At 46.2% G+C, this 143,859-nt stretch overlaps 4 protein-coding genes across 4 annotated transcripts in view; all 4 read right to left on the reverse strand.

The window, feature by feature from the left end:
- Positions 1 to 23,866: 23,866 nt before the first annotated feature.
- Positions 23,867 to 56,653, reverse strand: LOC129328010 (zinc finger protein 665-like; the record flags this gene model as incomplete). The annotated part of the gene is made up of 8 exons (XM_054976753.1): positions 56,465 to 56,653; positions 56,035 to 56,083; positions 53,697 to 53,776; positions 53,469 to 53,595; positions 48,720 to 49,805; positions 28,241 to 28,253; positions 24,544 to 25,322; positions 23,867 to 24,375 (listed from the first exon to the last, which is right to left on the reverse strand). Coding segments are annotated over exons 1-8 (2,832 nt in total), but the record flags the coding sequence as incomplete, so codon positions are not given.
- Positions 56,654 to 67,105: 10,452 nt separating this feature from the next.
- LOC129328011 (zinc finger protein 271-like) lies at positions 67,106 to 89,958 on the reverse strand. Its single transcript, XM_054976754.1, has 6 exons — positions 89,545 to 89,958; positions 89,324 to 89,372; positions 71,443 to 71,522; positions 71,105 to 71,231; positions 68,211 to 69,630; positions 67,106 to 67,567 (listed from the first exon to the last, which is right to left on the reverse strand). The coding sequence occupies exons 1-6, from the start codon at positions 89,956 to 89,958 to the stop codon at positions 67,147 to 67,149; spliced, it is 2,511 nt and encodes an 836-aa protein (XP_054832729.1). The 3' UTR covers positions 67,106 to 67,146.
- A 9,985-nt stretch (positions 89,959 to 99,943) lies between these two features.
- LOC129329136 (zinc finger protein ZFP2-like) lies at positions 99,944 to 135,648 on the reverse strand. The gene is made up of 6 exons (XM_054978576.1): positions 135,579 to 135,648; positions 133,208 to 133,448; positions 132,914 to 133,016; positions 131,969 to 132,051; positions 130,867 to 130,993; positions 99,944 to 104,178 (listed from the first exon to the last, which is right to left on the reverse strand). Exons 2-6 carry the CDS (start codon positions 133,313 to 133,315, stop codon positions 102,746 to 102,748), a joined length of 1,854 nt encoding a protein of 617 aa, XP_054834551.1. The 5' UTR covers positions 133,316 to 133,448; positions 135,579 to 135,648; the 3' UTR covers positions 99,944 to 102,745.
- A 5,655-nt stretch (positions 135,649 to 141,303) lies between these two features.
- The window catches only part of LOC129328012 (zinc finger protein 501-like), a 7,979-nt gene continuing 5,423 nt past the window's right edge, over positions 141,304 to 143,859 (reverse strand). Inside the window, exon 5 of the mRNA XM_054976755.1 lies at positions 141,304 to 142,719. Within this exon, the coding sequence (XP_054832730.1) occupies positions 141,674 to 142,719 (1,046 nt within the window). The 3' untranslated portion in view covers positions 141,304 to 141,673. The remainder of the gene's footprint in view (positions 142,720 to 143,859) is intronic.

The following is a 143,859-nucleotide window of genomic DNA, read 5'->3' on the forward strand; positions in this document are numbered from 1 at the left end:
TGGCCCTTTTTTGGTGTTAAGCTTTGCAAATAAGTTGCTTTAAAAGGCAGAGATTGCTGATGAGCCAACGGCTTTTAAAAATTAATATATATATATATTAGCTACCTACTCACATCTTCATTGGCTTCCAGTTGGTTTCTGGGTGGAAAAGGGCCAAAGGGTCTTGGCATGCTCAGCTATTAAGCACAGGGTTCTAAACAGAGAAGATATTTGAGTAATTTGTTTTTAAAAAACGGGGGGGGGGGACTAAAACCTAGCACCTCCAGTTCAGTGATGGGCAACCCCTTTCCCTATCAAACTGTGCAGATGAGCTGGACTTTACATTTGTATCAATCACAATGACATCCATAGTAGCATCTTGGGCTTAGACGGGAGTAACTCTGCTTAGAATTTCAGCGTTCGTCTCTGGAGAGGAAATCCAAAAGGGTTAGATTATTTTGTATTTCAATTCCTTGGGTGGAAATTCTCTCTTCTCACTCTGTGTCATATGTAGACATGGGCACGAACAGCACTATGAACGCAAAAAAGCCCACGAACCGCCTGTTTGGCTGTTAGCGAACAAGCTGTTCGTGAGGGGCCCCATTCTAAACAAACAGGTGGTCATTGCAAGCCTCGTTCGTTGCCGTTTGGCAAGCCCGGCAGTCTGGTACCTGCAATCAATTCCAATGGCAACTCAGGCAGGGATTGTCTGAATTCCTGCTGTTGCCCTGGAAACCTGGAATCAAAGATTCCTGAAGCTATTTGAATAGCTTCAGGAAGCTTCGGAGTTTAAAGGCCCATTTCCGTGCCAGTGCTCAGCGGCACAGAAAGGGGCATTTAAACCCCTGTACCATCTGCTCCCCTACGAGCGGCTGAGTGCCAGCTGCTCCTCTCCTGATGCAAGCAGGATGGGGAGAATCTCCCCACCCCTCGTGCACCAGGTCGTAGCGGCCCAGTGGCACCAGCTCTCCTGGTGCTGAGAGAGACGGGAAGAGTCTCCGGGAGAGCCGGTGCTACTGGGCTTCTTCTGCCCGGTGTCAAAGAGACTAGGAGATTCTCCTCTACCCTCTGACACTGGGCAGAAGCAGCCCGGCACGCTCGCTTTCCTGGAGGGAGGGGGGAGAATCTCTCCATCTCTCTCAGCACCAGGAGAGCCGGTGGCACTGGGCTGCTTCTACCCAGAGTCAGAGGGACGGGGAGAATCTCCCTGCCCAGCTCGCATAGGGCAGAAGCAGCCCCGCTGTGCCGGCTCTGCCATGTGTGAGCAGGACGAGGAGAACCTCCCCGCACCTCTTGCACGGGGCAGAAGCAGCCCTGGAGCACCGGCTCTACTGGGTGCGAGCAGGATGGGGAGGATCTCCCCGCACCACTCATACGGGGCAGAAGCAGCCCCAGGGCGTTGGCTCTGCCAGGTGCGAGCAGGACGGGGAGAATCTTCCCATTCCTCTTAGCACCAGGAGAGCTGGCGCCATGTGGCTTCTTCTGCCCGGTGTCAGACGGACAATGAGATTCTCCTGGTCCCTCTGACACTGGACAGAAGCAGCCCCACAGTGCCGGCTCTCCCAGTGCTAAGAGGGACGGGAAGATTCTCCCCACCCCACTCGCACAGGGTAGAAGCCCTGTGGCACCGGCTCTGCCGTGTGCAACCGGGACGGGGAGAATCTCCCTGATCCACTAACACTGGGCAGAAGCAGCCCCGTGGCACCAGCTCTGCCCGGTGCAAGAAGTACTGGGCAGTCTGGTGGCGGCGGCTCTGCCCGCTGCAAGAGGGACAGGGAGAAGTGGCAGGACAGGGCCCTTTAAACTATCCGCTGGCAGGCAGGAATCCCCCCTGCCGCCTGCCAGCGGATAGTTTAAAGGGATCTTTAAAGGGCCAGAAAAGTGGATTTGAGGGGAGGGGGGCTAAGTGGGGGAGTTTGGGGTGGGGGTGGATGGGGGCTGCAGGCCCCATGAACAACGAACAACAAACATGTTTGTGACAGCATCATGTTTGTTGTTCATTGTCGACATTTTTTTCCCATGTTCATGTCCATGTCTAATCATAACCACAAACTGAACTGCAAGGCTGAGCATGGTAACTTTTGAATTTATTCTTAAATTACAATCTAGCGTCTTACCAAAATTATTATTCACTCTTCAAGGACATGTGTTTCACCAATATAGATAAAAGCACATGACAATAATCAATACTGAGCAATACTAGGCCAAGTACTTGTATTCTAGATAAACTTCCAGACTTTGCATGAACGGTCTGTGTTTTTTTTTTCTCTGTGTTAGGTAATTCTAACAGGTGTGCTTTAATCTTTTCACGGTTAATTAAAATAGTGGACTCCATCGAGATTAACGTTCCTCTATCAGAGATTCAACCAATAGTGATCTCTCAACTTAACTTTTTCTGACATTTCTCAGAGATTTATAGTTTTGTTTTGCAAGTTGAGTATAACGTCATTTTTTACTAATTGGAAGGTTATACAATAGAAACTATGAATATTCAATGAAGCATCAGACCAATTATTGTTTGTTTGTGCTATCATGTGAATAGACCTTAAATATTTGCATATGATAACTTATAAAATTGCAAACTCAGACAGAATGTCGGAGCTCTGATGAAAGAAATCTCTTGAGAGAATTTAGTTGTGAACTTATTTTTACCTATGTATTTCATAGAAACTTTGATTACGTTAAACTTGGAATTTATTAAAAAATGTTAGCAAACTTACTTCTTATTGCCTTTCTGTGTTGTTTTTATAGGATTTATATTAATAACCATTTATATTTTGATTACCTGCTTCATTAGAAAAACTAGGGTGTATTTTCAATAAAGTAAAATAAATGGTGTCTGTGTGTTTGATAGAGTTGCAAAGCAATATTGAACCTTATATATAAATAAATGTACTGATAAACAGGTGGTTTAAAGAACTTAGCTGTTTGACAGGTCTGAAAACTAATTGCTGAAAGCTTTTCAAGAGAAAAGATACAACTTTCTTTTGGCTAGGAGAAGCTGAGTTTCAGACACGGGCAAAAGCTCGTTACACATGGACAGATTTATTACATCTTGTGGAAAATTTGTGAGACTGGAGAAACTCACCATAGGACTGCCCTGATAATCAGTCACCCAGTAAGGGAGAAATTGGGATCAATGACCAACCAAATACAACATATATAAACAGAATAGTTATAAAACTGTATATACCATCATTACAGGAGGACATCATGCCGAAAGACTTTTTCAGCACCTGGGCCTGCCTCCCTGCACCTGGGCAATGGAGATTCACAGCAATTCATCCAAAAACATAGCAATTCATGCAAGAACATCATGGGGGGAAAAACTGCAAAGCATAAGAAAACGTAACACCAACATGTAACGGCAGGATGCAAAGGTAATAAATTTTATTGTGGAAAGGTTAAAAGATACATTAAGAAAGAGAAAGTGAAACCTAACAAGAAAACAACTACAAAGGGCCAAGAATGGCCTACAAAGTTTACTGCACGGGTTTTTTTCAGTGGGAACATGGTGGAACGGAGTTCTTGCACTTCTTGAAAATGGTCACATGGCCGGTGGCCCTGCCTCAATCTCCCCTCTGTCTGGAGGTCACATGGCCACCGGCCATGTGACCATTTTCACCAAGGGCAATTGAAACTTTAAAAAACTCCCCCCTTGTTTCAGCTGAGTTCCACCACCGTTTTTCCCAGAAAAAAAGCCCTGGTAAGAAACATAATAGGCATATTAATAATCCATTACAGTTTTTCGCCTACAACGCTTCTTTCTTTTTTATCTATCAATTTGTGGTCTCATTAGTGATTACCACCCGGATTACCAACACCACCCCTCCAGTAACTCTTCTTCTTAACATCTCCAAACCTTATTCTTAAGAATTAAAAACACCAATCATTAATTCATTTTTCTTTGTCTCTCACAGACAGGGTTTCCAATTTGCCATGAAGTGTTTAATGCCTAATTAACGCTGTAAGTTTGGCCATCTCTGTTAAGTCCACCATCTTGCCAGTACCATCTTCCAATACAGGTAGTTCCCTGCAGTTTCATTTTTAGACATATAAAAACCGTGCTGCTGTTGCCATATATAAAATTAAAATACCAGGTTCTTCTTCCAATTTATTGTCCATAAATCCCAAAAAACAAAACTCTGATTTAAACTGTAAATCAATCTTTATCTCTCAAATCTTCTTTACTGTCCAGTTCTGGTTCTTCCACTTCTTCCCCTTCCGGCCCCAAATGCTGTAAATCTTCCTTAGGTTCTTCCTTTAGTTCTTCCCAGTCTTTCAATGAACAACCTTGCTTTTGGAACTGAGTTCACAGAAGCAAAACAGGCTCGATATCCAGTATACCTAGTATAACAACAGTGAAAAAACCACCCGGATATCATATAACAATTGATCACCAATTATTTCAATACTCTTTGGACATGTATACACCCAAATAACAATTCCATAAATACAATAATATTTCATTCATAGGAAATCCAAAGAATACAATAATCATTTCAATTATTTCAATATACAATATAGGCAAAAGATACTTATATCCCATATACAATGTACCAGAGTCCCCTTTGCTAGTTTCTTCTGTGGCAAGTTAAAGTGTGGTGGGGTTTTCTGTTGTATCCTATGGCCACAACAGTGGCATATCTCTTCGGAGGAAGGGTCACTCTATTGATCACTCGAGGCACCTGTAATAAAAAAGACAAAATGAACGAAGGGTACATCAATACCATCTTCTTAGCCCAGGAAGTGCATACCTTGTTTGGAAAATACTTGTCGTAGAAGACAATTGGTTGGGGTTGTCTGTTTCCTAGGTCCACGGAGACTAAGAAAGTTGAGGCATTTTGGAGTAAAGAAAGCAGAGGTGTTTTGGAGTAAAAAAAAGCAGAGACGCTCCAAGGTGCTATATGACTGTTGTGGCCATAGGATACAACAGAAAACCCCACCACACTTTAACTTGCCACAGAAGAAACTGGCAAAGTTCTGGTACATTGTATATGGGATATAAGTGTCTCTTGCCTATATTGTATATTGAAATAATTGAAATGATTATTGTATTTATTGGATTTCCTATGAATGAAATATTAGTGTATTTATGGAATTGTTGTTCGGGTTTATACATGTCCAAAGAGTATTGAAATAATTGGTGATCAATTGTTACATGATATCCGGGTGGTTTTTTCACTGTTGTTATACTTTGGAACTGAGAGCAGAACCACAAGTGACAAAAGGCACAGATTGGACACTTGTCAGCTTCCCTCAAGTTTTGGTGGGAAATGTAGGCGTCCTAGTCTTGCAGCTTGGCTCTCTGACTGCTGTCCAATGGACTTTTCAACTGTCACTCGTCCAACATTCCGCCAAGCTGCCTACATTTCCCATCAAAACTTGAGGGAAGCTGACAAGTGTCCAATCTGTGCCTTTTGTCACTTGTAGTTCCGCTCTGAGTTCAGCTTGAATCTCTCTTGCTTGACAGTGAAGATCACTCGTTCTAGTTTGTCCCATCTAAATGGGATATTCTTTTGATTCATCTTATTGATTAAAAATTTATAGTCCTTTCATTGTACAGAATTCTGTTCGATAATGCTTTCATGACCACCACATCCCTTCCATTTTTCCTTTCTTTGATCCCATGAACTCTCACCAGATCCTTCTCTTTTAAATCGAGCAGTCCAATTATTTTGACGTGTCTCAAGCTCTTTCTCAAGTATCTCTACTTTACTGTCCAGTGTCTCTCTTTTCTCCTCCATTATTTGTATCTGCAATTTATTTTCTTGAACAGCCCCCGCTATCTCATGTGTCAGCTCAGCCTGCAAATTCATAAAATTCTCCTGCATTTTGTTCTCCAGTAAGGGTAACTTACTACAAAGAATATCACACATCTTTTGAATCACATGTGAAGCCAATGACAGAACCTGAGGGTCTATTTTCGCCATGAACCTTGAGCTATCCTTACGTAATTTAACCTCTTCGTAACGTGTTAGGACGCTATTTCACTTAAATCCAATAGGGGGCAGTTAGCTCAAAATTCCATAATCGGAAGTTTTTTCAGGAGATTTTCAATTCAAGGTTGTTCTCTGCAATAATAACATTCCCTTTCTCTAGGCCCAACAAATCAATCTTCCCAGTATTTATTGGCATGAAAAAATATAAACGTGGCAAGAATGTCGCCCAATGTCCGTTCAAAGCTTTCTTTTTTCCCAATATTGATATAAGCAAAGCTCCTGCAGATATTTATCTCATAAAGTCTTGTTTTTCAAGAAGAAACATACCAAAGTTAGAAGGGAAAATGTTTCTTACCACAAATTGAGTTGTTACTTCTTCTTCTGTATTGTAAGTTAAAAACTGCACTAAAAGTACAATCCAGAAAGAGTAGAAAGTTAAGACTGGAGGGCAGTTTCCCTTGTATTCCAACGCAGCTGGCAGCCAATGTCTCCCCGATCTCTGGTACTCGTCTTTCAGTCACTCCCCCAGCACAGCCCAGGAAGTAAAACCTTCTGTCGAGTTGTCCAAATGAGGCACAAGTGGTTAATCTATCAGTCACTCTTTGGTAAGAGTGATCAATTTGGCTCTCCAGCCCAATTAAACAACTGTGTTGTCTCTCCCCAAGAAAAGGGAGATTGAGGAAGCCATTGCTCCTTCCAGAAGTCCTGAAACAGCAACATTTTCAGTGCACACCCTTAATAATTACAATTCATTTCATTACAGAACATGCAGTTTGCTCCAGAACTAGTCTCCGAGATATGGAGGTGTAATTCCGGGAGTGCTCCAGGCCCCACACGGAAGATGGTTTCTCGTAGGTGACTCATCTGTCAGGCATACCAGATGGTCGCTGACATCACAGCACTCTGATGGGCCTGTGCAGTCACTGGGTCTTTCCTCCCTGTCATCTGGGGGGGGGCTGCAGAGAATGCGTTGATGGATGGGAGTTGGGTCTGCCCCTTTCAGGCACTCAGAGGGATGTCATTGGGCACCACTCTGTGATTGGTGGGTCTTGTCCAGCTTGCTAGAGACTCCAGCACAGGCACTCGGCAATCTGGTCCGTGTAAGGTTTCCCCACTACTGCTGAAAGCCCACAAGCAGCGGCTGATGTGTTCTAGGATTTGGCTGTCAGTTCTGAAAGCCTTCATGTAATTATACTGAATTATGGAACACGGTATTACAGTCTTTTGGCCGAATCCACATTACCTCCGCGCGTCCCGGTGTTGCACTAAATGTCCGCAAAACACCCAGAAGTATAGCGTCTTTCAAGCGCGATTCAGAAATCGCGCTTGAAAGACGCTATACTTCCGGGTGTTTCGCGGACATTTAGTGCAACACCGGGACGCGCGGAGGTAATGTGGATTCGGCCTTTTATTTCAGTGGTTGCTAATTTTGACAGCCAATATGCCTGATGTAACATTCTTCCATACTCAAGCATTTCTATGGTTTTCCTCCGATGTGAAGTCTTTGATGGGAAGTAAGCTCATTACTTTGACTGAAACTTTTCCCACAATCCAGGCATCTATATGGTTTCTCACCTATGTGGATTCTTTTATGGGAATTAAGGTTTCCACTCCGACTGAAGCTTTTCCCACACTCCATGCATTTGTATGGTTTCTCCCCAGTATGACTTCGTTTATGAGACGTAAGCGTATCACTTCGACTGAAACTTTTCCCACATTCCATGCATTTGTATGGTTTCTCCCCAGTATGACGTCTTTGATGAGAAGTAAGCGTATCATTTCGACTGAAACTTTTCCCACACTCCAGGCATTTATATGGTTTCTCACCTATGTGGATTCTTCTATGGGAATTAAGGTTTCCTCTGTGACTGAAGCTTTTTCCACACTCTAGGCATTTGTGTGGTTTCTCTCTGGTATGAATCCTTTGATGCATAGTAACTTCTTTACTTCGACGGAAGCTTTTCCCACACTCCAGGCATTTGTATGGTTTCTCTCCTGTGTGAATTCTTTGGTGTTCAGTAAGATCTTTACTCCGACTGAAGCTTTTTCCACAGTCCATGCATTTATATGGTTTCTCTCCTGTGTGAATTCTTTGGTGTTCAATAAGAGCATTTCTCCAACTGAAGCTTTTCCCACACTCAAGGCATTTATATGGTTTCTCCCCAGTGTGAATCCTTTGATGGACAGTAACTTCTCTACTCTGACTGAAGCTTTTCCCACACTCCAGGCATCTGTATGGTTTCTCCCCTGTGTGAATTCTTCTATGGGAAGTAAGCCCATCACTTCGACTGAAGCTTTTTCCACACTCCTGGCATTTATATGGTTTCTCCCCTGTGTGAATTCTTCTATGGAAAGTAAGGCTATCACTTCGACTGAAACTTTTCCCACACTCCAGGCATTTATATGGTTTCTCACCTATGTGGATTCTTCTATGAGAATTAAGGTTTCCTCTCTGACTGAAGCTTTTTCCACACTCCAGGCATTTATATGGTTTCTGCCCTGTGTGAATCCTTTGATGGATAGTAACTTCTTTACTTCGACGGAAGCTTTTCCCACACTCCAAGCATTTGTAAGGTTTCTCTCCTGTATGAATTCTTTGGTGTTCAGTAAGATCTTTACTCCGATGGAAGCTTTTGCCACACTCAAGGCATTTATATGATTTCTTCCCAGTGTGAATCCTTTCATGGATAGTAACATCTCCACTCTGACTGAATCTTTTCCTGCACTCCATGCATTTATATGGTTTCTCCCCTGTGTGAATTCTTCTATGGGAATTAAGCTCATCACTTCGACTGAAACTTTCCCCGCTATCCAGGCATTTATATGGTTTTTCACATATGTGGATTCTTCGATGGGAATTAATTTTTCTACTCTGACTGAAGCATTTGCCACACTCCAGACATTTATTTGGTTTCTCCCCAATGTGAATCCTTTGATGGACAGTAACTTCTCCACACTGACTGAAACTTTTCCCACACTCCAGGAACTGATAAATTTCCTTTTTGCTATGAATCCTCCTTTGATTATTAGTATCTAATGTGCAAGAAAAATTTTCTTTGGTTGCGGTGAGCTCATTCGTATTCTCTTCTTTGTATATTTTTTCCAGTATAGAGTCGCCCCCCTCTATAAGATGGGAAGTATCCCTCTCTCTATAATGATCTTTTCCCTCCTCCTTTCTCGGGGAATGATTATATTCAGCCTTTTCTTCCACATCTGAAAACGGAGCCTCCTTCTCCATCAATGGACGCTTTTTCCTTTCATTCGGTGACTCCCACATGCCTCCTGCTGAAAGAAAACCAGTTGTGATGTGAGGGTTATGAATGCTGAACTATTAAATTCCAACCATCTACAGCTATTTCTCCCCCTCACCTTCTTATTTCCTTCTAAATTCCAAGCAGAATAAGTTGACAAGAGTAGCCATTTGGTAATGAACATAGTCCAAGAAGACAAGAGAGAGAGCATGTGGAATAGAGCTCCTCCATATTAAATTGAACCAGAATTTTTGGTTTTGCCAGGTTGAATTTCCAGTGGGGACTGATGGGGGGACTTGTGGGGATCAGAAGGGCACCCTTTAAAAGAGGGACAGCCATTCACTCACATGGTAGAAGGTCTGAAGAGAGGTAGCCAAACAGACGGAGAAAAGGGCAATCCAATGTTAACAAGAAACCTGAGGTAATTCTGCTACAGAGGAAGGTTTTCAAAGGAAAAGGGTATGATTGTATTTATTTTTCATTTTATTCATTGTTTTTCATTTTCAGTGTGCTCAGATGTCCTGGTGGCTGGCCAAGCGGAGAAGAGTGTCTGGGCAGAACTTGGGAGGCGGAGAGAGCTGCCCGCTGCCCCTCCACCACTCTGGCACCCTAGGCAATGGCCAAGGGCCACCTAGTGGATGTGCCGCACCTGCACCGGCTGATTCTTCTGCCTAAGTGTGGTTGCCCACTGACAGACTGCAATTCTCATGTGAGCTGGCTGGGGGCCTTAAAGTGCCAACCCCAGTTGCAAAAGGGGAGGGGAGGGGAAAGGCCAGAGAGGGCAGAACTCCTCATTGAAGTCTAGGAACACCAGGCGCCACAGAGTAAATCCCTCATTCCCTGTGGGAAAAATAAGGGACTGTGTGGTTGTTTTACCATTCCTGGCAGAAGCGCTCAGAAAAAAACTGAATGAACCAAGTCAAGTGCTGTTCACAAGGCAAGAGTACTGAGCTTTCGTGCCCGGAAACACGTTCCAAAGTTTAGGCTGAGAGTCTTGTCCTGTGACAGGCTGCATGGTACTGGCTGATCCATAGCATGAGGCAATATAGAGGGACAACAGCATTTCCCTGTGAGAAGGGGCAGCCCTTCTTGGAGGAGGGGGGGTTGGGTCTTCTTGGTGCAGCCAGGCTTTGAGAAGGCCATGAAACACAAGCATCCCAGAGAACAGAGATACACCAGCACCTGACTGGGTGAAGCATGACTGGCCGTGTGAAGAAGGTAACCGGGATGATTTTAATCTGAACAAGAAACCTGGAGGCAGTAAATTACTTTTGCCTCTCACTTTAAACATCACAGGGTTAAGTTTAGTGTGGGGAGATGAGATGCCTTTTTAGATATTTGGTCTTCCTACACTCAGATGTTGTAGTCTCACGATGTTCAGTTGGCGGTTTTTGGTGTGTCCACTGCATGCTACACTCTGCATGATAAATTGCTCTCTGTTTTCCAAAATGGGTGTCTCCCTAGCTCTGTGCTGGCTCATTTGAAGCAGTGAGCAGATGACAAAACTCTGAGAAACCAGGAAGCGGACTGAGTGGGTGAAAGCTAGAGAGAGGTGAGCTCCTTGCCGAGGTCTAGCAACCTGAGACCGAAGCCAGTAACAGAAATCCTGCTTTCCCAGGGGGAAACACAAGAGTCATCAAGTCCGGCCCCCTACACAACGCCGGAAATTCTCACTTATGCCCCCACCCCATCACCTCCCTCAGTGACCCCTGCTCCATCGCCAGAGAAAGGCAAAAAATCTCCAGGATTCCTGCCCAATTTGGCCCTCACACACCCTGTTATCCACCTCATGCAAACAGAAGACCATAAAGGCCTTGGAGCAAGGAAATGTTTTTTCGTACTTTGTAAAGTGTACAGTGAGAAGCCTACTGAAATTCAAATTTTATTATGGTTGTTTAAAAAGCTGCCTTCCTTGGCTGCCCTGAAAGGGCTATGAAGAGAACCCACTGATATCCCAAAAATGTTCCTTCTAGTTTACAAACCAACACTTTAACTTACAAACAAATACTGAGAGCCTCCACTGGAAGAGCCCCAAGAGAGTCTTTCTAAGAAGGAGCCGTTTCTGCCTGTGAATTAAGGGGGGAAAGGGCAGCCTTACCCAGAGAGGCCACAGCCTGACGATTGGCCTCCGTGACTTCCCTGTGAAGGCGTCTTTGGTCCGGACCCAGCAGAGCCCATTCCTCCTCCGTGAAATGCACGGACACCTCCTCGAAGGTCACCGGAGCCTGAAGAGAGAAGAGAAAGGAGTGAGCAGCACAGACCATGGGAGGGAGGGTGGGGGTACAGGGAGACCCCCCAGATTCATGCTTTGCAGTCCCCCACTTACCCGATCTGGCCACACGCAAACCGCCTTCTGTCTTCCGCAAGGAGATGGCAAAGAACAGATCATTTCTGTCAAGGCCCCGCCTGGAAGGAGAAAAAGGTAACGGGAAGACATTCTAAACTTTCCACGTCTTTAGCATTTCTGTTCCTTACGTGGAGAGAAAATGATTCCACTCTTGGTTCAGTTATCACATACAAAAATTATGGCCCATTTCTCCAGTGATGCTAAATTGACAGAATTAAGAAGGAAGAACTCTAAAATGCAAGGGACAGGCAGTTCTAAATAGGGGTGTGCAGTAAAAAATATTCTGGTTTCCCGCTTCAGAATTTCCCAAGTGGGAAAAAGAATTGGAAATAAGCAATTTCCAAACTGGAAAGCTGCTTCAGAAATCGTTGATTGACTTAATTCTATCTGCTCTGTAATCCGATTTAACCTGAATCGGAAACCTGAATCGCACACCCTTAGTTCTAAAAAAGTACAAGAGGGCAGCAACTCGACACAGCAAGCCATTTTGTCAGAACCAACCCCATACAACCCAGGGGGTGGGAGATGGTCTACAATATTAGGCGAGTCAGTGGACAACCAGGGAGAGGGGCTGTAATCCCCCCTCAAAAGGAGCTCGCCTATGCCCTAAACTCAGCCCTATGCCTGGCAGAACATCTTTGTCTTACGGCTCTGGTGGAAGGAGAATAAATCCCTTTGGGTCCTAGTTTCCACAGACAGAGAGTTCCACCAAGTAGGTGCCATAACAGAAGAGACCCTGGCCCTGGATGAAGCCAGGCGAACATCCTTGGAGCCAGGGACCACCAGCACTTGTTTACTGGTTGACCCTCTGAGGAATGTATGGTGAGAAGCAGTCCCACAGATATACTGGTGCCACCCTCTCCCACTCAGGCCCAGTCAACCAGGCACACCCTCTCAGATTTAATTAGCCAGGAAGGGCAAGGGACTTAGAAGCAGGAGGTAGGCCTCAAACCTCCACGGATCCGGTCCACACCCTCAAACAACTGGACGAGTCAGCCCCCTGCCACATCTGAACTTGTCACTGCTCATGCAGAGTCCACGTTGGAAGGGATGCAGAGGAAAAACGGCACAGTTGGGCCACCAGGCAGTCAACTGCCTCCTTCAGGCCACATCCCAACAGGCCTTTAACCTCCTGGAACACCTCCACTGGTCTCCACTTTTAATCCAATGGGGGATTAACAGAGTTGTTTGTTTAACAGCCAGAGAGTAGGCTTCAGAGAGAACTTCTACCATCTCCCTTCTCTGGTGATTGTCCAGAACCCCTCAGTAAATCCAGTGGTTGCCTAGGGGTGCCTAAGTGGGATGGTGTTGATCCCCCGGGTCATTTACTCATTCTGGAGGTCAACCAGGGTATGGTCAGTTGACCTTACCAGCAGGAAAATCCCCCTGGGCCATCTGAAAACCAGTTGGATCCATCCACCTACATGGGCCAATTACCTTAATAGATCTCCTGCCCCTGCACAGTCTGGGTGTCCCTGTAGGCCTAAGGCCCAGCCAGTGCTGATCTGCCAATGAGAGGCGGGCTGTCTTCAGCCCCCCCCTTCAGATCACCTTCCTCCTGCCCAGAGCAAGACACCAGATCCAGAGTCTGCCCTGTGCAGGACGTGGGGCCTCCTATTACCCGAGACAGGACTGTGGTTGTCATGGAAACCAAGAAACCTTGAAGTGCAACCAATGGGGGGCCCTCGGCCGGGAGGCCGAAGTCCCCCACAGCAACCAGCCTCAGTTACGCTGGAAGATCTCCTCAAGTCTTATAATTTTATCGCCCTTCGCCTTGGCCCAATTTCAAACATTATTTGCATTAATTGTCAGTTTTTGAGTGTGGAGGCAGCTTTGTTCTCAACACCTCTCCTGCTGGCACCAGAGGGGAGGTGAACCAGAGATGCTTTAATCCTGTTCTCTCCCATGCATAGAGAGGATTAACACAACATTGTATTGATTAAATTACAAATCTGTACAATTTTTCTTTATCTGCAACCATAAACCTATTTGGATATTTATATAGTCGTTCCCCAGCTGGTTAAACATGTCACACTCACATGTGGGTAATATAACTGGAGATGGGGAATGGCCTGAATCACTGCTCTTGCAGTTATTTTGCGCTGATCTTAAATTGATTCTAGGTTTTTACTTCCCCAAAAGGACACTTCTATACTGAGAAGCTGGAGTAAGCATCTCTCCCACGCTGGCCCAGGGAAGGGGGGATGAAAGCAGCCCACCTACCCTCAAGGAGGACAACCAGTGGGAACAAAGACCCCTCTGATCTTACCTGGAAAAGCTGCTCTGCGGTAATGCTCCTCTGTGATCTTTTCCTGCACCTGAAACAGAAACGGGGGTCCCAAAAAGGGGAAGACTGTTGAGAAAGGGAACAGGAAAAAGTCTGGGCGGGGGAGATCTAAAAATATTGGGGCAGTCTGTACAGATTTTGAGGGCATCCTTGATCATATCTTGTGCCCCACGTATTACACAGATGGATCCTCCCTCTCACCTGCTGGTCCCGATTCTTGGCACCTGCCTGGCTCAGGAGGAAGCCTTCTGCCAGGGCCACCGCCTGGGAACTGGTCTCCGGACCGCATTCCCTGACCCAGCTCTCCATCTCCGGGGACAGGACGGCCAGGAGTTGCTCCAAGACCACCAGGTCCAGGATCTCCTTCTTGCTGTGGCCTTCTGGCTTCAGCCACTGGTGGCAAAGATGGTGGAGGCGGCTGCAGACCTCTCGGGGCCCTTCGGCCTCCTGGTAGCGGAAGTGCCTGAATTGCTGGCGCTGCACATCTGAAGGGAGAAAATCCTCTCCCAGGCCCTTCTGCACTCTTCCTTCCCACAATTCTCTTCTGCTCCCAGCCTCAGGGGCACCGGGGCCTCTTCTTGCTTCTGGGCAAACTGATTCTGGCTCTCTCCTCATCCTCCCTTCCTCTCCAGCCAGCCTCCACCTGGTCTGGACAATCGTCTTCCTCCTCTGCCGGATTCTTCTGGAAAGGCAAGTGCCAGATCGAGGACCTCCTGCAAAGAGAGGATGTTTCCTGGAAATACATACATGGACACCTGCATCTAAAGAGCTGACCTTTGACTCAAGGAAGCTCAGGGAATACTCCGGAATCAAAAGTGTTCATAAGAAGAAGCCAGACAAGGTGAAGAGGAGCTTCGTCTTAGCAAGCAGAAAGGCTCTACTCGGCTCAATAAAAGCAAGGCTAAACTAGGAACTAAATCCCCCGTGACACCCGGAATCAAGGGTGTTCATAAAGAAGAAGCCAGGCAGAGCACGGGAAGAGGAGCTGTAGACACAGCAAGCAGAAAGGCTCTACTCGGCTCAATAAAAGCATGGCTAAAATATGAACTAAAGATACCTGCAGCATTCTGAAGCCGGGTGTCAAGGGTGGCGTGCGTGTTTGCAAAGAAGTTGTGAAGGGAGAACGAGCGGCCCAGAAGCAGGATGGTGGAAGTGGAGAAGGTTACAAAAGCAGTTTGATTCTTCATGGAAGCTAGCGGAGCCACGGAGGAGGCAGAGAAGAGGAAAGGGACCCTAATTTGGAACCTGGCAGGGCCCAACCCGCTGATTTATTTTATGTTTATCCACTATGAAAGAAACTGTTATCCATTGTCATTCAATGAACTATATATGAATTTAAGTAATAACTTTTAATCTTTCATTACAATATGTTTTTAAGGCCTCTCGGTCAGGTTCTCTGACATAAAGGAAAGCATCTTTTGAGTTCTGCGACTGATTTGAGAAACGGAAGACATGACTTCTCAGGTCTTGCGGACATTTTAAGAAGGCATCAGGTGGGGCCACAGGGCTGATTTCTAAAAGCCAAAGATCTTACCTTAGCAAAGGCAGAACAGAGTGAAGAGGGGAACCCTTCAAAAAGCCAAGTTTGCTATTCCAGAACTGCAAGGAAAAACCCAGGAAGGGCCTGTGGGAGCAGGACTGCACTACAGCAATGCCAGGCTTCAGAAAAGAATTACGGGACTGCCTCTCCCCGTGTCCCACCATGGCAGCCTCACTCATCTGAACAGGGTCTTCTGCAGGGGCCACCCTGAAAAGGAGCCAAATCAACAGCTGCCCACACAAGTGCCTTCTCTGCGGTGGCTCCACCTTGTGAAATGGCCTGCCTAAGGTGGCCAGGAAAGCCCCCTCTCTCTTGGCTTTCCACAAACTATGCAAAACTGAATTATTCAGGAGAGCTTTTTGCCCAGATTACATGGCTGTCATAAGAAATAGATCACAGAGGTGCTCTGGAAAAGGCTGGGACTATAGACTATTCTACTGGGTAGTGTCTAGTGATATGCTCCTATTGGGCGTTTCCATATCGATTAATATGACCATATGCCAAGCTACTTAGGTTTTGTTTCAGCAGTCTTCTAGCTTTATATTCGAACTGATGCAGGCTTTCCAATGTCTGCAATCCCACCCTGTTGTACTATTTATTGAATGCCCCAGCTATTGATCGTATTGGCTCACGCTGTGCAATCCACCTTGAGCCTTAGTGAGAAAGAGGGACTACAAATAACATCAGGAAAATTAAAATAAACAGACGCCAAAAGAGAGCCCCCCTTGCTAGAGTCTGCAGACAGCAGCAGGCTGCAAAGAAAATATGGCGGAAGGGGCTTGCCTTATTCCTAGAACTCAGCCCCATCTCCGGAGAAGAGGAGCTTCCAGAGAGCATTGCATTCCTTACCTCTTTTGCAAAAAGTCCTCAGGCTCTGCCTCCTCTCTCCTTGGCCCAGCCACACCGCAGGAACTCGACAGGCTACTGGGACCCCGGGACAGGAAGTGACTGTCCCAGGTCAGGTGGCCTCCCCACTTGCGGCTTCTCTAGGAATGGAGTCTCCTTCCCTTTAACCCTTCAGTGGACTCTCCAGAAAGCCAAGAAGCCCCACTTCCGGCTTCCTCCTGCTAACCCCTATCAGTAGATGCCACGTGTTGAGGCTCAGGTGCATCCATACCTCTGAGAATGGCAAGATTGTTCAGTTTCACTGAAAGGAATTATTTAGGGTGTATTGGTTGTGGGGCCAAAAGATATTCATATGTATGAGAAACTTGGAATCAGTATTTTTACATAGACTTTGTTAAGATAATAAGTAGGAAAAATGAACGCAGATTTATTTAAATGATCTGACATAGGAAAGCTAAGGGCTTCTTAAGAGCATGCTGATGTCTGAATCAGGCCTGGCCAAAGGAATCCAGAGAAGCCTGTTCTAAAACTACCACCCTACTCCCTCTTGTTAAATTACCCTCTTAAACCATTCTGTCCAACACCTTCTGTGGGATGAGACATTTGTGGGAGCCTTTCTGAGGCCCTTCCACCGAGCGGGAGCCACAAGAGAGAAGGCCTCTGTCCAGGCAGCTGTTCACCACACCCCTGTGGCAGAGCATATGGAGAGGGCTGGTCCTGGAGAGAAATGGGGACCCTGGATCTGCCCGTGAAGTTACAGTCCCTGGAGCTGAGCCTGATCACTAATCAACAGAGCCATTCCGGGACTTGTGGTATTATCCGGTCTGCCATTTTATGGCTTCAAGGGCAGATCCATGTGGAGTGCATTAAAGCTGTCTAGCCACATGGTTGTCATACAATAATTCTGTCCTCCATTTTATCTTCACAAGAAACTTGTGAGGTAGATTAGGCTGAGAGTGTATCTGGCCCCCCATCACCCACCAAGCTTCCATGGTAGAGGGGATCTAAACCCTTTATCCGCTACACAACACTGGCTCTCAATAGAATTGTTAAGGTTTATCTCAAATGTGGGTGTTTTTCTAAATAAACTTTCTTGTTGTTCACTTTAAAATTAACCGTCTTGTGTCCCAGTGATTGTTCCAGGCTTGGGTGAGTTTATAGTCATGCCCAGATCTGATCCCATCAAACCTGCTTGACATTTTTCTTTTTGATTTCCCACTGGGTGAAGTGGGGTAGGTGGAAAATGATAACCGTGGCAGGAGTCGGGAGGAAGAAAATCCTGTGCTTCAGGTGATGCCTGTGAGACACCCCCCCCCCCAAATATCCATCACAGCTCTTGATTCAATTACTAGAGCCTGGCACCCCTCATGGGTTTCTGTAACTCTGTAGCTTGCAGTGCTAACACCTCCGCTCCATTCTCTATGTGGCAGTCCTTCTAATACTTGACGAAGGCTCTCCTATCACTCCTCAGGTACTTCTCCATTTTAAAAAACAGGATATTTGAATAATTTAAAGCAAACTTTCTTTAAGCCCTTTCTATTAAGTTCTGCATTAGTCCATGAAGAATGGCAGGACTCTAACCTGCAGAGCCAGGTTTGATTCCCCACCCCTCCCCCTGAAGCCAGCTGAGTGACCTGAGTGACTCACAGCTCTTTCAGAGCTCTCTCAGCTCCAACACACGGCAAACAGAGAGAACCTTTTCCTATTTCCCCCAAAATACCAGATTCAGGACGGACAAGAGTCACTTCTACACCCTAACGCAGTTTCAGGGGGGTAGAAAAGTTGTTCTTCAATAGAAAAGCAGGATTTGAGCTGAGGGGCACCTGACAGACCCAAAAGGGTTTGCAGGGATAAGCTTTCTAGAATCAGAGATCTCTTCTTCAGGTTTGACTCTCAAAAGCTTATGCTCTGGAAATCTAGTGGATCTCTAAGGTGCCACTGGACTCAAATCCTACAGTCTTCACTCAGAAACCGTGACCATCACCAAACCTGTTGGAACTCTCTGCTACAGGGTCTGGCAATGGTCACTGCAATTACAATTACCCTGGCACCCCTCATGGGTTTCTGTAACTCTGTAGCTTGCAGTGCTAACACCTCCGCTCCATTCTCTATGTGGCAGTCCTTCTAATACTTGACGAAGGCTCTCCTATCACTCTTCTGTTTCTTCAGTTCCCTCCCTCCCTCTGGCAACCATAACAGCAAAACATGCCCCTTCTCTATCTCCGTCCATCCCAGTTTCGCTAGTTTAAACTGCTATCCCTGCCCTATCCCGAATGGTGGGGATTGAACTGGGTCCACCTGCAATCATCACTGTGACTTTAACCCAGATAATGTCCAGGCCTCAAACTGTTTTACCTGCCAGGCTCCGCACTGCCTGCCTTCTCCAGGGTCCCCAGCAGGCAAGAGGGGAGACACTGGTCGTCTGCCAGCTGCTGCAGAGGAGGTGAGGCTGCCCACTGGCTGGAAGGAAAAAAAATCCCTCTCCTTGCAGCCACGGCTTAACGGGAGGTTATTTGGTGCCATATGATGAAAGCCTTCACCTGTCCGCATGTTTTTATAGTCCTCCCATCATACCTGCAGCCGGTGATTTTCCATAAGGGAGAGACACGGCATCTATACCATCTAACTGAGGGCCCTTCTCCTGAAGGCTGCTTGGGCCAACCCAACTCGCAGAACTGCATGATCCATTTTAAAAAACAGGATATTTGAATAATTTAAAGCAAACTTTCTTTAAGCCCTTTCTATTAAGTTCTGCATTAGTCCATGAAGAATGGCAGGACTCTAACCTGCAGAGCCAGGTTTGATTCCCCACCCCTCCCCCTGAAGCCAGCTGAGTGACCTGAGTGACTCACAGCTCTTTCAGAGCTCTCTCAGCTCCAACACACGGCAAACAGAGAGAACCTTTTCCTATTTCCCCCAAAATACCAGATTCAGGACGGACAAGAGTCACTTCTACACCCTAACGCAGTTTCAGGGGGGTAGAAAAGTTGTTCTTCAATAGAAAAGCAGGATTTGAGCTGAGGGGCACCTGACAGACCCAAAAGGGTTTGCAGGGATAAGCTTTCTAGAATCAGAGATCTCTTCTTCAGGTTTGACTCGCAAAAGCTTATGCTCTGGAAATCTAGTGGATCTCTAAGGTGCCACTGGACTCAGATCCTACAGTCTTCACTCAGAAACAGTGACCATCGCCAGACCCTGTAGCAGAGAGCTGGTGGAACTCTCTGCTACAGGGTCTGGCAATGGCCACTGTTTTATATAGCCTTAAAGGAGGACTAGACAAATTTTAGTGGCCTATAAAGGGCTATTATGGGTAATGGCTAAATTGAACCTCCCTATTCAGAGCCCTTTGCTCCCAGCTGGCAGAAGGGATGGCGACGGGGGACACTGTGACCTCCAGCCTGAGGGCCTTTGGGGGCTCCTGACTGGCTGCTGTTTCAGACAGTGTGCTGCGACCCCCACGGGTCTGATCCGGCAGGGCTCTTCTTAGGTCCTTATGCACCGTCCACTTTGGGACCGGCTCCTTTGGGGCTAGGACTAGTGGTCGTGTAGGTCCCCGCAGGGCATTTCCTGGGAGCAACTGGGAGGGGGTCGTCTCCCCTCACACACATAGTCAGGTATAAATCACACAAAGGCCATTGAATGTCGTTTATGACAGACTCCCTGTATTTCAGGTGGTTTTCATGCCTGAGATATTCCCCCGTTTACTGGCTTTTCTTTCTTTCTATTTCAGAATCCACAAACACACACACATGGGATTCAATTGGCTTCTCAGAACTAGGAAACTGTCGCCAATTCTGGGGTTAGATTTTATTTTCCAGACAATGACCAACCAAATACAACATACATAAACAGAATAGTTCTGAAACTGTATATACACCATCATTACAGGAGGACATCATGCCGAAAGACTTTTTCAGCACCTGGGCCTGCCTCCCTGCGCTTGGGCAACGGAGGTTCACAGCAATTCATGCCAGAACACCCCTCCTCATGGGGGGAAAACTGCAAAGCACAATGAAACATAACACCCACAGGTAACGGCAGGATGCAAAGGTAGTAATTTTTATTGCGGAAGGGTTAAAAGATAGATTAAGAAAGAGGAAGTGAAACCTAACAAGAAAGCAACTACGGAGGGCCAAGAATGGCCTACAAAACAGTTTACAAAGTACAAACAGTATAAGAAACATAATAGGCATATTAATAATCCATTACAGTTTTTCACCTACAACACTTCCCTCTTTACTATCAATCAATTTGTGGTCTCATTAATGATTCCCCCCCGTAACTCCTCTTAACATTTCCAAACCTTATTTTTAAGAATCAAAACCACCCATCATTAATTAATTTTTCTGTATATTGTCAAAGGCTTTCACGGCCGGAGAACGTTGGATTTTCTGGGCTGTATTGCCGTGGTCCTGGCATTGTAGTTCCTGATATTTCACCAGCAGCTGTGACTGGCATCTTCAGAGGTGTGGCACCGAAAGACACAGATATTCAGAGGGGCTACACCTCTGAAGATGCCAGTCACAGCTGCTGGCGAAATGTCAGGAACTACAATGCCAAGACCATGGCCAGAAAATCCACAACAACCAACATTTTTCTTTGTCTCTCGCAGATAGTTAATAAAGGGTTTCCAATTTGCCATGAATGTAGAGACTGTTTAATGTCTGATTAACGCTGTAAGTTTGGCCATCTCTGTTAAGTCCACCATCTTTCCAGTCCCAATACAGGTAGTTCCCTGCAGTTCCATTCTTAGACATATAAAAACCCTGCTGCTGTTGCCAGATATAAAATTAAAATTCCAGGTTCTTCTTCCAATTTATTGTCCATAAATCCTAAAAAACAAAACTCTGATTTAAACTGTAAATCCATCTTTATCTCCCAAATCTTCTTTACTGTCCAGTTCTGGTTCCTCCACTTCTTCCCCTTCCACCCCCCAATGCTGTAAATTTTCCTTAGGCTCTTCCTTGGATTCTTCCCAGTCTTTCAATGAACAACCTGGCTTTTGGAACTGAGTTCAACTTGAATCTCTCTTGCTTGACAGTGAAGGTCACTCGTTCTAGTTTGTCCCATCAAATTTATAGTCCCTTCGTTGTACAGAATTCTGGTCGATAATGCTTTCACGACCACCACATCCCTTCCATTTTTCCTTTCTTTGATCCCATGAACTCTCACCAGATCCGTCTCTTTGAAATCGAGCAAATTATTTTGATGTGTTTCAAGCTCTTTCTCAAGCATCTCTACTTTACTGTCCAGTCTCTCTCTTTTCTCCTCCATTATTCGTATCTGCAATTTATTTTCTTGAACAGGCCCCTCTATCTCATGGGTCAGCTCACCTACAAATTCATAAAATTCTCCTGCATTTTGTTCTCCAGTAAGTCCAATTTACTACTAAGAGTATCACAAATCTTTTGAATCTCATCTGAAGCCAATGACAGAGCCTGAGGGCCTTTTCACCATGAACCTTGAGCTATCCTTTCTTAATTTAACCTCTTCATAACTTGTTAGGATGCTATTTCACTTAAATCCAAGAGCTCAAAATTCCATAATCGGAAGTTTTTTTCAGGAGTCTTTCAATTCAAGGCTGTTCTCTGCGATAATAATGTTTCTTTTCTCCAGGCCAAACAAATTAATCTTCCCAGTAAGTATTGGAACATCCGCAAAGCTCCTGCGGATATTTATCTCGTAAAGTCTTGTTTTTCAAGAGGAAAGAAAAAGTTAAAAGAGAGAGAGAGACTTGTTACTTCTTCTTCTGTGTTGTAAGTTAAAATTGCAAGAAAAGGGCAATCCAGAAAGAGTAGAAAGTTAAGATGAGGCACGAGTGGTTACTCTATCGGTATTGGCTCTCCAGCCAAATTAAACAACTGCATTGTCTCTCCCTGAAAAAAGGGAGTTTAAGGAAGCCATTGGGCTCTTCCCGGAAGTCCTGAAACAGATTTGTTTTCAGTGCACAGCCCTAATAATTACAATTCATTTCATTACAGAACATGCAGTTTGCTCCAGGAGAAGTGGTCTCTGTGGTATGGAGGTATAATTCTGGGAGTGCTCCAGCTGCCACATGGAAGATGGTTTCCCATAAGTGACTCATCTGTGGAGCATACCAGATGGTCACTGACATCACAGCGCTCTGATGGGCCTGTGCAGTCACTGGGTCCTTCCTCACTGTCATCTAGAACTCCAATGGGTGGGGGGCTGCAGAGGATGCACTGATGGATGGGAGTTGGCTCTGCCCCTTTCAGGCACTCAGAGGGATGTCATTGGGCATCACTCTGTGACTGGTGGGTCTTGTCCAGCTTGCTAGAGACTCCAGCACAGGCACTCGGCAATCCGGTCCGTGTAGGGTTTCCCCACTACTGCTGAATGCCCACATGCCGCTGACATGATCTAGGATTTGGCTGTCAGTTCTGAAAGCCTTCATGTAATTATACTGAATTATGGAACACAGTATTACAGTCTTTTATTTCACTGTTTGCTAATTTTGACAACCAATATGCCTGACGTGACATTCTTCCATACTCAAGCTTTTCTATGGTTTTCCTGCTATGTGAAGTCTTTGATGGGAAGTAAGCTCATCACTCTAACTGAAACTTTTCCCAAACTGCATGTATTTGTATGGTTTGTCACCAGTGTGACTTCTTTGATGAGAAGTAAGCATATCACTTTGACTGAAACTTTTCCCACACTCCAGGCATTTGTATGGTTTCTCACCTGTGTGAATCTTTTGGTGGAAAGAAAGGTGTCCACTCTCACTGAAGCTTTTCCCACACGCTAGGCATTTGTATGGTTTCTCCCCTGTGTGACTTCTTTGATGGGAAGTAAGCTTATCACTTCGACTGAAACTCCCCTGTGTGACTTATTTGATGGGAAGTAAGCTTATCACTTCGACTGAAACTTTTTCCACAATCCAGACATTTATGTGGCTTCTCCTCTGTGTGAATTCTTCTATGGGAAGTAAGGCTATCACTTCGACTGAAGCTTTTTCCACAATCCAGACATTTATATGGTTTCTCCCCTGTGTGACTTCTTTGATGGGAAGTAAGCTTATCACTTCGACTGAAACTTTTCCCACACTCCAGGCATTTGTATGGTTTCTCACCTATGTGGATTCTTCCATGGGAATAAAGGTTTCCACTCTGACGGAAGCTTTTTCCACACTCCAGGCATTTATATGGTTTCTCCCCTGTGTGAATCTTTTGGTGGGAAGTAAGCTTATCACTTCGACTGAAACTTTTCCCACACTCCAGGCATTTGTATGGTTTCTCACCTATGTGGATTCTTCTATGGGAATTAAGGTTTCCACTCTCACTGAAGCTTTTCCCACACTCCAGGCATTTATATGGTTTCTCACCGATGTGGATTCTTCTATGGGAATTAAGATTTCCTCTCCGACTGAAGCTTTTGCCACACTCCAGGCATTTATGTGGCTTCTCCTCTGTGTGAATTCTTCTATGGGAAGTAAGGCTATCACTTCGACTGAAGCTTTTTCCACACTCCAGGCACTTGTATGGTTTCTCACCTATGTGGATTCTTCTATGGGAATTAAGGTTTCCACTCTGACGGAAGCTTTTTCCACACTCCAGGCATTTATATGGTTTCTCCCGTGTGAATCTTTTGGTGGGAAGAAAGGTGTCCACTCTCACTGAAGCTTTTCCCACACTCTAGGCATTTGTATGGTTTCTCTCCTGTGTGACTTCTTTGATGGGAAGTAAGCTTATCACTTCGACTGAAACTTTTCCCACACTCCAGGCATTTGTATGGTTTCTCACCTATGTGGATTCTTCTATGGGAATTAAGGTTTCCACTCTGACGGAAGCTTTTCCCACACTCCAGGCATTTATATGGTTTCTCCCCTGTGTGAATCTTTTGGTGGGAAGAAAGGTGTCCACTCTCACTGAAGCTTTTCCCACACTCTAGGCATTTGTATGGTTTCTCTCCTGTGTGACTTCTTTGATGGGAAGTAAGGCTATCACTTCGACTGAAACTTTTCCCACACTCCAGGCATTTATATGATTTCTCACCTGTATGGATTCTTCGATGGGAATTAAGGTTTCCACTCTGACTGAAGCTTTTTCCACACTCCAGGCATTTATATGGTTTCTCACCGATGTGGATTCTTCTATGGGAATTAAGATTTCCTCTCTGACTGAAGCTTTTGCCACACTCCAGGCATTTATATGGTTTCTGCCCTGTGTGAATCTTTTCGTGGGAAGAAAGGTGCCCACTCTCACTGAAGCTTTTCCCACACTCTAGGCATTTGTATGGTTTATCCCCTGTGTGACTTCTTTGATGGGAAGTAAGGCTATCACTTCGACTGAAACTTTTCCCACACTCCAGGCATTTATATGATTTCTCACCTGTATGGATTCTTCGATGGGAATTAAGGTTTCCACTCTGACTGAAGCTTTTTCCACACTCCAGGCATTTATATGGTTTCTCACCGATGTGGATTCTTCTATGGGAATTAAGATTTCCTCTATGACTGAAGCTTTTGCCACACTCCAGGCATTTATATGGTTTCTCCCCTGTGTGAATCTTTTGGTGGGAAGAAAGTTGTCCACTCTCACTGAAGCTTTTCCCACACTCTAGGCATTTGTATGGTTTCTCTCCTGTGTGACTTCTTTGATGGGAAGTAAGCTTATCACTTCGACTGAAACTTTTCCCACACTCCAGGCATTTGTATGGTTTCTCACCTATGTGGATTCTTCTATGGGAATTAAGGTTTCCACTCTGACGGAAGGTTTTCCCACACTCCAGGCATTTATATGGTTTCTCCCCTGTGTGACTTCTTTGATGGGAAGTAAGCTTATCACTTCGACTGAAACTTTTCCCACACTCTAGGCATTTGTATGGTTTCTCCCCTGTGTGACTTCTTTGATGCGAAGTAAGCTTATCATTTCGACTGAAACTTTTCCCACAATCTAGGCATTTATGTGGCTTCTCCTCTGTGTGAATTCTTCTATGGGAATTAAGGTTTCCATTCTGACTGAAGCTTTTTCCACACTCCAGGCATTTATATGGTTTCTCACCTATGTGGATTCTTCTATGGGAATTAAGATTTCCTCTCTGACTGAAGCTTTTGCCACACTCCAGGCATTTGTAAGGTTTCTCCCCTGTGTGAATCTTTTGATGGGCAGTACGTTTTCCACTTTTCCCACTCTCCAGGAACTGATAGATTTCCTTTTTGCTATGTATCCTCCATTGAGTAATAGTATCTGATGTGCAAGAAAAATTTTCCTTGGTTGCAGTGAGCTCATTCCTATTCTCTCCTTTGTATATTTTTTCTAGTATAGAGTCACCCCCCTCTAAAAGATGGGAAGTATCTCTCTCTATATAATGATCTCTTCCCTCCTCCTTTCTCAGGGCATGATTATATTCAGCCTTGTCTTTCACATCTGAATACTGATCCTCCTTCTCCATCACTGGACACTTTTTTCTTTCATTCGGTGACTCCCACATGCTTCCTGCTGAAGGAGAAACCTGTTGTGATGTGAGGGTTATGAATGCTGAAGTATAACATTCCATCCATTTACAGCTATTTCTCCCCCTCAACTTCTTATTTCCTTCTAAATTCCAAGCGGAGTAAGTTGACAGGTGTAGCCATTTGGTAATGAACATAGTTCAAGAAGACAAGAGAGAAAGCATGTGGAATGGAGCTCCTCCATCTTAAATTGAACCAGAATTTTTGGTTTTGCCACGTTGAATTTCTAGTGGGGACTGATGGGAGAAATTGGGGGGATCAGAAGGGCACCCTTTAAAAGAGGGACAGCCATTCACACACATGGGAGAAGTCTGAAGAGAGGTGGCCAGACAGACAGAGAAAAGGGCAACCCAATGTTAACAAGAAACCTGAGTTAATTCTGCTACAGAGGAAGGTTTTCAAAGGAAAAGGGTATGATTGTATTTATTTTTCATTTTATTATTTATCTTTTCATATTCAGTGTGCTCAGATGTCCTGATGGGTGGCCAAGCAGAGAAGAGTGGCTGGGCAGAACTTGGGCGGCGGGGAGAGCTGCCCGCTGCCCCTCCACCACTCTGGCACCCTAGACAATGGCCGAGGGCCACCTAGTGGAGAGTCTTGTCCTCTGACAGACTGCATGGTACTGGCTGATCCATAGCACGTAGCAATTTAGATGGAGAGCAGCATTTCCCTGGGACAGCCCCTACACCGGCTGATTCTTCCCCCTAAGTGTGATTGCCCACTGACAGACTGCAATTCTGTGAGCTGGCTGGGGGCCTTAAAGTGCCAACCCCAGGTGTCTAAGGAAGGAGCGGGAAAAGGGCAGAAAGGGAAGAACTCCTCGTTGTGGTCTAGTAACAGTAGATACCACAGAGTAAATCCCTTATTCCCTGTGGGAAGAATAACGGACAGTGTGGTTGTTTTGACATTCCTGGCAGAAGCACTCAGAAAAAACCGAATGAACCGAGTCAAGTGCTGTTCACAAGGCAAGAGTACTATTGAAAGCGAAGTGAAAACCATTAAGGAAGTAGCGGGGGGGGGGGGCAGAGAAGTCTGCTCTGGAAAGTGCGTCACTTCTGAAGGCTACGAAAAAAGAGCTGAAGGTGGTCGAGAACCAGCTGATCGGGCTACAGGTGGAACGAACGCAGAGAACTTTGCGTCTCCAAAACGTGAAAGAGGAGGAAAATGAGGATCTGTGGGATCTGGTCTCGGAACTATTGGCGATACCCGCGAGGACAACCAAAGAAGAGGTTAAAAGCGCCATTTTGGAGGTCCGTCGGGCTTCTTCCAAATATGCAACAAAGCGACAGCTGCCTCGCGAGATCATTATTGACTTTTCATTTAAAAAGATTCGGGACACTATCCTATATAACTCATACAATGCGGATTTGGACTTTACGGGTCTTAAAGTTAAGATTTTGAAGGACATTCCATTTCTAGTCCGGAAAAGACGTTTTAAGTATAAAAAGTTCGCAGCTCTTCTGACGGACCATGGAATAAAGTATAAATGGTTACTTCCGGAAGGAATATGGTTTAGACATAAAGATCAAGACCATAAGATATTATCAGAAGATCAACTAAAGGATTTTGAGGATAAAAACCCGGAATTCCGCTGCACCAAGAACGAAGAAAAGGAGAAGCCGGAGGGGGGGGAGGAGGAGAACACTGCAGCTGCAGTTGCACAGAGAGAATTGCGTCCGGGACCAAGAAGGGGGAGGAAAGTTTAATTAGAATTTGAAATGTGTATTTTGTATGATTAACCACCCCATCATCATTTTATTGAGCTATCTATTTCCATTATGGCAGTATGAAGGGAAAACATTGAAGTGTAGTGTTGAATGTAGTTTATCCTTCCCTTTATGTCCCATTTTCCCCGCCCCTTCCCTTTCTCTTCATCCTTTCCCTTCCCTTGTGATAGTCCTGTGTAGTGTTATTGTAGTGTTTTGTAGTATGCTGAAAAATAAAAAATTCATTAAAAAAAAAAACACACAAGGCAAGAGTACTGAGCTTTGGTGCCTGGAAACACGTTTCAAAGTCTAGGCTGAGAGTCTTGTCCTGTGACAGACTACATGGTATGGACTGATCCGTAGCATTTGGCAAAATAGATGAAGAAGAGCATTTCCCTGGGACAGTGCTTGGCAGAAAGACAATGGAGAAATCGCAGTGTGGCCTGATTGCTGAAAAAATGGTTAAAACCTTGGGCATTTTTTGCCCTGGGATTCATAGGAAGGAGACACAGTGGCTGTAAGAAGGGGCAGCCCTTCTTGGGAGGGGTGGAGACTGATCTAGGTGCAGCCATGATTTGAGAAGGCCATCAAATGCAAGCATCCCACAGAACAGAGATACACCAGCACCTGACTGGGCGAGGCATAACTGGCAGTGGGAAGAAGATAACTGGGACGATTTTAATCTGAACAAGGAACCTGGAGGCAGTAAATTACTTTCGCCTCTCACTTTAACATCACAGGGTTATGTTTAGTGTGGGGAGATGAGATAACTTTTTACATGTTTGGTCTTCCTACACTCAGATGTTGTAGTCTCACGATGTTCAGTTGGCAGCTTTTGGTGTGTCCACTGCATGCTACACTCTGCATGATAAATTGCTCTCTGTTTTCCAAAATGGGTGTCTCCCTAGCTCTGTGCTGGCTCATTTGAAGCAGTGAGCAGATGACAAAACTCTGAGAAACCAGGAAGCGGACTGAGCGGGGGAAAGCTAGAAAGAGGTGAGCTCCTTGCCGAGGTCTAGCAACCTGAGACCGAAGCCAGTAACAGAAATCCTGCTTTCCCAGGGGGAAACACAAGAGTCATCAAGTCCGCCCCCCTACACAACGCAGGAAATTCTCACTTATTCCCCCACCCCATCACCTCCCTCGGTGACTGGTATCAACCTCATGCAAACAAAAGACCATAAAGGCCTTGGAGCAAGGAAATGTTTTTTCGTACTTTGTAAAGTGCACAGTGAGGAGCCTACTGAAACTCAAATTTTATTACGGTTGTTGTTTAAAAAGCTGCCTTCCTTGGTTACTGTTGACTTGGCTAAAGTACAAAAAATGTATAGACCAGAAGAAACCACTTTGGATTATACCAGCCGAGGTGATCACCCCAAACTTAGAATATGAAGGAAAAGAATGGCTTACCCTCAAAGACTTAACAGAAGTAACAGATAATGAGTTGAAGCTTAGACCAAATGAGGAGTTGCCATTCAAATATGGTTGGTTGCAATGTAGACAAATCAAAGACTTGTTTGATTCAGACCAAAGAAAAACAGGCTTCAGAACCAAGAATTCAGAGCTAGAAGAATTACTGTTGGGAGAGAATGGTAAAATAATTTCTAAAATGTACAAATTGTTATTGAGGTGGTTTACAGAAGATGAAACAGTCAAGGTGCAAATGGTAAAGTGTAATAATGAAATAACGATGGAAGCATGGGAACAATTGTGGTAAAATACTTTACAAATATCAACATGTACCAGTATTAGAGAGAATGACTATAAAATGTTATATAGATGGTCCTTAACACCGAAAAAATTAGCCATAGCCAACAAACAGCTATCTAATAAGTGTTGGAAATGTAAGGAGCATGAAGGTTCTCTATTTCATATGTGGTGGACTTGTCGTAAGGCTAGAGACTTTTGGACCAAAATATGTACTGAGATGTCTTTGATACTTCGTTATAATCTTGCAAAAAATCCAGAAATGTTGTTATTATCATTGCATTTGGAAGATGTTAATAGAAATGATAAGATATTGTTATATTATATGATATCAGCAGCGAGAATAATATATGCTCAGTACTGGAAGAGAGAAGAAATACCTGAAATTGAAGAATGGACAAGGAAATTGTTGTACATGGCTGAAATGGACAAACTAACAAGAAATTTGAAGGAGCAAGATCCAGAAGCATTTTTGGAAGATTGGAAAAAGTTGAAAAAATACATGGAAAAGAAATCGGGTGTTAAGGGACAATTATGGACTTTCGAGGGTTTTTAAAGAAATTAAGTAAGATAAGATATAATTAAGATCTTTACTACTAATAAGAAAAGAACAACTTTAGTATAGAAATAAGGTATTATTCATAACGGGGGTTGGATGGCTGTTGGAAGGCATTATTGAAAAGGGGGAGGGAAGGGGTGGGGAAATATACACAGGGGAACTGAAATGGAATGTATTTGTATTTGAATTTGATTATATATTGACCCATTCAATAAAAACCTGTTTTAAAAAAAAGAAACTGCCTTCCTTGGCTGCCCTGAAAGGGCTATGAAGAGAACCCACTGATATCCCAAAAATGTTCCTTCTAGTTTACAAAGCAACACTTTAACTTACAATCTAATACAATACTGAGATTCTCCACCAGAAGAGAGTCTTTCTTAGAAGGAGCCGTTTCTGCCTGTGAATAAAGGGGGGAAAGGGCAGCCTTACCCAGAGAGGCCACAGCCTGACGATTGGCCTCCGTGACTTCCCTGTGAAGGCGTCTTTGGTCCGGACCCAGCAGAGCCCATTCCTCCTCCGTGAAATGCACGGACACCTCCTCGAAGGTCACCGGAGCCTGAAGAGAGAAGAGAAAGGAGTGAGCAGCACAGACCCAGGGAGGGAGGGGTGGGGGTACAGGGAGACCCCCCCAGATTCATGCTTTGCAGTCCCCCACTTACCCGATCTGGCCACACGCAAACCGCCTTCTGTCTTCCGCAAGGAGATGGCAAAGAACAGATCACTTCTGTCAAGGCCCCGCCTGGAAGGAGAAAAAGGTAACGGGAAGACATTCTAAACTTTCCACGTCTTTAGCATTTCTGTTCCTTACGTGGAGAGAAAATGATTCCACTCTTGGTTCAGTTATCACATACAAAAATTATGGCCCATTTCTCCAATGATGCTAAATTGACAGAATTAAGAAGGAAGAACTCTAAAATGCAAGGGACAGGCAGTTCTAAATAGGGGTGTGCAATAAAAAATATTCTGGTTTCCCGCTTCAGAATTTCCCAAGTGGGAAAAAGAGTTGGAAATAAGCAATTTCCAAACTGGAAAGCCGCTTCCGAAATCGTTGATTGACTCACTTCTATCTGCTCTGTAATCCGATTTAACCTGAATCGGAAACCTGAATCGCACACCCTTAGTTCTAAAAAAGTACAAGAGGGCAGCAACTCGACACAGCAAGCCATTTTGTCAGAACCAACCTCATACAAGCCAGGGGGTGGGAGATGGTCTACAACATTAGGCGAGTCAGTGGATAACCAGGGAGAGGGGGTTTATAATCCCCCCTCAAAAGGACCTCGCCTATGCCCTAAACTCAGCCCTATGCCTGGCAGAACATCTTTGTCTTACGGGTCTGTTGGAAGGAGAATAAATCCCTTTGGGTCCTAGTTTCCACAGACAGAGAGTTCCACCAAGTAGGTGCCATAACAGAAGAGACCCTGGCCCTGGATGAAGCCAGGCGAACATCCTTGGAGCCAGGGACCACCAGCACTTGTTTACTGGTTGACCCTCTGAGGAATGTATGGTGAGAAGCAGTCCCGCAGATATACCGGTGCCACCCTCTCCCACTCAGGCCCAGTCAACCAGGCACACCCTCTCAGATTTAATTAGCCAGGAAGGGCAAGGGACTTAGAAGCAGGAGGTAGGCCTCAAACCTCCATGGATCCTATCCACACCCTCAAACAACTGGACGAGTCGGCCCCCTGCCACATCTGAACCTGTCACTGCTCATCCAGAGTCCACGTTGGAAGGGATGCAGAAGAAAACGGGCACAGATGGGCCACCAGGCAGTCGACTGCCTCCTTCAGGCCACATCCCAACAGCCCTTTGACCTCCCAGAACAGCTCCACTGGTCTCCACTTTTAATCCAATGGGGGATTAACAGAGTTGTTTGCCGCCATCACAGCCAGAGAGTAGGCTTCAGAGAGAACTTCTACCATCTCCCTTCTCTGGTGATTGTCCAGAACCCCTCAGTAAATCCAGTGGTTGCCTAGGGGTGCCTAGGTGGGATGGTGTTGATCCCCCGGGTCATTTCCTCATTCTGGAGGTCAACCAGGGTATGGTCAGTTGACCTTACCAGCAGGAAAATCCCCCTGGGCCATCTGAAAACCAGTTGGATCCATTCAGCTACAGGGCCCGATTACCTTAATTGATTTCCTGCCCCTGCAAAGTCTGGGTGTCCTTGTAAGCCTAAGGCCCAGCCAGTGCTGATCTGCCAATGAGAGGGGGGCTGTCTTCAGCCCCCCACCTTCAGATCACCTTCCTCCTGCCCAGAGCAAGACACCAGATCCAGAGTCTGCCCTGTGCAGGACGTGGGGCCTCCTATTACCCGAGACAGGACTGTGGTTGTCATGGAAACCAAGAAACCTTGAAGTGCAACCAATGGGGGGCCCTCGGCCGGGAGGCCGAAGTCCCCCACAGCAACCAGCCTCAGTTACGCTGGAAGATCTCCTCAAGTCTTATAATTTTATTGCCCTTCTCCTTGGCCCAATTTTTAACATTATTTGCATTAATTGTCAGTTTTTGAGTGTGGAGGCAGCTTTGTTCTCAACACCTCTCCTGCTGGCACCAGAGGGGAGGTGAACCAGAGATGCTTTAATCCTGTTCTCTCCCATGCATAGAGAGGATTATCACAACATTGTCATGATTAAATTACAAATCTCTACAGTTTTTCTTTAACTGCAACCATAAACCCATTTGCATTTTTACAAAGTCGTTCCGCAGCTGGTTAACCATGTTGCACTCACAAGTGTGTAATATAACTGGAGATGGGGAACGACCTAAATCACTGCTCTTTCAATTATTTCACACTGATCTTAAATTGATTCTAGGCTTTTACTTCCCCAAAAGGACACTTCTATACTGAGAAGTTAGAGCGAGCATCTTTCCCACGTTTGCCCAGGGAAGGGGGCATGAAAGCAGCCCACCTACCCTCAAGGTGGACAACCAGTGGGAACAAAGACCCCTCTGATCTTACCGGGAAAAGCTGCTCTGTTGTCATGCTCCTGTGTGATCTTTTCCTGCACCTGAAACAGAAACGGGGGTCCCAAAAAGGGGAGACTGTTGAGAAAAGGAACAGGAAAAAGTCGGGGGGGGGGTTCTAAAAATATTGGGGCAGATTGAGGGCATCCTTGATCATGTCTCGTACCCCACGTATTATCCAGATGGATCCTCCCTCTCACCTGCTGGTCCCGATTCTTGGCACCTGCCTGGCTCAGGAGGAAGCCTTCTGCCAGGGCCACTGCCTGGGAACTGGTCTCCGGACCGCATTCCCTGACCCAGCTCTCCATCTCCGGGGGCAGGACGGCCAGGAGTTGCTCCAAGACCAACAGGTCCAGGATCTCCTTCTTGCTGTGGCCTTCTGGCTTCAGCCACTGCTGGCAAAGATGGTGGAGGCAGCTGCAGACCTCTCGGAGCCCTTCGGCCTCCTGGTAGCGGAAGTGCCTGAATTGCTGGCGCTGCACATCTGAAGGGAGAAAATCCTCTCCCAGGCCCTTCTGCACTCTTCCTTCCCACAGTTCTCTTCTGCTCCCAGCCTCGGGGACGCCGGAGCCTCTTCTTCCTTCTGGGCAAACTGATTCTGGCTCTCTCCTCATCCTCCCTTCCTCTCCAGCCAGCCTCCACCTGGTCTGGACAATCATCTTCCTCCTCTGCCGGATTCTTCTGGAAAGGCAAGTGCCGGATCGAGAACCTCCTGCAAAGAGAGGGCATTTCCTGGAAATACATACATGGACACCTGCATCTAAAGAGGTGACCTTTGACTCAAGATAGCACAGGGAATACCCCGGAATCAAAAATGTTCATAAAGAAGAAGCCAGACAAGGTGAAGAGGAGCTTCGTCTTAGCAAGCAGAAAGGCTCTACTCGGCTCAATAAAAGCAAGGCTAAACTAGGAACTAAATGCACCTGGAATCAAGGGTGTTCATTAAGAAGAAGCCAGGCAGAGCATAGGAAGAGGAGCTGTAGGCACAGCAAGCAGAAAGGCTCTACTCGGCTTAATAAAAGCATGGCTAAAATATGAACTAAAGATACCTGCACCATTCTGAAGCCGGGTGTCAAGGGTGGTGTGCGTGTTTGCAAAGTTACAAAAGCAGTTTGATTCTTCATGGAAGCCAGTGGAGCCATGGAGGAGGCAGAGAAGAGGAAAGGGGTCCTGATGTGGAACCTGGAAGGGCCCAACCCACTGATTTATTTTATATTTATCCACTATGAAAGGAAGTGTTATTATCTGTCATTCAATGCTCTATATATTTATACTGCTGAATTTAAGTAATAATCTTTCATTACAAGTTGCTTTTTAAGGCCTTTCGGTCAGGTTCTTTGACATAAAGGAAAGCATCTTTCAACTTCTGTGACTGATCTGAGAAACGGAAGTCCAAGAAATGACATCTCAGGTCTTGCTGACACTTTAAGAAGGCACCAGGTGGCTGCAGGTGGCCGTGAACCCAAGAGAAAGGGCCGATTTCTAAAAGCCAAAGATCTTACATTAGCAAAAGCAGAACAAAGTGAAGAGGGGAACCCTCCAAAAATCCAAGTTTGCTATTCCAGAACTGCAAGAAAAAACCCAGGAAGGGCCTGTGGGAGCAGGACAGCACTACAGCAACGCCAGGCTTCAGAAAAGGCTTACGGGACTTCCGCTCCCCCAGTGACCCACCATGGCAGCTTCACACATCTGAACAGGGCCTTCTGCTGGGGCCACCCTGAAAAGGAGCCAAATCAACAGCTGCCCACACAAGTGTCTTCTCTGCAGTGGCCCCACCTTGTGCAATGGCCTGCCTGAGGCAGCCAGGAAAGCCCCCTCTCTCTTGGCTTTCCACAAACTATGCAAAACTGAATTATTCAGGAGGGTTTTTTACCCAGATTACAGGATGATGTCCTAAGAAATGGATTAGAGAGATGCTCTGGAAAAGGCTGGGACTATAGTCTATTCTACTGGGTACTGATTAGTAATAGTGATATGCTCCTAATGGGCATTTCCATATTGATTAATATGACTATATGACAAACGATTTAGGTTTTGTTTCAGCAGTCTTCTAGCTTTCTATTCGAACTGATGCTTCCTTTCAAATGTCTGAAATCCCACCCTGTTGTATTATTTACTGAATGCCCCAGCTATTGATCGTATTGGCTCACACTATGCAATCCACCTTGAGCCTCAGTGAGAAAGACAGACTATAAATAACGTCAGGAAAATTAAAATAAGCAGAGGCCGAAAGAGAGGCCTCTTTCCTAAAGTTTGCAGACAGCAGCAGGCTGCAAAGAAAATATGGCGGAAGGGGCCTGCCTTATTCCTGGAAGAACTTAGCTCCATCCCCAAAGAAGAGGAGCTTCCAGAGAGCAGCAGAAAAGCCCCTTGGATCAAGGGAGCCCTCTGGTCAATCAGGCCAAAAGCAGGGAGGCGCTTTGCAGAGGAAAGATGATTGCAGGACTTACCTCTTTTGCAAAAAGTCCTCAGGCTCTGCCTCCCCTCCCCTTGGCCCAACCACACCGCAGCCACACAACAGGGACCCTGGGACAGGAAGTGACTGTCCCAGGTCAGGTGGCCTCCCCACTTCTGGCCTCTCTAGGAATGGAGTCTCCTTCCCTTTAACCTTTAAAACTCTCCAGAAAGCCAAAATGCCCCACTTCCGGCTTCCTCCTGCTAACCCCTATCAGTACCTCCCACGTGTTGGGGCTCAGGTGCATCCATACCTCTGAGAATGCCAAGATCGTTCAATTTCACTGAAATTAAGTTAATTATTGGTTGGGGGCACAAAAGATACTCATATGTATGAAAAACCTGGAATCAGTATTTTTACATAGACTTTGTTAAGATAATAATTCGGAAGAATGAACACAGAAATTTTGGATACCTTAAGAAATCATTTCAAGGAGAGATAACTAGGTATGATTTTTGAAGTTAAAATACTGAGTTAGCCAAGATTGTGTGTCCTTAGCAAGGGGAACACTTAGGAATGGTTGAGAAATGATTCTCAAAGCCTATAAATACGGGAGGGGCAATTGATCAGAACTTGTTTCTAGTTGGGGCTTCTTGGTTGCGATCTGCTCATCTTTTGGGGTAAGGAACTTTTAAGGAGTCGTGTAATTGCTCTTTTTTAAATAATCCATGGAGCAATGGTGGCTGGTGTGATTTTCTGTGGATTTACCGAACACTTAGAATGATGTTGAAATAAAAGCTTAGAATGGAAACAGAGGTTCTCTAATAGGTTTTTTCTTGTGTCCTATACCCCTTAATGATCTTATAGCCATTACTGAGTTGTTCCTCTGGCCATTACTTAAATGATCTGACATAGGAAAGCTTAGGGCTTCTTAAGAGCTGATGTCTGAATCAGGCCTGGCCAGAGGTCTCTGGAAGAGTCTGGTCTAAAATTACCGCCCTATTCCCTCTGTTAGATTACCCTCTTAAACCATTCCATTCGACACCTTCTGTGGGATGAGACATTTGTGGGAGCCTTTCTGAGGCCCTTCCACCGAGCGGGAGCCACAAGAGAGAAGGCCTCTGTCCAGGCAGCTGTTCACCTGAGCCATGAGGCAGAGCATATGGAGAGGGCTGGTCCTGGAGAGAAATGGGGACCCTGGATCTGCCCGTGAAGTTACAGTCCCTGGAGCTGAGCCTGATCACTAATCAACAGAGCCATTCCGGGACTTGTGGTATTATCCGGTCTGCCATTTTATGGCTTCAAGGGCAGATCCATGTGGAGTGCATTAAAGCTGTCTAGCCACATGGTTGTCATACAATAATTCTGTCCTCCATTTTATCTTCACAAGAAACTTGTGAGGTAGATTAGGCTGAGAGTGTATCTGGCCCCCCATCACCCACCAAGCTTCCATGGTAGAGGGGATCTAAACCCTTTATCCGCTACACAACACTGGCTCTCAATAGAATTGTTAAGGTTTATCTCAAATGTGGGTGTTTTTCTAAATAAACTTTCTTCTTGTTCACTTTAAAATTGTGTCTGTCAACTTTATCCCAGCGATTGTTCCAGGCTTGGGTGAGTTTATAGTCATGCCCAGATCCGATCCCATCAAACCAGCTTGACATTTTTCTTTTTGATTTCCCACTGGGTGCAGTGGGGTAGGTGGAAAATGAAAACCGTGGCAGGAGTCGGGAGGAAGAAAATCCTGTGCTTCAGGTGATGCCTGTGAGACACCCCCCCCCCAATATCCATCACAGCTCTTGATTCAATTACTAGAGCCTGGCACCCCTCACAGGTTTCTGTAACTCTGTAGCTTGCAGTGCTAACACCTCCGCTCCATTCTCTATGTGCCAGTCCTTCTAATACTTGACGAAGGCTCTCCTATCACTCTTCAGTTTCTTCTCTTCCCTCCCTCCCTCTGGCAACCATAATAGCAAAACATGCCCCTTCTCTATCTCCGTCCATGCCAGTTTCGCTAGTTATTTTAGACTGCTATCCCTGTCCTGTCCCAAATGGTGGGGATTGAACAGGGCCCAACTTCATTCAGCACTGTGGCTCTGACCCAGATAATGTCCAGGCCTCAAGCTGCTTTATGCTGATTCTGCACATGGGCCTGCCAGGCTCCGCACTGCCTGCCTTCTCCAGGGTCCCCCGCAGGCAAGAGGGGAGATATTGATCGTCTGCCAATATCTGTGATGTTGTGATGTCATCACACTCTGCACCAGATCAATTTCAGCTCCAAAAACAGCAGCGGGAGTTCCCATGGTTAACACAGAAGCACAAACTAGAAAAAGACCGGGGAATACAGTTAGAAATAATGAATAAGCAATCTATATTGTGCAAAGTGCAATATTAATCATAAATATTCCATACAATAAATAAATCCAATAAATATATTCAAAGCTTGCAATGCATACTCCGTTTCCAGTATCCGTCTATCTCATTTCCAAAATTCATGGGCTCTAATGAGCAGTCCAATCAAACACAGTACAGGAGGGCGCATGGATGATAGATAAAGATGACTCTGTGTTAAGTGATCCCCAGTCCAAGTCTGGATAAAGGGTGCCCAGGGGCAGTCTGCCGACGGGATGATGCAAGCAAAGTTCTCCAATTCCCGTTTCGTACGTCTTCTTCCTGGGCAGTATTTCTAGTAGACCGGAATAATACATTTCATAAAGTAATAAATATATATATCAAAAATAGAGAGATACAGAAATACACTTTATATATTATTCAGCATATCTTCAATAATTTCAGCTCCAAGCAGGCTGAAGACTCTTAAATAATCAGCCCCGCCCCAAGTGCAGGAGTTCTCCCGAGTTCAGCGCAATGATGTCACATCCGGTAGAACGGTAAACGCTGCCTCCTGTCTTGCCAGTTGCCAGGTACTCCCCTCCACCGAGTGACTCGCTCGCCCTCCAATCACGTTCTACTCCAGACCTGGCCCCTCCCTTCTTCACCCCATAGAAAGGGAACTCCACAACCAGAATGGTGTTTCTCCACAGGCATGTACAGATTTTTACATCTTTTTTTAAATAAACTTTTATTGGATGGGTCAATATATAAGTATCCAAAAAGAGGGGGGAAGAGGTCCCAGCGATAATTAAAAGTTGGACTGTCGAAGTCTGGTCCCTGTGTTCATTTTGTTCCTTTGGGGTCAATATATAATCAAATTCAAATACAAATACATTCCATTTCAGTTCCCCTGTGCATATTTCCCCTCCCCCTCCCCTCCCCCCTTTTCAATAATGACTTCCAACAGCACTCCAACCCCCCGTTATTTATAATACCTTATTTCTATACTAAAGTTGCTAAGATCAAGTGTAAGATCTTAGTTATATCTTATCTTACTTAATTTCTTTAAAACCCCTCGAAAGACCATAATCGTCCCTTAACATCCCATTTCTTTTCCATGTATTTTTTCAACTTCTTCCAATCTTCCAAAAATGCTTCTGGATCTTGCTCCTTCAAATTTCTGGTTAGTTTGTCCATTTCAGCCATGTACAACAATTTCCTTGTCCATTCTTCAATTTCAGGTATTTCTTCTCTCTTCCAGCATATATTATTCTCGTTGCTGGTATCATATAATATAACAATATCTTATCATTTCTATTGACATCTTCCAAATGCAATGATAATAACATTTCTGGATTTTTTGCAACATTATAACAAAGTATCAAAGACATCTCAGTACATATTTTGGTCCAAAAGTCTCTAGCCTTACGACAAGTCCACCACATATGAAATAGAGACCCTTCATGCTCCTTACATTTCCAACACTTACTAGATAGCTGTTTGATGGCTATGGCTAATTTTTTCCGTGTTAAGGACCATCTATATAACATTTTATAGCCATTCTCTCTAATACTGGTACATGTTGACATTTTTAAAGTATTTTACCACAATTGTTCCCATGCTTCCATCGTTATTTCATTATTACAATTTATAGCCCACGTTACCATTTGCACCTTGACTGTCTCATCTTCTGTAAACCACCTCAATAACAATTTGTACATTTTAGAAATTATTTTACCATTCTCTCCCAACAGTAATTCTTCTAGCTCTGAATTCTTGGATCGTCGTCGTCCTTCTGTGCAGCCCCACATTGGGGACTGCGCAGGCGCAGGCCAGCCGCGGAGAAGATTCTTTTAGCTTCTAGAAATGTGACGGGGACGTTCGGGCCCACCGCGCATGCGCGCCGGTGTTCCCGCCAATTTTGAAGTACAAGTACCCGAACGTCCCCGGCATTCCCTCAGTTCCTTTTTCGCCGCCGTTCGAAAAGGTTCTTTAGCTGTCGCTCGTGTCTTCCGACTTTCTTCTAGCTGTGAGTTGCCGTTTCCTTCTGACTGGGAAACGCCTCCACTATGTCCCATTCCGCTTTATTTAAAAAATGCCAACAGTGTGGCACTAAAATGACCCACTCTGATGGTCATGACCTCTGCCTCATCTGTTTGGGCGAGGGGCACGTCGTGGAGCGCTGTAAGTTTTGCATGGCCTTCACTCCGAAAGCGCGGAACGACCGCAAGGCCAGGCTCCGGGCCTTTCTTTGGGACGCCAACCTTCTACCGCCCAAAGCCTCTGGGTCGTCCGGGAGCAAGCCCAGCTCTGTCGCCCCCTCGCCGGCTCCTCATCACTCGTCGGAACCGCTCGTCTCGGCTCCGACGGAGGCGTCCGCTCCGGACGGTTCGATCGCCTCCGGTTCCGTGAGTGCTCCGTCCAGTCGAAAGGCGAAGAAACGTGCTTCTTCGAAGCCTTCTTCGAAACCTGTGGCCACCGAGGCTTCTTCGGAGCCCCCGCCGAAGAAGGCAAAGGCCAAGTCAAAGGCCAAGCGCCGTGCTCTGTCGCCGGCCCCGGCCTCGTTGGCTGGTTCCTCTCCTGGACCGGCCCCTCCTCCTGAGGACGTCCGGAGTCTCCTCCATACCCCGTCGCCTCCTTACACACCTCCTCCGGTGATTCCCGACGACTGTGAGTCGATCCGTGGATTTTCGGACGCGTTCCAGGAGTTTGAGCGCTCTCTGCCGTGTGCTCCGGTTCCGGCGGAGGTCTCCGTTCCATCGCAGCCAGTCTTCTCGGTTCCAGCGCCGTTTCACCGGTCCGTTCCGTTGCCTGCTGCTCTGCCTCCTTGGCAGCCTGTCCCGGGCCTAGGAAACGTGGCCTCCTGGCAGGATTTTGTGGCTTGGATTCAGCAGTCCGCTCCCTTTCTGCCTGGTCCTTCGGTGCCCCTGGCCACGATTCCGGCGCCCTCCACTCTGCCTCCAGCTCCGCCTGCCACTCAGCCGCGTCGCCATCTTTCGGCACCCCAGCCTTCTACCTCGGTTCCGGCTGACCGCCCGTCGGTTCCGACGCAGACCCCAGCAGCTTTCTCCGACTCCGAGGATGATGAGGGCTTGGCGTCTCCGTCTGAGTACTCGTCGGACGCGGCCTCTGACCCTTCCCCTGATGATGCTGTTGGGGAGCTCCGCTCATCGTCCCCTAATGACGATTACAGGGTGTTTGCAGAGCAGATGGTCCGAATGGCCGCAGCACTGGAGCTCGACGTCGCCTCCACAACCTCCAAGCCCAAGAGTAAGCTGTTGGAGCCGTTGTATTCGGGCTCTCCTGCCTCGGTGGCGTTTCCTCCTGTCGAGGATCTCGTCGACAATGCCCTGGCACTCTGGCAGACCCCTGCTTCTGTACCGCCTACGGCCAAGAAGGTTGAGAAATATTATCGCCTCAAACAGGAAGATTGCCCTTACCTCTTTGCCCATCCGAAGCCCTCTTCCATCGTGGCCGAGGAGGGTCAGGCTCGGTTCCGACGGGGCTCCTCTTCGGCTCCATCGGATCGGGAGGGGAGAAAGCTGGATGGAATTGGTCGGAAGGTGTATTCTTCGGCTTCCCTGGGGTTCCGGATCGCCCATTTCCAAGTAATAATGGGCTCTTACAATCTTTTCTTGTGGAAGCGTCTGTCGTCCTACCTCTCTGACCTCCCCGACGATCGCCGTCACTTGGTCAAGGCTCTCCAGGCTGAGGCTTTCCGTTTGTCGAAGCAACAGATGACGGCTGGCAAGGACGCTGCCGACTCCGCGGCGCGTGCGATGGCTTCCTCAGTGCTCCTGCGTCGGCACGCCTGGCTTCGATCTACTGCCCTGCCCCCCGAGAAGAAGGCCAAGGTCGAGGATTTTCCGTTTGAAGGTCCTCAGCTCTTCTCAGAGAAAACGGATGAGTCCCTTTCTCTTATGAAGAAGAACCAGCAGACGGCCAAGTCGCTCGGGGTTGCGCCTTCGGTTCCGCAGTCGGGTCCGAGATATCGGTACGGCAGGTTCCGGTCCTATCAGTCCCCCTACCAGCAGTTCCACCAGCGCCAAGGACGGTTCCCCTCCGGTCAATCCTATGGCCACCGTTCCTACTCTGGCCAGCAGCGCCACTCTTCGAGACGCTCCGGCCGGTCCAAGGGACGACAGCAGCCTCCTTCGCCCCAGCCCTCGACTTCAGCGCAGAAGCCCACGGTCTTCTGACTAGACCAGGACGCTTCCCAGTTGGTCTCCAAGGACGCTGTTAATGTCCTGTTCTTGGACAGGCTACGGCCTTTCTTGCCCCGTTGGCAACTCATTACTACGGATACCTGGGTCCTCTCTGTTGTGGCCCGTGGTTATAAGTTGTCGTTTACCACTGCACCCCCTCTTTCGCACCCACCCCGTTGTGCTTCTTGTTGTAATGTTGTGTTACAAAATAATGTTTTGGAGTTGGTTGCCAAAGGTGCTGTCCGGGTGGTCAATGTCTCTACTTCCCCTTGGGGGTTTTACTCAAGATACTTTCTTGTGGATAAGAAAGATGGGGGGTCTCGTCCCATTTTGGACCTTCGGGCCCTTAATACCTACTTGAAGGTGGAGAAGTTTAGGATGCTTACCCTGTCCCGGGTGTTGGAACTCTTGGAGTCAGGCGTCTGGATGGCCATTTTGGATCTCAAAGACGCCTACTTCCACATTTCCATCTTTGAGGGCCACAGGAAATATCTCCGTTTTACCTGTGGAGGCGCTGTCTATGACTACACGGCCTTGCCCTTTGGCCTGGCCTCGGCGCCCAGGGTGTTCACTAAATGTATGGCCACCGTGGTGGCACATCTACGGTCTAGTGGCTGTTTTGTTTATCCCTATTTGGATGATTGGCTCCTGGTGGGTCCCTCCTCTGACTCCCTCCGGGCTTCTATCGCCCTCACCTTGTCCGTCCTAGACGGTCTGGGGCTAGTGGTCAATTTGGGGAAGTCGGTCCTGTCCCCTGGTACGAGCATTAGATTCATTGGGGTCCACTTTGACTCTCTGCTGGGCCGGGCTTATCTACCCCCGGACCGCTTGAGCAGGCTGTCCTCCCTGGCCCGCCACTTCGTGCATAACCGGTTCCAAACTGCCCTCCTGGTTCAAACGTTGTTAGGCCTTATGGCCTCCTCCACAGCGGTGGTGTGTTTTGCACGCCTGCGCATGAGGCCTCTACAAAATTGGTTTGTTCGGGTTTTCAACCCCCTCACTATGAGTCAACACCGTGGGTTTTCCGTCCCGAGGGTGATACAGCGGACATTGGTGTGGTGGACTGACCCTGAGAATTTGTCCAAGGGTTGTCCTTTTGGTCCCTTCCTGCCGGAGGTCACCGTCTTCACGGACGCTTCCAATCTAGGCTGGGGAGGGCGTTGTGGACACCTGTCTGCTCAAGGTGTTTGGTCCTCCCTTGAAATGGGCATGCACATTAACCTATTAGAGCTTAGAGCGATCCGTTACTCCCTTGCTTCTTTTGCAGATGTCATTCGGAACAGGAGGGTTCAGGTCCTGTCGGACAATACCACAGCCTGCTATTACCTCAACAAGCAGGGAGGAACGGTCTCGCTCAAGCTCTGCAAGGAGGCGACTGCACTCTGGACTTGGGCCATTGCCAACAACGTCCTGCCCAGGGCCATTCATATTGCGGGGGAGAACAACACAGCAGCAGACACGCTGAGCAGGGTGTTTTTGCCCCAGCACGAGTGGTCCCTCAACACGGTTTATCTCCACAAGGTTTTCCGCACATGGGGCACGCCTTTGGTCGACCTCTTTGCCACAGCCCACAACAGACAAGCCCCGCTGTTTTGCTCCCGGGCCGGGATTGGCCATCGTTCACTGGGGGATGCCTTCCAGATACCCTGGTCTCCAGGGCTCTTTTACGCCTTCCCGCCCTTCCCGCTCCTTCACAAGGTCCTCTCCAGGATCAGGGCCTTCCGAACCCACTGTATCCTGATTGCCCCTCGGTGGCCTCGCCAGGATTGGTTCCCCCTTTTACTTTCCCTGTCACAGGGGCGGTGTCTCCCGCTGCCGCACGCCCCAGACCTGCTACTCAGGGACGGAGTGTGGCATCACGATGTGGCGGTGCTAAATCTGACTGCCTGGCTCCTCTGCGCCCCAGACTAGGCCTCTCTACTAGGGTGCTTAATGTGATTCTGAATGCCCGAAAACCGTCTACCAGGTTGTCCTACCAGAGGAAGTGGTCACGTTTCTCTAGGTGGTTAGCCCCCAAAGGGGTTTCCCCTTTCACTTGCCCGCTGCCTGTCATTCTGGAGTACCTCCTGGACCTGTGCTCCCAGGGCCTGGCGTTCTCCAGTGTTAAGGTGCACATGGCTGCTATCTCTGCCTTCCATGAGCAGATTGATGGGAGGACTGTGTTTGCACATTGGCTGTCCAAACAGTTCCTGAAGGGCCTACTAAGGTCCTTTCCTCCTAGGGCCCATCCTATTCCTCAGTGGAGCCTGACCCTGGTGCTCTCCCGTCTGATGCTCTCCCCTTTTGAGCCCCTGTCTACCTGTCCCTTGCCTCTGCTCACGCAGAAGGTGGCCTTTTTGGTTGCAGTCACTTCCTCCAGGCGGGTTGGGGAGTTGTCTGCTCTAAGGTGTGACCCCCCCTTCCTGCAATTTTTCCCCGGTACGGTCATGCTCCACACTAGTATGCAGTTCCTGCCCAAGGTGGTTTCAAAATTTCACCTGCGTCAAAAGGTGGTCCTTCCTTCCTTTTTTCCTACACCCTCTTCCCCAGAGGAACGTACTCTACACACATTGGATGTGAAACGTGCTTTATTGTTTTATTTACATCGCACCAAGTGTTTCAGGAAGTCTCCTGCCTTGTTTCTATGTTACTCTGGCCCTCGCAAGGGCTCGCCAGCTTCTGCCCAGTCCATTTCTCGCTGGATTGTGTCTGCAATTAAACTTTGTTATCAGCAAGCTGGAGTTCGGTGCCCGTTGTCGATTACTGCTCATTCTACTCGAGCACAAGCTGCCTCTGCTGCCTTCCTGCGAGGAGTGCCACTCCAAGACGTCTGCCAAGCTGCAACGTGGTCTACCGCTGACACTTTCATTAAACATTATTCCATAGACGTGAATGCACGCCGTGAATCCGCTGTTGGCACGGCTGTTCTGCACTCTCTGTTCTCATAGACACTCACACCCGCCCCCATTGGTGAGATGCTAGCTATTCTCCCAATGTGGGGCTGCACAGAAGGACGACGACGATAAACAGGGTTTCTCACCTGTAACTGTTGATCGTCGAGTCTCTTCTGTGCAGACACACATTCCCTCCCACCTGCCCCGCTGTGAGTGCTTGGTTTCTCCATTGTTTCTCAGGCGGCTCAGGTGAACTGAGGGAATGCCGGGGACGTTCGGGTACTTGTACTTCAAAATTGGCGGGAACACCGGCGCGCATGCGCGGTGGGCCCGAACGTCCCCGTCACATTTCTAGAAGCTAAAAGAATCTTCTCCGCGGCTGGCCTGCGCCTGCGCAGTCCCCAATGTGTGTCTGCACAGAAGAGACTCGACGATCAACAGTTACAGGTGAGAAACCCTGTTTTTCTGAAGCCTGTTTTTCTTTGGTCTGAATCAAATAAGTCTTTGATTTGTCTGTATTGCAACCAACCATATTTGAATGGCAACTCCTCATTTGATCTAAGCTTCAACTCATTATCTGTTACTTCTGTTAAGTCTTTGAGGGTAAGCCATTCTTTTCCTTCATATTCTAAGTTTGGGTTGATCACCTTGGCTGGTATAATCCAAAGTGGTTTCTTCTGGCCTATACGTTTTTTGTACTTTAGCCAAGTCAACAGTAAATTTCTTCTCAAATAGTGGTGCTGAAACATTGCGTCCCTTTTATAATAGCCGCACCACATATATGCATGCCATCCGAATAGTTTATTATAACCTTCCAAAGTTAATAATTTATGATTGGTTAAAGACAGATGTAAAATTTTGTACATCTTGTGGGAAATTAGTTAGACTGGAAAAACTCACCCCAGGTTTGCCCTGATAATCAGTCACTCTGTAAGGGAGAAATTGGGATTCTGAGCATAAAACTGTACTAGATGGCTCCCTGATTAATTTTGACAACCAATATGCCTGACGTGACGTTCTTCCATAATCGAGCTTTTCTACGGTTTTCCTCCTATGTGAAGTCTTTAATGGGAAGTAAGCTTATCACTAGATTTCACTCTGGAAATCTAGTTGGTCTCTAAGGTGCCACTGGACTCAGATCCTACAGTCTTCACTCAGAAACAGTGACCATCGGTAGACCCTGTAGCAGAGAGTTGGTGGAACTCTCTGCTACAGGGTCTGGCAATGGTCACTGTTTTATATAGCCTTAAAGGAGGACTAGACAAATTTTAGTGGCCTATAAAGGGCTATTATGGGTAATGGCTAAATTGAACCTCCCTATTCAGAGCCCTTTGCTCCCAGCTGGCAGAAGGGATGGCGACGGGGGACACTGTGACCTCCAGCCTGGGGGCCTTTGGGGGCTCCTGACTGGCTGCTGTGTCAGACAGGGTGCTGCGACCCCCACGGGTCTGATCCGGCAGGGCTCTTCTTAGGTCCTTATGCACCGTCCACTTTAGGACCGGCTCCTTTGGGGCTAGGACTAGTGGTCGTGTAGGTCCCCGCAGGGCATTTCCTGGGAGCAACTGGGAGGGGGTCGTCTCTCCTCACACACATTGTCAGGTATAAATCACACAAAGGCCATTGAATGTCGTTTATGACAGACTCCCTGTATTTCAGGTGGTTTTCATGCCTGAATTTTCCCCCTGTTTACTGGCTTTTCTTTCTTTCTGTTTCAGAATCCACAAACACACACACACATGGGATTCAATTGGCTTCTCAGAACTAGGAAACTGTCGCCAATTCTGGGGTTAGATTTTATTTTCCAGACAATGACCAACCAAATACAACATACATAAACAGAATAGTTCTGAAACTGTATATACACCATCATTACAGGAGGACATCATGCCGAAAGACTTTTTCAGCACCTGGGCCTGCCTCCCTGCGCTTGGGCAACGGAGGTTCACAGCAATTCATGCCAGAACACCCCTCCTCATGGGGGGAAAACTGCAAAGCACAATGAAACATAACACCCACAGGTAACGGCAGGATGCAAAGGTAGTAATTTTTATTGCGGAAGGGTTAAAAGATAGATTAAGAAAGAGGAAGTGAAACCTAACAAGAAAACAACTACGGAGGGCCAAGAATGGCCTACAAAACAGTTTACAAAGTACAAACAGTATAAGAAACATAATAGGCATATTAATAATCCATTACAGTTTTTCACCTACAACACTTCCCTCTTTACTATCAATCAATTTGTGGTCTCATTAATGATTCCCGCCCCCCGTAACTCTTCTTAACATCTCCAAACCTTATTTTTAAGAATCAAAACCACCCTTCATTAATTCATTTTTCTATATATTGTCGAAGGTTTTCACAGCCGGAGGACATTGGTTGTTGTGGATTTTTGGGGCCGTCTGGCCGTGGTCTTGGTATTGTGGTTCCTGACATTTCGCCAGCAGCTGTGACTGGCATCTCCAGAGGTGTAGCACTGAAAGACAGAGATACCTTCGTTTGTACAGAATTCTGGTTGATAATGCTTTCAGCGTCTCTCTTTTCTCCTCCATTATTCATATCTGCAATTTATTTTCTTTAACAGCCCCCTCTATCACATAGGTCAGCTCACCTTCAAATTCATAAAATTCTCCTGCATTTTGTTCTCCAGTAAGGCTCATTTACTACTAAGAGTATCACACATCTTTGGAATCACATGTGAAGCCAATGACAGAACCTGAGGGTCTATTTTCGCAATGAACCTTGAGCTAAACTATCTTAATTTAACTTCTTCGTAACTTGCTAGGATGCTATTTCACTTAAATCCAATAGGGGGCACTGTTAGCTCAAAATTCCATAATCAGAAGTTTTTTTTCAGGAGACTTTCAATTCAAGGCTGTTCTCTGCGATAAAAATATTCCTTTTCTTCAGGCCAAACAAATTAATCTTCCCAGTAAGTATTGGAATACAAAAATGTAAACATGGCAAGAGTGTCATCCAATGTCTGTTCAAAACTCTTTTTTCCTAATATTGATATAAGCACAGCACCTGCAGATAGTCTTGTTTTTCAAGAGGAAACAAACATACTAAAGTTAGAACAGAGAGAGTTTCTCACAGCAAACTGGGTTGTTACTTCTTCTTCTGTGTTGTAAGTTAAAAGTTGCAAGAAAAGTACAATCCAGAAAGAGTAGAAAGTTAAGATGAGGCACGAGTGGTTACTGTATAGGTATTGGCTCTCCAGCCAAATTAAACAACTGCATTGTCTCTCCCTGAAAAAAGGGAGTTTAAGGAAGCCATTGGGCTCTTCCCGGAAGTCCTGAAACAGATTTGTTTTCAGTGCACAGCCCTAATAATTACAATTCATTTCATTACAGAACATGCACTTTGCTCCAGGAGAAGTGGTCTCTGTGGTATGGAGGTATAACTCCAGGAGTGCTCCAGGCCCCACACGGAAGATGGTTTCCCGTAGGTGACTCATCTGTGGGGCATACCAGATGGTCGCTGACATCACAGCACTCTGATTGGCCTGTTCAATCACTGGGTCTTTCTGCCCTGTCATCTAGGTCTCCAATGGGAAGGGGGCTGCAGAGAATGCGTTAATGGATGGGAGTTGGCTCTACCCGTTTCAGGCACTCAGAGGGATGTCATTGGGCATCACTCTGTGACTGGTGGGTCTTGTCCAGCTTGCTAGAGACTCCAGCACAGGCACTCGGCAATCCGGTCCGTGTAGGGTTTCCCCACTACTGCTGAACGCCCACATGCAGCCACTGATGTGATCTAGGATTTGGCTGTCAGTTCTGAAAGCCTTCATGTAATTATACTGAATAATGGAACACGGTATTACAGTCTTTTATTTCACTGTTTGCTAATTTTGACAGCCAATATGCCTGATGTAAGTCTCCTGTGTGAATCTTTTGGTGGGAAGAAAGGTGTCCACTCTCACTGAAGCTTTTCCCACACTCTAGGCATTTGTATGGTTTCTCCCCTGTGTGACTTCTTTGATGGGAAGTAAGCTTATCATTTCGACTGAAACTTTTCCCACACTCCAGGCATTTGTATGGTTTCTCACCTATGTGGATTCTTCTATGGGAATTAAGGTTTCCACTCCGACGGAAGCTTTTCCCACACTCCAGGCACCCTGTGTGAATCTTTTGGTGGCAAGAAAGGTGTCCACTCTCACTGAAGCTTTTCCCACACTCTAGGCATGGTTTCTCCCCAGTGTGAATTCTTCTATGGGAAGTAAGTCTATTACTTCGACTGAAACTTTTTCCACAATCCAGGCATTTATGTGGCTTCTCCTCTGTGTGAATTCTTCTATGGGAAGTAAGGCTATCACTTCGACTGAAGCTTTTTCCACACTCCAGGCATTTATATGGTTTCTCACCGATGTGGATTCTTCTATGGGAATTAAGATTTCCTCTCCAACTGAAGCTTTTTCCACACTCCAGGCATTTATATGGTTTCTCCCCTGTGTGAATCTTTTGGTGGGAAGAAAGGTGTCCACTCTCACTGAAGCTTTTCCCACACTCTAGGCATTTGTATGGTTTCTCCCCTGTGTGACTTCTTTGATGGGAAGTAAGCTTATCATTTCGACTGAAACTTTTCCCACACTCTAGGCATTTGTATGGTTTCTCACCGATGTGGATTCTTCTATGGGAATTAAGGTTTCCACTCCGACAGAAACTTTTCCCACACTCCAGGCATTTATATGGTTTCTCCCCTGTGTGAATCTTTTGGTGGGAAGAAAGGTGTCCACTCTCACTGAAGCTTTTCCCACACTCTAGGCATTTGTATGGTTTCTCCCCTGTGTGAGTTCTTTGATGGGAAGTAAGCTTATCACTTCGACTGAAACTTTTCCCACACTCTAGGCATTTGTATGGTTTCTCCCCAGTGTGAATGCTTCTATAGGAAGTAAGCCTATTACTTTGACTGAAACTTTTCCCACAATATAGGCATTTATGTGGCTTCTCCTCTATGTGAATTCTTCTATGGGAAGTAAGGGTATTACTTCGACTGAAACTTTTCCCACACTCCAGGCATTTATATGATTTCTCACCTGTATGGATTCTTCGATGGGAATTAAGGTTTCCACTCTGACTGAAGCTTTTTCCACACTCCAGGCATTTATATGGTTTCTCACCGATGTGGATTCTTCTATGGGAATTAAGATTTCCTCTCCGACTGAAGCTTTTGCCACACTCCAGGCATTTATATGGTTTCTCACCGATGTGGATTCTTCGATGGGAATTAAGGTTTCCACTCTGACTGAAGCTTTTCCCACACTCCAGGCATTTGTAAGGTTTCTCCCCTGTGTGAATCTTTTGATGGACTGTACGTTTTCCACTGTGACTCAAGCTTTTCCCACTCTCCAGGAACTGATATATTTTCTTTTTGCTATGTATCCTCCATTGAGTAATAGTATCTGATGTGCAAGAAAAATTTTCCTTGGTTGCAGTGAGCTCATTCCTATTCTCTCCTTTGTATATTTTTTCCAGTATAGAATCACCCGCCTCTAAAAGATGGGAAGTATCTCTCTCTCTATAATGATCTCTTCCCTCCTCCTTTCTCAGGGCATGACTATATTCAGCCTTGTCTTTCACATCTGAATACCGATCCTCCTTCTCCATCACTGGACACTTTTTTCTTTCATTCGGTGACTCCCACATGCTTCCTGCTGAAAGAGAAACCTGTTGTGATGTGAGGGTTATGAATGCTGAAGTATAAAATTCCATCCATCTACAGCTATTTATCCCCCTCAACTTCTTATTTCCTTCTAAATTCCAAGCGGAGTAAGTTGACAGGTGTAGCCATTTGGTAATGAACATAGTTCAAGAAGACAAGAGAGAAAGCATGTGGAATGGAGCTCCTCCATCTTAAATTGAACCAGAATTTTTGGTTTTGCCACGTTGAATTTCTAGTGGGGACTGATGGGAGAACTTGGGGGGATCAGAAGGGCACCCTTTAAAAGAGGGACAGCCATTCACACACATGGGAGAAGTATGAAGAGAGGTGGCCAGACAGACGGAGAAAAGGGCAATCCAATGTTAACAAGAAACCTGAGTTAATTCTGCTACAGAGGAAGGTTTTCAAAGGAAAGGGGTATGATTGTATTTATTTTTCATTTTATTATTTATCTTTTCATTTTCAGTGTGCTCAGATGTCCTGATGGGTGGCCAAGCAGAGAAGAGTGGCTGGGCAGAACTTGGGCGGCGGGGAGAGCTGCCCGCTGCCCCTCCACCACTCTGGCACCCTAGACAATGGCCGAGGGCCACCTAGTGGAGAGTCTTGTCCTCTGACAGACTGCATGGTACTGGCTGATCCATAGCACGTAGCAATTTAGATGGAGAGCAGCATTTCCCTGGGACAGCCCCTACACCGGCTGATTCTTCCCCCTAAGTGTGATTGCCCACTGACAGACTGCAATTCTCATGTGAGCTGGCTGGGGGCCTTAAAGTGCCAACCCCAGGTGTCTAAGGAAGGAGAGGGAAAAGGGCAGAAAGGGAAGAACTCCTCGTTGTGGTCTAGTAACAGTAGATACCACAGAGTAAATCCCTTATTCCCTGTGGGAAGAATAACGGACAGTGTGGTTGTTTTGACATTCCTGGCAGAAGCACTCAGAAAAAACCGAACGAACCGAGTCAAGTGCTGTTCACAAGGCAAGAGTACTGAGCTTTGGTGCCTGGAAACACGTTTCAAAGTCTAGGCTGAGAGTCTTGTCCTGTGACAGACTACATGGTATGGACTGATCCGTAGCATTTGGCAAAATAGATGAAGAAGAGCATTTCCCTGGGACAGTGCTTGGCAGAAAGACAATGGAGAAATCGCAGTGTGGCCTGATTGCTGAAAAAATGGTTAAAACCTTGGGCATTTTTTGCCCTGGGATTCACAGGAAGGAGACACAGTGGCTGTAAGAAGGGGCAGCCCTTCTTGGGAGGGGTGGAGGCTGATCTGGGTGCAGCCATGATTTGAGAAGGCCATCAAATGCAAGCATCCCACAGAACAGAGATACACCAGCACCTGACTGGGCGAGGCATAACTGGCAGTGGGAGGAAGATAACTGGGACGATTTTAATCTGAACAAGGAACCTGGAGGCAGTAAATTACTTTCGCCTCTCACTTTAAACATCACAGGGTTACGTTTAGTGTGGGGAGATGAGATAACTTTTTACATGTTTGGTCTTCCTACACTCAGATGTTGTAGTCTCATGATGTTCAGTTGGCAGTTTTTGGTGTGTCCACTGCATGCTACACTCTGCATGATAAATTGCTCTCTTTTTTCCAAAATGGGCGTCTCCCTAGCTCTGTGCTGGCTCATTTGAAGCAGTGAGCAGATGACAAAACTCTGAGAAACCAGGAAGCGGACTGAGCGGGTGAAAGCTAGAAAGAGGTGAGCTCCTTGCCGAGGTCGGGCAACCTGAGACCGAAGCCAGTAACAGAAATCCTGCTTTCCCAGGGGGAAATACAAGAGTCATCAAGTCCGCCCCCCTACACAACGCCGGAAATTCTCACTTATGCCCCCACCCCATCACCTCCCTCGGTGACTGGTATCAACCTCATGCAAACAAAAGACCATAAAGGCCTTGGAGCAAGGAAATGTTTTTTCGTACTTTGTAAAGTGCACAGTGAGGAGCCTACTTATTATGGTTGTTGTTTAAAAAGCTGCCTTCCGTGGTTACTGTTGACTTGGCTAAAGTACAAAAAATGTATAGACCAGAAGAAACCACTTTGGATTATACCAGCCGAGGTGATCACCCCAAACTTAGAATATGAAGGAAAAGAATGGCTTACCCTCAAAGACTTAACAGAAGTAACAGGTAATGAGTTGAAGCTTAGACCAAATGAGGAGTTGCCATTCAAATATGGTTGGTTGCAATGTAGACAAATCAAAGACTTGTTTGATTCAGACCAAAGAAAAACAGGCTTCAGAACCAAGAATTCAGAGCTAGAAGAATTACTGTTGGGAGAGAATGGTAAAATAATTTCTAAAATGTACAAATTGTTATTGAGGTGGTTTACAGAAGATGAAACAGTCAAGGTGCAAATGGTAAAGTGGGCTATAAATTGTAATAATGAAATAACGATGGAAGCATGGGAACAATTGTGGTAAAATACTTTACAAATATCAACATGTACCAGTATTAGAGAGAATGACTATAAAATGTTATATAGATGGTCCTTAACACCGAAAAAATTAGCCATAGCCAACAAACAGCTATCTAATAAGTGTTGGAAATGTAAGGAGCATGAAGGTTCTCTATTTCATATGTGGTGGACTTGTCGTAAGGCTAGAGACTTTTGGACCAAAATATGTACTGAGATGTCTTTGATACTTCGTTATAATCTTGCAAAAAATCCAGAAATGTTGTTATTATCATTGCATTTGGAAGATGTTAATAGAAATGATAAGATATTGTTATATTATATGATATCAGCAGCGAGAATAATATATGCTCAGTACTGGAAGAGAGAAGAAATACCTGAAATTGAAGAATGGACAAGGAAATTGTTGTACATGGCTGAAATGGACAAACTAACCAGAAATTTGAAGGAGCAAGATCCAGAAGCATTTTTGGAAGATCGGAAAAAGTTGAAAAAATACATGGAAAAGAAATCGGGTGTTAAGGGACAATTATGGACTTTCGAGGGTTTTTAAAGAAATTAAGTAAGATAAGATATAATTAAGATCTTTACTACTAATAAGAAAAGAACAACTTTAGTATAGAAATAAGGTATTATTCATAACGGGGGTTGGATGGCTGTTGGAAGGCATTATTGAAAAGGGGGAGGGAAGGGGTGGGGAAATATACACAGGGGAACTGAAATGGAATGTATTTGTATTTGAATTTGATTATATATTGACCCATTCAATAAAAAACTGTTTTAAAAAAAAGAAACTGCCTTCCTTGGCTGCCCTGAAGGGGCTATGAAGAGAACCCACTGATATCCCAAAAATGTTCCTTCTAGTTTACAAAGCAACACTTTAACTTACAATCTAATACAATACTGAGATTCTCCACCAGAAGAGAGTCTTTCTTAGAAGGAGCCGTTTCTGCCTGTGAATAAAGGGGGGAAAGGGCAGCCTTACCCAGAGAGGCCACAGCCTGACGATTGGCCTCCGTTACTTCCTCGTGAAGGAGTCTTTGGTCCGGACCCAGCAGAGCCCATTCCTCCTCCGTGAAATGCACGGACACCTCCTCGAAGGTCACCGGAGCCTGAAGAGAGAAGAGAAAGGAGTGAGCAGCACAGACCCAGGGAGGGAGGGGTGGGGGTACAGGGAGACCCCCAGATTCATGCTTTGCAGTCCCCCACTTACCCGATCTGGCCACACGCAAACCGCCTTCTGTCTTCCGCAAGGAGATGGCAAAGAACAGATCACTTCTGTCAAGGCCCCGCCTGGAAGGAGAAAAAGGTAACGGGAAGACATTCTAAACTTTCCACGTCTTTAGCATTTCTGTTCCTCACTTGGGGGGAAATTATTCCTCTCTTGGTTCATACACACAACTCCATATATTTGCAACATGTAGTCTTACCACAGTTAGAACATACAAAAATTATGGCTCATTCCTCCAATGGGGCAAAATCGACAGAATTAAGAAGGAAGAACTCTAAAATGCAAGGGACAGGCAGTTCTAAATAGGGGTGTGCAATAAAAAATATTCTGGTTTCCTGCTTCAGAATTTCCCAAGTGGGAAAAAGAGTTGGAAATAAGCAATTTCCAAACTGGAAAGCCGCTTCCGAAATCGTTGATTGACTCACTTCTATCTGCTCTGTAATCCGATTTAACCTGAATCGGAAACCTGAATCGCACACCCTTAGTTCTAAAAAAGTACAAGAGGGCAGCAACTCGACACAGCAAGCCATTTTGTCAGAACCAACCCCATACAACCCAGGGGGTGGGAGATGGTCTACAACATTGGGCGAGTCAGTGGACAACCAGGGAGAGGGGGTTTATAATCCCCCCTCAAAAGGACCTCGCCTATGCCCTAAACTCAGCCCTATGCCTGGCAGAACATCTTTGTCTTACGGGTCTGTTGGAAGGAGAATAAATCCCTTTGGGCCCTAGTTTCCACAGACAGAGAGTTCCACCAAGTAGGTGCCATAACAGAAGAGACCCTGGCCCTGGTTGAAGCCAGGCGAACATCCTTGGAGCCAGGGACCACCGGCACTTGTTTACTGGTTGACCCTCTGAGGAATGTATGGTGAGAAGCAGTCCCGCATATATACTGGTGCCACCCTCTCCCATTCAGGCCCAGTCAACCAGGCACACCCTCTCAGATTTAATTAGCCAGGAAGGGCAAGGGACTTAGAAGCAGGAGGTAGGCCTCAAACCTCCATGGATCCTGTCCACACTCTCAAACAACTGGACGAGTTGGCCCCCTGCCACATCTGAACTTGTCACTGCTCATGCAGAGTCCACGTTGGAAGGGATGCAGAGGAAAAAGGGCACAGGTCGGCCACCAGGCAGTCAACTGCCTCCTTCAGGCCACATCCCAACAGGCCTTTGACCTCCCAGAACAGCTCCACTGGTCTCCACTTTTAATCCAATGGGGGATTAACAGAGTTGTTTGCCGCCATCACAGCCAGAGAGTAGGCTTCAGAGAGAACTTCTACCATCTCCCTTCTCTGGTGATTGTCCAGAACCCCTCAGTAAATCCAGTGGTTGCCTAGGGGGGCCTAGGTGGGATGGTGTTGATCCCCCGGGTCATTTCCTCATTCTGGAGGTCAACCAGGGTATGGTCAGTTGACCTTACCAGCAGGAAAATCCCCCTGGGCCATCTGAAAACCAGTTGGATCCATCCACCTACAGGGCCCGATTACCTTAATTGATTTCCTGCCCCTGCAAAGTCTTGGTGTCCTTGTAAGCCTAAGGCCCAGCCAGTGCTGATCTGCCAATGAGAGGGGGGCTGTCTTCAGCCCCCCACCTTCAGATCACCTTCCTCCTGACCAGAGCAAGACACCAGATCCAGAGTCTGCCCTGTGCAGGACGTGGGGCCTCCTATTACCTGAGACAGGCCTGTGGTTGTCATGGAAACCATGAAACCTTGAAGTGCAACCAATGGGGGGCCCTCGGCCTGGAGACCGAAGTCCCCCACAGCAACCAGCCTCAGTTACGCTGGAAGATCTCCTCAAGTCTTATAATTTTATTGTTCTTCTTCTTGGCCCAATTTCAAACATTATTTGCATTAATTGTCAGTTTTTGAGTGTGGACGCAGCTTTGTTCTCAACACCTCTCCTGCTGGCACCAGAGGGGAGGTGAACCAGAGATGCTTTAATCCTGTTCTCTCCCATGCATAGAGAGGATTAACACAACATTGTCATGATTAAATTACAAATCTCTACAGTTTTTCTTTAACTGCAACCATAAACCCATTTGCATTTTTACAAAGTCGTTCCGCAGCTGGTTAACCATGTTGCACTCACAAGTGTGTAATATAACTGGAGATGAGGAACGACCTAAATCACTGCTCTTTCAATTATTTCACACTGATCTTAAATTGATTCTAGGCTTTTACTTCCCCAAAAGGACACTTCTATACTGAGAAGTTAGAGCGAGCATCTTTCCCACGTTTGCCCAGGGAAGGGGGCATGAAAGCAGCCCACCTACCCTCAAGGTGGACAACCAGTGGGAACAAAGACCCCTCTGATCTTACCGGGAAAAGCTGCTCTGTTGTCATGCTCCTGTGTGATCTTTTCCTGCACCTGAAACAGAAACGGGGGTCCCAAAAAGGGGAGACTGTTGAGAAAAGGAACAGGAAAAAGTCGGGGGGGGGGTTCTAAAAATATTGGGGCAGATTGAGGGCATCCTTGATCATGTCTCGTACCCCACGTATTATCCAGATGGATCCTCCCTCTCACCTGCTGGTCCCGATTCTTGGCACCTGCCTGGCTCAGGAGGAAGCCTTCTGCCAGGGCCACTGCCTGGGAACTGGTCTCCGGACCGCATTCCCTGACCCAGCTCTCCATCTCCGGGGGCAGGACGGCCAGGAGTTGCTCCAAGACCAACAGGTCCAGGATCTCCTTCTTGCTGTGGCCTTCTGGCTTCAGCCACTGCTGGCAAAGATGGTGGAGGCAGCTGCAGACCTCTCGGGGCCCTTCGGCCTCCTGGTAGCGGAAGTGCCTGAATTGCTGGCGCTGCACATCTGAAGGGAGAAAATCCTCTCCCAGGCCCTTCTGCACTCTTCCTTCCCACAGTTCTCTTCTGCTCCCAGCCTCGGGGACGCCGGAGCCTCTTCTTCCTTCTGGGCAAACTGATTCTGGCTCTCTCCTCATCCTCCCTTCCTCTCCAGCCAGCCTCCACCTGGTCTGGACAATCATCTTCCTCCTCTGCCGGATTCTTCTGGAAAAGCTAGTGCCAGATCGAGAACCTCCTGCAAAGAGAGGGCATTTCCTGGAAATACATACATGGACACCTGCATCTAAAGAGGTGACCTTTGACTCAAGATAGCACAGGGAATACCCCGGAATCAAAAATGTTCATAAAGAAGAAGCCAGACAAGGTGAAGAGGAGCTTCGTCTTAGCAAGCAGAAAGGCTCTACTCGGCTCAATAAAAGCAAGGCTAAACTAGGAACTAAATGCACCTGGAATCAAGGGTGTTCATTAAGAAGAAGCCAGGCAGAGCATAGGAAGAGGAGCTGTAGGCACAGCAAGCAGAAAGGCTCTACTCGGCTTAATAAAAGCATGGCTAAAATATGAACTAAAGATACCTGCACCATTCTGAAGCCGGGTGTCAAGGGTGGTGTGCGTGTTTGCAAAGTTACAAAAGCAGTTTGATTCTTCATGGAAGCCAGTGGAGCCATGGAGGAGGCAGAGAAGAGGAAAGGGGTCCTGATGTGGAACCTGGCAGGGCCCAACCCACTGATTTATTTTATATTTATCCACTATGAAAGGAAGTGTTATTATCTGTCATTCAATGCTCTATATATTTATACTGCTGAATTTAAGTAATAATCTTTCATTACAAGTTGCTTTTTAAGGCCTTTCGGTCAGGTTCTTTGACATAAAGGAAAGCATCTTTCAACTTCTGTGACTGATCTGAGAAACGGAAGTCCAAGAAATGACATCTCAGGTCTTGCTGACACTTTAAGAAGGCACCAGGTGGCTGCAGGTGGCCGTGAACCCAAGAGAAAGGGCCGATTTCTAAAAGCCAAAGATCTTACATTAGCAAAAGCAGAACAAAGTGAAGAGGGGAACCCTCCAAAAATCCAAGTTTGCTATTCCAGAACTTCAAGAAAAACCCCAGGAAGGGCCTGTGGGAGCAGGACGGCACTACAGCAACGCCAGGCTTCAGAAAAGGCTTACGGGACTTCCGCTCCCCCAGTGACCCACCATGGCAGCTTCACACATCTGAACAGGGCCTTCTGCTGGGGCCACCCTGAAAAGGAGCCAAATCAACAGCTGCCCACACAAGTGTCTTCTCTGCAGTGGCCCCACCTTGTGCAATGGCCTGCCTGAGGCAGCCAGGAAAGCCCCCTCTCTCTTGGCTTTCCACAAACTATGCAAAACTGAATTATTCAGGAGGGTTTTTTACCCAGATTACAGGATGATGTCCTAAGAAATGGATTAGAGAGATGCTCTGGAAAAGGCTGGGACTATAGTCTATTCTACTGGGTACTGATTAGTAATAGTGATATGCTCCTAATGGGCATTTCCATATTGATTAATATGACTATATAACAAACGATTTAGGTTTTGTTTCAGCAGTCTTCTAGCTTTCTATTCGAACTGATGCTTCCTTTCAAATGTCTGAAATCCCACCCTGTTGTATTATTTACTGAATGCCCCAGCTATTAACCGTATTGGCTCACACAATGCAATCCACCTTGAGCCTCAGTGAGAAAGACAGACTATAAATAACGTCAGGAAAATTAAAATAAGCAGAGGCCGAAAGAGAGGCCTCTTTCCTAAAGTTTGCAGACAGCAGCAGGCTGCAAAGAAAATATGGCGGAAGGGGCCTGCCTTGTTCCTGGAAGAACTCAGCTCCATCCCTGGAGAAGAGGAGCAGCAGCAAAGCCCCTTGGATCAATGGAGCCCTCTGGTCGATCAGGCCAAAAGCAGGGAGGCGCTTTGCAAAGGAAAGATGATTGCAGGACTTACCTCTTTTGCAAAAAGTCCTCAGGCTCTGCCTCCCCTCCCCTTGGCCCAACCACACCGCAGCCACACAACAGGGACCCTGGGACAGGAAGTGACTGTCCCAGGTCAGGTGGCCTCCCCACTTCTGGCCTCTCTAGGAATGGAGTCTCCTTCCCTTTAACCTTTAAAACTCTCCAGAAAGCCAAAATGCCCCACTTCCGGCTTCCTCCTGCTAACCCCTATCAGTACCTCCCACGTGTTGGGGCTCAGGTGCCTCCATACCTCTGAGAATGCCAAGATCGTTCAATTTCACTGAAATTAAGTTAATTATTGGTTGGGGGCACAAAAGATACTCATATGTATGAAAAACCTGGAATCAGTATTTTTACATAGACTTTGTTAAGATAATAATTAGGAAGAATGAACACAGAAGTTTTGGATACCTTAAGAAATCATTTCAAGGAGAGATAACTAGGTATGATTTTTGAAGTTAAAATACTGAGTTAGCCAAGATTGTGTGTCCTTAGCAAGGGGAACACTTAGGAATGGTTGAGAAATGATTCTCAAAGCCTATAAATACGGGAGGGGAAATTGATCAGGACTTGTTTCTAGTTGGGGCTTCTTGGTTGCGATCTGCTCATCTTTTGGGGTAAGGAACTTTTAAGGAGTCGTGTAATTGCTCTTTTTTAAATAATCCATGGAGCAATGATGGCTGGTGTGATTTTCTGTGGATTTACCGAACACTTAGAATGATGTTGAAATAAAAGCTTAGAATGGAAACAGAGGTTCTCTAATAGGTTTTTTCTTGTGTCCTATACCCCTTAATGATCTTATAGCCATTACTGAGTTGTTCCTCTGGCCATTACTTAAATGATCTGACATAGGAAAGCTTAGGGCTTCTTAAGAGCTGATGTCTGAATCAGGCCTGGCCAGAGGTCTCTGGAAGAGTCTGGTCTAAAATTACCGCCCTATTCCCTCTGTTAAATTACCCTCTTAAACCATTCCATTCGACACCTTCTGTGGGATGAGACATTTGTGGGAGCCTTTCTGAGGCCCTTCCACCGAGTGGCAGCCACAAGAGAGAAAGCCTCTGTCCAGGCAGCTGTTCACCTCAGCCCTGTGGCAGAGCATATGGGGAGGGCTGGTCCTGGAGAGATATGGGGACCCTGGATCTGCCCGTGAAGTTACAGTCCCTGGAGCTGAGCCTGATCACTAATCAACAGAGCCATTCCGGGACTTGTGGTATTATCCGGTCTGCCATTTTATGGCTTCAAGGGCAGATCCATGTGGAGTGCATTAAAGCTGTCTAGCCACATGGTTGTCATACAATAATTCTGTCCTCCATTTTATCTTCACAAGAAACTTGTGAGGTAGATTAGGCTGAGAGTGTATCTGGCCCCCCATCACCCACCAAGCTTCCATGGTAGAGTGGGGATCTAAACCCTTCATCCGCTACATAACACTGGCTCTCAATAGAACTGTTAATGTTTAGCTCAAATGTGGGTGTTTTTCTAAATAAACTTTCTTCTTGTTCACTTTAAAATTGTGTCTGTCAACTTTATCCCAGCGATTATTCCAGGCTTGGGTGAGTTTATAGTCATGCCCAGATCCGATCCCATCAAACCAGCTTGACATTTTTCTTTTTGATTTCCCACTGGGTGCAGTGGGGTAGGTGGAAAATGAAAACCGTGGCAGGACTCGGGAGGAAGAAAATCCTGTGCTTCAGGTGATGCCTGTGAGACACCCCCCCCCCCCAATATCCATCACAGCTCTTGATTCAATTACTAGAGCCTGGCACCCCTCATAGGTTTCTGTAACTCTGTAGCTTGCAGTGCTAACACCTCCGCTCCATTCTCTATGTGGCAGTCCTTCTAATACTTGACAAAGGCTCTCCTATCACTCTTCTGTTTCTTCTCTTCCCTCCCTCCCTCTGGCAACCATAACAGCAAAACATGCCCCTTCTCTATCTCCGTCCATCCCAGTTTCGCTAGTTATTTTAGACTGCTATCCCTGTCCTGTCCCGAATGGTGGGGATTGAACAGGGCCCACCTGCATTCAGCACTGTGGCTCTGACCCAGATAATGTCCAGGCCTCAAGCTGCTTTATGCTGATTCTGCACATGGGCCTGCCAGGCTCCGCCACTGCCTGCCTTCTCCAGTGTCCCCCGCAGGCAAGAGGGGAGATATTGATTGTCTGCCAATATCTGTGATGTTGTGATGTCATCACACTCTGCACCAGATCAATTTCAGCTCCAAAAACAGCAGCGGGAGTTCCCCTGGTTAACACAGAAGCACAAACTAGAAAAAGACCGGGGAATACAGTTAGAAATAATGAATAAGCAATCTATATTGTGCAAAGTGCAATATTAATCATAAATATTCCATACAATAAATAAATCCAATAAATATATTCAAAGCTTGCAATGCATATTCCGTTTCCAGTATCCGTCTATCTCATTTCCAAAATTCATGGGCTCTAATGAGCAGTCCAATCAAACACAGTACAGGAGGGCGCATGGATGATAGATAAAGATGACTCTGTGTTAAGTGATCCCCAGTCCAAGTCTGGATAAAGGGTGCCCAGGGGCAGTCTGCCGACGGGATGATGCAAGCAAAGTTCCCCAATTCCCGTTTCGTACGTCTTCTTCCTGGACAGTATTTCTAGTAGACCAGAATAATACATTTCATAAAGTAATAAATATATATATCAAAAATAGAGAGATACAGAAATACACTTTATATATTATTCAGCATATCTTCAATAATTTCAGCTCCAAGCAGGCTGAAGACTCTTAAATAATCAGCCCCGCCCCAAGTGCAGGAGTTCTCCCGAGTTCAGCGCAATGATGTCACATCCGGTAGAACGGTAAATGCTGCCTCCTGTCTTGCCAGTTGCCAGGAACTCCCCTCCACCGAGTGACTTGCTCGCCCTCCAATCACGTTCTACTCCAGACCTGGCCCCTCCCTTCTTCACCCCATAGAAAGGGAACTCCACAACCAGAATGGCGTTTCTCCACAGGCATGTACAGATTTTTACATCTTTTTTTTTTAAATAAACTTTTATTGGATGGGTCAATATATAAGTATCCAAAAAGAGGGGGGAAGAGGTCCCAGCGATAATTAAAAGTTGGACTGTCGAAGTCTGGTCCCTGTGTTCATTTTCTTCCTTTGGGGTCAATATATAATCAAATTCAAATACATTCCATTTCAGTTCCCCTGTGCATATTTCCCCGCCCCCTCCCCTCCCCCTTTTCAATAATGACTTCCAACAGCACTCCAACCCCCCGTTATTTATAATACCTTATTTCTATACTAAAGTTGCTAAGATCAAGTGTAAGATCTTAGTTATATCTTATCTTACTTAATTTCTTTAAAACCCCTCGAATGACCATAATCGTCCCTTAACATCCCATTTCTTTTCCATGTATTTTTTCAACTTCTTCCAATCTTCCAAAAATGCTTCTGGAGCTTGCTCCTTCAAATTTCTGGTTAGTTTGTCCATTTCAGCGATGTACAACAATTTCCTTGTCCATTCTTCAATTTCAGGTATTTCTTCTCTCTTCCACCATATATTATTCTAGCTGCTGGTATCATATAACAATATCTTATCATTTCTATTGACATCTTCCAAATGCAATGATAATAACATTTCTGGATTTTTTGCAACATTATAACAAAGTATCAAAGACATCTCAGTACATATTTTGGTCCAAAAGTCTCTAGCCTTACGACAAGTCCACCACATATGAAATAGAGACCCTTCATGCTCCTTACGTTTCCAACACTTACTAGATAGCTGTTTGATGGCTATGGCTAATTTTTTCGGTGTTAAGGACCATCTATATAACATTTTATAGCCATTCTCTCTAATACTGGTACATGTTGACATTTTTAAAGTATTTTACCACAATTGTTCCCATGCTTCCATCGTTATTTCATTATTACAATTTATAGCCCACTTTACCATTTGCACCTTGACTGTTTCATCTTTTGTAAACCACCTCAATAACAATTTGTACATTTTAGAAATTATTTTACCATTCTCTCCCAACAGTAATTCTTCTAGCTCTGAATTCTTGGTTCTGAAGCCGGTTTTTCTTTGGTCTGAATCAAATAAGTCTTTGATTTGTCTGTATTGCAACCAACCATATTTGAATGGCAAATCCTCATTTGGTCTAAGCTTCAACTCATTATCTGTTACTTCTGTTAAGTCTTTGAGGGTAAGCCATTCTTTTCCTTTATATTCTAAGTTTGGGGTGATCACCTCGGCTGGTATAATCCAAAGTGGTTTTTTCTGGTCTATACATTTTTTGTACTTTAGCCAAGTCAACAGTAAATTTCTTCTCAAATAGTGGTGCTGAAACATTGCGTCCATTTTATAATTGCCGCACCACATATATGCATGCCATCCAAATAGTTTATTATAACCTTCCAAAGTTAATAATTTATGATTGGTTAAAGACAGATGTAAAAAATTGTACATCTTGTGGGAAATTAGTTAGACTGGAAAAACTCACCCCAGGTTTGCCCTGATAATCAGTCACTCTGTAAGGGAGAAATTGGGATTCTGAGCATAAAACTGTACTAGATGGATCCCTGATTAGCTGATACAAAGAAAGGTATTTCCCCAATAGAGGTGTGCTCCTTTTAGAGTCCTTTGTTCCAATTAATTTTCATTTAAAGGATCTGATTTGGTTTCAGCCCAAAAAATAAAAAAAGATCAGAACTGCATGATTCATTTTAAAAAACCGGACATTTGAATAATTTAAAGCGAATTTTCTTTAAGCCCTTTCTATTAAGTTCTGCATTAGTTCATGAACAGTGGCAGGACTCTAACCTGCAGAGCCAGGATTGATTCCCCACCCCTCCCCCTGCAGACAGCTGGGTGACCTGAGTTACTCACAGCTCTTTCAGAGCTCTCTCAGCTCCATTTCGCAGGGCGATTGTTGTGGGGATAATAACCCACTTTTTAAACTGCTGTAGGTTTGGTGTTAAGTTGCCCTAAAGGGCAGTATATAAATCAAATATTATCTTCTTCTGTCCCTGCAGTCCCCTCCCCAGCATGAAGAGGGGCAGAAAAGCCCAGGGGAGGCCCCGGCCACTTCCCTGAGAAGTGGTAAAAAACACACGGCAGAGAGAACCGTTTCCTATTTCCCCCAAAATACCAGGTTCAGGACGGACAAGAGGCACTTCTACACCCTAAGGCAGTTTCAGGGGGGTACCCAAGTTGTTCTGCAATAGAAAAGCAGGATTTGAGCTGAGGGGCACCTGACAGTCCAAAAAGGGTTTGCAGGGATATGATTTCTAGAATCTGAGCTCCCTTCTTCAGGTTTGACTCTCAAAAGCTTATGCTCTGGAAATCTAGTGGATCTCTAAGGTGCCACTGGACTCAGATCCTACAGTCTTCACTCAGAAACAGTGACCATCGCCAGACCCTGTAGCAGAGAGCTGGTGGAACTCTCTGCTACAGGGTCTGGCAATGGCCACTGTTTTATATAGCCTTAAAGGAGGACTAGACAAATTTTAGTGGCCTATAAAGGGCTATTATGGGTAATGGCTAAATTGAACCTCCCTATTCAGAGCCCTTTGCTCCCAGCTGGCAGAAGGGATGGCGACGGGGGACACTGTGACCTCCATCCTGGGGGCCTTTGGGGGCACCTGACTGGCTGCTGTGTCAGACAGTGTGCTGCGACCCCCACGGGTCTGATCCGGCAGGGCTCTTCTTAGGTTCTTATGCACCGTCCACTTTGGGACCGGCTCCTTTGGAGCTAGGACTAGTGGTCGTGTAGGTCCCCGCAGGGCATTTCCTGGGAGCAACTGGGAGGGGGTCGTCTCCCCTCACACACATTGTCAGGTATAAATCACACAAAGGCCATTGAATGTCGTTTATGACAGACTCCCTGTATTTCAGGTGGTTTTCATGCCTGAGATATTCCCCCGTTTACTGGCTTTTCTTTCTTTCTATTTCAGAATCCACAAACACACACACATGGGATTCAATTGGCTTATCAGAACTAGGAAACTGTCACCAATTCTGGGGTTAGATTTTATTTTCCAGACAATGACCAACCAAATACAACATACATAAACAGAATAGTTCTGAAACTGTATATACACCATCATTACAGGAGGACATCATGCCGAAAGACTTTTTCAGCACCTGGGCCTGCCTCCCTGCGCTTGGGCAACGGAGGTTCACAGCAATTCATGCCAGAACACCCCTCCTCATGGGGGGGGGGACTGCAAAGCACAATGAAACATAACACCCACAGGTAACGGCAGGATGCAAAGGTAGTAATTTTTATTACAGAAGGGCTAAAAGATAGATTAAGAAAGAGGAAGTGAAACCTAACAAGAAAGCAACTACGGAGGGCCAAGAATGGCCTACAAAACAGTTTACAAAGTACAAACAGTATAAGAAACATAATAGGCATATTAATAATCCATTACAGTTTTTCACCTACAACACTTCCCTCTTTACTATCAATCAATTTGTGGTCTCATTAATGATTCCCCCCCCCCGCCCCGTAACTCCTCTTAACATCTCCAAACCTTATTTTTAAGAATCAAAACCACCCATCATTAATTCATTTTTCTGTATATTGTCAAAGGCTTTCATGGCCGGAGGACGTTGGGTTTTCTGGGCTGTCTGGCCATGGTCTTGGCATTGTAGTTCCTGATATTTCACCAGCAGCTGTGACTGGCATCTTCAGAGGTGTGGCACCGAAAGACACAGATATTCAGAGGGGCTACACCTCTGAAGATGCCAGTCACAGCTGCTGGCGAAATGTCAGGAACTACAATGCCAGGACCATGGCCAGAAAATCCACAACAACCAACATTTTTCTTTGTCTCTCGCAGATAGTTAATAAAGGGTTTCCAATTTGCCATGAATGTAGAGACTGTTTAATGTCTGATTAATGCTGTAAGTTTGGCCATCTCTGTTAAGTCCACCATCTTTCCTGTCCCTTGTTCCAATACACGTCCCTGCAGTTCCATTCTTAGACATATAAAAACCGTGCTGCTGTTGCCAGATATAAAATTAAAATTCCAGGTTCTTCTTCCAATTTATTGTCCATAAATCCTAAAAAACAAAACTCTGATTTAAACTGTAAATCCATCTTTATCTCCCAAATCTTCTTTACTGTCCAGTTCTGGTTCTTCCACTTCTTCCCCTTCCACCCCCCAATGCTGTAAATTTTCCTTAGGCTCTTCCTTGGACTCTTCCCAGTCTTTCAATGAACAACCTGGCTTTTGGAACTGAGTTCAACTTGAATCTCTCTTGCTTGACAGTGAAGGTCACTCGTTCTAGTTTGTCCCATCAAATTTATAGTCCCTTCGTTGTACAGAATTCTGGTCGATAATGCTTTCACGACCACCACATCCCTTCCATTTTTCCTTTCTTTGATCCCATGAACTCTCACCAGATCCGTCTCTTTGAAATCGAGCAGTCAAATTATTTTGATGTGTTTCAAGCTCTTTCTCAAGCATCTCTACTTTACTGTCCAGTCTCTCTCTTTTCTCCTCCATTATTCGTATCTGCAATTTATTTTCTTTAACAACCCCCTCTATCTCATGGGTCAGCTCACCTAAAATTCATAAAATCCTCTTGCATTTTGTTCTCCAGTAAGGCTAATTTACTACTAAGAGTATCACAAATCTTTTGAATCACATCTGAAGCCAATGACAGAACCTGAGGGCCTTTTCACCATGAACCTTGAGCTATCCTTTCTCAATTTAACCTCTTCGTAACTTGATGTATTGTCGAAGGCTTTCACGGCCGGAGAACGATGGTTGTTGTGGGTTTTCCAAGCTGTATTGCCGTGGTCTTGGCATTGTGGTCACGGCAATACAGCCCAGAAAACCCACAACAATCTTCGTTACTTGTTAGGATGCTATTTCACTTAAATAAATAGGGGGCACTCTTAGCTCAAAATTCCATAATCAGAAGTTATATCAGGAGACTTTCAATTCAAGGTTGTTCTCTGTGTTGTCTCTCCCTGAAAAAAGGGAGCTTGAGGAAGCCGTTGCTCTTCCCGGAAGTCCTGAAACAGCAATATTTTCAGTGGACACCTCTAATAATGACAATTCATTACAGAACATGAACTTTGCTCCAGGAGAAGTGATCTGTGGTATGGAGGTATAATTCTGGGAGCGCTCCAGGCGCCACACGGAAGATGTTTTCCCGTAGGTGACTCGTCTGTGGGGCATACGAGATGGTCGCTGACACCACAGCGTTCTGATGGGCCTGTGCAGTCACTGGGTCTTTCCGCCCTGTCATCTAGGTCTCCAATGGGAGGGGGGCTGCAGAGGATGCACTGATGGATGGGAGTTGGCTCTACCCGTTTCAGGCACTCAGAGGGATGTCATTGGGCACCACTCTGTGACTGGTGGGTCTTGTCTAGCTTGCTAGAGACTCCAGCACAGGCACTCGGCAATCCGTTCCATGTAGGGTTTTCCCCTCTACTGCTGAATGCCCACAAGCAACGGCTGATGTGATCTAGGATTTGGCTGTCAGTTCTGAAAGCCTTCATGCAATTATACTGAATTAAGGAACACGGTATTACAGTCTTTTATTTCACTGGTTGCTAATTTTGACAACCAATATGCCTGATGTGACATTCTTCCATACTCAAGCATTTCTACGGTTTTCCTCCTATGTGAAGTTTTTAATGGGAAGTAAGCTCATCACTCTAACTGAAACTTTTCCCAAACTGCATGTATTTGTATGGTTTCTCCCCAGTGTGACTTCTTTGATGAGAAATAAGTGTATCACTTCGACTGAAACTTTCCCCACACTCCAGGCATTTGTATGGTTTGTCCCCAGTGTGACTTCTTTGATGGGAAGCAAGCTTATCACTTCGACTGAAACTTTTCCCACACTCCAGGCATTTATATGGTTTCTCCCCTGTGTGAATTCTACGATGGGCAGTAAGGTTTCGATTCTGAGTGAAGCCTTTTCCACACTCCAGGCATTTGTATGGTTTGTCCCCAGTGTGACTTCTTTGATGAGAAGTAAGCGTACCACTTCGACTGAAGCTTTTCCCACACTCCAGGCATTTATATGGTTTCTCCCCAGTGTGAATCCTTTGATGGTAAGTAAGGTGATTACTAATCCTGAAGCTTTTCCCACACTCCAGGCATTTGTATGGTTTCTCCCGTGTGATTTCTTTGATGGGAAGTAAGCTTATCACTTCGACTGAAACTTTTCCCACAATCCAGGCATTTATATGGTTTCTCCCCTGTGTGAATTCTTCTATGGGAAATAAGGTTTCCATTCTGACTGAAACTTTTCCCACACTCCAAACAGTTGTATGGTTTCTCTCCTGTATGAATCCTTTGATGCTAGTAAGGTTCCCTCTCTGACAGAAGCCTTTTCCACACTCTAAGCATCTATATGGTTTCTCCCCTGTGTGAATTCTTCTATGGGAAGTAATATTAACATTGATGGTTGTTGGGGGTTTTCCGGGCTGTATTGCCGTGGTCTTGGCATTGTAGTTCCTGACGTTTCGCCAGCAGCTGTGGCTGGCATCTTCAGAGGTGTAGCACCAAAAGACAGAGATCTCTCAGTGTCACAGTGTGGACACTGAGAGATCTCTGTCTTTTGGTGCTACACCTCTGAAGATGCCAGCCACAGCTGCTGGCGAAACGTCAGGAACTACAATGCCAAGACCACGGCAATACAGCCCGGAAAACCCCCAACAACCATCATTCTCCGGCCGTGAAAGCCTTCGACAATACATCAATATTAACATTTTGACTGAAAATTTTCCCACGCTCCAGGCATTTATATGGTTTCTCTCCTGTGTGAATTCTTCTATGGGAAATAAGGTTTCCACTCTGACTGAAACTTTTCCCACACTCCAAGCAGTTGTATGGTTTCTCTCCTGTATGAATCCTTTGATGCTGAGTAAGGTTCCCTCTCTGACAGAAGCCTTTTCCACACTCTAAGCATCTATATGGTTTCTCCCCTGTGTGAATTCTTCTATGGGAAGCAAGCTTATCACTTCGACTGAAGCTTTTCCCACACTCCAAGCAGTTGTATGGTTTCTCTCCTGTATGAATCCTTTGATGCTGAGTAAGGTTCCCTCTCTGACAGAAGCCTTTTCCACACTCTAAGCATCTATATGGTTTCTCCCCTGTGTGAATTCTTCTATGGGAAGCAAGCTTATCACTTCGACTGAAACTTTTCCCACACTCCAGGCATTTATATGGCTTCTCCCCAGTGTGTATCCTTTGATGCTTAGTAAGATGCCCACTCTGAATGAATCTTTTCGCACACTCCAGGCAGTTGTATGGCTTCTCCCCTGTGTGTATCCTTTGATGGACAGTAACATCACTACTTTGACTGAAGCTTTTCTCACACATGAGGCATTTATATGGCTTCTCTCCCATGTGAATTCTTTGGTGGACAGTAAGATCTTTATTCCAAGTGAAGCTTTTCTCACACACCAGGCGCTTATATGGTTTCTCCCCTGTGTGAATTCTTTGGTGGACAGTAAGATATTGACTCTGACTGAAGCTTTTTGCACACACCAAGCATTTATATGGTTTCTCCCCCATGTGAATTCTTTGGTGGACATTAAAATCTTTACTCTGACTGAAGCTTTTTCCACACACCAGGCATTTATATGTCTTCTCCTCCATGTGAATACTTTGGTGGACAGTAACATCTTTACTCCAACTAAAGCTTTTTCCACACTCCAGGCATTTATATGGTTTTTCCCCTGTGTGAGTTCTTCGGTGGGAAAAAAGGTCTGCACTGTGACTGAAGCTTTTCTCACACTCCAGGCACTTATATGGTTTTTCCCCTATGTGAATCTTTTGATGATCAGTGAGTTTTCCACTGTGACTCAAGCTTTTCCCACACTCCGGGAACTGATGGATTTTCTTTTTGCTATACATCTTCCTTTGATTATTAGTATCTGATGTGCAAGGAAAATTTTCCATGCTTGCAGTGAGCTCATTCCTATTCTCTCCTTTGTATATTTTTTCCAGTATAGAGTTACCCCCCTCTAAAAGATTAGAAGTATCCCTCTCTCTATAACCATCTTTTCCCTCCTCCTTCCTCCGTGCATCACGATATTCGGTCTTCTCTTCCCCGTCTGAATACAGATCCTCTTTCTCCATCACTGGATGCTTTTTCCTTTCATTCGGTGACTCCCACAAGCCTCCTACTGAAAGAAAGAGAAACCTGGTGTGATGTGAGGGTTATGAATGCTGAAGTCTTAAATTCCAACTGTTTACAGCCATTTCTCCCCCCCACCTTCTCATTTCCTTCTAAATTCCAAGAATAGTCCAAGAAGTTGAGAGAGAGCATGTGGAATGGAGCTCCTCCATCTTAAATTGAACCAGAATTTTAAGCTTTTTTGCCGGGTTGAATTTCCAAGGGGGACTGATGGGTGGTCTTGGGGGGGAGAAGAAGGGCACCCTTTAAAAAGGGATGGCTATTCATACACATGGCAGAAGGTCTGAAGTGAGGTGGCTAGCCAGAGGGAGAAAAAAGCAATCTAATGTTAACAAGAAATTAGAGTTGGTTCTGCTACAGAGGAAAGTTTTCAAAGGAAAAGGGTATGATTGTATTTATTTTTATTTTATTATTTACTAGCAACAAAGCCCGTTTTGGGAAAAAATACAATGGGTTCTAGAAAGGGGCGGACAGATAGGCAGGCATTCCCTCCTCCTCCATCACTATTCCTGGCCAGTAAAGGAGGGAGTGGGCATTGCCACCTGCTCCAAGTGTGATCTCGGCCACATGAAGGGGTAGTGGGCTTTGCTACCTGCTACATATCTGATACAGGCCAGGTAAAGGGGAAGCAGGCATTACCACCTGCTCAGCTCCTGATCCCAGCTGGGTAAAGGGAAAAGGTCTACTAAGACCCCTAGATCCTTTTCGCACATACTACCGCCAAGACAAGTCTCCCCCATCCTATAATTATGCCTTTGATTTTTCATACCTAAATGTAGAACTTTACATTTATCTCTGTTGAATTTCATATTATTTGTTTTAGCTCAGTTTTCCCGCCTGTCAAAATTATCCTGCATCCTGACTCTGTCTTCAGCCATATTTCCTACCCCTCTCAAATTAGTATCATCTGCAAATTTAATCAACATTCCCTGGAGAGGCAGCTCAAGAAATCAATAAATCCTGAGTACAACTGGGTAGTGTACAGAAATTTCCCCCAAGATTAGGCAGCAAGCAGCCTGCATTTTGTTTTCCGTTCTAACCATCTGAGAAAGCTTTCCCGGCTTTTCTTAGTTGTTTCCCTTTCCAAAATCTCTCAGGTCACCACTGAGTGAAGGTTAGCCAAAGAGGTCCTATCTGCATACTCCAAAAAACACGGTTTATCCCATCCTTCCTGGAGGGGGCTCAAAATAGCCTACCACCCTTCGGACAAGATAAGCTTCTTTCAGCAGGCAAGGTTTTCTGAGATATAAACAAAACCTGCTAAACCTACTAAAATCACGTTTTTCAGTTTGTTGGCTTCCTTGGCTGCTCTGACAGGCTCATGAAGAGGCCGCGTTGACATCCCATAAATGTTCCTTTTAGTTTATAAACCACGATTTTAACTTACAAACCAATACATTGTGAGAGTCTCCACCGGAAGACAGTCTTTTCTACCTGTGAATAAAGGTCAAGGGCAGCCTTACCCAGAGAGGCCACAGTCTGACGATTGGCCTCCATGACTTCCTTGTGAAGGCGTCTTTGGTCTGGATCCAACAGAGTCCACTCCTCCTCGGTGAAATGAACAGACACCTCCTCGAATGTCACTGGAGCCTGAAGAGAGAAGAGAAAGAAGCTCTCAGATAACGGAACCCTTCTTTCCCCTCTGAGCAAAGGACTATGACTAGATGCTGGCATGCAGGACAAAAACATCCCTCAGAAATTTTCCTTTTCCGTCCAGTAAGCAGCACAGACTCAGAGAGGCTAGAGAGGGGTGGGGGCGCAGGGAGGCCCCCGGCATCAATCTTTGCAGTCCCCCACTTACCCGATCTGGCCACACGGAAACCGCTTTCTGTCTTCCACAAAGAGATGGCAAAGAACAGATCACTTCTGTCAAGGCCCCACCTGGAAGGAGCAAAAAAGTAACCTGAAGACATTCTAAACTTTCCAAGTCTTTAGCATTTCTGTTCCTGGCACTGGGGGGAAATGATTCCTCTGTTGAATAGTGCGTATTCAGCGTGACTGCACCGGCTTGAAGAGAACCCAGAAAGAGTCCACACCTTGTTTGTTTAGTAAAGGTGTATAATATGATTTATTTATAGGTGGATAAAGAGCAATATATACAGGTTACAGTCCAGAGAGACAAAGTGCTTCGCCTACACCTGGACTCGAAAGAAGCCCCTACCATACTGTACACAGTAGCTATTTATATATGTAGACACCCAATCAGATGCATGCATGAGTTTAGCTGAGTCATTCACTTTCGTTCTCCTGACTCTTGACTTAACCATCTGACTCTTTGTCACCTGATGTGTCTATCTGTCATACTGATCGTTCTGATCTAAAGCCTCTGCACACTGGCTTTTGACACTTAGATATCAACACTCCTCCAAGCCAGTATGAGAGCAGGTTAAGGCATCACGTAATCGTTCGAATGGTACAGCATACAGACTTTTAGTAAACATGTCTGCTATATTGTCATCAGATGTACATCTTAACAATTTTATGAAACCTCATTCTACAGCACATCTTACATTTAAATACCTGATGAAGATGTGTTTACTTCGTGTTTTAATTCCACCATCTTGGGCTAACTGCTGTGCTGCTGTATTATCCCCATAAACAGCAATAGATACAGCACAATGCATTTTCATGTCAGACATGAGCTGTTGTATTACTTCTAGTTCTAGAATGCCTTGGCTCATGGCTGCAAACTCCGCTTCACAAGATGAATGTGCTAACAAAGACTGTTTTAATGTCTTATGTGCAATGAGAGCACCTCCTACAAATATGGCTAGTCCTGTAGTGAATTTACCGTCAGGGCGATCTGCCCAACTAGCATCACAAAACATAGTGATCTACATAGGTTCAGTGGCTTTCAGAACCAAAGAGAAGTTGAGAGTAGCCTTAAGATATTTCAAGACGCGTTTTGCTGCTATCCAATCCCTATGGAAAGGCTTAGCACACCTTTGGCATAGCATGTTTACTGCTTGTGTTATATCTGGACAGCCCCAACATGAGAGATACAAAAGACTGCCCACCAATGACTGATATCTCTGTACATCTTCCCAGGGAAAATCATCTGGCTCCCTGATATACCCTGTAGTCATAGGAGTGGACACACCATGTGCTTCAGTTAATCCATACTCTGTGAGCAACTTTGTAATTTTATCTCTCTGATTCAGTTGGAAAAATCCATCTTGGGTTTTTGACACTTGCACTCCCAAATAGTTGGAGATAGGACCCAAATGTTTCACCTTGCAAATATCTTTAGCTATTTGTTTAAACCAACATAATTGTTCTTCTGTTTCATATATACACAATATATCATCTACAAAAATAAGGAGTTGGACTTCTGAACCTCCTATTATTTTTGTAAAAATACAGGCATCACCTTTGCCCTGCTCAAAGCCTGCTGCTTTTAGTGATTGTGACAGGTATTGAAACCAAGCTCGTGCTGATTGACGCAACCCATACAAAGCTCGGTTTAGTTTGAGCACCATATGTTTATTTGACACCTCAAACCCTGGTATTTGCTCCATGTATAAACATTCCTGTATAGGAGCATGGAGGTAGGCCGTACAGACATCAAAATGATCTATGTTTTTGTGTTGAGCCCCTGCCTTACATAAGGCTAACTTTACTGTTTCAGGCCTAACGGTAGGAGAAAATACCTGATCATAGTCTTGGAATTGTACCTGAGAGAAACCACGGGCTACCAAGCGAGCTTTCCTCTGCACATTACCTGAGGGAAGTCGTTTTACCTTATACAGCCACCTACAGCCAATGATATTTGTGTCTTTTGGCTTAGGTACAACTGTAAACACTTCATGGTCGGTTAGAGACTGATATTCGGCCTTCATGGCCTCGAGCCAAGCTTTTTTCTCTTCCCCCTCATAAGTGAGAAGTTCTGAATAATTAGCTGGCTCTTTAGCCAGTACACAGTTTGCTGCAGCTTCAAAACCATACCTTTGAGGTGGGACACCTTTATTAGGACGACTGGACACACGTATAGGAGGACTAGACCTCTGTGTGTCCTGTGTTACCTGCCTGGCTGGAGAACTAATCTCCTGCTTCACACTCACGTCCCCCTCTGGACTTGTTTCAGGCAATTCATCGGTAACTGGCAATGCAATCTGGCTTTCACTCTCATACCCGTGAAGCCTTTTCCAACTTCCATGTTCACATACACTGGCGGAGCGGCTATAAGACATCTTTTTGTTTTCATTGGTAAACCTGTAGGCCTTCATGCCACTCTGGTATCCAATGAATATCATCTTAGAAGCTTTTGGGCCCCCTTTTCTGCGCTGTTTTAAAGGGATATGCACCCAAGAAGTCATTCCAAACACCGTTAGTAACTTTAGATTAGGGTCTCTGTTGAAAAGTAACCTAAAAGGTATTTCATTCACAGCACGGGACCACAGACGATTTACCACATAACAGGCACAGATAATTGCCTCAGCCCAGTAAGTTTTTGGTAAACTTGCATCAGCTAACATAGCAGCCATTTTTTCTTGTATAATGGCACCATGCCTTTCTGCCAGACCATTTTCTTGTGGCACACTTGTATTTGCTACCCTGTGCAAGACACCATTTTGATCACATCAGTGAGAGAACTTTACAGACATGAATTCCCCTCCTTGGTCAGACTGGATGGCCTTTATGTCCAGCCCCAACTGTTTTTGTACCCTTTTTGCCCAAACCTTAAACAAATCAAAAGTTTGAGACTTGTGTTTCATAACATAAAGCCATGAGTACCAGCTAAAATCGTCCGTTAGGACCAGGGCATAACAATTTTGAGAATGGCTTTTGGGGAATGGACCAATCAGATCCATGTGTATTAATTCAAGTGGCTTTGTAGACACCCGGCCACTTTTCTTAGCTACAGGGAATGCCTTTGTTTTGACTGCTTTGCAAACAGTGCAGTCTAGGAACTCTGAGCAGCTTGACACCTTTTCTTCCTTCAGGAGTGTTAGAGTTTTGTTTATAACCCCAAAGCTAGCGTGCCCTAAACGCCTGTGCAATAAATGCACACAATTGTCATGGCTACATTTGTTAGTAACCATGTCAGCCTTTGCCTGCCTATTTTCTACAATATAAACATTGTTTTTCAGCTCCCCATTCACTAGAACCTTGCCAGCTTTGCTTATTTGACATTTGTCCCCCATAAACCGGATCTCAAACCCCTTTTGGGTCAACCTACTTACTGATAACAGATTATGGTCCAAAGAGGGAACACAATACACAGGTGCAAAGTCCTCCTCCAGAGCTGTAAACCGCGATGTTCCCATAGCACTCACTGAAGATTCTCTCCCATCTGCCAACAACACGGACTGCAGGTTGCTTTGTTGTAAATTATACAGCACCTCCTCAGATCGGGAGAATGATTCGGTGGCGCCACTATCCAAAAGTCATTGGGAACACGTATTTGCAGTAGATGCAGTGACCAGCCTCGCATGTTCATCCAGAATTCAAGGCTCCTGCACACGTCCTTGCTTCTGCTTCTGTTTTCTTCTCCTGTCCGGGCAAAAGCGACGAAGGTGAGAAGTGGAGCCACAACTGTAACATCTTCTCACGGCTGCTGCTGACAGCTGGGTAACCTCCCGCTGCTTGCTGGCAACTCCTCCGCCGTCAGTGGCTGAAACCCCCTCGATGGGCCCCTCCGTCTGCTCGTTGCTCCGTCCTTGAATGCCAGCCTCCGTATGTTGAAACACGAGCCTCTTCCTCAAGAAGACGAGACACAACATAGGAATAAGTGAGTTTATCTGGCTCCAGGCTCTCAAGGCTTGCAATAAGAGGAAAATATACATCAGGCACACTTGATGACAGAATGTATGCCTTATCAGAGTCCTCCGTGGGCTTTCCACAAGCAGCCAGTTGCTGGAAACATTCAGTTACACTGTTTATGTGCGTCTGCATGCTCTCCCCCGGCTTGAGAGCAAGTCTGTAGAGGCGACGTGTCAGCATAATTAATGACCCTGCAGATGTTCTGGCATGGATCAGCTTCAAATCTTCCCAGGCCTTTGAACTGGTAGCTGAGTCCCTGATGTGAAGCAATTGGTCATCCCCCACAGCCAGCACGATATGAGCTAAAGCACGCTCATCTGCAATCTTTTCAGCGTCATTTGGGTCTGCTGGGGGATTGCTGACACTTTTCCACAGCCCCTCTCTCTTTAAAAAATGCTCCATACGCAACGACCAAATGGAGTAGTTCACGGAGGTCAGCTTCTCCACCAACACAACCGTACTCTGTGCCATACTTGCTTCTGCACCGGTCTGAGGGAGTTCGTTTGCCTCCTCCTCCTCCTGGTCACTGACACTTTCCACCGCCAATAATTCCTCCTCCGAGGGACCGCGGCCGTCAGGTGCCAACATCCACCACCGATACTGCTGCATCTCTACTTCAGTAGAGCCTCCTCAGCTTGGCGCAGTCTATCTGGGCCCAGAACCCTGTTGAATAGTGTGTATTCAGCGTGACTGCACCAGCTTTAGGAGGATCCACAAAGAGTCCATACCTTGTTTGTTTGGTAAAGGTGTATAATACAATTTATTTATAGGTGGATATAGAGCAATATATACAGGTTACAGTCCAGAGAGACAAAGTGCTTCGCCTACACCTGGACTTGCAAGAAGCCCCTACCATACTGTACATAGTAGCTATTTATACATGTAGACACCCAATCAGATACATGCATGAGTTTAGCTGAGTCATTCACTTCATGGTCTCCTGACTCTTAACTTAACCATCTGACTCTTTGTCACCTGATGTGTCTACCTGTCATACTGATCGTTCTGATCTAAAGCCTCTGCACACTGGCTTTTGACACTTAGATATCAACACAGCTCCCACCAATCCTTCGCATACGCTCAGAAATCAGAAGGGATTCGCTTACTTTCAGGTGTTCACCTTAAATCTGCTTATTGCCGTTCTCCATGGCCCGGCAGCACGCGAGGCGCTGCGCCAGTCTGCCGGCCTCCGTTGGAGCAAATGGGCAATTTACCCCCTGCATTGCTTTCAGGGGGCTCTTCCCGCCGCGCTCCGGACCCCGTCTCCCTCAGTGGGAGTCCTGGGGGTTAACTCTCGCGGGTCAACCGCCCGGTAAGGCTGCTCGGACGTTTCCTCCCGGACCTGCAGAGAGGAGCATCCGACATGGCCGGGAAAACGAAACCGAATCTCACTCAGTTTCTTTTTCTATGGGTTGATGTCTGAATTTGTCAGTTTATGGAATTCAAGTTACTCTGATATCATCTCCCACCCCTTGCTGCAAGAGATCCAAGGTTTCTTCAGTCAAAAAGCTTCTTTATTGAAAGATTCTATTCAAAGTACAGGTGCCTATAATTAATCCGAAGGCAAGAAAGCTTCTGGCTGAACACAAAGCTTTGTTGAGAATGACATGCTAGTTACATGTTGCAATATATCAAACCCTCCTTTCCATCCCGCCCCCCAATATGCTCAGCTAAAGCAGAAGATTGGGAATGCGAAAGTAACTTCTCCAAGGTCTGTGGCTAGCCGTGCTAGATAAGGCCGTCCTGGGAACACAGCTGCTTCTGTGAACCTGCAGACAAACAACACTGGAAAACTACAATAGTGAGATGAATCAGAAAACAATATGGCAGTACTGTGGATAGGCCTGACATTCTGCCCCCCTTAAGGCTTTTTGAGCAAACTGAAGTGGAGTGCATTTGATGTAGATTTTTTGGTAATTCCAATTCGACTGTTACTTCATTGATTACTCGCTTGACTGGAAAAGGTCTTTTAAAAATACTTGAGGTAATCCTAATGGAATATTTTGAAACAGAAATAGAACTCTTGGGAGAACATTCATTTTTATCGCTACTATTCTTCCCGTCAGTGATACTTGAAGATCTTTCCATTTTTCCAGGTCTTTTTTGATTGTTTTTATCAATATCCCATAATTGTCTTCGTATAAGGAGCCACATCTGTTAGTCATCCAAATTCCTAAATATTTTATCTTCTTTTCAATTACTAGTTGTGATTTTTGAGTTAATTCTTCCATCTGTCGTTTTTGGATGTTTTTAGTAATCAACTTTGTCTTTTGAATATTTATTTTTAATCCTGCCATAGCTCCATATTCTTTGATTTCCCGCAAGAGCTTCTGTGTTGACGTTAAAGGATCTTCTAAAATAAAAACTAAGTCATCTGCTAATGGTATATTGTCGAAGGCTTTCAGGGCCGGAGAATGATGGTTGTTGTGGGTTTTCCAGGCTGTATTGCCGTGGTCTTGGCATTGTGGTTCCTGACATTTCGTCAGCAGCTGTGACTGGCATCTTCAGAGGTGTAGCACCGAAAGACAGAGATCTGACACTGAGAGACCACGGCAATACAGCCTGGAAAACCCACAACAACCATCTGCAAATGCTTGTACTTTGTATTCTTGCTTCTTAATTTTGGCTCCTCTGATCTCATCTGAGTTCCGGATCTTGTCCATAAGTGGTTCCAGTGTCAGTATAAACAAGAGAGGAGATAATGGACAGCCTTGTCTTGTTCCTTTTTCAATTTCTATCGATTCTGTTTGTTGGCCATTAATTGAAATCCTAGTCCTTTGTTTGTCATAGATTCCTTGAATTATTCTTAGAATTTTTTTCCACACTGCATCTCATCTAGTTGTTTGAACATAAATTGCCAATTGAGATTGTCAAATGCCTTCTCTGCATCAAGGAACATCAGAGCCATTTGTTTTTCTGGATGGGCTTCGTAGTACTCCAAAATATTTAGTATTTTTCTTATATTATGGCTAGTCTGTTGTCCTGTTAAAAAGCCGGCTTGATCTTGGTGGATCATCTGGTCCATTTGTTTCCTCATTCTCCTTGATAATATAGTTGCAAAGATTTTATAATCTATGTGCAAAACCAGAGGTGGTTCCCAACAATAAATGGATGCAAAGTAAGCCAGAAGCGGCAAGGGACACCAACAGAAAATATTTCTCACTCTTTAACCATACACTGAAACCAAAATCAAGTGTATATACTTATCAAAAATAAAGTGTATTCAAAAGCAGTGTGTATATAACAATCATTAACAACAATCAAAGCAATGAAAACACAGTAAATATGAGCATCATCCCCCGGTGAGTCGCAGTGAAACAAAAAGTCCTTTCTCCTGTTTAAATGCTGTCAGATGACTAATTCTCTTGACTCATACACTGTGGCTCCACCAAACTTGTGGCACTGGAGTTCCGGGGATCTGGATGACAATGAACTCTTGGCTGCCAGTTATAGATCCAAATGCAGTGGATAGTTAAATGAAGAATGCGGGTGGCAACAGGCAAGGTCCAAGGGTGGAAGGAGACCCCCACCAGGGTCTCTAATGCCCTACAAGCTTCCGGTGAACTATGCTTGTTTTGTGTTGACCACTTCTTCCTGGGGCGACATGAACCATCCTGAACAATATTTCTCCTACTGTCAAAGTAGAAAAAGCCCAATTCTCGTGCCTACATTCAGCGCACTGATGCTGCTTCTGAGTTCATTGTCATCCAGATCCCCGGAACTCCAGTGCCACAAGTGGCTAGCCACAGACCTTGGAGAAGTTACTTTCACATTCCCAATCTTCTGCTTTAGCTGGGCATATGGGGGGGGGGATGGAAAGGAGGGTTTGATGTATTGCAACATGTAACTAGCATGTCATTCTCAACAAAGCTTTGTGTTCAGCCAGAAGCCTTCTTGCCTTTGGATTAATTATGGGCACCTGTACTTTGAATAGAATCTTTCAATAAAGAACCTTTTGACTCAAGAAACCTTGGATCTCTTGCAGCAAGGGGTGGGAGATGAAATCAGAGTAACTTGAATTCCATAAACTGACATTTTGTTGAGAATCTTATCTTCTCTCCTTAACCCACGCTCGGGAAGGATGGATACCGGATCTAATCTGACGAAACCTCCTGCTCCTGGACTGGAGGGTGGAGAGACTCCCTCTTTACCTGATGTTGGGGTTGTCCAACCTAGCCTCGCTGGATGAGTACCGTGGAGTGCACTTGGTGCCCGACCTAGAAGCAGTATGGGGAGAGGCAGTGGGGACCTTGACCCCAGGAAAGCAGAGAGAGGTGCCTTGGAACTATGTTTGCACGCCCATGAGGAGTGGTCATCCATGATGCACCACTTGTCAGAGTGTGAAAGTAACTCTGGCAAGATCCAGCATGGTCTGATCATACTGATCTAAGTGACAGTTGAGTCATGTGAGCATCAAGGTTGCAAGGTTGCATCAGCCGAAAGTGCTGAGTGCACAGGTACATACTGATTGGATGTGAGTATGTATAAATGTATGACTAGTACTGTGTATTGTGTGCCTGCATAGGTATCAGAGTCTGGCGAAGCACTTTGCCACTCTGAACTGTATAGGCTATTGGACTGTATATATGTATATATCTCTGTGAATCCGTCCATACTCTGAGAGCAACTTTGTAATTTTATCTCTCTGATTCAGTTGGAAAAAATCCATCCTGGGTTTTTGACACTTGCACTCCCAAATAGTTGGAGATAGGACCCAAATGTTTCACCTTGCAAATATCTTTAGCTATTTGTTTAAACCAACATAATTGTTCTTCTGTTTCATATATACACAATATATCATCTACAAAAATAAGGAGTTGGACTTCTGAACCTCCTACTATTTTTGTAAATATGCAGGCATCACCTTTGCCTTGTTCAAAGCCTGCTGTTTTTAGTGATTGTGACAGGTATTGAAACCAAGCTCGTGCTGATTGACGCAGCCCATACAAAGCCCGGTTTAGTTTGAGCACCATATGTTTATTTGACACCTCATACCCTGGTATTTGCTCCATGTATAAACATTCCTGTATAGGAGCATGGAGGTAGGCCGTACAGACATCAAAATGATCTATGTTTTTGTGTTGAGCCCCTGCCTTACATAAGGCTAACTTTACTGTTTCAGGCCTAACGGTAGGAGAAAATACCTGATCATAGTCTTGGAATTGTACCTGAGAGAAACCACGGGCTACCAAGCGAGCTTTCCTCTGCACATTACCTGAGGGAAGTCGTTTTACCTTATACAGCCACCTACAGCCAATGATATTTGTGTCTTTTGGCTTAGGTACAACTGTAAACACTTCATGGTCGGTTAGAGACTGATATTCGGCCTTCATGGCCTCGAGCCAAGCTTTTTTCTCTTCCCCCTCATAAGTGAGAAGTTCTGAATAATTAGCTGGCTCTTTAGCCAATACACAGTTTGCTGCAGCTTCAAAACCATACCTTTGAGGTGGGACACCTTTATTAGGGCGACTGGACACACGTATAGGAGGACTAGACCTCTGTGTGTCCTGTGTTACCTGCCTGGCTGGAGAACTAATCTCCTGCTTCACACTCACGTCCCCCTCTGGACTTATTTCAGGCACTTCATCGGTAACTGGCAATGCAATCTGGCTTTCACTCTCATACCCGTGAAGCCTTTTCCAACTTGCATGTTCACATACACTGGCGGAGCGGCTATAAGATATCTTTTTGTTTTCATTAGTAAACCTGTAGGCCTTCATGCCACCCTGGTATCCAATGAATATCATCTTAGAAGCTTTTGGGCCCCCTTTTCTGCGCTGCCTTAAAGGGATATGCACCCAAGACGTCATGCCAAACACCCTTAATAACTTCAGATTAGGATCTCTGTTGAAGAGTAATCGAAAAGGTATTTCATTCGCAGCACGTGACCACAGACGATTTACTACGTAACAGGCACAGATAATTGCCTCAGCCCAGTAAGTTTTTGGCAAACTTGCATCAGCTAACATAGCAGTCATTTTTACAACATTTTTTATTTTTCAACAATTTTTTGATTTAACAAATTTATCAACAGTAAACAAAAGTAAACAAGTTTTAACAGTACAGGTAAATTGGTAAAACAAAAACAGAGAGAGAGAGAGAGAGAGAGATTTGAAGTGCCTACATGTAGCCTACAATAAAACGTACATATTTGGAGAACCAAAAGTTTCACACTGTTAAGGTTACAATAAGAAAGGGTCTATTGGGTATTTTTTGCTGGGACCAATGTCTTCTGTAATCAAATGATCTAGTACTGGAAGCCAGTCTTCCCAAAAGTCTGATTGTATCATCGGCGATTCAGAACAACAGATTTGATATGTTACCTTCTCCATGTAATACTGGTCCCAAACTTTGTTAAACCACAGGGGGAGTGTAGGGGGTCTAGGGTCCTTCCACCTCAAAGCGATGGCTGTTTTAGCTGCAGCTAAAAGCATAGCCCCCCTTTCCTTATAATAGTGGGTATATCATAGCTTGACCATAAGTTAAGTAAAATTGTTTCAGGTTTAAAAGGAACTATAATACCCAACATTTGTTTGATAACAGTTGTTACATCGGACCAAAATTTGCTTATCAAAGGACATGTCCACCAACAGTGAATAAAGGACCCCACCTCACCACATCCTTTCCAACATTTGGGCGATATTATTTTATTGGCATAGTTAAGCTTCTGAGGAGTGATATACCATCGTGTCAAGTTTTTGAGATTGTGACTTTACAGAAATTAAATTAGTCTTAAATATCGGGGAGTTCCAAATGCTTGACCACTGTGTCTCAGAAAACTTAATACCGCAGTATGTTTCCCAAGCCAGTTGGTATGAATAAGGCTTGCTTTTTGGGGCTTTCAACATTATTTTGTAAATCTTTGATAGAAGACCCTTACTTCCACTGCCACCTGATTTCAATATTTCTTCAAATTCAGTTATCTCACGCTTTAGGGAGCTTCGTATCTCAGGAGCAGCTACAAGGTGTTGAACCTGCAGGTATTGGAGCCAAGAAATCTTGGCTTGCAACCGTGCTTCAATCAGTTGTTTAGATAAGAGCTGCCCTCTTGAGGTTATATCGACAAACGTCGTAAGCTGTTTAGATTTCCATTCTGCAAAGGAGTCTTTACTGAGGGCAGGTATAAACCACTTTTGTCCTGTAAAACATGAAAAAGGAGAAAAGGACGGTGCTACTAAAGCCCTATTTTTGTCCCAAATCCCTAGTGCCGGAGCTAAAAGTAAGTGGTTTTTAATTGCCTTGGGACGTTCAGGTGCTGAGTTCCAAATAGTTTCCTGCATTGTTTTGGGTAGTGTGTAGTGCTGTTCAATAGCTTTCCAGTCAGCCTTAAAGTCAGACTGCAACATAAGGACCAGGTAAGTAAGTTGGGTAGCCTCATAATACAATCTAATATCAGGCATTCCTAACCCACCCTGTTTGGTGTGACTTCTCAGGGTAACAAAACTAATCCTAGGCTTTTTTCCTGCCCAAATAAATTTATTCAGCAGTTTCTGCCATCTTTCTAAGGTGTGTGGTTTAATAAAGATGGGTAGTGCTCAAAAATAAAATAGTATCTGTGGGAGTATTAAAGTTTTTATTAAGTTGATTTTTTCTAGCCAAGTTAGTTGTAGCCTTTTCCAGCTACTTAATGTTCTAGATAAAGAAATATAGAGCTCATTGAAATTCAAGTCACATATTTCATTCAAATTTAATGGTGTTTTTACACCAAGATAGGACCAATTGGATTTAATCCACTTATATTTGTAGTTTGTTTTAATGAACTGGGTAGTGTCTTGCTGTAAATTCATGGGGTATAGTTCAGACTTTAGGTGATTAATGGCCAAACCGGAGACCAATTTGAAGTCTGTTAAGCATTTTTCCACAGCTGGTAATGAGCTACTAGGTTCTGTTAAATACAACACTAGATCATCTGCAAAGAGGCTAGTCTTATAGGTTTGTTTTCCAAAAGTGATTCCTTTTATGTTGGGGTGTAATCTTATTGATGTTGCTAAGGGTTCTATGGCTAAGGCAAATAAAATAGGGGAAAGGGGGCAACCTTGTCTGGTACCTCTTCTAATTTGAAATTCTGATGAATAAGTACCATTGGCTCTTACTATGGCTTTAGGAGAGTCGTAAAGTGCTCTGATAGCTTGTAAAAAATATCTGCCAAATCCCATGTGCTCAAGTAAGCCTAATAAGTAAGGGACCTCCACCCTATCAAACGCATTCTCCACGTCCAACGATAGTAGAAAAGCTGGTAGCTTTTTTAGGGTGCAATGGTTAATTAAATCTATGGTTTTTCTTATATTGTCAAAGAGATTTCTCGTGGGCATAAAGCCGGCCTGATCCAGATGTATATAATTAGTGATAAAGGAGGTTAGTCTTTTTGCTAGTATAGAAGTGAAAATTTTTTGGTCTTGGTTTAAAAGGGAAATTGGCCTATATGATTTGGGGTCAGTAGTGTCCTTGCCTTTTTTAGGTATCACAGTAATTTCTGCCTCCTTCCAGGATGGGGGGATCTTGCCTGACTTCAGTACAAAGTTGCAAGCATCTGTCAATGGGGTTAGAATCTGATCTATATATTTTTTGTAGAATTCTGGAGGGTAACCGTCCCTTCCAGAGGCTTTGTTATTTTTGAGCGATTTAATTACATAGCAGCCATTTTTTCTTGTATAATGGCACCATGCCTTTCTGCCAGGCCATTTTCTTGCGGCACACTTGTGTTTGCTACCCTGTGCAAGACACCATTTAGATCACACCAGTGAGAGAACTTTACAGACATGAATTCCCCCCTTTGGTCAGACCGGATGGCCTTTATGTCCAGCTCCAACTGCTTTTGTACCCTTTTTGCCCAAACCTTAAACAAATCAAAAGTTTGAGACTTGTGTTTCATGACATAAACCCATGAGTACCGGCTAAAATCATCCATTAGGACCAGGGCATAACAGTTTTGAGAATGGCTTTTGGGGAACGGACCAATCAGATCCATGTGGATCAATTCAAGTGGCTTTGTAGACACCCGGCCACTTTTCTTAGCTACGGGGAATGCCTTTGTTTTGACTGCTTTACAAACAGTGCAGTCTAGGAACTCTGAGCAGCTTGACACCTTTTTTCCCTTCAAGAGTGTTAGAGTTTTGTTTATAACCCCAAAGCTAGCGTGCCCTAAACGCCTGTGCAATAAATGAATACAATTGTCATGGTTACATTTGTTAGTGACCGTGCCAGCCTTTGCCTGTCGGTTCTCCACAATATAGACATTGTTTTTCAGCTCCCCATTTACTAGAACCTTGCCAGCCCTGCTTATAGAACATTTGTCCCCCATAAACTGGACCTCAAACCCCTTTTGGGTCAACCTACTTACTGATAACAGATTATGGTCCAAAGAGGGAACACAATACACAGGCGCAAAGTCCTCCTCCAGAGCTGTAAATCGCAAAGTTCCCATAGCACTCACTGAAGATTCTCTTCCATCTGCCAACAAAACAGAATGCAGATTGCTCTGTTGTAAATCACATAGTACCTCCTTCGATCGAGAAAAGTTTTCTGAGGCGCCACTGTCCAGAAGCCATTTGGACCATGTGTCTGCAGTTGAAGTGGTGACCAGCCTCGCATATTCATCTGGAATTCGAGGCTCCTGCACGTGTCCTTGCTTCTGCTTCTGCTTCTGTTTTCTTCTCCTGTCCGGGCAAAAGCGACGTAGGTGAGAAGTGGAGCCGCAACTGTAACACTTTCTCACAGTTGCTGCTGTCAGCTGGGTGACCTCCTGCTGCTTGCTGGCAACTCCTCCGCCGTCAGTGGCTGAAACCCCTCGATGGGCCCCTCCGTCTGCTCGTTGCTCCGTCCTTGAATGCCAGCCTCCGTATGTTGAAACACAAGCTTCTTCCTCAAGAAGACGACACCCAACATATGAGTAAGTGAGTTTATCCGGCTCAAGGCTCCCCAAGCTTGCAATAAGAGGAAAATATACATCAGGCACACTGGATAACGGAATGTATGCCTTATCAGAGTCTTCCGGGGGCTTACCACGAGCAGTGAGTTGCTGGAAACATTCCGTCAGACTGTTTATATGCTTCTGCATGCTCTCCCCCGGACTGAGAGCAAGTCTGTAGAGGCGATGTGTCAGCATGATTAATGACCCTGCAGATGTTCTGGCATGGACCAGCTTTAAATCTTCCCAGGCCTTTGAGCTGGTAGCTGAGTCCCTGACATGAAGCAATTGGTCATCCCCCACAGCCAGCACAATATGAGCTAAAGCACGCTCATCTGCAATCTTTTCAGCATCAGGGATCCGCTGGGGGATTGCTGACACTTTTCCACAGCCCCTCTCTCTTTAGAAAATGCTCCATACGCAACGACCAAGTGGAGTAATTCACGGAGGTCAGCTTCTCCACCAACATGACCGTACTCTGTGCCATACTTGCTTCTGCACCGGTCTGCGGGAGCTCGTTTGCCTCCTCCTCCTCCTGGTCACTGGCACTTTGCTCAGCCAATAAATCCTCCTCCGAGAAACTGCGGCCGTTAGGTGCCAACATCCACCACAGACTCTTCTACTTCTTGACTCACTTCAGTAGAGCCTCCTCAGCTTGGTGCAGTCTATCTGGGCCCATAACCCTGTTGAATAGTGCGTATTCAGCGTGACTGCACCGGCTTGAAGAGAACCCAGAAAGAGCCTACACCTTTACTAAACAAACAAGGTGTGGACTCTTTCTGGGTTCTCTTCAAGCCGGTGCAGTCACGCTGAATACACACTATTCAACATCCTCTCTTGGTTCTTAATCACAACTCCCTGTGAATCCATACATTTACAACATCCAATCTTGCCACAGTTATCACATACAAAAAATTATGGCCCATTTCTCCAATGGCGCAAAAATGACAGAATTAAGAAGGAAGAGCTCTAAAATGTGAGGAAACTCATTGACGGAATCGCAGCTGCCTCACCCCAGAATTCCTTCGCATGTGGGCCAGACCGGCACATATGGAAAAAGTCTGCCTTGCCATTGGTGAAGGACCACTGCTCACTTCACTGGGAGTCAGGTCTTCTGTCCATCTCCCAGGGCAGCTCATCCATCAAGGCTGTGTCAGTCTCCTAACCAGGTCTAAACCCGTGTGGAAAGGATCTAAACAACTGGCCACATCCCAGAAAGCCTGAAGCTGTCCAGGCACCACCCATTCAATCACCTTGACCAGGAACAGAACATATCAGACCAGCGGAGTGAGATCTCCCGAGACCAGGGCAGGGGTCTTTATTTGATTGTTTTTATTTTAAATATTAAATGTATAGCCTGCTCAGAACATGTAACATCAAGTAACAAAACCACATTAAAACATAAAAGTCAGTACAAGAAGGCAGCAACTCAACATGGCAGCCCATATTGCCAGAACCAACCCAATACGGCCCAAGGGGAGGAGATGGTAAGTATAAGCAAGTATAAAACCATAGTACAATGTGGGCAGGAGGTTTACAATCCCCCCCCCCTCAAAAGGAGCTCAGCCCTATGCCTGGTGGAACATCTCTGTCTTACAGACGGTGGGTAATTCCCATCGTCCAATCAGTGAGGCAGGAACTAACTTTTTTCCTCTTCCTTTCTGACATGTAGGACACTCTCCAGTTCAGGTGACTCCACCAAGCAGTAACATTGAATTTATCATTCAGCAACTTTCAATACTGAGAGAAAAAACACCCGTTGTGTTAACATGCACTGTAAGTAAAGCATAACCCAGAGGAGGTAGAAGAAAGGTAGCAGGGTAGAGGAGGACGAAGACCTGGGGAGGGCAAGATGTCCTCCTTTCCTCAGAGGAGAAGGACCCTTCATGGTAAGCGTCTAATAGTCCCTTCTCCCACTGAGGCAGAGGACATCTTGAGTGCTTCCAAAGCAGTTTCTACTTTCTGGTGGGATGAAGTCTTCGTCCGAGATCAGGCGCTGCAGAACTTTTCTACCGCGGGCAGTATCTGCTGAACCATATAGATTTAATTTGTAGCGGCTCACCAAGGTCAAGACTGATGACCATATTGCTGCCGTGCAGACGTCTTCTGCAGAAGCATTCCTGTGTAATGCTGCATTGGTAGCAGCGCTCCATCCTGACAGAGCGAGCTGTTATTCCATTAGGAACCTTTACGATGAGAGCTTTGTGAGCTTCGATAGTGTATGTTTTGCTATTGGCACCTATGGCTGCTGAAGATATTTTCTTTCCCAAATTGAGGGGAGATACACTGATGAACAGAAAGTCCGTCTTTCTGATTTGCACTGTTTGGGGCAGATAGGCCTTGAGCTTCCTTCTGACGTCTGGGTTGCGTCAGAGCCTCTCCCTGGTATATTTAGGGTACAGCTAGAAATATGGTAGCCTTATCTCTTGCAACCTATGGAATTTGGGATAGACTTTTGGAAGAAAGGTGGGGACAACCTTATTGTTGTGAACGGTACAGAGTTCAGGTCTGACTGATGGTGCGCTTAGGTCTGAGATTCTTCTGGCAGGTGTGACCACAATAAGGAAGATGGTTTTCATTCTCAGCGTTCTAAAGGGAACATCTTTGACCAGTCCAAATGGTTGTGTAAAATGTCCAGTGCTTTCCTCCTGCCCCTCTGAGTAAGGGCTTTCCAAGAGGAACTGAAAATCCTGATCATGAACTGTTTTCTGGATGCTAGGAGAGTGTGGGCCACCTCTCCAGAATATGCCTGGTTGACCTCTGGAATGAGGAAATGACCCAGGCAATCGACACGATCCCACTTAGGCACCACCAGGCAACCACTAGCTTTATTGCGAGGTATTGTGACAAGAGAAGGGAGAGGGCAAAAGTTCACTGTGAAGTCTCCTCTCTGGCAGTAATGGCAGCAAATAACTCTTTCAATCCACCATTTAATCCATAACCACCAGGTTATGGCCAGGTGACCAAACCGCCAGGAAAATCCTCCCGTGCCATCTGAAAACCAGTCGGCCTGCCCCTGCACAGTCTGGGTGTCCATGTAGGCCTAAGGCCCAGCCAGTGGTGATCTGCCAACGAGAGGGGGGCCGTCTTCAACCCCCCACCTTCAGATCACCTTCCTCCTGCCCAGAGCAAGACACCAGATCCAGAGTCTGCCCTGCGCAGCACGTGGGGCCTCCTATTACCTGTGGTTGTCATGGAAACCAAGAAATCCTGAACTGCAACCAACGGGGGAGCCTCAGCATGGAGGCCGAACTCCCACAGAGCAACCAGCCTAAATTACGACGCCGTAAGATCTCCTTTAGACTTATAATTTTATTGCCCTTCTTTTTAGCCCAATTTCTAACATTATTTGCATAATCGCCTGTTTTTGAGTTTGGAGCTACCTTTGTTCTCAACTCCCCTCCGGCTGGCACCAGAGAGGAGGTGAGCAGGAAACGTTTTTGTTGTGTTTTTTCCCCATACATAATCATGGATTCTCACAACATTATCATGGTTAATTTACAAATCCCTACAAATTTTCTTTATCTGCAACCACAGACCTACTGGCATTTTTACAAAGTCGTTACCCAGCTGGTTAATTATGTCATCCTTGCATGCGTGTTTTATAACTATTTATTTATTTATTTATTTGGTTTGACGTATAGAGCGCCCTCCCCACAAGCGGCCTCAGAGTGGGTCACCACAAGGATAAAACAGTCAATAGAAACATAAATACATTTACAGCAATAAAACCACATCAGGGTACAGTTCCCCAAAATTGTGGCTTCCCTGTCAAAACAGTTCTGATCAGATCATGACTAGAGATGGGGTATGGCCTAAATCACTGCTCTTTAAATTATTTTGGACTGAATTAAAATTGATTCTAGGCTTTTACTTCCCCAAACGGATATTTCTATACTGAGAAGCTGGAGTGAACATCTTTCGCATACCGGCCCAGGAAAGGGGGAATAAAAACAGCCCATTTACGCTCGAGGAGGAAAACCAGTGGGAACAAAGACCCCTCTGATCTTACCTGGAAAAGTTGCTCCGTGGTGATGCTCCTGTGTGATCTTTTCATGTACCTGAAACAGAAATGGGGGCCCCAAGAAGGGGAGACAGTTTAGAAAGGGGACAGGAAAAAGCATGGGGGGGGGGGGGTTTCTAAACATTTTTGGTCACTCTGTACAGATTTCGAGGGCATCCTTGATCATGTCTTGTCCCCCACGTATTACCCAGATGGATCCTCCCTCTCACCTGCTGGTCCCGATTCTTGGCACCTGCCTGGCTCAGGAGGAAGCCTTCTGCCAGGGCCACCGCCTGGGAACTGGTCTCCGGACCGCATTCCCTGACCCAGCTCTGCATCTCCGGGGGCAGGACGGCCAGGAGCTGCTCCAAGACCACCAGGTCCAGGATCTCCTTCTTGCTGTGGCCTTCTGGCTTCAGCCACTGGTGGCAAAGATGGTGGAGGCGGCTGCAGACCTCTCGGGGCCCTTCGGCCTCCTGGTAGCAGAAGTGCCTGAATTGCTGGCGCTGCACATCTGAAGGGAGAAAATCCTCTCCCAGGCCCTTCTGCACTCTTCCTTCCCACAGTTCTCTTCTGCTCCCATCCTCGGGGACACCAGGGCCTCTTCTGGCTATTGGACCAACTGATTCTGACTCTCCCTTCATCCTCCCTTCCCCTCCAGCCAGCCTCCACCTGGACCAACCAATCGTCTTCCTCCTCTGCCGGATTCTTCTGGAAAGGCAAGTGCCAGATCGAGGACCTGCTGCAAAGAGGAAATATAAATTGCTGGAAATATATACATGGACACCTGCATCTAAAGAGGTGACCTTTGACTCAAGAAAGCTCATGGAATACCCTGGATCAAAAGTGTTCATAAAGAAGAAGACAGACATGGTGAAGGGGAGCTTCAACACAGCAAGCAGAAAGGCTCTACTCAGCTCAATAAAAGTCCACCCAGGTGCCTTCTCTATGGTGGAATAGACTGCCTGAGGCAGTCAAGAAACCTCCCACTCTTCTGGCTTTCCACAAACTATGCAAGACTGAATTATCCAGGAGGGCTTTTCACTCAGATTACAGGCCTGTATAATAAGAAATGGATCAGAGAGATGCTCTGGAAAAGGCTGGGACTATAGACTTTTCTACTGGGTACTGTCTAGTGGTGGCGATACGCCCTATCGGACATTTTAGTATCGATTTATATGTTCATGTCAAACTACTTAGGTTTTGTTTCAGCAGTATTCAGCCTGATGCTTCCTCTCAAAGGTATGAAATCCCACCCTGTTGTATTATTTATTGAATTCCCCAGGTATTGATTGTATTGGCTCATGGTGTGCAATCCACCTTGAGCCTCTGTGAGAAAGACAGACTATAAAAAACGTAAATAAAATAAAAATGTATTAAACAGATGCTGAAAGAGAGGCCTCTTTCCTAAAGTTTGCACACAGCAGCAGGCTGCAAAGAAAATATGGCGGAAGGGGCCTGCTTTATTCCTGGAAGAACTCAGCTCCGTCCCCAGAGAAGAGGAGCTTCCAGAGAGCAGCAGAAAGGTGTTTGGCTCAATGGAGCCCTCTGGTCGATCAGGCCAAAAGCAGGGAGGCGCTTTGCAAAGGAAAGATGATTGCATGACTTACCTCTTTTGCAAAAAGTCCTCTGGCTCTGCCTCCTCTCCCCTTCGCCCAACCACTCAGCAGCCACACAACACACAACTGGGGCCCTGGAACAGGCAATGACTGTCCCAGTCAGGTGGCCTCCCTTCTTCTGGCCTCTCTAGGAAATGGAGCTCTTTCTCTTTAACCCTTCAGTAGATCTCCAGAAAGCAAAAAAGGCCCACTTCTGGTTTCACCCTGCCAAAGAGTGCATGCATTTTGCCATTGAAACAAAATGCCATTGAAAAACACCTTCACAGTGCAGATAATTTCTTAGCCTGCAGGCATCATCCTTCCACCACTTCAGGTGCGGCCACAGCACAAAAACATGAATCCCTGGAACAAATACAGTCTGGCGGCCTCCCCTCTTCTGGCCTCTCTAGGAAAGGAGACTCCCTCCCTTTAACCCTTCAGTGGACTCTCCAGAAAGCAAGAAGACCCCACTGCTGGCTTCGCCCTGCCAGAGGGTGCATTTTGCCTTTGAAACAAAATCAAACCACTGTCCCATTGCAGATAATTTCTTAGCCTGTAGGCATCACCATAACAATCACACATCCACCACTTTGGGGAGATGTCACTGCACAAAAACATGAATCCCGGGCACAGATCTTTAGGGATCCTCCGGATGTTCGCATGGCCATAGGGTCCTCCCCCACCCCCCACCCCGTACTCACCATCAAATCAGGTATCATGTCCATAGCCACAGAGCACACCACAAAAATCACACATTCAGCGCTTCATGAGTGATCCCAAAGCACAGGTGGCCATGGATAATGTTAGCCCAAAAGGGCCCCACCCACTCCTGGCCCAATTAAGGAGAAGGCAGGTGGAGTAGGAGGAGTACAGACAGTCTTTATTGCAATAAAGGGAGGACCAGGTCCTTAGCTCAGGTTCCTCACAGAAAACAAAGCTCCTGCCCCTTTTATACTAAGGGCAGCCTATATGGTAATCCAAGCTAATCGGCCTGTTTCAATGGTGCAGTATGAAGTTCAAGGCACAAGTGTGTCTAAAGAGTTAAACAAGTTAAGTTGAACACATGTCCTCCGGCCTGTGATCAATACATTTCTTTAGGAGCACTAGGCCAGACTAGGCCCAACATCTGGTATGTGCCCTCAATAACAAATACAGATTTGTACATGGGGTTACCCAAAAAGCACCATTGACTCACGTGTCATGTTCATAACCACAGACTGGACCGGAAAGATCACTCATCCCCCACTTTGGGGCACCGCAAGAGTGCAAATATTTAATTCCAGAGCAAAGATCCTTGTGGATCCTAAGGAATTTCACAATGAGTTCCCCAAAATTCATGTGGCTGCGGGCATGTTGAGGGATACCATGATGAGTTTGGGGGGAAGTCCTGTAAAAATCCTTGAGGACGAGGATGCAGGAGGCTCTGTGCCTTTGACCCACGTTTTTGATCAATGCTGGGGAAGCACAGCAAGAGATACGTGATTTTTGTGATGCTTCCTCTTGACCACAGTACAAGGCACGGGATCACGCTGGTTTAGTTTAGTGTCAGTGAAAAAATAATGTGATTTCAAGTCAATCTATGCCTTGGAGCTATGTCTTGCCACACCCCTTGAAGAGAGGCCAGGCAGGGGGAGGCCCTGAGGGGCTGCAATGGGACTGCCTGGCTCCAGATAGTGGGGTGGGTGGGTGAGGGAAACTCCAGCTGTGGAATGGGCAGCCCCACAATGTCCTTTTGCACCATAGGAAACCTCCTCCCCGCACATAGAAATCTAGCCCTTCAGGGAAAGACTCTCTACTCCTGGTCTCTGCTGGTGGGAATCAGGCCAGAGACTGGCGTCTTCAATGCATGCTGGAAGGGGGCCTTCTGACCCTCTGATTCATAATCTCTGGGGTTTGGGGCGTAACCCCCCACTTCTCACACTCTCAGACGGGTAGAAAAGCAGTCCATAACTTAGACAACCAAGATTTCCAAAGGGGGAAGGAGAAAAGCGGGGGAATTCTGTAGGTCCCACCCAGTGCCTCAGTTTTCCAAAAAGGCTGTCGTCTTGAGGAGCTTGATTTGGAAGGATGGAAAGGCATTCCAGAGCCAGGTTGGAAAAAAGCAGAGTGGGCAGGAATGGGGGGGGGGGCTCTCCTCTCCCCCATAACCCCCCCCACCCCTCCTGCTGCCCCCAGTCCAAAAGGGCAAGCAGCTCCCTTTCCTATTCACGGGGCCTGCAGATCTTCGTTCCCCATTTCTTATTTGGTGACTTTTTAGGCTTTGCACAAAGCAGCTTTTTATAATGTATGAGGGCACACCTGGGGGAAGGGGTTCTTCCCCAGAATTAAAAGATCCCCGTCCCTTCTCTCTGCTTTTGGTTTTGCATTGCCCCCTTCCCATCCCCCCTCTTGCAAAGACCCCCTGAGCTCACCAGATCCCACCCTCCCCCCGCCAGCCATTCAAGCATTAGCCAGGAAGACTCAGAGGAGGGGACAAGAAATGGCTCCCCCCTCCATGTGCCTCTCTAGGCTGTAGACTCTCTGGCCTTAATCCTTAGAAAGGATCTCACCACTTCAAACACCACATCTAACGGCCAAGCAACATTGCATCTAATTGAATGGGAATGATTGAAAATTAGAAATACATAAAATTATCTGATAATCATGGGGGCTCCTTTTCTGAAGTCTGTAAGATGCTTTGAGGATCACTTAAGTAGAAGGGCGGGAGTCCATTTTCATTTTTCTTTTTCCAGCTTGAACCTGGGCTTCCCCTTTCCTTTCAAAGGCCCCTCAAGACTTCTGATAAACCGCAACAACATTTTGGCAAGAAAGAATCCTGACAAGTAAAATTTGAAAACAAGCATTTAATATCCCACCCCCATACAGAATTGCATCACCTAAAAGCTCTAGCGGCATAAACTGGGTTTGGCTTAAAACTTCAATGTGTACGGGGAACCCACCAGGTAGAGGAAAGCCCCCCCCCCCCAACCCAGACTCACCTCCACCTCTTGGTCTCCCCCCACCTCTTGCTGGCCCCTAGCCTGATATATTCTGAGGGTGTCATGGGGGGAGCCCAATAAAGTGCTCCTTCTTGCTTTATTTGAACCGTAAATAGCTGTTTAAATAAAGCTTTAGTCTTAATATTGTTCAGCTTATTACGCCTCAATATATTTTAAATTATGGACTCTTGTTTTGAACTTTGCAAAGAAGTTGCCTCAAAAGGCAGAGATTGCTGATACCAACAGCTTCTAACGATAAAAAGAAATTACGTATCTACTCACATCTTCATTGGCCTCCAATTGGCTTCTGGGTGGAAAAGGGCCAAAGGGTCTTAGGTGCTCAGCTAGTAAGCACAAGGTTGTGGTGTGCTCTATATTCATCTCCAGGAAAACCAGCTCTTCAGGTCAAGGGTTTCCTTCCATCTCTTCTATCATTTTCTCCTGCTCTAAAGAGGTCTTCTGGGTATGGACTGGGGCTTCTTTGCTGAACTAGAGAACCAAAATTTTCCTCTAAACAATAACTTGGACCAGCTCCCAAAACGATGCCCTACAGAAGCAATAGCCCAGAAGCAATAGCCCAAAAAGGCCTGGTTCCGACCCACTAACAAAATTCTGACGACAGGGAGCTTGATTTGGAAGGACAGGGCCAGGTTGGAAAGAAGTGAAGAGGGCAGGGCTCTCCTCTCCCCCTCAAATCTCCCACCCCTCCTGCTGCCCCCAGCCTTGACCCTTCCCCAGTCCAAAAGGGAAAGCAGCTCCCTTTCCTCTTCATGGGGCCTGTAGGTCTTCATTCCCCATTTCTTTGGTGATTTCTTTGGCTTTGCACAAAGCAGCTCTTTCTGATGCATGAAGGGGGGGGGGGGTGAACTGGGGGAAAGGTCTCACCCCCAAATTAAAAGGTCCCCCTCCTTTCTCTCTGCTTTTGGTCTTGGATTGCTCCACATTCCGATCCCACCCCCCACTCTGGCAAAGCCCATCTGAGCTCACCAGATTCCTCCCAGCCATTCAAGCATTAGCCAGGGAAACTAAAGGGGGGGCAACAAAAGGCTCCTCCCCCCTCCATGTGCCTCTCTAGGCTCCAAACTCTCTGGCGTTAACCTTTAGAGGGAACCTCACCTGTCCAAATGTGAGCCAGAAACCAGGAAGGAAAGAGACTTCAGTGCAGAGAAAGGTCCCATGGCATCACATTCATTAAGAATTCCCACATCGGAGGGCCAGTTTGACTAGGCTCTATTTGGTCCAGGTTCGAATCTGCACTTGGCCACTGAACGTTTCTGGTGGACCTTGGGCCAGGCACGCATTCTCAGCCTAACCTACCTCACAGGTTGATAGGGAGGATAAAATAGAGGTGGTAACAATGGAGGGTAGTTTGGTTCCCGCCAGGGGCAAAAAGCAGGGTGTGACCTTTGGTGAGAAACCTATCGTGGCCCAGAGGTTGTCATGAAAGGATGGTTTTTGAGTCTGTTGCTTCATCCAGTGTTGCTGCAACCCTTTGGTCAAATTGCCAATTCTGGGGCAGGAGATTCCTGGATATTGGGAGGGGGAGCGTAGAGAGCAAGGTTTGAAGAAGGAGAGGGGATCTCAGCAGGGAATCTGGCCATAGAGTCCAGATTACCCAAGAGCAGCTTTTTCCACTGGAACCGCAATAAAGAGATTGAGACTGAGAAGGGCAGCCATGAATGAACTAGAAACGATCCCTAAGGAAAAGGAATTGGCGCTGGGGACCGAGATCAAGATAATACATATTGCTCTTACACTTTCATTAGAGGACTCTCACTTCCACATAAGGTGACATATACAGCATCGGAGGTGTTCTATTTTCTGATATGCTTGCTGAAAAAGTTCACAATGCCCTTCCGTGGTTGGGCACAGCATGAGAAAAAATCTCAAATTCGTCTCCTATTGAGATTGTAGTAGACTATGGAAGATAAACTCTCTTAAGAGAGATGAAATCTAGGCACCAGATCTTTAACCCACAGAACAATTAGAAATCATCTTCAAGTTAATGAATCAACCAATCAGCCCTTGCTAGTGGAGGGGGGGGTATGTTGCCCAACCTGTATTTATTAAATCTCAGCCACCTTACTCATAGATCCTGAGGATGTTAAATGTAGGATGCAATGTGGGACACTTTAATGTTTTTACTGCTGTATTTATATGACTGCTTCCAGAGTTTTATTTGTTTTATTATATGTTATTTATATGTTGTTAATCTGCTCTGAGCCTGCAGAAAAAATGAAAAAATAATAAATTTAAAATAAAACATGACCGTTTCCAGATGACTTACCTTTCCCCGGAACGTCGTGCCTCGTTGTGGTGAAAATGCGAAATATCGCATTTCCTCTCGTGAGTTTTGTGCGACATCGCACAAAACTCGCGAGAGGAAATGCAATATTTTCACCGCAACGAGGCGCGATGTTCCGGGGGAAGATAAGTCATCTGGAAACAGTCCATAACACTTTTTATTTGGCAAGAACTTGACAGGTACATACAGATGCTAATTAATCCTATTATCACAAAAACTCACATACAACAAAAATCATTTCTTATATTTCGCTAATTACATGAAGTTTAAGACAAATCTGGCTGTAAATGACTGGCAAAGGTTGGACTCACAGTCTTCTCTGACTGGCAGCAGAAGCCCTTTACACAACACTTTCCAATTATTTTATTGTACATTAGGAATACATCTCTAGATTCGGTTTCGTTTTCTCAGCCATGTTGGACGCTCCTCTTCGCGGGCTCGAGAGGAAGCGCCCGAGCACCCCGTCCGGGCGGCTGATCTGCGAAGATTAGCCCCCAAAACTCCCAGTGAGGGAGGCTGGGTCCGGGACGCTGCGGGAAGAGCCCCCCGGAATCAATGCGGGGGGTTAATTGCCCGTTTGTCCCTACGGAGGCCGGCGGACGTGCGCGGCGCCTCGAGTGCTGCCGGGCCATGGAAAACAGCAAAGAGCAGAATTAGGCGAAAGCCTGCAAGTAAGCGAATCCCTTCTGTTACTACAAGCGCACGTGAAGGAGTGGTGGGATCTGAAGCTAAGAAGGCTCGTTCTTCCCCTTTGTTGAGTTTCAGAATCTGGTTGGCGGTCCCCCCCCCCTAAAATGGCAACAAAAAAACAAAGTCCGACCCTAGGCAAGTCAGTTTCGGCTGCCCTGAAGGGAGAGTCGCTGGAGGAGGTAGTGCGGAGGGCGGTTGGTGAAGCTATAAAACCCTTTGTTGACAAGCTGAATGAAACAGATCAAAGGGTGGGCTTAATTGAGAGCGAAGTGAAAACCATCAAGGAAGCAGCGGGGGGGGGCAGAGAAGTCTGCTCGGGAAAGTGCGTCACTCGTGAAGGCTACGAATAAAGAGCTTAAATTGGTGGAGAATCAGCTGATCGGGCTACAAGTGGAACGAACACAGACAATTTTGCGCCTCCAGAATGTGAAAGAGGAGGAAAATGAGGATTTACGGGGCCTGGTCTCGGAACTATTGGCAACACCCGCGAGGGCAACTAAAGAAGAAGTAAAAAGCGCCATTTTGGAAGTCCGTCGGGCTACTTCAAAATATGCAATGAAGCATCAGTTGCCTCGCGAGATCATCATTGATTTTTCATCTAAGAGGATCCGGGACACTATCCTATATAATTCATACAATGCGGATTTGGACTTTTTGGGTAATAAAGTTAAGATATTGAAAGACGTCCCATTTCTAGTTCGGAAAAGACGTTTTAAGTATAAAAAGTTCGCAGTCCTTCTGAGAGAACGTGGAATAAAGTACAAATGGTTATTTCCGGAAGGAATCTGGTTCAGTCACAAAGATCAAGCTTTTAAGATATTATCAGAAGATCAACTAAGGGATTTTGAGGATAAAAATCCGGAATTCCAGTGCACCAAGCAAGACGAAAAGGAGAAGTCTGAGGGGGGGGGGAGGAAATGAGCACTGCGGCTGCAGCTGCTCAGAGAGAATTGCATCCGGGACCCAGGAGGGGAAGAAAAATTTAATTTAAATTTAAATTGTAATTTGCATTTAGTAAGGTCAACCACTCCATCAATATAACATAAAGCTTTAATTTTTGAATAATGGCAGTATGAAGGGAAAACATTTTGTGTAGCATAGCTGTTGCATGTTGTAGTTGTAGTTTTTTTCCTTCCTCCCCTTGTTCCCTTTCTTCCCTTTGTATTGTTAGTTAATGTAGTTAATAAAAAAAACAAAAAGGAATACATCTCTAGATTTCACAAAGGAATTTTAGCAGGTTAGCCCTGGCAGTTGATTGAAACGAGAATAGCAGCAAATCTACAGTTTCTTCTACTACAGTAAACAACTGAGATGAATAAAAGTAGTCCTGTCCTTTTTCTGACCAGTTGCTGAACTTTGAAAGTTATGAAACTAGGTTAGGGTTAGGATGGGCTTTGTATGGGATTGCCAAAACCTTGAATTGAGCCCAGTAACTGATGAGTAGCCAATGAACGGCTTGCTGAATAGGAGCTATAGTCACCCTCTGCCTAGATATCTGCGGGATTCAGCATCAATGGGAGCCTCTGAGTTGACTTTGATGGGAGACAATGTAGAATACATTATAGAAGTCATATCTCCATTGTCCCATGCCATGGATCCAAGTGCTGGAGTCTGCTGCCCTAGGAAGCCTCTGTCCCGCTCCGATCCTCTTTGGAACAAGGCAAGTACTCCGTGGGTAGAAGAGATGGTAAGTATGAATCACTAATGGTCCTTAATGTATTTTATATCTTTTTTTCTCTCTTTTCTTTGCATACAGGTGTCTTCCCAGATGTTATTTGTGGTGTCCAACCAAAAAGCAGCGCTAACCGCAACCGGCTAAGTGGCAGATTTAATCCTCATGACTTCCTCCATGGTTGGTGGACCACCTGTACCCATAAACATATTTCTCACCACCAGAGAGCGACACGCGTATCCATACTCACATCTGAAGCAACCAAGAAAGGGACTGATATTGATGCCACCCGAATCCAGCCGAATCCGCCTGCCCGTCCAGATCCCACAAATCCACAGGGCCTACTCACTCAACATGAGCTGCTAAAACAGCTTCGCTTACCTGAGCAACACTAACAGGCAAGAGCAATGGCTACCTGTACAGAAGCATTCTTTCTGGAGGCCCCTGCTGAATGGAACAGGCGGCCTGTTGAGGTCAATATGCTCCCACAACCGTATCATTTATATTTTTCTCCCGTGTGAATTTTTTAATGATAAACAAGAGTTGAACTCTGTCTGAAGCTTTTCCCACACTCCAGGCAAGTATATGGTTTATCCCGTGTGGATTCTTTGGTGGGAAGTAAGGCTTCCACTCAAACTGAAGCTTTCCCCACATTCTAAACATATTTTTTATCCCGTGTGAATTTTTTGGTGGGAAGAAAGGTTTCTACTGTGATTGAAACATTTTCCACACTCCAGGCATTTACATGGTGTCTCCCTGGTGTGATTTTTTTGGTGAAAAGTAAGAATATCTTTCCGTCCGAAGGCTTTTCCACACTCCAAGCATTTATATGGTTTCTCCCCTGTGTGGATTCTTTCATGGCAACATAGCTGATACTTCTGCCTAAAACCTTTTCCACACTCCATACATTTATATGTTTTTTCTCCTGTGTGAATACTTTGATGTGAAAAAAGGTTTCCACTCTGGCAGAACTATCATCAAATCTCCCAGCAACATAATCTGAAACTACCAAAAAAGAGACCTGCATTGATGCCAGCCATTTCCAGCTGCATCTTGTCTATATAGGTCCCACACAGCCACCTTCTAAAACAGCTTTGCTCACCTGAGCAGAGTTCGGGATGGATGCAAGCCACATTTCAGCTGTGCCAGCTCGTGCCTAGCAATCATTGGAGGGATGGATTGGACGCATTCAGTTGGAACTGGCTGATCTAATCTCCCCCTCCCCACTGGAAAATGCTGGATATTCTGCTAACACACTAAGAAAACTCTTTTTTTTAATAAAAATTTTTATTGGATTAGAAATCATTATAATATCCATTGCAATCAATTTCCTTTAAATATTCCAATTCTAACCCCCTCCCTTTCCCCCCCTTTTCTTGACTTCCAACAGTTTTCCAACCCCTTGTCTGTCTTTTTTCTTACTCATTTCAAACTTACTTTATCTATTAAACATATACTTTCACTCTCTTCTAAGCTTATCTATTATAACACAGTGCTATCTCTGTTTCCCTTCCCACTTAACTTGTCAACTAGATAATACATTCCTGGCATATATTCTTTAATAGTAATAATCATTTGGCTAATTTTGGTACTCTGTACTCTATCTTACTCGTTATAATCTCGTCTTCAATATGGGACAAACAATTTGTCCCTCATTCTACATAACTTTGGGTACTTCTATAAACAATGTATACATTCAATATAAATCAATCAATTTAACTTATACTCTGTATGTTACTCTTTACTTCCTTCTACATATCTTATCTTCATACTATTTTAATTATCTAGTTTCTCCATTATACAACTGTCTACCAAAAATAGTCAATCAATTTAACCCATATATACATTCAGCATAAGTCAATCAATGTAACTTATATTCTGTATGTTACTATATATTTTTTTTCACCTTACTTATGTTCATTCATTTTGATTATATAATTTCTCCATTATACAATTATCTGCCAGAAATGAAATTAGTTAGTTTCTATCCTTATAATTCTTATAATAACACCTCTATTACTTAATACTATATATAATAGTCAAATAGAATAGTTGCTTAGAAATTCTCATGTAACTCTCCACCCCCCGGTAAAGTCACTTCCCTCTTCTTTTATTGTATTTCAATAATTTTCAAACTGCCACAGTTCTCCTCCCACCTCCCATTTTTTCACCAAATATTGTTTCAGCTTCTCCCAATCCGTGTTAAACTGTCCTGGATCAAGATCTCTCAGTTTCCTTGTCATTTTGTCCATTTCCACCATGTACAGCAATTTATAAATCCAGTCCTCAATAGTTGGCACTTCTTGTACTTTCCACTTTTGCGCATACAAAAGTCTGGCCGCTGCTGTCATATAAAATAGCAATGTCCTGTATTGTGCTGGAATGTCCTCCATTTCCAAGTTCAGTAGCAGGAGTTCTGGGTTCTTATTAACTTGAAATTATAAAATCTCACTTATTACTCTTATTATTTCCCCCAGTACTGCCTAGCTACCTCACAAGTCCACCACATGTGATACAAAGATCCTTCATGCTTTTTACATTTCCAGCATTTATTAGACGTATTCAAATTCCCTAGCGCAATTTTCTTTGGTGTCAAATACCAACGGTAAATCATTTTGTAGACATTCTCTTTAATATTGGTGCATGTCGTGATCTTCAACGTATTTTTCCACAAGTATTCCCACGCCTCCATTGTTATTTCTTTATTAAACTTTATAGCCCACTTCACCATTTGCACTTTAACTGTCTCATCTTCAGTGTACCATTTTAACAACACTTTATAAGCCTTAGAGATTTCCTTTTTGTCCTCTTGTAGAATTACCTCCTCTAATTCCGAATTCTCCGTTCTTATCCCTCCCTTCGCACAGTCCGAGTTATAAAGATCTCTAATCTGTCTGTATTGAAACCAACCGTAACTTGGAGACAGCTCATCTTGCGTCTTTATTCTTAGTTTAGAAAATTCTATTCGTGTTATCTCCTTGTACGTTAAGAACTGTTGTTCATTATCGACAGTTCTCGGATCTATTACTTCGTAAGGAACCACCCAGGAGGGAATTCCTTCCTGTAGGTAATCTCTGTACTTCTTCCAAATTGTGAAGAGGCTTCTCCACACTAAGAAAACTCTCTTTCCAAACTGCTAAAACATGGCAAGTATCTTTGATCAGCTGAATTGGTGCTCTCGAAGCTGGAAGTAACTACTTCCATTAGAGTTTTTCCAGCCTCAGAGAAAAAATAATAACAGCAAACTCAGCTTATATATCTCTCTGCTTCTGTACATGCAGAATGGCTCTTTACCTTGACCTGCCAATCCAGCCATGTGGATCCAGCCTGAGTAATCAACTGGCCAGACTACTATAACATGCTCTTCATAGATCTGCCCTGGAAGATAGAAATGTCAGCAGCTGCAGAACGTCAGAATGGGATCACAATTAAAATTTAGGCAAAGCATACATATACATAATCAAAAAGAGTCCAGTAGCACCTTTAAGACTAACCAATTTTATTGTAGCATAAGCTTTCGAGAATCACAGTTCTCTTCATCAGATGTCTTAAAAGTGCGACTGGACTCTTTTTGATTTTGCTACTACAGACTAAAACGGCTAACTCCTCTGGATATTATACATACTGTATAGTTTTCAGGTTTCATTCCAGGTTCTGTTTGTTACCTCAAAATATGTCAGGGTCTCGATTCCACATAGCCACAGGGCCTCCTCATTCAACATGATAAGCTGCAACAGCTCCGCTCACCTGAGCAATGTTAACATGGAAGAGGAATGGCTACCTGTACAGAAGCATTCTCTCTTGAGGCCTTTGCTGAGTGGAATAGGCTGTGTGTGGAAGAGCTCCCACAATAGTATTAATTCCATACAAAAACACAATTTATAAAATGGAAACAGTGGTATTCTCTTTATAAAACTACCCTCTTGAGAAGAAAAGGGATGTAGTTTTAATCTTCAAAGCATGTAATCAGTTTTTCTGAATTAACATATTGTACACCTATTATATTATTGAATTCACTTCTAATTTTCTGATACAATTTGCTTTGATGCAATGTGTTTCCACACTACAGAAATTTCTAGGTTTTTGTACTGGGATGAGTTATTTTAATGGGAAGGAAGCTTTCTACATTGAATGAAGATATTGGAACACTTCAGGCTGTCTCCTGCGAGTGAATTCTTTGATAGGAATTCAGTCTATCCCTCCTGCCAAAGCTTTTCTCCCACTACAGACATTTATATTTTTCTCCCTTGCATGAATTTTTTGATGGGTATTGAGGTTTCCTTTCAAGCTGAAGCTTCTCCCACACTCCTGGCATTTATATGGTTTCTCCCTTGTGTGAATTCTTTGGTGGGAAGTAAGGTGTCCACTCAGACGGAAGCTTTTTCCACACTCCAGGCATTTATATGGTTTCTCCCCTGTGTGAATTCTTTGATGGTCAATAAGATGTCCACTCCATCTGAAACTTTTTCCACAATCCAGGCATTTATATGGTTTCTCCCCTGTGTGAATTCGTCGGTGGGCAGTAAGGATTACACTGTCATGGAAGCTTTTGCCACACTTTAGGCATGTATATGGTTTCTCCCCTGTGTGAATTCTTTGGTGAGCAGCAAGCTGTCCACTCCGTCTGAAGCTTTTTCCACACTCCAGGCATTCGTATGGTTTCTCCCCTTTATGAGTTCTTCGGTGGGCACTAAGGCTTCCCATCTCAACAAAGCTTTTTCCACACTCCAGGCATTTATAGGGCTTCTCCTTTGTGTGAATTCTTTGGTGGGAAGTGAGGTATCCACTCAGACGGAAACTTTTTCCACACTCCAGGCATTTATATGGTTTCTCCCCTGTGTGAATTGTTTGGTGGGCAATAATCTGACTACTGTGACTAAAGCTTTTTCTACACTCCAGGCATTTGTATGGCTTCTCCCCTGTGTGAATTGTTTGATGGGCAATAAGCTGTTCTCTCAATCTGAAGCTTTTCCCACACTCCAGGCATTTATATGGTTTCTCCCCTGTGTGAATTGTTTGGTGGGCAGTAAGATGTCCACTCCGACTAAATCTTTTTCTACACACCAGGCATTTGTATGGTTTCTCCCCCGTGTGAGTTCTTCGGTGGACAGTAAGGCTTTCATTGCGACTGAAGCTTTTTCCACACTCAAGGCACGCATATGGTTTCTCCCCTGTATGAATTCTTCGGTGGAGGGTAAGGTGTCCTCTCTGTCTGAAGCTTTTCCCACACTCCATGCATTTATATGGTTTCTCCCCCGTGTGAATTCTGTGATGGGAAGTTAGAGCATGTTTCTGTCCAAAAGTTTTTCCACACTCCAGACATTTAAATGTTCCCCTTGTATTATGGGTGTTCCAATGCATAGTCATATCTGATGTTTCAGAAAATCCTTCTGCACCCCCTGGGCATTCATCCCTATTGTCTCCTTTGGATATTTTTTGAAGGGGTGGGATTTCTTGAGAATTGTCATCTTGGAAAACGTCACAGTTTTCCCTCTCATTAAGTGGGTTTGTTTCTTCTACCACGCTCAGTGCATCACAATATTCAATGTTCTCTTCCACATCTGAATACGTGTGTTCTCTCCCCATCACTGGATATTCAGTTGCCACCTCCCATACACCATCTGAGGACAAAAAGAGAAACCTGGCATCAACACACATGCAAAAAACAGAGCCTAGAACTAAACCAATTGACACTGAGAAGAGTTCAAAAGAATGATGTCTGGACCCTTTATGCCTATGTTGGGAATGCTAGATGGTGTTGACCAATCGCTCGCTTGTGACAATTCAATAGGAAAATGCATTTTATGGGGACAATGATTGGTGCAGATTTCCTTTTTTGATGTGAACTTCAAGTCAGAGGGACTGACTCAAAATGCAGCAAGAAGACACTAAGTTTGTACTCAGAGAATGGATAGGTTGATTCTTTGCTCTTCCCAGGTCAGTGGGGGATGATGGAATTGGGGCAGTGCTAAAGGCCGTGTGGATTTCCTGTTTGAGGTGCCCGATCTACAAAGTTCTCTCTGGCCATAAATGGAAAGACATGTCCTGCTATCCTCAGATGGGTACCCCACAATTTCAGAAACAAATCTTCATCACCCTCTTTCTTTCAGTATAACAAAGGAGCAGGGGTCCAATCCAAGTCTTTAGCTTCAGCACCTCTTCCTTTTGTCAGACTGTGGCTAGATAAGGCACTCTCTACAAAGTTCCCTTTAGAAGCAAGAATAAGTCCAGTGTCTGGCAAAGGAAGCTTTATTGCAGAAAAGGTCCATTATAGTCCACTGTCCTGAATAGGAGACTCAGGATGGTACATGATCATTGTTACCAATGAAGAGCAAGCATAAGATACAGAGTAACAATACCCATCTGGATCAGCCTCCCCCCACAGTTCTCAAAACAACATCTCTCAGTCCTGGGAAGCTGCTCTCCTCCAAGGCCAATGCTTGGTGGAACGGTGTTAGACAAAACAGTCTCCTCCGGTGGGAATGCTGCCTGGGAACTGGTGCACCTGGGAAGAGAATACTCAAACACTAGGAGCATTAGAAAATGGAGTCAGTACAGTTTAGATATACACTGGACCTGACATTCTGCCCCCCTTAAAACAAATCCCCCCCTGGCTTATATGGATAGCGAGTATGAAAAGCTTTGGTTAATCTAGGAGCATGAACATGTGCAGAGTTCACCCATTCATCGTAACCAGAATCAAAGTCCTTCCACCTAATGAGGTAAAAAAGCTGATTTCGTTTGAGTTTAGAGTCCAAGATTTGTTGTACCTCATAGTGTGTTTGGTCGTCAATCAACGTTGGAATGGGTGGAGCTCTGACGTGCCATTTGTTGTCGGTGGGAGCTCTTTTTAGAAGACTGACATGGAACGTATCATGTACATGGCGCAGGTTCTTGGGCAGAGTTACAGCAACAGTCACTTTATTTATTATTTTGCGCACAGGAAAAGGTCCTAGGAATTTCAGGGCAAGTTTGCGGCTGGTCTGAGCAAGTCTTAGATTTTTAGTGGAAATATACACATGATCTCCAGGTTGTAATTCCCATTCGGCCGCACGATGGCGGTCTGCGTATTTTTTGTAATCCAGTTTGGCTTTGTCAAGGTGCTTCTTGATAAGATCCCATTGCTGCGCCGCCTCCCCCCACCACGAAGATACATCTGGCGATTTAGAGGAATGGAGAGGGGGGGCATCCAACGGGAAGGGATTGAAGTGAGTCCCGTAGACAATTTTGAAGGGGGCCTCCCCCGTTGAAGCGTGTACACTGTTGTTATAAGAGAACTCGGCCAGAGGGAGAAGGTCCACCCAATTATCTTGTTGAAAATTAATGTAGCAACGAAGGAACTGTTCTAAAATTTGGTTTGTTTTTTCGGATTGCCCGTCGGTTTGTGGGTGGTGGCTTGAACTGATGCCTTGTTCAATATTCAACATTTTCAAAAGCTCCCGCCAGAAGTTGGCAACGAACTGTCCGCCGCGATCCGAAATCACCTTGGACGGAAAAGAATGTAATTTTACGATGTGTTTTAGAAACAAATCTGCTAGTTTTCGAGCGGAGGGTATAGCAGTACAGGGGATAAAATGAGCTTGTTTGGAGAACAGATCTACCACCACTAAAATGCAATTATGTCCTTTTGAGATAGGTAGATCAGTGATAAAGTCCATAGATATTATTTCCCAGGGTTTGTTTGGCGTTTCCAATGGTTGCAGGAGACCCGGAGGCTTCCCTTTTCTGGTTTTGGCGCTGAGGCAAATAGGACAGGAACTAACGTATTGGGAAATGTCTTTGCGCATGCCCGGCCACCAGAATTGTCTTTGGATTAGGTGCAAAGTTTTCAGATACCCATAATGTCCAGCAGTGGGAGCGTCATGACAGCGCTGCAAAACTTCCAGTCTGAGGCTGTCTGGGACATAAAATTTGCTCCCGGCTAGCCAATCCCCTTGTGGGGCTTGGGTTAGTTTGCTTCGCGGAGCCTTATCCCCCTCCTTCTCCACCTCAGTTTTAAGTTTCGATTTCCACTCTTGGTTGGCCGGGAGGGGCTGCTTGGCACGGCTGCGAGTAGTCACCACGCCCCCAAGTTGCGTAGGCGAGAAGACAGTGTCGACAGTCTCCTCCCGTTTGCTCTTATGTTGGGGCATGCGCGATAGGGCGTCGGCCAAAAAGTTAGTTTTGCCTGGGAGATAATTTAGAGTGAAGTTGAATTTGGAAAAGAATTCCGCCCAACGCAATTGCTTGGCATTCAGTCTGCGTGGGCTTCGGAGGGCCTCCAGATTTTTGTGATCCGTCCAGACCTCGAAAGGGTATCGCGCCCCCTCCAGCCAATGTCTCCAGTTAGTAAGGGCCGCTTTTACGGCAAAGGCCTCCTTCTCCCACACATTCCAATTCCTTTCCGCCTCCGAAAATTTTCTAGACAAGAAAGCACACGGCCGCAACCTGCCATCCTCCCCCTTCTGCAGTAAAACCCCTCCTATCGCCGTATCGCTGGCGTCAACCTGTACTATGAAAGGGGAATGTTCGTTTGGGTGGGAGAGGATGGGTTCCGTTACAAATTGCTTTTTTAGACAATCGAAGGCCGTTTGGCAATCGGGGGTCCAGCGCAGTTTGGCAGAGGGTTTTTTAGCTTGATCCCCTTTATCTTTGGTTTTCAGCAAGTCTGTTAAAGGGAGCGTGATTTGGGCGAAATTTGCTATGAAGTCTCTATAGAAGTTGGCAAAACCCAGGAAGGATTGCAGTTCTTTACGGGTGGTGGGTGTCTGCCAGTCCTGGATCGCCTGTATTTTGGCTGGATCCATTTTCAGGCCTTCTTGGGAGATACAATAACCGAGGTAAGTGAGTTCGGTTTTATGGAATTCACATTTGGACAGTTTGATGGGCAGCTTATTCTCCATCAGGGTGGCTAAAACCTTTTGTACCGTTTGAACATGTTCTTCCTCGGTGTCTGAGTAAATTAACACATCATCAAGGTACACTACCACCCCTTTGTATAGAAATTCGTGTAGAACTTCGTTTATCATGGACATGAATACGGACGGGGCTCCCGTCAAACCAAAAGGCATAACTAAGTATTCATATTGTCCGAGGGGCGTATTGAAAGCGGTTTTCCACTCATCTCCTGCCTTGATACGAACGTGGAAGTAAGCATCTTTCAGATCTAATTTCGTAAAGATCTTACCTTGGGCCACGACGTTGAGAAGGTCTCGGATGAGCGGTATAGGATAGGCGTTGTTGGTGGACACTGCATTCAAGCCTCGGAAATCTGTGCACAGTCGAAGTCCCCCATCCTTCTTTTTCACGAAGAGGACTGGCGCGGCGTGGGGGCTAGCGGCTGGGCGGATGAACCCTCGTTGGAGGTTGGTGTCGATGAATTTCCGGAGCTCTTCGCGTTCATGGAGACTCATGGGATAAAGTCGTCCTTTGGGCAGTGAGGCTCCGGGTAAAATTTCTACCGCACAGTCCGTTCGTCGGTGCGGGGGTAGAGTATCTGCTTCCTCTTCTGAGAAAGCATTTAGAAAAGGCCAGTACGGTTCGGGTATTTGGTTGACTTCTTCTTGGGTGAGAAGGGCCTTTTCTTTATGAGTCGGATCTTCGCCCCAGTTTTGATTCCAACGGTGATTTTTGCAGTTGGTATGACTGAAGGTAATACATCCTTGTGCCCAGTCTATGTAGGGATTGTGATCACACAGCCATTTGCTGCCTAAAATTAACGGGTACTTGGCAGTCGAGCTGATGACAAAGGACCTCTTCTCCCAATGTTGTCCCATGCCTGTGATCACTGGGATGGTTTCAGTTGTTACAGGATTCATGTTGGTACCATCCATTTGCTCAAAGATTACTGGGTTTTGTAGATCCCGAGTAGGTAGGACTAGTCCATTGACTAGAGCAGGGGCAATGATGTCTCTTGAGCAGCCCGAGTCAATCAGAGCTTGCACCCGAATATGCATCTTCCTCTCTGGGTTGATTAGAGTCACTGGCATGAATAAGATGGACCCAGGCGGCCGGTTCCGTGCAGGGACGGGCTTAGGACGGATCTGTCGTTTGGGTCCTTTCACGACAGATCCATTTCGTTTCCCGACTGGGGACTTTCTGGAGTAGCTTCCGCGGTTGGGGAAGCGGGATCGTATTCCATGACTTCTTCCGCTTCCAGCCCCCTCTCCGAGGCTGGCCTTTGGGAAGCGCCGCGGCCTCTATTTGCTCGGGGTGCTGGAGTCGGGCGTTGGAGCATAGGAAACGGAGCAAGGGTTGGACGCCGTAATTGGAGCGGAGGTCTTTGCACAGGCCGGTAAGGGCATTGTGCTGCAAAGTGACCAGCTTGTCCGCATTGCAAACATAGCCCTTGTTGCCATCTAGCATCTCTCGCTCCACGGGTGGCGTAGCTAGCTCCCCGTGTTCCCCTTTGTAAGGTCAGTGGCCTTCTTTGTCCCGTTTGTTGTTGTTGTTCAACCAAACGGACTTCCAGCATGCGATTTTCTACTTCGCAAACAAGTTGGATCCACCCTAACAACGTGGGGGGATTGTCTTGCATGAGGGCTCTGTCCAAAAGTCTCGGGTTAAGGCCTTGTTTGAACAGAATAATTTTGGTGGACTCCTCACACCTAGGGCACTTGGCTGCTAATTGCCGGAATTTTGTGACATAGTCTCTTGCTGACGTGCTGCCTTGTTTGATGGCTTGCAATTCTGTTCGGGCCCGGGTTTCTTCTAAGGGGTCTTCATACTGCGCTCGAATAGCATCCACTAACCCCTGAAGAGTATCGAGTTCTGGGGCCCCAACATTGTATAGTCCTACATACCAGTCTGCTGCTTTGCCCTGTAAACGAGATCCAAGATGTTCGATTTGACTGGCCTCACTGCCGAAGAGGTGCCCCCACCGGTTGAAAAACTGTACCACTTGGACTAGGAAAAATCCCAATTTGGATGGATCTCCATCGAAGGTGGTTTCCAGCTTCACCCAACCCATCGGGAGTTCCTGTCTCGGAGCAGGTGCTGGGTAAAAGTCCATCGGCAGTCTTAGTTGCGCCTGAGGAACAGGAGGAGGTAACTGGAGTCTCGGTTGGGGCAACGGTGCCTGCTGTGCGGGTGGCGGTTGAACTTGCGGTGCCGGCTGGGGTTGGGCTGGTTGTGCGGGCGGAGGTTGCCGTGGTTGCTGTGTCGGGGTTGGTCTTGGTTGGGCCGGAGGCTGTAGTGGCAGGCGAGCAGGAGGCGGCAGTCTCGGTCTGGCCGGTAACACGGGAGGTGTTAGTGGCAGCTGTCGAGGTGGAGGAGGTTGGTGTGGGAGAGTGGAAATCGGCCGCTGAGGAGGGGGTTGAAGGTGTCGTAGTGGTGCAGGCCGTCCCGGTTGATTCGGGGGTGGTAAAACGGGCTGGTCCTGGGGCTGCTGCAATAATATGAGCTGCGGTCGAGGTGAGAGAGGCCGCAGCGGCGAGGGTTGAACCGGTGGAAGGCCGCGCGGGCTTGCCCCTCCGGGTGTTGTTAATCTGGGAAGCAGCGGCTGGCCTCTTGGCGCTGTTAGACCGTCCCCCGTAGGTTGCCCGGCGGGGACAATGTCTCGCGGTTGACGAGGGGCTCCCTCCTCAGAGGGAGCCGCGGGTGCTCCCTCTTGGTCCGGCCGGACCGTTATAGAAGAAGTAAGAGGGGGTCTCACCGGTGTATCACTGGGCTTTTCTTCCCCTTCCGTAGGCCTCTCAGCGGGAGTCCCGTCTGGCGGCACATCTCCTGCCTGGTTAGGAAGTTCGGTGGGGGTCTCCCCGGGTGGCTCAACCGGGTCTCCCTTGCTCGGTGGAATTTCCTGCTGTGCTGGAAGTTCCTTGGGTTGCTCTCCCGTCTCGGCCGGATGGGTGTCCCCTTCGCTGGTAGGTAACGGCCGCTGCTGGACATTCTCCATCGGGTAGGAGATAACACTTTGAAGGGTAGCTATCTGTACCGCCATCTCTTCAGCGGACAGTCTTTCCCCTGCTCCCATTGCCGAAATTAAATGGATGGCATGGGCCAAACTTTCTTCCATATCCATCAGTTTAGCTTCTAGCTGTTGCATTCGACTTGCCCCCGGTTGCTCGCTTATGGAAGCTTCATTCGTTGCACTCACCGGGGACAAGGGGCCCCAAGGAGGAGGGTCCCCTTGGACGACTCTCGATCTCGCAGCTAGGATTCCCTTGGCCATACCCGTCACGGCCGAGATGCTGGTATCCACCGCATAGGTGCGACCTTGTATCTGCTCCCAACTTTGTTCAGGGACCTCCGTTGGCTCTTTCCACGGAACAAGTTCGGAGTAATCCCAACTCAGGGCGCCGCGGCGAGACGTGTCCCCCTCCGCCTGTTCGGACGTCCTGTTCCAATATCGCCATGGTTGGCTGCTGTCTAGCTCCGGGACGGTTCCTAGGCTTCGGCGCCCTTCCATCGAAACTAGTGGATGAAGTCCACCTGCCCGACGCTCTCTGGTTTCTCGGGGTCTGGCTCCCCACTCTGACGGGGTGGGTACCGAAATCAAAGGGAGAGCAGTCGCTTTCGGCCTTGCCCCGAGGTTGGTTTCGGTCTCGGCCCGAGTACTGAGGTCGATGAGAGGCGGGGTGGAAGTGGAGGCTCCGGTTCCGTTCCCGGTTGCTCCCAGCTCCTGGGAGTCTTGGGCTTGCACGGGTTGCTCAGGTTGATTGTCGGGAGACGCATACGGATCAAACAAAGGATCCCTGTCCGGGACAACCTTGGATTCCGCTGGGCCCGACTCAGACATGATTGGTAACAAAATGTCAGACTGTGGCTAGATAAGGCACTCTCTACAAAGTTCCCTTTAGAAGCAAGAATAAGTCCAGTGTCTGGCAAAGGAAGCTTTATTGCAGAAAAGGTCCATTATAGTCCACTGTCCTGAATAGGAGACTCAGGATGGTACATGATCATTGTTACCAATGAAGAGCAAGCATAAGATACAGAGTAACAATACCCATCTGGATCAGCCTCCCCCCACAGTTCTCAAAACAACATCTCTCAGTCCTGGGAAGCTGCTCTCCTCCAAGGCCAATGCTTGGTGGAACGGTGTTAGACAAAACAGTCTCCTCCGGTGGGAATGCTGCCTGGGAACTGGTGCACCTGGGAAGAGAATACTCAAACACTAGGAGCATTAGAAAATGGAGTCAGTACAGTTTAGATATACACTGGACCTGACACCTTTAACAATAAAACATGGGAAGGAAGCAGAAATGGGGGGGGGAATAAAGGGTCCAGCATACATTCAAGAAGAGAACCGAACCCAGGAAAGGGCGTCACTCTCACTTCAGTTCCACCCCCGGCAGGCCCAGGGCCCCTGCGGATCCTCAGCCTGGGCTACATTCAGCTCAGCTCAGACCTCCCCTGCTAACTCTGTGGCACTTTCATCCTGCACCCTTGGAGGCTCCTGTATTCCAAGGGTGTGTTCTAATGTGTTCCATCTAATGAGCTTTTTCACTACAGGCTCAATATAATAAACTAGAAACAACGCCCAGGCTCTAGAAAGGGGAGAGCGGATAGGCAGGCATTCCCTCCTCCTCCATCACTGATCCTGGCCAGTGAAGGGAGGGGGTGGACATTGCCACCTGCTCCACACCTGATCTCAGCAACATGAAGGGGTGGTGGGCTTTGCTACTTGCTGCACGCCTGATACAGTTTGGGTAAATGGGGGCAGGCATTGCCACCTGCTCCACTCCTGATCCCTGCCAGGTGAAAGGAAAACTGGCATTGCCTTCTGTTCTGTGCCAGGTTATGGCTGAGTGAAGCGGGGGGGGGGGGAGGCATTGCTGCCTGCTCCAAGCCTGATCCTAGCTGGGTGAAGGGGAGTGGTCATTGCCACCTGTTCCCTGCTGGGTGAAGGGAGGATCTGGCATTACTTCCTGCTCCTCGCCTGATCCAGACAGTTTAAAGCGGGCAGTGGGCTTTGCTATGTGCAAGGGGGGCACGCATTGCTGCCTGCTCCAAGCCTGATCCTAGCTGGGTGAAGTGGGTGTGAGCATTGCCACCGTCTCTGCTCCTGATTCCGGCAGGTTGAAGAGGGGCGGAGATTGCTGCCTCCTTGGTGCCTGATTCCATCAGGGTGAAGATGGGGTGGGCATTGCTGCCTGCTCAGTGCCTTATTCCAGTAGGCTGAAGGGGACAGGCAGTGTCACCAGCTCCACTTCTTATCCCGACTGGGTGAAGGGAAGAAGGGAATTGCCTGTGCATGATCCCATGCAGGTGAAGGTGCTGGGTGGGCAATGGCACCTGTTCCACCCCTGATCCCAGCTTGGTGAAGGGGGTGGGCATTGCCATCTGCTATGCTTGTGATCCCACCTGGATGAAGGGGGGTGGGCATGGTCCCCTGCCCTGCTCCTAATACCAGCTGGGTTAAGTCAGAGAGTAGGAATGGCCACCTGCTACACTCCTGATTCCAGCTGGGGGGGGGCATTGGCAGATGCTTCACTCCTAATGCCAGCTGGATTAAGGTGAGGGATGGGCATTGCCCCCTGCACTGCTCCTGATTCCAGCTAGATTAAGGGGGTGGGAATTGCCACCTGCTAATGCCAGTTGTGATAAGGCGGGGGTGGCCATTGCCACCTACTTCGCTCCAAATACTAGCTAGGTTAAGGTGGGGGATAGGCATTGCCACATGCTCCATGCCTACTACCCGCTGGCTGAAGGGTGGTGGGCATTTCCACCTGCTCTGCTCTTAAATACCAGCTGGGTTAAGGTGAGGGAGCGCATAGCCACCTGCTCCGCTCATACCAGCTGGGTTAAGGCGGGGGGGTGGGCATTGCCACCTGCTCCATTCCTAATACCTGGAAAAAACGGATGGCTGTTTCTGCTGCACAATGGAAACTGACAAGGAACAATGTCCACAGAAACGTTAGCACTCACTGTGCTCAAAGCAACTTTACATGATTAAACAATTTTTACAAAGTGCAAATGCCTCTTATTTCTACAATAATTACATGATATCTTCAAGTACAAATACATAAATAACAGCAGCGCAGTGCAGCAATGGTAACTGCAGTACAACTCAGTTCACGTAAAGTTCTTTTACTCATTCAATTAATTTTCCTTCCAGTCATTCCCCAGGTGATAAGGACTCCGGGGTGGGAATGACTTCCAGTCATTCCCCAGGTGATAAGGACTCCCCACCCCGGAGTCCTTATCACCTGGGGAATGACTGGAAGGAAAATTAATTGAATGAGTAAAAGAACTTTACGTGAACTGAGTTGTACTGCAGTTACCATTGCTGCACTGCGCTGCTGTTATTTATGTATTTGTACTTGAAGATATCATGTAATTATTGTAGAAATAAGAGGCATTTGCACTTTGTAAAAATTGTTTAATCATGTAAAGTTGCTTTGAGCACAGTGAGTGCTAACGTTTCTGTGGACATTGTTCCTTGTCAGTTTCCATTCCTAATACCAGCTGGGTTACGGTGGGGATGGGCATTGCTACCTGCTCCACTCCTAATACTAGCTGAGTTAAGGTGGGGGCGGGCATGGCACCTGCTCCGCTCCTAATACCAGTTGGGTTAAGATGGGGGCAGGAATCGCCACCTTCTTTGATCCTGATCTGAGCTGAGTGAAGGGGGAAGGGCATTGCCACCTGCTCTGCTCCTAATGCCAGCTGGGTTAAGGTGGGGTGGGCATTGCTACCTGCTCCACTCCTAATACTAGCTTAGTTAAGGTGGGGGCGGGCATGGCACCTGCTCCACTCCTAATACCAGTTGGGTTAAGATGGGGGGCAGGAACTGCCACCTGCTCTGCTCCTGATCCCGGCATTACCGCCTGCTCCACTCCTGATCCCAACTGGCTAAAGAGGGTGGGTATTACTACCTGCTCCACTCCTAATATCAGTTGGGTTAATGAAGGGAGCAGGCATTGCTACCTGTTCCACTCCTAATATTAGCTGGCTGAAGGGGGGGCCGGTCATTGCCACTTGCTCTGCTCCTAATATCACCCAGGTTAAGGTGGGTAGTGGGCATTGCCGCCTGTCCTGCACCAAATACCAGCCGGGTTGAGGCATGGGGAGGGTATTGCCACCTGCTTCGCTCCTTTTCCCGGCCTTGGCTTCTCACCGCAGCATGTTTTCTGGAGCGATATGGTGAGTTGCTTGGGCAACTCTGCAGCAGTGCCCTCTGGTGGTGCACCAGGGTATACAGTGAGTTGTCTGAAACACGCTCACTCAATTATATAGTAGGATGTGTGAAGCGGCTCCTGTAAGAACCAACTCCAGGGCTTACTTCCAGGCAAGGCTTTGACCTGCATTTTAGAAACTAAGGCCTGTCCCTGGAATCAGGATCTTCCATGTCACACATTAGTTGGGTTTTTTTTCCCTTCACTGTGTACATATCTATGAGTTGTTTGATAAAGAATCAAGCCAAATGTATTCTGATGACTATTAGAGCAAGTTTCAAAGGCTGGAGTGTATCCCTCATATACAAAGGATGTGTACTTAACAAGGCCACTTGCCTGAGGTTTATAGTATGGTATGATATTTGTAGGTTTCTAAAAAACATATGATTGTCCGTTATAGAAGATGGAATGCTGGACTAGATGGGAATTGAGGCAATATTTTGATTGGGCACTGGAAAACCTTGGGCCAGCCCTGGATGGATCACCATACTATGTAAATTTGGACTTGTGAGGTCACCATATCCAAAGGGAACCACTGCTCTACACAACTTATGCTTATCCTTGGATCTGCCTGCGCACTCTCAGACCTGTGTCTGAGCCCTCTCCTTCTTGCCGTGAAGCGCTGGTCGCTCAGCCACTACTTTCTACAAACGTCCTCTTTCTTCTGGATGGGTAAATATCCCCCGACCCTGTACTCTGTTACCAGAACTGCTCTTATTAATGGGGGAAATTAGCTTTAGCAGTCTGTAACTAGAAATAGCACGGATCTAACCTATGTTTACGGAGGTCCCGATTCCAGACACTCTAGTGACAAAGAGGCAGACTACAAATAGGTTCAAACACGTGTATTTACTAATAGTGTGGCATAAGCCTGAACTTGCACATACACACAAGAAAGCACACAAGGACTAGGAAATACAGAGTATGAAATATAGCGACTTTCGCATTAGCAGGTTCCCAACGTTGGTGGGGAATACTCACAATCCTGAAGCGAAGCAGAGACACAACAGCAAGGTGGCCCAATGCCAGCACTGGGACCACAGACAGACAGCGAGGGGTTCTGGATAGGATGGCATGCACACCATGCGGTCTGGGAGACCGGTTTAAATATCCCATAATGTACCCTGGGGCTGGTGCTGTACTTGGTGGTTCTCACAGATTAAAACAAAAGGTTCTAATGGGCTACTGAATGGCTTGGATGGGCCACTTTGGTAATCTGATTGTGATAAGTGACACCTCAGGAAAAGGGGACAAAGGAGGGAGGGAGAAATCCGAGTGGGCTGAATGGATGTTCCAGTGGACAGGGCTTGTCCTGATGTCATCAGCTCTGGAATGCGGAGGTTTCTTTGAGATGCATTCTCTAAGTGCTTGGGATGGTCGGCACTTAGTTCCTTCTCTGGGGCAGCTCCTAAGATATGCAGAGCGGGGCGAGGTACTCTCGCTGCGGATGTGGTGTGCCCGCTTTGCCGAAATGGCTTCCCAAAGCAGTCTCCTTCCCTGGGTCTTCTGGCTGCCTGAGAACATGGATGCCGGCTGGGCATAGCTGGGGCTGGTTTGCAGGCTGCCCGGTAGCGAGGGCAAGCTCGGGGACCGGCCCGCGGGAGGCTCCAGGCGGGGACTGACCAGGGAGCGCCTAGCCAGGCTCACTGGAGGTTTCCCCGGCAGGCGCCCGGCTGCTAGCAGCGGCTTGGGCCCATATGAGGCAGGCTTCCATGGAGGCAGGGGGAACAGCACGTAAAACACAGTCCAAAGCAGGGAACAGGCACGGTCCGTGGCAGATGGCAATGCAGGCACAGGGCACACTTGTAATAAAGTCCAAACACACACTGGGAAGTCCAGATACAGGTCAGGGCAGGGCTGCCCAGGAAGAGAGTCTTGGTGTAGTTAACCAAACATGGAGTCAGGGAACTACACAGTCTATTGCAGCAGCAAGATAACTGACATGCAGGCAGGAAACTGACACGTGTACCAGAACACACACGTGCAAAGCAGTCTTTGTGTAGCAGTGAAAGAGCAATGCAGGAAACTTTAACACAGTCCATGGCAGGCCTTAAAGCAGGAGAGGGGGCCTACTTGGCAACAATTCCCCCCCTCGGGGACCACGTGACGTCAGGTGCGTGGGTCCCCGAACTTGGCTTCAAAGGCAGGACGAACGGCACATCGGGTGTTCAAGCTTCGAGCGAAGAAGGAGTGAGAAGGGAAGGAGGGGGAGGCCTCACTCAAAAATTTAGTTTGGAGAACCACCTAACCGAATAAGTGCAATTTGGATCAGCCAATGGGCTGCAGGTCTCTGGGTTCACACCAGGAGGTGTGCTAAGTGCTACCGTCAACATAAACAGCAATTCATAAGCAGCAATGAGCAATTCATGTATATAAGCAGCGACAATTCATGTTTGTGTACATTGATCAATTCATAAATGGGGGTACTTCATACGTAATTCATGGTGGGTTAAAGCACTAAAAACCAGGAGCAATTCATATACATGGATTAATTCATAAGCATAGGATTAAAAGCAAAGGCAATTCATGGGTCAATTCATGAATGCAAGAATGAAAGCAGGCTAACTCATAGGAAGCTAAAAGCAAAATTCACAGGTGAGGGAACAATTCATATATGGTGGAAGGTGGAAAGTGCAAGTAGGGCATAGACCAATTCATGAACACAATACTGGAGTAATTCATGGGCGGTTAAAATAATAAATATATATGTATATATGGGTTAAAAGCAATTCATAGAATATTAGGTAAGGGACTCAAAGCACAATATATATATATATATGAGACTAAAAGCAATACTTTAGGAGATTAAAACAGTTCATAGATAAAAGCAGCAATAATAAAAGGAAGTGCGAGGAAATAATTCATGAGGGTAAGCGGCGGAAGGGCTCATGGGGATAGAAAAATAAACTTCGCAATTAAAAGACTAATTCATATAGCCAGATTAAAACCAGATTCATAAAGTTTAAAACTAATAGTTAAATAACCTTTAAAAGAGACCGTTCATGATGGGTCCCGGCTAAAACCAAATTCATAAAAAGATAAATAGGCTAAAATCACTTTGGCGGAGGGAGTCAGGTTAAAATGCAATTCATACAGTTAAAAGGAAATTTATAGGGGTAAAGTTGATAGGGGGTGATTAAAAGATCCCAGTTCAGGGGAGGATCATGGGCGCACTTGCAATAGATAGAGTGAGGGAAGCAAATATATCATTGATCCCCAAAGAAGGACAGGACTTGACCAATGTTAAAAACTACAGACCTATCTCTTTACTTAATAATGACTACAAGATTTTTGCAAAGATCTTGGCGGAGAGAATAAAGGGGTGGCTAGCCGAAGTTATTGGAGAAGAACAAGCAGGCTTTTTACCAAATAGACAAATCAGAGACAACCTAAGGACAGTCATAAACGCTATAGAATACTATGACAGGCGATGTGATAAGGAGGTTGGTTTCTTTTTTGTAGACGCTGAAAAAGCATTTGACAATTTGAACTGGGACTTTATGTTTGCCACCATGGAACAGCTACAAATGGGGGAAAGGTTCATAAGAGCAGTGAGAGAAATTTATAGAGACCAGAGTGCAGCAATTGTGGTGAATGATGAGCTGACTAAAAAACTGATTATTGGAAAGGGTACAAGACAAGGTTGCCCGCTATCCCCATTGTTGTTTATTTTGGTTCTTGAAATTTTGATGATGCAGATTACAGAAGATAATGCAATCCGTGGTATAAAGATAAAAGACTTTTCCTATAAGGTCAGAGCGTTTGCAGATGATATAATGTTAATTGTGGAAGATCCAATTGAAAACATGCCTAAGGTAATAGAAAAAATAAAAGAGTTTGGAGACTTGGCAGGTTTCTATGTAAACAAAAAGAAATCAAAGATTTTATGTAAGAATATGATTAAACAAAAGCAACAGTTATTAACGGAAATAACAGACTGTGAGGTAACAAGTAAGGTGAAGTACTTGGGAATTGAATTGACTGCAAAAAATATAGATCTATTTAAGAATAACTATGAGAGATTATGGACTCAAATAGAGCATGATTTGATCAAATGGAATAGGCTGAACTTGTCATGGTTGGGAAGAATTGCAGTAATCAAGATGAACGTGTTACCAAGAGTTATGTTTCTGTTACAGACGATACCAATCATTAGGGACTCCAAGCAATTTGATAAATGGCAGAGGAAAATATCAGAGTTTGTGTGGGCAGGCAGGAAGCCTCGAGTGAAAATGAAAGTGTTACAGGATGCAAAAGAAAGAGGGGGAATGCAACTGCCCAACTTGAGACTTTATTATGATGCAATCTGTCTGGTATGGTTGAAGGATTGGATCACATTGAAAAATCGCAAACTGCTGGCCTTAGAGGGATACAAAAAATTATTTGGATGGCATGCATAACTATGGTATGATAAAGTAAAAGCAGATTCTATGTTCCTGCATCACTATATTCGGAGAAGCCTCTTCACAATTTGGAAGAAGTACAAAGAATACCTACAAGAAGGAATTCCCTCCTGGGTGGTTCCATATGAAGTAATAGATCCAAGAACGGTCGATAATGAACAACAGTGTTTAACGTATAAGGAGATAACTCAAATAGAATCCTTTAAAATAAGAATAAGAACGCAACAAGAGATGTCTCCAAACTACGACTGGTTTCAATATAGACAAGTTAGAGATCTTTATTACTCAGACTGTGCGAAGGGAGGGATAAGGATGGAAGACTCAGAATTAGAGAAAGTAATTTTACAAGAAGACCAAAAGGAAATTTCTAAGGTCTACAAAGTGTTGTTAAAATGGTATACTGAAGATGAGACAGTCAAAGTGCAAATGGTGAAGTGGGCTATAAACTTTAACAAAGAAATAACAATGGAGGCGTGGGAATACTTGTGGAAACATACATTGAAAATCACGACATGTACCAATATTAAAGAGAATATTTACAAAATGATTTACCGTTGGTATCTGACGCCAAAGAAGATTGCGCTAGGGAATTTGAATATGTCTAATAAATGCTGGAAATGTAAAAAACATGAGGGATCAATGTATCATATGTGGTGGACTTGCGAGGTAGCTAGGCAGTACTGGGGGGAAATAATAAGAGTAATGAGTGAGATTTTACAATTTCAAGTTAACAAGAACCCAGAACTCCTGCTACTGAACTTGGGAATGGAAGACATCCCAGCACAACATAGGACATTGATATTCTATATGACGGCAGCAGACAGACTTTTGTATGCGCAGAAGTGGAAAGTACAAGAAGTGCCAACTACTGAGGACTGGATTTACAAATTGCTGTACATGGCGGAGATGGACAAAATGACAAGAAAACTGAGAGACCTTGATCCAGGGCAGTTTAACACGGACTGGGGAAAGCTGAAACAATATTTGGTGAAAAAATGGGAGGTGGGAGGAGAACTGTGGCAGTTTGAAAATTATTGAGGTACACAGGAGGAGAGAAGTGACTATACCGAGGGGGTGGAGAGTTAATGGAAAAATTCTAAGCAACTTTATATGATTTTTAAGTATTATATTAAGTAGCAATAGCGTTGATACTATGAGAATTAATGGGATAGAAATTAACTAATCTATATTTTTTGGAAAGATAACCGTATAACATAGAGTGAATATATACATACATACGTAAATTCAAAGATAGGTCTAACTGTTAGACTTATGGTATATGTATAGATAAAGAACAACATATAGAACAGAAGCCTAAGCAAATGACAATAAGTGTGTATAATAAGTATGTGTATAGAAGTATTGGAATTGATGTATAAAGGGGGGCAAATTGTTTGTCCCATATTGAAGAGAATAGAAGGAGTAAGATAAAACACAGGTTATCAAAATGAATATTATTAGTAGTTTTAATGAAGAAGATAGATTAAGAGGATTTTATTTATATGACAATTTATATGACAATTTATATGTGAAAGGAAGTGGAAATAGTGCTTAGAAGAATCTGAAAGTATATTATAATAAACAAATAAAATAAATATGAAGGAGTAGAGCGAAAGTGGATAGGGGGTTGGAAAACTGTTGGAAGTCAATAAAAAGGGGGGGGGAAAGGGAGGGGGTTAGAATTAGAAAAAATTAAAGAATGTGATTATAATTGTTATTATATGTTTCTAATCCAATAAAAATTCTTTAAAAAAAAAAAAGATAGAGTGAGGGACTAGTTCGGGGCTAAATTCATAGGGGCAAAATTCATGAAAGCAATGGACAGAAATTCATGTAGAGCTTGAAACAATAGAGCGGCATAGATCACAGATGGCTCAGTCCGCAGTACAGCTGCTGGACTGGGTTGCGTATATACAGGAACAAGCAAGCTTAGTCCATGTGTTCCAAAACATACTTCCACCCCCCCTTGCTGTCTGCGTCAATCCGCAGAGCAGGGTCGGCTGGCGGCAAGAAGGGCTTCGGGCACACAGTTATTGTCTTCATGGAGGCAGCGCCGCTGGCGGTCGTTCGTAGGCGGGCCGTGGGCTGGGAGGCAGAGAAATGTGTCCCCCCCTAGTCCACAAGAGGGCCTCGGAGCGGTGTCCGGCAGCAGAGCGTCCATGGGGCTGGTTCAGGATCCGTGCACATAATCATGAGAACACAAACACAGTTCATATCACCATAAGCAACAAAATAAGCAAGGGATAAAAATGGGGCGCCAAGTACACCCATTAAGGCAGGAGGTCGGGATTGTAACGATCCAAGCGGTGGGACATCCGGAGTTGCTGGAGCTGTCGGCGGTTCCAACAGCCCAAATAAAGTAGTGAGGCACATAACAAAACTTGAAAGGCCAAAATAACAACGATCGCGTGCAAGGCCAAATTGTAAATTCCAGTGGCAGTGGGGCTCCAGCCAAAGAGGGTTTCCCACCACGAATGCTCTCCGGTGGTCTTGATCCGCTGGGCAAGATCCAAAATCTCCTTGCCATTGTGGGACACAACCAAAGCAGTGGTGTCCCCGTCCCTCTGGATACTCTGGAGGGTGCGGTGGAGCTGAGGGTGGGTCAGGAGCTCGTGGATCAGCTCCAGACCGATGCCAAGGGAGACTGGCTTCACATAACGATAGATGGAGGGTGCCACCAGGATCTCTTCTTGGGTCCAGACCGGTACCGTGTAGGTGAAGTCGCTGGCTGCCACCGAAGACAGGTTGCAGAAGCAGCGGTTGACTCCCGGGATCACTGGCTTGAGCTGGAACAAGTTCAGGATCACAAAGTCGCAGGCCGTTCGCACGCAGGCACATCCTTTCCCAAGGTAGACCACAGCGGAGCTGTTCTCCCGGACGACCTCGAAGGAGCACTCGTTGAGGGCGTCGACTTGCGGGGCTACACAGGGGTGATGCGGTGCAAAGGCTTGGTCTTGGCAAATGAAGCCGGTCTGGCCTTGATGCTGGCACCCTTGGAGGTTGACGAGCTGCCATCCGGTTGGGGTGAAGCGGGCCCAATGGTCGGGGGTGGCGGGCATAGAGGACTTCGGTATCGCTGACTTGGAGTCCCAGAGGCACGACTGGATACACGTGGAATGACTCGTGTGCACTGGCCGTTAATAAAAATAATTTAAGCTCCTGGGTGGTCGGTGAGAATGAGGAGTTTACGAGAGACCACCAGGATTCAAGCTCCAGTTCAATGGGTGACAATTTGGGCATAATCAATCTTTTAATTTCCAGGGGCAAGTGCCCGTCCGTGGCTTGCCGAATTAGCTCCATGGCCACAGCCTGGTTTAATTGTTGTAATCAGAAAATAAAGGGCTACCCTCGCCAGAAGCCAATGAAATGAGGGGGGGGGGGAAATCCCGCGAGGGGTTGAAACGAGCAATGCTCCAAGACAATAATGCTTATGAAATTAACTCACTCGGAATGACCTTAAGCTCTTGAACCAATTTCATTAAAGTCTATAAAACAAACTTTCAATGCTCCAAAAATTTGAAGTATGCAAAATAAACTTACAATAGGCAACGCCTCACAGCATATACTTCATGGGGGAATACAAACGTAAATTCCATTAGGCAATGCCTCACAACATTCAGGCTAAATGGTTTTACACCGTTATATACAAACAGGCAACCCTACTATATAGTATGTAATACAAGCTAACTATATACAATTGTAATCCATATAAACTACGTGGCAGTCCAATGAGTGACAATAGTGACGCGTTGGAGAGAGGAGGGGGGGCTAGGCCACCCTAGTGTCATCAGACATCTAAACACGCCCAATCTGGGGCCGGCTGAAGCACAGATTTCGTCCCACGCCTCGTCAGGAGCATGTGCGTTGTGTTGTCTTATCCTCCACGTTCGCGACTGTGTAGTTCTTGCATCTACAAAATAAATACACCTTGACAAAAACAAACTGAATAGACTGCTCCATAGTAGGTACCCATATAAATTTCATAACACTAACCTGTTCAATCAAACAGTATTCGTAGCCTGCGTATTCACAGTATTTTCCCCATGCTAATAGCAAACGGCGGCAGTAAATTTCTTAGCGTGCCGTGGATTGACTGGGATGCTCATCTTTAAAGCAAATCAAACCAGCTCCCAACACTTCTTATTCCCCCATGAAGTATATGCGGTGAGGCGTTGCCTATTTAAGTTTATTTTGCATACTTCAAATTTTTGGAGCATTGAAAGTTTGTTTTATAGACTTTAATGAAATTGGTTCAAGAGCTTAAGGTCATTCCGAGTGAGTTAATTTCATAAGCATTATTGTCTTGGAGCACTGTTCGTTTCAACCCCTCGCGGGATTTTTCCTCCCCCCCCCTCATTTCATTGGTTTAATTGTTGGGCTTGCATACATGCCATGGCTATTGACACGTTGCGTTTAAAGGACTGCGTTCCCTTGAGCAGCAGAGAAAAATCTCTTTCAATTTGACTCTCCCAGTTAACTAAAATGGAGCTGATCTCGTGTTGCCCATTTGAAATGGAATTTAGGAACTGCACCACCGGTTTGCCTAAGTCGGAGATGCTAGTCGTAACATGGGCAAACTTATTAGCAAGAGTCTCAATGTTGACCGAATCCATGATTGCTAAGCCTCCGGCTGCAGGAGCAGTCCAGTCGGCGATGCTTCATCTGGCACGCGCGAGAGAGGGAGGGGATCGATCCATAGTTGTAGCCATGCATTCCAACCCTTGCTACCGGCCTCCAGATAGGGAGCGCACTGCGGCAGCCTCTGGGTTATATTTAGCTCAGCTAAGTCTATGCGGATCTCTTTTAAAGACATTTGCGGGCGGACTAGAACTCTCTCTCGAATGTCAGTTTTCAAAACATGGGAGCCCACTATATGCGTGCCGCCTTGGCTTAATTGTTCATTGCTAGCAATCAAAGGGTCAATTTGGATGGTGTGGGTCTCCTGGGTCCGGATCAGCAGGGAATAATTGCCTGGTTCATGAGTCAAATTTACAAAGAGCAGCCCAAGCTGGTAAAATTTCTCTACTAGGGGCTTGGTTTGGCATTCGGGCGTCTGTTGAATCAGTATCCAATCAGGTGGGCCGTGTTTGACTAGGTCTTCCTCCTTTACAATCCAGGTCAGGTTCTCCCAGCGCTCTATAGCAAAGGAGAGAACTGCGCCTGAAGGGGGCGTGATGATGACTGATGCAGTTTCAGTGGTAGTAGTGCCTAGTAGGATGGTCATTCTAAAGGGGTCTCCTGCCTTCCATACTGCGGCCGACACTAGAATAACTTCACAGTATGGTCCGGGGGCCTCAGTGACAAATGGCGAGGTTTCGAAATAGGCAGGGGTGGTATATTTGTCTACCACCGGGACTGCAGTGGGGGCGGGCCTGATGCGGGGAAGAAACATACATGGAATCGGAGCAAGAGGTGAAACCGTATCACTGGGCGAATAGCACACTAGCTCTTGAGACATAGTTTTTACTCCCACACATAATATGACAAGCTCTGGGGGTCGGATCCACTGCTCTTCGCAATTGCGGAAGTTGGTGCGATTCGTGGGGGTGGTCATGTTAATCTGCTGCACAACTTTGCAGACCATCATTTCATTTTCTGCTAGGGTATTAATACATCTCCAGTGGGGGTAGGGCATTAATCTGGACGAGCATCCCTCTATTAGGGTGCCTGCCAGCACGAGCAAACACAGAGTAGCCAGGTGCCTCATCTCTTGGCCTTCCTTTCCTTTCTGTGGCGAAAATATCCTGGGGAGACCTGCGGATATAAGTACAGGTTCCCTGAGTTTGTTGCAGCAAAATAAATGAAGCGAAGTGGGGGGAAAAAGGGAGGGCATCTCTCTGCCAGCACTGTCTATTAGGCGGGGTTCGAACGAGAAGTCCCAGAGCACTAAGCGAGCCTTCCAGCTTGTTGCTCTAGGGAACTCCTGTGCGGAGGTCTCTTTCTACAGCATGTATATTTCAGGGGGGGGGGCATCTTTACATCTGGCAAGGGTCGGTTGTACGTTAGGCGGGATTATGCAAACTCGCCCCAGGGGTTCCTGGGTGCCTGGACTATGTGGCCTTCAGGTGCCCCTTGCTCGGTGGCGGGCTGCTCTTATTTTGCGGGCTGAGAGCTGTCGGCCCGGCTCAGCCTGGCCGTGCCGTTTGTTTTACTTAAAAATGGATTAGAGAGCAGTTTGCAGTGACCGTAAGGGTTGCTGCTTAGGGAGACCTTCATTCTATTTTTCTAAAATTATTATTTTTTTTGTCTGCAGGACGAACAATTTTTGGAGGGACTCCCTCGGGAGGCCCTAATTTTTGGTTAAAAGAAAGAAACACACAAAACAAAAATATACTGGTGTGGGATACTTTCAGGTTGCCCTGACTTGGAAGGCCTGGCAGGGCTTTGTTATAACTTCAATATGTCTCCCCCCCTTCTTTTCCTTTGTACGGTACGGGCAAGGGAAAAGATTACATTAGGCGGGGTGGGAGGCTGCTGGCGGAAAGGGCCGAAGCGTAGCCGAAGGCGCTCGGCAGCGTTTATCGAAAAGCGGCGGAGGCGGCGAAAATCTTTCGGCACCACTGGGTCTGGGTTATTTGGGGGTCATCTTGGCGCGGGGGATTCTGGCTGTGTAAATGAGGCACGCTGCCCCTTGTGCGTAGCGAACGCACCTCAATAACACATTCCAGAGGGTACATATTTACAAAATACTGACGGGTCTTTTACCTTTACAGTAAAGCATACTAACTGGTGGCGCCGTATAGCAGCTCACCATGACGAATAAGAACCTTAGTAGAATAGGGGGGGTTGATGGGCTTGACGGAGGTTTCCTCAGGGGAAGCACGGCCCTCAAAGCCAAAGCCGACCATCATGCAAATGCGTGGGTTGGCAGGTGAGACCCCGAATCTACGTAGATGCGGGATCTTCACCAGCACGGCGGGTGAAACGTTTTCAAACAGAGAGATCACCTTTTTTGGTGGTCCCAATGTTGGAAGAATGTATTCACTTTTGGGCTAAAGCCTCTCCAACATTCGACACACAGCAACTCTCTTTTGCCTGTGTAATTTTTTTCCGAACATGCGGCTTAAATCCAATTAAGAATCACTTTTGCTGGTGGTCCTATTTGGCTTTGGTTGCCGTGTTTCCTCCAAGGGTCCCAACTATGGGGCCCGCCTAAGAAAGTTAGTGTGGGGAGTCCACTCAGCCCAGTTATAGCAAACTTCTACATGGAACATTTTGAAAAAACAGCTCTAGAATTAGCACCCCACAAACCTAGTGTATGGTTCCGGTTTGTGGATGATACATTTATCATTTGGAGCCATGGGGAGGAAGAATTGATGGGGTTTTTGAATCATCTCAACAACATCCACCTGAACATACAATTCACAATGGAGAAAGAAATCGAGGGAAAACTCCCATTCCTGGATACCTTGGTCATCCGCAAAGCAAACTTTCAGTTAGGTCACAAGGTCTACAGGAAACCAACTCACACTGATCGGTACTTACACAAAAACTCCAATCACTACCCCCGACAGAAAAGAGGCATAATGAAAACATTAGTGGATCGTGCAAGACGGATATGTGAGCCGCACTTTCTCAATGAGGAAATTAACCATCTAAACCACGCACTTCAGGCAAATGGCTACTCCAGAAATGAAATCCGAAGAGCAATCAAACCCAGGATGAATCAAACAACCAAGGAAAAACAGTCTCCTACAGGAAAAGTGTTTTTGCCATATATCAAAGGAATTACTGATCAGATGGGAAAGCTTATGAAAAAGCATAACCTTCAAGCAGTATTCAGACCCACCCGAAAAATACAACAGATGCTACGATCAGCAAAAGACAGTAGAGACCCCCTCACCTCTGCAGGAGTATACCGTATACCCTGCAGCTGTGGACAAGTTTACATCGGGACCACAAAGCGTAGCATCCAGACAAGAATAAAAGAACATGAAAGACACTGCAGACTTGGATAACCTGAAAAATCAGCAGTGGCTGAACATAGCCTAACTCAAACAGGGCACAGTATCTTATTCCAGGACACCAAAATACTGGACAACACTTCCAACTACTTTGTCAGACTGCACAGGGAAGCCATTGAAATTCACAAGCATAAGCAAAACTTCAACAGGAAAGAAGAAACCTTAAGAATGAACAGAGCATGGTTTCCAGTTCTGAAAAACACCAGGCTAACAAAACATTCTATCTCCGACAATAGCCCTGCAGAGAAGATTAGCACATCAAGTACCAATCCATATGCAAAAGAACCTCCTCAGGATACAGTGAAGCCTCCCGCCATTAGCATTCCACACCCTGGGAAACTCTCACAGGATGACTCAGCTCAACCCCACCCCTCCTGAGTAGATACAAATGACCTACATCTTTTCCACACTGTGACACTGAGAGATCTCTGTCTTTTGGTGCTACACCTCTGAAGATGCCAGCCACAGCTGCTGGCGAAACGTCAGGAACTACAATGCCAAGACCACGGCAATACAGCCCGGAAAACCCACAACAACCATCGTTCTCCGGCCGTGAAATCCTTCGACAATACATTAAAGAATAGAACTGAAAAAAAATTCTAAACACTCATATATACATACTCTGCTCTTTTCTCTACATTAAAGCTAGAAAGGTTTGATCTAAGGGAACACAGGGTATCTCTGGCCCAGGGTGAAGGGATATCTGGCGGACTATTGGGTGGAGGGGGACTGGGCTAGTGGTCGCTCCCCCGGGGTCGTACACCGGCGGAGGTGCTTGGGGAGGCTTCCCTTTCCACTCCTTCATTTGGGAGGCGTGGAAGTATTTGAGCCAAGTTCCTCCTGTCTTTTTCTTAATGGCCACCTGGTAGACTGCTGGGGAGATTCTTTTTGTGATAGGGACGGGACCTTGCCATTTAGCTGCCAGCGAGTGTGTCTTCTGTGAGAACTTCCTATATAACACGAGCTGCCCTTCCTCCCACTGTCTCGGGTTCCTGACCCATCCTAGCTTGCGGTCCATGTCCTTCTGGGCTGTTCCCAGCCTTTGGGCTACTTGCATGTGGACGGCATGTATTGACGAGATGAGATCCTGAACCCAGGCATTGTTAATTACTACGGGCTGCATATCAGAAGGGAGCTGCATGTCTAGCCAGAAGGCTTCTGGGAGCTGCATTTTCTGTCCTGTCATGACCATATGGGGTGTAAATCCGTGAACTGCGGTGGTGCCTCTGATAGCCATTAGAATTATGGGGAGTTTTTCATCCCAGTCTCTCCCGGAGGAGCGAACCATCTTTCGGAGGGCCTCCTTGAGGGTCCGGTTGGTTCGTTCAATTGCTCCGGAGGCTTGAGGGTGGCCGGCTATGTGAAAGCGCTGCTGGATGCCTAGTGCCTTGCATAGCTCCTGGGTGACTTCTCCAATAAAGTGTGAGCCCAAATCGGAATCCATGACTCTTACAGTTCCCCATCGTGAGAAAACATTATTAAACAGAAGTTTGGCCGTGGTGGCTGCAGTGTTGTGCTTGCATGGGAACGCTTCAACCCATTTACTAAAGGGATCTATGACAGTGAGGCAGTAGCGATTGCCGCGGGGGGTTAGAGGGAGCGGACCGATAAAGTCGATCTGTATGCAAGCCCAGGGTCCGTCAATTCTCTGGTGCTGGAGGGGAGCTCGGGGTCCGGTGGGGTCTGCATTGACCATAGCACAGGACAGACAGTTGTCTACCCACTGCGCTACTTCAGTACGCATGCCAGGCCACCAACCAACCTCTCTCACCCTTTCCAACGTCAGGTCCTTGCCTCGGTGCCCTTGCTCGTGGACAAATTGAATCAGATCAGCCCTGACCTCCATCGGTACCACCCAATGGCGTTCGCCGGCTGCATCTACTGCCCATACGACACCTTCCTCTTACTTAATAGCTAATTTTCCTGTCTGGTCTCTTCCTGCGGCTAGGAGGCTGGCCACCTCAGGGTCGGATGCTTGTAATTGGGCCAGGTCCAGCGTGCCTGCTGATGCCTTGGCCTGATCGCGGGCCTGTGCCCGAGTAGTAACAGGATGGAGGGGGAGGCCTGGGGCTGGACCCGGTAATGGACCGCTTAATGGACCGCTTCCTGTGGCGGCGGCTTTAGCTGTCAAGTCTGCCTGGTCGTTCCAATATGCTGTTTCCGAGTTTGATTTCTGGTGCCCTTTGACATGTGTCACTTGTGTTGGACCCGTCCGGTCCTGGACGAGCGCGGCTACACACTGCCATAGCTGGAGGTGGGCTACCGGTTTCCCATCACTAGTTCTCCATCCCTGATTTTGCCACACGGGGAGCCAGACCGTGATAGCTTTGGCTGTCCAATCTGAGTCTGTGTAAATGGCAAGTGGGCTCTCAGGGGGCTCAAATTCAAGCACTGGCAGGAGCGCTTGCACCTCAGCCGCTTGGCTGGAATGGGGATGGGCTGGCCCCTGGAGGGTGAACGCATCGCTCACTCGCACGGCGCCATAGCCTGTCCGGGGGGAGCCACCAACATGAAAGGAGGAGCCGTCGCAGAACCAGCATGTGAAGCCGTTCCGTCGGGCCTCCTCGAGCGGGACTCCCCAGGTGACCGGCCAGGCGACATGCGAGGGCAGGTCAAGGGGGCACTCATGCTCGGTTCCGGTAACTAAAAGGCCATAGGGGGCAGGTGGCTCGGTAGCTTCCTTTTTAAACTCTACTCCGCGATTGACCAGGGCCAGGGTCCATTGCGCTATGTGGGCATTTGATACTTGTCCGTCCTGGATTTTGCCCGAGAGTATGTACTTGACGGGCATGTGGGTTGTTTGCACAATGGTGCGGGAGCCTCCTATAATGAATTCCCAATGGGTTAGGATCCAAACGAGCGCAAGGCAAGTCTTCTCGCAGGGGCTGAACTTAGTTTCTACCGGAGTTAGATTGCGGGAGGCGTACGCTACTACTCTAGCGGCTTCTGCTTGTTGCTGGGTGAGGGTGGCTCCTATGCTTTTGTCGGAAACTGCTAGCTGGATGTAGAACGGCTGGGTAACATCTGGGTGGGCCAGTGCCGGGGCTGCTGCCAGACTGCGCTTGAGTTCGGCTAGGGCTTTTTGCTGGTCATGTCCCCATTCCCAAGGGGTGTTCTTTTTAAGGAGGGCATAGAGGGGGCGAGCCTTGTCTGCAAAGGACTCGATGAAGTCCCGGGAGAAGTTAAAGGTTCCTAGGAGAGCTCTGAGTGAGGGGACGTCGGTGGGGGCTGGCTGGCAGCTTGGAAATGACCTCCATTCGCTGGGCAGCAGACCCCAAAGCCCCCTTCTCCTTCTTTGCCCCTCCTATCAACTCTCACTCCCACTGGCGCAGCATTCTGCCCATTCCCACTGGCTGTCTCTTACAAATGGTGGAGGTGGAGCCAGTCCTGTCCATCACTGTTGTTGATGGCAGTTTAAAGATACTGCCCTATAAAGTCCTCTTCCTTTTTTGTCCCTCCAACTGACTCTCACTCCTGTTGGCCCCGCATTCTGCCCACTCTCATCGGTTGTCTCTCAGCAGAGGAGGAGCTGGAGCCAATCCTGTCCATCACAGTTATTGCTAGCAGTTTAAAGATATTGCCCTAGAAACTCCTCCTCCTTTTTTGTCCCTCCTACCGACTCTCACTCTCATTGGCCCAGCATTCTGCTTATTCCCATTGGATTTCTTTCAGGAGAGGCAGAGCTGGAGCTAGTCCTGTCCATCCTAGAGGTTTAAAGAGCTCCAGATGATTAATTGACAAAGAGATTTTCATTAAATAAATGAAACACAAATGTAGCGTGCATTGAGCCAAACTGATGGATTCCTACTTTTTGTAATAATCAAGTAAAGGCAAAAAGAGAGCCATACCGAGAGAAGCCACGTTCCTGCGATTCTCCTCCATGACTTCCCTGTACAATGTCCTTTGGTCCGGATCCAGCAGAGCCCACTCCTCCTCCGTGAAACGGACAGACACCTCCTCTAGAGTCACCGGACCCTGCAAGAAAGAAACATTTTCTCATTACACATACTTGAACGGCTCTAAAACCAGTCTTGTAGGGTGAGAGTAACAACAGCAACCGCAACAATAATAGCAACAACTGTGCTTCCGTACCACTTTGCTAGGTAGATTAGTGCCCCAGTCACAGCAACAAAGTCAGTGTTATTATCATCCCCACAAGACTGGGCTGAGAGGAGGGGCTGACCCAAGGCTACCTGCTGACTTCATGGAAGGAGTGGAAGTCGAACCAGCAGAATCCTGGTTCACAGCCCAACCATTTAACCACTGGGCTACTAAGTAGGTAAAGGCCATCCCCTGTGCAAGCACTGAATCATTACTGACCTGTGGGGGGACATCACATCATGATGTTGTCTTGGCAGACTTTTGTTACGAGGTGGTTTGCCATTGACTTCCTCAGTCATTTACACTTTACCCTCAGGAAACTGGGTACTCATTTTACTGACCTCGGAAGGATGGAAGGCTGAGCCAACCTTGAGCCGGCTACTTGAACCCAGCTTCCGCCAGGATCGAACTCAGGTCATGAGCAGAGCTTGGGCTGCAGTACTGCCGCTTACCACTCTGCGCCACGGGGCTCTTCCTACAGCTTTCATAATACCTGTGCTTATTTACCGCTCTACTAAATATTAATGCTCCACTCTGAGCAGAGAACAAACTCCGTGTTAGTTACATCCCCACAATACAGGTGGGGAGCTGGGATGAGAGGACTGGGAGGCTCATCCAAGGCCCCCTGCTGGCCTCGTGACAGGAGTGGGAGTCGAACCAGCAGACAGCTGATTCACAGCCCAGCCACTTAACCACCAGGCTACAGCAGATCTGGAGGAGCCAAAGCTTCTTCACTGAATCAGCCCTAGTCGGCCCCTTCGACTGAAAGAGAAAACACGGGGTCGTGCTGGCCCAAGAAGGGGCAGAGGATCGAGGCCCCTGAGATGCCCCCAAGGATTCCTTCCCTACCCGATCTGGATGCTCAGGGGCCGCCTGACGTCCGCCACCAGGTCTCAAAGCTCCAGATCCTCCCAGCCGTGTCCTTCCATCACCTGTGAGACAGGAGGGGAGGGGAGAAGAGTCAGATCCTGCAAACTGCCTTGTCTAGTTCCACGTTTTCTTAGGCGTCAAAGGCTGGAGACCTGCATACTTCAAAGAGCCTTTTCTTTCTTATGTCCCTGGGGCAGAACAGGGGTTGCCAGACTCCGAGTGGAGCCTGAAGGTCACTCAGAATTACAGCTGATATTCAGGCCATAGAGATCGGTTCCCTTGAAGAAGATGGCTGCCTTGGAGGGTGGACTCTATGGCATTATGCCCTGATGAGGCCCCTCCTCTTCCCTCCCCATACCCTGCCCTCTCCAGGCTCCACCCCCTAAATCTCCAGGAATTTCCCAACAGCCCCACGAGCGCCACTCCATTGAGCCCTATGAAGCATGGAGGCAAACAGTGGCTACCTCTGCCCAATGTTTCACCCCCTCCCGGCCTACCCAACCCTCAGGGGGGTTTTAGCTCTCTCCAGCCTCTGTTAGTCTCTTGCCTGGAAACCCCCCAGCAGGTGTCGCTATAAGTCAGCTTTGACTTGATCCACAGTAGTAGAGAGTCCAGTAGCACCTTTAAGACTATCCAACTTTATTGTAGCATAAGCTTTCAAGGACCACAGCTCTCTGCATCAGATGCATTACTATGACTTGATGGCACTTTCCACCCCCACCTGGTTTGAAGTTCAAAAGGCTGCTCTGGAGGTACAAAGTTTTATACTTCTGAAAGGAAATGCATTCCGAACCTGAAGCAGAGGCTGGATCTCAATGCCTTTTCCATGCTGACACTAACAGCAGCCCAGAAATGGCTGCCTTGCTTACTGTGGGGAAGGAAGGAGGCTGAGAGGGGGAAGATGCAAGAGAAACCCTTACCCACCTCCATCGCTCTCCTGTGTGGCCCCCCAGAAGAGCGGCCTCTGCCTCGGATCAGACGGCCCCTTTTCTGCCTCGTAGAAACCAGCAGCCTCTTCTGACAGCCCCTGGAAGAGAAGAGAAGGAAGGGGGAGAGGAATTAGGAACGGAAGAGGAAGCATCTGGGAAGGGGTGGAGAAGGGAAGATTGGCAGGCTGATTTCTTTAAAGGCTGGGCATTTGGGTGTGGGGGGGTGGATTTTTAGGATAGACTTTTCCATATTTTGCTTTTTTGAGTCCTCAGGATAAAACTTTCTCACCTGCTGGTCGTGATTCTCACTCTCTGCTTGGCTCAGGAGGAAGCCTTCTGCCAGGGCCACCCCCTGGGAACTGGTCTCCGGCCCGCATTCCCTGACCCAGCTCTCCATCTCCGGGGGCAGGACGGCCAGGAGCTGCTCCAAGACCACCAGGTCCAGGATCTCGTTCTTGCTGTGCCTTTCTGGCTTCAGCCACTGGTGGGAAAGACGGTGAAGGCGGCTGCAAAGCTCTCGGATTCACAATCTGAGAAAAGTAAAGGTGGCAAGTGGACAGTTATAAATGTATAATATATCAAAAAGGAGTTAAAACATGTAACAGACAGATTGCCAGCCCAAGTCCATTTCTATTGAATCTTCAACCGAACATTTATGTTTTGTCCTGTTAATTCAGTCCAGGAAGGCTGTATTAGTTTACAGACAACTAGAAAGCACTCATTATTTCAAAACAGACCTAATTAATACATAGGTAAAGGCAGTCCCCTGTGCAACCACCGAGTCATTACTGGCCCATGGGAGGACGTCGCATCACAATGTTTTCTTGGGTTGGTTGCCATCGCCTTCCCCAGTCATCTACACTTTACCCCCAGGAAACTGGGTACTCATTTTACCGACCTCAGAAGGATGGAAGGCTGAGCCAACCCTGAGCCGGCTACTTGAACCCAGCTTCCGCCAGGATCGAACTCAGGTCACGAGCAGAGCTTGGGCTGCAGTACTGCCGCTTACCACTCTGTGCCACGGGGCCCTTTTTAGACATAAACAGCTATAAAATGTGTGTACATATACCATAACCAGAAGTTTTAAAAAAAACTTTACATACAAGAAGAGAATTTCCCAGTTCAAGAATAATGTCAGCCTTTGAGTTGCTAATCCCCATGTTAAAGGAGTAATTAGTCCTCATCTTAAAGAGACAAAACCAACCATGGCAGTTTAGATAGATGAAGCCAAGGCCAATCTATTATTCCTCCCCTTTGCGTAAATTGTGTCCCAAGTGTAAATCCAAATGCTTGCTTGCTTGCTTATTTATTTATTTGTGTATGTGTGTCATTTATAGTCCGCCTTTCTCACTGAGACTCAAGGTGGATGACATAGTGTGAGATTAGCAGAATTAGTTTCAAGGACATTGCCATACAGGACCAAGGACATTTCCATGAACAATGCCATAGGGTAAATAAATACAAGTTTACAAAGACATAGCATTAGCAATAGATCCAGAGGAGTTAGCCGTGTTAGTCTGTAGTAGCAAAATCAAAAAGAGTCCAGTAGCACCTTTAAGACTAACCAATTTTATTGTAGCATAAGCTTTCGAGAATCAAGTTCTCTTCATCAGATGCCTGATCAAAACTGGCCAGTTTTGATCAGGCATCTGATGAAGAGAACTTGATTCTCGAAAGCTTATGCTATAATAAAATTGGTTAGTCTTAAAGGTGCTACTGGACTCTTTTTGATTTTGTTATAGCATTAGCAAGAATCCAATACAGAGTTGAAGAAATGTTGAAAAAGAACACTGGAGTTGTGTTTTGGGTACTTATCAGGGACTCCATCCTTGCTTGCTTTGCAGACCAACCTCGGAGCTTCCTGTGGTCACCATATTTAATGGTAGTTTGAAGAAGCAGCTTTGGCGCCTGCCAAACCAGCTGCAGGTTTGTGGATACACTGGAGGGCCCGAAAGACCAGTAAGTGGGTTCTAGATCCAATCAAGCCTGAATGCTCCCTAGAAGCTAAACTGAGGCTATCCTACTTTGGTCACATCACGAGAAATCCAGACTCTGTGGAAAAATCAATAATGTCGGGAAAAGAGGAAGACCTAAAACGAGATGGCTGGACTGGATAAAGGAAGCCCCGTCGCCCAGTTTGCAAGATCTGAGCAAGTCATTAAGCAAGTCCTTTAGGGCTCACGAGGAATCCAGACGAGGCGGGAGTCCCCTTTGCCGCTGGACAGGTCAGATCAACAGTTGCCAACCTCCCGGAGGGGCCTGGAAATCTCCCGGAACGATACCTGAGCTCCAGACGACAGAGACCAGCTCCCCTGGAGCGAATGGCTGTCCGCTCCCGAGGAGTTCCCAATCCGGACTTTACAACCCCAGGCAGGCTCCCTTTAAGGAGCTTGGGGGGGGGTCGGAGGGGGGCTTTTAAATCCAGCTCCTGAACACGCGCCTGAGATCGGAGGCCCCTTCCCGGAGGCGCAGGGTCTGGCCTCGGGAACAACACCCAGGCCGCCCTTTGGCTCCCTCTCGGGGGCTCCCTGTTTGCAAACCCTGCAAGAAGTCCAGCCCGAGCCAGCCTGCGCGCCCCAAGCCCACCGCCCGGGCCGCTTTCCGCCCCCTTCCCCGCCGGCCGGCCGCCACTCCCTCCCCGCAAAGCAGTCGAAGCTCACCCGGTTCCCGCACGGGCTGCTTCCCCTCCGCGAGAGACAAGCGCAGACCCCCCGCGCGTTTGCACTTCGGACCCTGCGCTGGCAGGCGCCCTTCTAGGCATGCGCCGCGCTCCCTTCCCTCCCGCGGCTGACCCGCCGGGAGAAGCGGGGGCCGCGCTTGGCTCGGCGCTGCTGCGGAGTGAATGGACGGCTTTGCAACCGCCCCCCCCAACTCCCCAGAGCCCCAGTGCAGGGAATTGCATGCAGGAAAGGAAGTCAAGCCCCCCCCCCTCTTAATAAATGAGCCCGCGGAGCTGGTCGGGGGGGGGGGCATCAATTCCATAGTCGAGGCGACTTGGCGCGTTTAGGTGGGGAGATGTTAAAGGCTGGTCGGAGGGGGGGCTGGCAGAGCCTTTGGCAAGAGATGGACGCGTGTATTTACCCTACGGCATTGCTTGTGGAAATGCCCTTGGAATACCTACTGTGCTAATCACACACTAGGCAACCCGCCTTGGGGCTCAGCGAGAAAGGCGGACTAGAAAGAAAGAAAGAAAGAAAGAAAGAAAGAAAGAAAGAAAGAAAGAAAGAAAGAAAGAAAGAAAGAAAGAAAGAAAGAAAGAAAGAAAGAAAGATGGAGATTTTCCAGGCGTGCAATGCAAAGTCCGACGGCTCCTTAAAGACCAAACTAATTGATAGCAAAATGAGGTTTCGAGAGCAGCAGCGAAGCCCTTCGGATAGGCGGAGGGCAGATCAAATCCCTTTTATGGGGAAGGTTTCCAGGTGGGGACCAGCGAGGCAGAGGGATTGGAGGGGGGATTGCCAGTCTCAAGGGGGTGGCTGGAGATCTCCAGGAATTGCAATGGACCTCCGCGTCCCAGAGAGCAACAGTTCCTCTGGCTGCTTCGCAGGGTAGGCTCTATGGTCCTGTGAGGGCCCTTCCTAAAATCCACCCTCTCCACCCCCCCCAGATCTCCAGGGATTTCCCAAGCTGGAGCTGGCAACCCCAGTTTTTGAGATGAATTTCATCATGACTGTTTTGACAGTAAAGGTGAAAGAGAAGGATTGACTTAGGAAGGCGAACTCATCAGTCTACCAAAGGGAACATTTCCCTTAAGGGACTGAAAGAGAAATTAGCAGTTAGACAGAATGGAGGAGGATGGAAGCGGTGGTCAGTTCAAAAAATAAGAGAAGTAATGAAGAAAGAGGGACTAAAACAACTCAGGGAGATGTAGTCTCATTAACTGTTAATTAAACAATGAGTGATAACAGATAAGTGATAATTAACAGGTACAAAGTGATAATTAACAGGTACAAACGTCATACTCTGATAAAACACATTAAGAACAGCCAATTAAAATTTCTTAAAAGAGAGTCTTGTACAGCAGTTAGCAATTAAGGTGAATAAGGAAACCCAAGTCTTTTTTTAGGCCAGGATCACATGAAGTGGTTAATTTCTTCATGAGTTCAAATTCACCGCTTTCATGTCGCCTATTCCCTTTGAAGGTTTTTTGGTAGAACAGTGACTCTTCAAGTCTGTACTAGTATGTTCAGGGATATTTAAAAAGATCCCTTACCAGTTAATGATTTCCCACGTCAGATTTGTGTCCCTTGATTTTCTCAAGCAGAGACCACAATGTTTGCCCAACGCAGACAGGGTCCATTGCATGGTTTGGTTCCTGGGTTTATGTTGCTGTGGGTGGTCCATGGTTGTTGCTGAGAAACTGTTTTAAGTTGAGGGCTGCCTGTAGACAAGGAAGGACCTGCCCGGAAGACTTGTGAAAGAGAAATATCCCTGTCCAGGAGAGGCCGATGGTCACTGATAGTACATCGATGTGGTTTCAGCTGTGAGCTGTAGGTAACAACCGGTGGTATTCAGTTGTTGCCTCCTTTGGGTCTGACGTAGTCCACAGGCCAAGAGCCAAAAATTGACGTATCTGTATCAGCTAAGTGGGCAAAATTTCTTCCATGTGTTTCTGGAAGGGGTATGTCTAGGGATTCTGTTTCGATGATTGGTATCGTAAGCTCTTTATGATATCATCAAGGTGGCCAACACCAATTTCCCCTGCCTTTTCTAGTTTGAGCCATGACCAATTTCAAATTTTAAAGAAGCTGGAAAACTACTAAATTCCCCTATAAATAACAAACTCTAATAACACCTCCATCCATTTCCATAAGAGAAATAAAATCAATCTCCCCCCCCCACACACACATTTTTGGATGATTAAGTGTATATGATACTTTACTTCATCAAGAGTTTAACTAAAGGCCAAGTGAAGGAAGTTCAGCTGTATGTATGTGTGTGTTGGGGGGGGGGGCGTGTTATCGGTGCAAAATTGGCCACCAGCATCAGAATGAAGATGGGAGTTGCCACACAAAACACAAAAGGAACTGGAGCGCCAGCCTAGCCGTGCAAGCCCCGGAACCCCCTACTCCCCCCTGCTTTCTGTATTGGAAGCAATGGTTGACTGTGGCAGGCGTAACCTTTTTTGAAAATAAAGCTTGGAGCCTCCAAATTGGCCTCTCACTTCAGGACGATGGTGGAATTTGCAGTGCCCAAAATCAAGGGGCTCAGAGCACCTTGGCAGGGATGAGCTCCGCAGCAGCCCTCTGCATTTTGGAAGGGAAGCAAAGACTAACTGGGCAGGCGGCACAGATGGGGAGGGTGGAAAATGTCTCCTCTGTGGAAAAAGACAGGCGTTTAACCACTTCCCTGGCCTATCAGAGCATGTATGGAAAAGAGGCTAGAATGTCAGAGGAGAGTTGAGGAAGTCCTGGTTCAAATATCCCTTCTGCAAAAGAAGGTTGCTGGCTGGTGTTAGCCCAGTCAAACCCCTCAGGCAGACCTACCTCACCAGATTGTGGAGAGGATAAATGAAAGAGAGAACACTTCTGAGTCCCCATTGGGGAGAAAGGCAGCATAACATGGGAGGGTGGAAAATATCCTTCACAGAATAAAGGGGGTTAAACTCCCTTTAGGTGTGGAAATGTTTGACCCACTTCACCCCTCCAGAATCAGGCATGGAGCAAGAGGCAAGGCCCGCCCCCCCCCTTCACTCAACAAGGATCAGGTGCAGAGGGGGTTAGCGGTGCCCACCCCCAGCCTTCATCCGGCCAGGATCAGTGACGGAGGAGGTGGGAATGCCTGCCTGCCTGCCCTCCCCTTTCTAGAGCCCATTGTATTTTTTCCCACAAGGGGCTTTGTTGCTAGTAAAACATAACTCTTTTCATTAGGCTGAAACCAAACAGAAATCCAGTACACTGCTGGGGGAAAACCACACTGAAACCCAACATAAGCAGATTGATAACTGGTTAAACTATTAAGTAGGAGCACATTTACAGCAACAGATGGTACCCAGTAGCAGAGTCTACAGACCCTATCCTTGGACCAATGCATCTCTCTTAGATGGAAATCCCTCCTAAATAGTTCAGTGTTGCACTGGTTGTTGAAAGCCACGAGAGCGAGAGCTTTGCTGACCTCTTCTGGCAGGTCATTCGATCAGATGGGCGCTGAGACAGAGGATGCCCATACAAGGGCAGCTGTTGATTTTGTCGCTTTGAAGGGTAGCGCCTGAAGATGGCCCTGTGCAGATGAACGAAGCTGCCCTGCAGATAGGAAGGACTTTCTGTTGGGTTGCCAAACCTTGAATAGAGCCCAGTAACTGATGAATAGCCAATGAAGTGACTGAAGAATAAGAGCAATATTCCACTCCTAATACCAGCTGGATGAAAGCGGCAAGCTGGTATTGCCACCTGTTCCCCTCCCGATCCCGGCCTGGCCTTCCTGCCACGGCACGTTTTCTGGAGGGACACGGTGCCTCGTCTGGGCTTCCCTCCATGGCAGCGCCCTCTGGTGGTGCACCAGGGTATAAAGTGAGTTGTCTGAAACACGCTTACTCAATTGCATAGTAGGATGTATAACAGGAGTGAAATCTCCATGTTCCCGTGCCATGGATGATGGAAGTTGTTGTGGGGGGGGGGTGCAATGAGCACAGTGGGACAGCAGCCCATCTTGTGTCTGTACACAACAGCCATGCTTGTTTTTCTAAATAATTAAAAACGTCAAGTGTTGTATCATGCAAAATATGTTTCCGTTTTATTAGAAATGGAATCCTTGAATGAAAGAGAGCGGGAGAAGTTCTCTGCGTTATTCCATAGAGACTCTTTGCATCATATTTCAACCCATATTTCTACGGTCAGCTGCCCGGAATATTCCGTTTTTATGTTCAATTGCACTTTAATAATAATAATAATAACAACAACAACAACATTTGACTTATATACTGTCCTTCAGGACAATTTAATGCCCACTCAGAGTGGTTTACAAAGTATGTCATTATTATCCCCACAACCAAACACCCCGTGAGGTGGTTGGGGCTGAGAGAGCTCTGAGGGAGCTGTGACTAGCCCAAGGTCACCCAAGTGGAGGAGTGGGGAATCAAACCCGGCTCTCAAGATTAGAGTCCCGCGCTCTTAACCACAACACCAAACTGGCTCACAGTTTGGCATGTTTCAGACAGCGATCCTCGCTCCTTGCTTCTCTCTATAACAGTAATGGTCAAACGAGACATCCTGGGTTTTAAAGAGTCTGGGTCCGAGCCCCAATTCAGATTCCCTGCAGCCACATAGTAGATGAGGGGAATGGCTATTAAGAAATAAAGGAGAAGGAAAGGCTCCTGGCTGCCCCCCCCAAGCCATTTCCCAAAAATAGCAACCATGTGCACATAGAGCAGTAAAAAGACGGAAATATGGTCTCTTGGGGGTATTTTGGCACACAGAAATGGCTGGGAGGGGAGCCAAGAGCACTTCCTTCCCCGCCGGTAGTGCTCTGGAGCCATTTGGGCGCGCCTTTATTTTTAATAGCCATTCCTCACAGCTGCTGTGTGGCTGCAGGGAACTCGGTGCAAACCTCGGTGTACCAGACTATTCTATTCTGCAAACCTCGGTGTACCAGACTATTCTATTCTGCAAACCTCGGTGTACCAGACTATTCTATTCTGCAAACCTCGGTGTACCAGACTATTCTATAACATAGCTTTTTTGAGCAATTGAATTTGGTCCTCCGATAGGGCAGAGTATAAATAAATAAATAGACAGACAGACTCACTGTCATTCATTTCTCTTTTAGTTTGATAGAAAAAGTATTTTAATCAACTAAGATTGTTCCCTGCTTTTATCACTGAGCTGAAACAGTTGCTTAAAAATTTCGGAACATGAACACCACAGCAGGTATCAGAATGCGGAAAGGAGGGGGAAAAGTCCCAGTTTGCCTAGAGCACCAAAACGCTCGGCCCAGGGGGCAAGGGAGGAGGGATCCGTGGCTCCGTGGCCCGGGGTATGCATTGCATGCACACTATCTCAAATTCATTCTCAAGGGTCTCCAAGGATCCTGGGAGCAAGAGGTGCTGGGAAAGACTGTCCTCCGCATGAGAAGTGTCTAGCCCAGAAGAGCCCTGGCCAATCAGAGCAGACAATGCAGAATCTGAGGGTCTGGGCTCTCTAAAATCCGGGTACGATTTTGCCCAACAGGCCACGTGGAACCAGCAGAAAACTCAAGACTTGGTAATTTAACTAAAATTAACTGCAAACTTTATTGAAGCAGAACACTCAAAATTCAGCGGGGAACGGTGTATAAACTCGAACCCACAAGACTCAGAGCTAATATAGTTGTGAAAAAAGACAAAACTGTCTGCAAATTCATTCATAAGACCACATAACAAGAAAATGGTTTTCCTATAGAAGACTTAATAGAAGTTTACACCACCATCCCAATTGAATAGTTAATAGTTATAACAGAGGCCCACTACGTTAGTGTAAGTTTTTCTGTATATCTGAGGAGGTCCATGGCAATGAAACAAGGAAGAGAACTAAAGAGAGCCCCCACCTCACTCCAGGCCACATCTCTTCAATCATTTTCTTGGTCACAGTCCATGGCCAAGGGCTGGAGACAGAGGTGTGGAGTCAATTTCTCCAAGATTCGGGTTTCCTTTGTTCTCATATTCCCATGAACAAAGACTACTCAGATTGAGGAATCAGCTTCAGTATGACTCTGCTACAGAATATCTGCTATGTCTACCTCCCCTTTCTGAATTCTTTGGTGGGAAGAAAGGTTTCCATTGTTACTGATGTTTTCCCCCAGACTCAAGGCACTTAAATGGTTTCTCCCTGGTGTGACTTTGTTGATGGCGAGTAAGGCTTCCATTCTGCCTGAAGCATTTTCCACACTCCAGGCATTTATATGGTTTCTCTCCTGTGTGAATTCTTTGGTGGCGAGTAAGGTGTACATTACAACTGAAGCATTTTCCACACTCCAGGCATTTATATGGTTTCTCCCCTGTGTGAATTCTTCGGTGGGCAGTAAGGCTTCCATTCTGCCTGAAGCATTTTCCACACTCCAGGCATTTATATGGTTTCTCCCCTGAGTGAATTCTTCGGTGGGCAATAAGGTTTCCACTAAAACTGAAGCTTTTTTCACATTCCAGGCATTTATATGGTTTCTCTCCTGTGTGAATTCTTTGATGGGCAGTAAGATGTCCACTCCATCTGAAACTTTTTCCACAATCCGGGCATTTATATGGTTTCTCTTCTGTGTGAATTCTTTGGTGGGCAGTAAGGCTTCCATTCTGCCTGAAGCATTTTCCACACTCCAGGCATTTATATGATTTCTGTCCTGCGTGAATTCTTCGGTGGACAGCTAGCTGTCCGCTCTGTCTAAAGCTTTCTCTACACACCAGGCATTTATATGGTTTCTTCCCTGTGTGAATTTCTCCGTGGGAAGTAAGGCTTCCGCTCAGGCATTTATGTTTTTTCTCTCCTGCGTGATTTAGAGAATATTCCTGTCCAAAGGTTTTTCCACACTCCAGACATTTAAATATTCTCCGTATATTATGGCTGTTCCCATGCACAGTCGTATCTGCTGTTTCAGAAAATCCTTCTACACCTCGTGGGCACTCATCCTTATTGTCTCCTCTGGGTATTTTTTGAAGGGGTGGGATTTCTTGAGAATTGTCACCTTGGAAAACATCACAATGTTCCCTCTCATTAAGTGGGTTTGTTCCCTCCACCACGCTCAGTGCATCACAATATTCAATGTTCTCTTCCACATCTGAATAAGTGTGATCTCTCCCCATCACTGGATATTCAGTTGCCACCTCCCACACAACATCTGTGGAACGAAAGGGAAACCTGGCATCAACATACATTCAAAGAACAGATCCAAGAAGTAAATCAACTGACACTGAGAATGGAAGAATTCAAAGGACTGATGTCTGGACATTTTCAAGCCTATGTTGGGAAGGCTAGATGGTATTGATAGTTAAATGGAAAACGGCACTTCACTGGGACGGTGACTGGCACAGAGATCCTTCTTAGACACGAACCACAAGTCAGAGACCCAGAATGCAGCTAGAAATCACTGAGTTTGTTCTCAGGCCACCAACTGGTTGATTCTTTGCTCTTCTTAGGTCAACGGGGGATGATGGAATTGGGGCAGTGATACAAGCTGTGTGGATTTTCTGCCTCAGGTGTCAGAGCCACAAAATTCCCTCTGGCCATATTTGGAAAGCTATGTCCTCTAATCTCAGAATGGAACCCCACAAGTTCAGAACAAAATTTTCGTCACCCTCCCTTTCAGTAAACAAGGCAGAGAGAGACTCAGCTCTGCTGAGAAGCAAGGACAGAAGTGATGGAGATTCGCTCATTTCAGCTGAAATCCCTCATGACTCCACCCCACTACATTCAGTTTCCTGCTCCCTCCTCCATATTTCAGAAGCCAGAAGCAGCTGCCAAAATGGGGTGACACTGGCAGTGTGAGTAAGAATCAAGGCCTGTAGGGAAGAATCCAGGGAATGTGTTCTTAATTAACCAGGTTTTTCCCTACAGGCGCAGCTTTAGCATAAATATAGTTTCAGGACTCAGATACAGATGAAGAAAAGGAACACAGAAAGGTCTCTGGCCAATTCTGTCCTTGAATTTTGGAGCAAAACAAACAGTCTGCTAGAACATGCTGAGCCAATAAAGAGATGTTAATAGAAAAAGGATATGACCTGTTATCTTGCCTGCTTCAAAAATCAAGGCTTTGTGTAACAAGATAAAGGCTTTTCAGCCCCAAAGCTAGTTACACGTCATAAAACATCCTGCCCTATCTGTCCTCGTCCATGAGAAAAATGACTTCTGCACCTTGGCTGGGGGACCCCAGCAGCGTCCTGACTCCCTGCTCCAAACAATCAGAAGAGGGGAATCCTACTTAGGGGTGAAAAGATGCTTGGGAAGCTACAATTGCCTCTGCAAGATGATGGATTTTCCT

This window comes from Eublepharis macularius, chromosome 4, assembly GCF_028583425.1.
Source record: "Eublepharis macularius isolate TG4126 chromosome 4, MPM_Emac_v1.0, whole genome shotgun sequence".
Classification (NCBI taxonomy): Eukaryota; Metazoa; Chordata; class Lepidosauria; order Squamata; family Eublepharidae; genus Eublepharis; species Eublepharis macularius.

What these genes read in the sequence shown, in the direction of transcription:
- LOC129328011 (XM_054976754.1), bottom strand. Translation starts at nt 89,958, where the DNA reads ATGAAGGGAGAGTCAGAATCAGTTGGTCCAATAGCCAGAAGAGGCCCT. An exon ending in TTTCCGTGTGGCCAGATCGG is followed by an intron (nt 71,232 to 71,442) that starts GTAAGTGGGGGA and finishes TTCTCTCTTCAG; the next exon opens with GCTCCAGTGACATTCGAGGA. An exon ending in TCAGACTGTGGCCTCTCTGG is followed by an intron (nt 69,631 to 71,104) that starts GTAAGGCTGCCC and finishes TCTTTCTTTCAG; the next exon opens with TAGGAGGCTTGTGGGAGTCA.
- LOC129329136 (XM_054978576.1), bottom strand. Translation starts at nt 133,315, where the DNA reads ATGGAGAGCTGGGTCAGGGAATGCGGGCCGGAGACCAGTTCCCAGGGG. An exon ending in GTGAGAATCACGACCAGCAG is followed by an intron (nt 133,017 to 133,207) that starts GTGAGAAAGTTT and finishes CTTCTCTTCCAG; the next exon opens with GGGCTGTCAGAAGAGGCTGC. An exon ending in CCCCTGAGCATCCAGATCGG is followed by an intron (nt 130,994 to 131,968) that starts GTAGGGAAGGAA and finishes TCTTTCTTGCAG; the next exon opens with GGTCCGGTGACTCTAGAGGA.